Genomic DNA, 144179 nt, shown 5'->3' on the forward strand with positions numbered 1-144179 from the left:
GGCAAATACAAGTACCTCAGGATTTGACTAAATTAACAGTGGGATCATAGCCATACAATAAAAGCCATACAATAAAAGTGGAGTAGCTTCTTTAAAATGTAGAAGAGAGCAAGCAATAAAACCTGAGACTTGCCTCTTGAGAATGTGCATCGTACAGTGCTAAATTGTCTCAATCGTACTGTATGACATGAATTTGTGTACACGGACAACTATAAAAAAGAATTAGATAAAGACAAATCATAAAACAGGAAAAACATGGAATACTTGGATTATCTAATAAGAAACAAAAGAAACTGATGGTTATGGCTGACTATTCAAGACAACTTAAGTCACAGAAGAATTGCAGGAAAAAAAGAGCTTCCTGACTGAAAAAACACTAGGCATGGGGTTTTGGGTTTTTTTTTTCTTTCTTCACTACAGCTCCCAGCATTTATCAGGAATTCCCACAGTCAGTAGTCCCTCTTGCTCACTTGGCCCTGATTGGATGCCTCGGAAAACTACAAATCCCCCAATTCCTTGCAGCTAGCATGGAACTGGGATGGTCCCACCCGGGTGCTGTCTGATGATCAGAGTTGCAGAGAGGGAAGTGTTGGGCCACAGATGTGTATGCCAAAACCCTTCTAAAGATTTGGATTTTAAATTTTTATTTTATTTTATTTTGCTATCACTACCAGAATTCTGGCTGGGGGCATTCTGGGAGTCGTAGTGAAAGAAATCTGAAAAATCCAGTGCCTACAAAACACAACGTTGACGTTCAGAGCTGCTACCTCTCAAGTGGAGGCATGAGCGTCTAAAGAGAGACATCAAAACCTTGTTGATTTCTCTATAAACGGTAGCAGCACGAACCTGCCCTACACAAAGTAGGACAGGAGCTGAGCTGTACTGCACCCATCCCAAGAATTAAGGCTCTGGAGAGGAGCAGGGCTAGGACTCCCTGCCCTGAGTCCTGATCAGAGAAAGAGCATCTGGCTAGAGGTGGGAGAGCCCTCCTTAGGGGAGCTCTCATACAACCCCGGGCTTGCAGGGGACCCTGCATGCCTTCACCGACGCCTCTCCCTCCTCAGCCTCCGAGCCAGATGGGAGTATCGATGCTCAAGAGAAGGGGAATGCCATGCCAAGAGGCAGCTGGCCCCAGAATGAAACAGGCTCTTTCCTGCAGGGAAAACAGTCAGTGGGACGAGCAGGCAATGGAGACAGAGGAAGAGAGAGACTGGCACTCAGTCTGAGGAATCTTCCTACCAGGCCCAGCAGAGGAAGGAAAATTTTCAGAGCAGTGGGCTGGTGGCTTCATGGTGGTGGTGGTGGTGTTTTTGCTGCGCCAGTGCACCACGTCCCTGCAGTAAAAGAGGCCAGTAACCGCTATGTGTCCCCATCCACCCACCATACTTATGTCCCCAGTGCTGGAAAGAGACCACGTGCCCAAGTGTCCCCCCCCCAAGAGCCACCCGAGGGTCTGCCCCAGTCCCTCCCCTTTGCTCTCAAGGTCGTCCAGAAGGCCCTGCTTCAGCTGGGTGCCACCGCCCTTCTAAGTGAGCAGGCTGTCGATCCGTTAGGCTGAAAGTCAGGAAAAACATCCTAACTGTTGGAACAGTGTGACAATGGGGCCCATGGCCTTGGGAGGTGGCGAAGTGCTCCAACGCTGGAGCCATTCAAGAGAAAACTGGACAAAATGGTTTGGTCTGGATTCCTGCACAGAGCGGGGGGGGGGTTAGACCCAATGGCTTTAGAGGCCCCTTCCAGCACCATCATTTTGTGATTCTGTGGCTGCCTCCAGCAACCGGCTTTGCACAGGTTCCACCCAAGCCAGGAACTCTGTTGAGGCAATCTAGAAAAGAACAGCATCAAGGGCCCCCACTTGCCTTCCAATGGGTATGGACGGCACCTCCACCTACCTCACCCTGCTTTGTTGTCACACAGATAATTTTCTGCACAGGAAGGACAGGATCTTACCCCCCTCCTACATGAGAACACACAAAAGACCAGTCTTCTTCCCCTCCCCAGAGGCCCACAGCTGAGGGAGAGGCCAGGCCAGGCCGTTAAGACTGGCACAGGGGCAGAAGCCACAAGGAGAGGCTTCTCCAGATCCTCACGTGTAGGATAACACCCAACGGTGCCCCATCAGCTACAGGCCCAGAGCCTTTGCCCCTAAGCAGGCATGCCTCCCTCTCTCCCCACGTAATCCTCAGGAACAGTCAGAAACAATATGTTAAATGAGAAGGTGAAGTAAAATTAATTAAAAATACAAGAAAAACACACGAAACAAATCAGATTTTATTTGTTTTAGCAACCAACAGTTGCAGTGCACTCCCAAAGGTCATTTCTGGATCATTTCTGCAATAAAACTAAACAATATACAAATATAGAATATTTTTTAAATGAACATACTTCAGTTTATTTTACACATATGTACAGTACTACCTTTTGAATACACAGCTTAATGGCAGCTTGGCATGAAGAGGGGGTTTAAGTGTGACAGGGAAGGTGAGAGGAATACTGACCGGAGGCTAGACTGTTACGATGCCCTGTTCTCAATGGGGTCACTCAAGGCAGAATGTCAGAGTTGGGACACAGACTGAGACGCACCTATCATCATCAGTCACTTCAGCATAAATTCAAAGTTCCAGTTGAGATGGAAGCAGAAAACTTGTTAAGGGTGGCTACCGGGCAGCAGGATTATAGATCACACTTCTGAGATTGCAATCAATTGTCAGAGGCAGAGGGATTCTCTCTTCTCTGACCCCGCTGTTGGTACTTTAACAAAAATTGAAAAGCACTGCTGTTTGAACAATATGGTACAACATGTCCACCTTTAAGTTTGGAAAATATTTGGAACCAAAGTGAAGCAAGAGTAGCAACTGATCTAAAATAAAGCAAGGAAGCCAGATGTACAGTGGTGCCTTGACTTACGAACTTAATCTGTATTGGAATGGCGTTCGTAAATCAGAATGTTCATAGGTCAAAGCACCATTTCCCATAGAAATGCACTGAAAACCCATTAATTCTTTCCAGCAGAAGGAAAAAAAATACCCCCCCCAAATAAAAATAAAAATCTGCAAGCCCCTGGGGCTCCAAAAAACAAAAACACATACATAATCCCACCAGCCCAATTCCACCCTGCAAAAGCCACCCAAAACAGTAAAATCAGCACATTTACCTCCCCACAAAGCCTCCTCTCAAGCCTCCCGGCCATGGTCAGCCGCCCAGGCTGGGATCTGGCTGGGAGTCCAGCCAGGAGCCAGAGCCCGGCTGGGATGGGTCCTCACCTCCCGGATGGACCCCCGTCACCACTGCCACATACATCCCTTTCCCTAACTGTTGGGGCGAAAGAGCTACAAAGAAGCAGCCTCTTTGCCACCAACAGTTAGTTTTCTAAAATTTCCCACCCCTTTCCCCTGCCTTTTTTTGTTCGTAGGTCAAAGCTCTGGCCGCAAGTCAAAACAAAAATTTGCAACCGGAGCTGTTTGTAAGTCAATTTGTTCATAGGTCAGGGCGTTCATAAGTCAAGGCACCACTGTAACTGTTCTTCTTTGTGGTCTCTTTGAATCATACAATTGAGTAACTTACCAGCTCAGTTCTCAGTGGAGGGCTGTCATGTCAAGTCAGAAGTCATGCCAGTATGGGAGAGATCACAACTCAGTCAAATGAAGCATCTCTTTTAGCTTGAAGGGTGTGCCTGTAGTGCTTTATGAAAGTCATCAGCTGAAACCTTGGTGCCTCTGCAGATATCATGAAGCTGGATTCCTCCAATGAATCCTGCTGATGTACTAAATGTTCTAGCTGAATGACCTGTCACACATTCTGGCAATGAAAGACCCACAAGTTCACGTGCTAATTTTATTGTGGATATCACCCATTTAGGCAAATGTTGAGAAGAGACTTCTTGCTCCTTTTTAGGTCCTTCATAAGAAAAGTTTTGGTGATTTCCTGAAACTCACACTTTCTCAATGAGTAAAAGACAAGCGCTCTCTTAAGGTCCAGAGAACACTTTAATTTTTCCAATTGACAACTCTGGAGATGGAAGAAAACTGGAAGGATTAAAGGTTGCGATGAATGAGGAGAAAATCTTTGGTAAGAAGTCTACATCTGGGTACAAATGTGGGGTCATCAAGATCAGAAGTCCCCAACCCCCAATCCGCGGCCCGTGCCGGTCCATGGCCTGAGCCGGACCGGGCCATGAAGACAGACCTCCCGCCCCTTCTGCACACACTCACCCCCGCACAGCCTGTTTGCACCTGTGCGCATACTCCAGCATGCCCATGCGAGCGCCGTGCTGCCATTTGCTCATGCGCAAGAGTGTGTGTGCCCATATGAGCATGCTCCACCATTTGTGCATGTGCATGAGTGCTTGCTCGCTCATATGTGACAGAGAGAGCACTTGTTTGCACATGCACACAAGCGCAGGGGTGCTCCACCTTCCCCAGCTGTTTTGCGGGGTGAAAAAGGTTGGGGACCCCTTATCTAGATGAAACTAAATAAGGCAAATCGTATCACAATGCACAAATTTCTCCTGCTCCCCTTGATGATGTTACTGCAACCAAACAGACAGTTTGAAAAAATAAGCAGCCATATATCTGTTGTGGCTAATAGTTCAAAGGTTGATTTTGTCAATGGTTCTAGCATTATTTATTTATTTATTTATTTTATTTTATTTATATCCCGCCTATCTGGTCAGTTAAGACCATTAATTAACTCATTAATATTTAATGAGTTATTGGGAAAAGAAAATCTGGGTAAACATGTGTAAGATTGCTTTCTGTTGCACGCTTGCCTCACAATGTTTTGCTCCACCCCTTGAGGGGGAGAGAGAGCAAGATCACCCTAAGGCGTGTGGCGTTGCCCTCTTTGGGGATCAATATCGAGCTTCATGGAAATCTAGCATATCGTCCCAATAAGCTCATAATACAACAATCCGGGTGGGAAACCACAATTTGAAACCAGGATACCCTAATTGAGGGCAAAGTAGAAGGGAGGAGGAAAGGGATCATCCTTTCTATATCGATAATCTGTAGACGGTCATCTACTCTTTCTGCTTCTGACAGGTGACAGCAAAATACAAGATGATTTATTATGATGATATTGAACAGGTGATCTTGACATTGATCTTGAGCAATGAGGGGAGCACGATCTTGACTTTTCCTTTTGCCTTATTTGGGCTGGAGCAGACTGTGAAGAATAAAATGAAGTGTATTTTTGTGGCTAGAGCAGGGGGGGGAGGGCACTGTGCTTCTCAACTCCCCATCTGAGAAGGATCCCACACATAGGACCTATTCTAGGTCTGATATGTCGGGCAGTTTCAAAACAATTGCCTGTGTTGGAATACAAATGTGCAATTGAGGCTTGTCTATTCTTTTGTGTCTCTTAGGCTTCAATGATCCCACCAGCAGCTGATCTTTCCAGTGCTTTGGTGATGTTGAGGGAGACTGGGTTTCAACAGAGACTTGAGTGATGGATTAGCATCAGTAACAGTGCTTGATTGCAAAATGTCTTGGGCATCTGCATGCAAGTTTGCCTGATCACTTGTGACTACAGAGACCACAACCCCTTATTAGTGGCCTCAGATGTAACAGTTGGCACAGATTGTCCCTTAATGAAGCTCACAGCCTCTGAGGATTTCTCCAACAGATGGGATTTTAATTGGAACTGACAGTTCTTCAAGGTGAGTTTTGTGATGCCTTTATAAACTGCACCATTTTGGAATAAGTGGATTTCTCCCAAACAGTACTGGCACGTTGAATAATGGTTTGTATAGGGAATGTTTGCCCTTCGGTCAGAACGCTTCATAAAAAGCACTGAAGATGCCATAAATCTTTGGCAAAGGAGTGTGGAGTGGAGAAAAGCCTTAAAGTGATGCACTCTGGAAGTTTCCAAACAGGTTTCGGTGCAGGTACAAGAACCCAATTGTGCGACTCAGAGAGACCATGAAGAAGAAGAAGAAGAGCATTTGTCTGCTTCTGAACTTATCCCAAGTGAGGAAATTCCAAAAAGGAATTCAAAACAAATTGACTTTCTCCAAAGTGCTTTGGTCTTAAAGGATTGGGGAGGGGGTTAAAAAAAACTTGGTACCAGCCAGTTGCAGGGTCAGAGGACCAAGCAGTCGTAAGATCGAATCCACGTGACGGAGTGAGCGCCCGTCGCTTGTCCCAGCTCCCGCCAACCTAGCGGTTCGAAAGCATGCAAATGCGAGTAGATTAATAGGGACCACCTCGGTGGGAAGGTAACAGCGTTCCGTGTCTAAGTCGCACTGGCCATGTGACCACGGAAGATTGTTTTTGGACAAAACGCTGGCTCTATGACTTGGAAACAGGGATGAGCACCGCCCCCTAGAGTCGAACACGACTGGACAAAAATTGTCAAGGGGAACCTTTACCTTTACCTTTACTAGTCTAACTTGGAATATGAAAATAACAGAACAAAGGAGTCCAAAGCAAAAGGAGATTGACAGATGGACCACCAACAAGAAGGCCAAGATATCCTGGAAACGCCAGTCATAAAGCCCTGAGAGGGTTCCAACGGGTCAGATAAATTCTGTTGTCCCACAATTGGTGGCTATTTCTCATCTTGGCAGAGCATGAGGAAGACATAAGCTTGTTAGAGATTATTTGTCTTGCTTTTCTTTTCCATAGGCTGGAAAATTTGTCGTCTTTTGAGGAGCTGCAGATTACATTCTGCATTACAATTTGGTATGTGGGGTATGTAAATGTGCCAATAAGGTCTTGTGACCATCATGCATGATTTCAGTTGGGTTGGTCACATTAGCTTTAGGAATAGGATCTAAGCTATTCCTGCCTCCACTGTATACTCCACTTTTCTAATGCCTGCTCTCTTTTTTTTTTTGCAGCACTTATTTTTTGCTGCACACATCCAAGAGACAGGTCAATATACACAGGAGTTTCAGGGAGCTTTGGAGGATTGCACTGCTTAATTTACTGAGACAATAATCAGAAATACACATTTTGGTGATGATTTGACACAACAGAAGCCACAGAGCAAGTCAAGGAGTCTCCAAAACTACATTCAGGACCATCTCTAATAGCATGGTCATGGAGGACACTGGGTAGCCAGCTGTATGGTATCCTAGTAGTTTCAGGATGCAGCCTAGCCCTAAGACATGGATGTGGCCAAAATGACTGGAGATGTGGGTGGGGAAATACCAGCAAATTCACAATACAGCCATCCACTGAAACTGAACAGCAGATGTTTTCAGGGCAAAGGAAAGTAGGTATTTTTCCCCATAGTGCAACATTGTGAAGCTCACTGCCATTAGATACAGCAATGGCTTCTGCCAACTTGGATATCTTTAAAAGGAGACTGGATAAATCAATGGAAAATAAATCATGTGGCAGACATGACCCACCTTACTCTCACAAAACCCAGCTGTTCCGTTTGCTTCTCATCCATATTGGAACAATCTGTAGGTATTATTTGTTCTAATGCTGAATACTGAACGCAGGTGAACAGCTCTGCACCTGACAGTACAATTGCACACTCCAAAGAAATATACTTTGCAATTTTTATATACATATAGAAGATTTGCAAAAAAAAAAAAAAAAAAAGGGAGGGAGTGCCTTCCCAGGTAGCTCCAAGCAGTGCTGAGTTTCCTCTCTTAGTGATTCATTGATGCAAACAATCATTTTCATGCTAGGATTTTAAAATATTGACTCTCCAATGTATATTTTGTACCAGTGAGGAAATCTGGTCCTTCTGTGTTTTGAACTATTTAAACTTTTTTCAGCTGTAGCACCCCAACTGTGGAATGCCCTCCCCTTGGAGGCTTGACAACATTGGCATCACTTCAACACCAAGTCAAAACACATGCTTGTTTCTTAGAGCCTTTGGGGATTGCGGATCGTGGCCTCCACAGGTTTTAATGTGACGGTCTTAATGTTTTAATTTTGTGACTTAAATTGTTTGAGCAGTTTAAACAACAGCTTTGTAACCTGTCCTGAGATCCAACCATATAGGACAACCTATAAATCTTTAAATAAATACATAAGAAGTTAGAGCATATGGTGAAAATGGTTAAATAAGATAAATAAATAATTCTATGACAACCTGAAATGAAAGCTCTGTGTGTGGGGGGGGGGGGGGTTGTGTTTTTTTTCCCCCAGCCCCATGCCATTCCGCTGAGGCTGGATATGTATGGGGAAGGTTTGTTTTCTTCCCCAGCCCCATAGGATTCCACTGGGGCTGACTGTGTGGAGGAGGGTTGTGTTTTTTCTCCCCAGCCCCATGGAGTTCCACCGGGGCTGGCTGTGAGGGAAGGAATACGTATAGTCCTATAAATTTATTCCATAGTTTAAGCACAGAGGGGACCACATCAGCCCAACGTTTCATTCTCGTACTGGAGAATGAAAATCGTTTCTAAAACTCTAAAAAGAAAAGGTCAGTGGATCACAAGGACAGGAAACCCAACACTGCCTGAAGCTGACTTACCTGGGTTGGCTCCAAAGAATGGGGAAGAGGGTGCAGATCCTAGGAGGACCCTCCCCCACATTTTCAGCTGCTCTGCCACCTCTCCTATAGTTGCAGCCCAGCAGACAAGGAACAGCCATCCAATCGGCCCATCCACACCATCTGTTGGCTGGTGCTGTCATTCAGCTGATTGTCACTCTGCTGCTCCTCTGTGCCAATGGCACAGAACGGCAACCCCTTTATATATACAAAATAAACATACTGGCACAGTTCCAGGTCTTTAAAAAATCTGCCCAGCTGTCAAAGATGACAATTTGTGGCTGAGCTGCTACCTTTTGATGATCTTGAGAAGCTTAAAGCCGCTTCTAAGCTTTGCTGATGCGATGAGGCCATTCTTCCTCTGCAAGATGAAGTCATAATTAGCCCGGCTGTTCATGGCATAAAACACATTTGCGGAGGAAGGGATCACAAGTTCTGCAAGAAAAGGAATTGATGATAACAAATGGTGACATTTTCTACTCCTTCTTCATAGGATAACAAGGGGAAAAGAATGATGTTGGCTGGAGCAATTGCTGACGCTCCAGTTCTTATATCTTCACTAACTGGACACATACCCAGGGAAGAGTAATTTAACAAGGAATAGCCAGTGGTTCTGCTGTGGACCTGAGGGCTATCGCTCTTCATAATGGGGCCACCACGAAAACACCCAACATCATGATCAGAGAGGGTCATATAGGCAAGGACTGCCTTAGGGTCCTTTTCAATATGAGCATCTGTCTTTTTACTGCAGTGGTGTGTGTGTGTGTGTGTGTGTGTGTGTGTGTGTGAGAGAGAGAGAGAGAGAGAGAGAGAGAGAGAGAGAGAGAGAGAGAGAGATTGTCATTGAACAAACTACTTGGAAGAGAGTATGGAAAGGTCAAACCTCTTCTCTAGCACTGGGCCCTAATCCAAATTACCCCTGCTTGAAGGCCACTCCTGTTCTTTTTTTATAATATAGCAAGGTCCACCTTCCCTTAGTATGTACTGCAGAATATAGCCTATGGATGGGAGGAGAAAGCCTGGCTCCTTGGCAGGTAACTGCCCTGCTCCTCCTCCAGTGAATCCCTAGGGACAATTAGCCTTTCAAGGAGAGAAACTAAATAAATAAATAAATAAATAAATACTTTTTAAAAACAGTAAGAAACAACTAGCTGAGAAGCCAGTCACCTGCTTCCTCCTCTGTAATGCTTCACAAAATTACATAGATCTAACTTTACATTACACAAAGACAATAAGACTTTAGCCATTGACAAAATACAGCAGGGAGGAATGCTCAGAATAAAATGCTGGTAATACTATATTCTAGCCAATATGAGATGTTGCTATAATGTTAGGCAGAAAGATTATACCTGGTCTCAAAATAACCTTTTTCTTATGAAAAAAAAATCACATAAGGTGGGAGAAACCTTAAAGCACACAGTGTCCTGGCTCGTCTTGCACATGTAATAGCTGCTAGAAATGTTGCTTTAAATGTAAGTAAACCAACAGGAATTCTTGCCCATGGTTCAAATGGTGGTTTCATTCACTATGAATAGATCTACTGATAGGGGCCAAGCAGGCACCACCAGTGGAACTAGGGAATTAGGATCTGAGAAAAGGGATTGTCTGTCACAAGAGAATTGCTGATGAGCCACTATTGCTGGGAGGTAAAATCAAAGTTTAGCAAATTGTTTTCATTTTTTAGATGCAACAATGCTCTTGTTAATCTTCTCATCCTCTCTACCTCCTGCGTGCTGTTGTACGCTCGTGGGCATACTATACTAAAACAGCTCCACCTAGCTGGACTCCCTGGAAGCTGAACCCTCTGCCATCAAGTTTCCTCAACAGCACATAAAAGCCCTGCTTCTCTCACCTTTGCCCTCAGGGATGATTTGCACCAGTTCATAATCTTCCACACAATCAGCTTCTAGGTTGTGCTTCGCCATTGCCCGCTGGATGACACTTGGTGTCTTGTCCTGGTTGGTCAACTGGAAAGATAATTTGGCACTGAGGACTTGTTTTCTGAACTTAAATTCCAAATAGAATTTCATTGTTGGTCATCTAGTAGTGACATACAGAAAAATAAAATAAAATAACAGATGTCTCTTTGGGGAAGGACGTTATCTGTTGTGCTTAATCTTCGCACAAGGGAGCTGGGGCCGGGAGCTGACTGACGAAATATATAAACAATCACCATGTGGTGCAAATTTCTGATTGCTTCTCTGAGGGCATTAGTTAATCGGACAGCTCTAATTCTTTGGCTTGTTTCTGTATTATTCTTGGAAATTATGCATGTTGGGCAAGCACAGAGTTTTGCTCACCTCAAGTCCCCACAGATACCAAGAAGGCAAGCCTTATTTTGTGTTTGGTGTGGGAACGCTTTCTTTTTAAGCTCTCATTTCCACAACTTGCAAACTATGCCCTTCAGGGAAAATACTGTATCAAACATTTGGTCCAAACCACTTGAAGCAAAGGAGGTGGGGAAGGCAGTTATAGCAAAATAAAATAAAAATGCAGAAAGCAGTTCTGCAAAGCAGAAAGAGAATGAAAATGTACCAATCTTTTTGTTTACTTATTTACTTAGTTACCTACTTAGTCTATCATGGGCTACCCCAAGATCTTTTGCCAACAAAGGACAAGATGTGTTCCCCTCCATTCCATGTAACCAACCAGACTGGCAGCTGAATCTTACTTCAGCTTCAATGCTGGCAATGCAGCGGTACAGTGGTACCTCAAATTACGAATGTCTCCACTTGCGAATGATTCGCGTTACGAACAGCTCTGTTCGCAAAATGTTGCTTCGACTTGTGAATGAAGCCTCAACTTACGAACCAAAAAAAAAGCGGGGAGGCAGGGAAAGTGCGAAATTTGAACTTTCAGTTGACTGTTGGCCAGCGAAGAGGCTGCTTGTCTGCAACCTCGCTCGTCCCAGCGGTTAAGTGAGTGGACAGGGAGACAGTCTAGTAGTGGCTGGTACAGTATTGCCTGCTATTGCCTGGTACAGTACACTGCCTGTACTGTACTATACAGACTGTATTTTTTGGCTTTTTTAATGTCTGATTTTTTAAATTTTTGACCTTTTTAAAAAAAACAGAGACTGCCTCTGCTGGGTGAGTACACTGCATTTACTGTACTATACAGGGTTTTTTGCAGCTTGGTGGGGGGTAGTGCTAGGTGGGGAGGTTATGTTTCTGTGCCCTGATGGGTCTTGCAGTGTGGGTTTAAAATGTGAAAAGTACAGTAGAAGACTGTAATATTAAATTAAAATTAAATGTGAAAATTAGACTGTAATTTTAAAATGTAAAATGTATTTATTCATTTTTGCATTCTGTGGCTTCTAGGTTTGTATACTGTGACCTCTCTGTTTTAAAATACTGTATGTGGGTTTAAAGTGTGACTCCAAAGTTTAAAATGGAGTCTACTGTAGACTCAAGGCTCCCCCCACCACCCATTGTCTTATCTCTCTCTCTCCCTCTATGCTCTCTTTTTGTGATGAAGAGTTCTGTGCTGGAATGGTTGCTGATTGTTGGTACAAGCAGGCTGTAAAATGCAGTTTAGAATCCATTCTCTACCCCACCCCCTCTATGCTCTTTTTTTCTGATGAGGAGTTCTGTGCTGGAATAATGGTTGCTGGATTCTGTGCCTTTTAGGGTTTGTGTACTGTGGTGAGCTGAACCATTGTCTCCAAAGAAAGAACAGAACAAAGTAAAAAGAAATGATCTCCATTGGGGAAAAAAATCACCAAAAAGCATGAAGATGCGTATCACTGAACTGGCTGCAGAATACCGAATGGCGAAGTCAACCATCGCCACCATCTTAAAGAAGAAAGATATCCTGAAGAACACTGATGTGGCAAAAGGAGTCACAATCCTAACAAAAAACAGGCCACCCCTTATGGAAGAAGTGGAAAAACTTTTACTGGTCTGGATCAACGAGAAACATCTGGAAGGGGACAACATCAGTGAAGCCATGATCTGTGAAAAAGCGAGGAAGCTGCACTGTGATTTACTGGAAAGAAACCCCTCTGGAAGTGCAGCGCAAGAAGAATTCAGTGCCAGCAGGGGGTGGTTTCAGAAGATCCAAAACAGAAGTGGCATCCACTGTGTTACAAGACATGGGGAGGCTGCAAGTTCTGACCATGATGCTGCAGAAGCCTTCAAGTTGGACTTTCCTGAATTCATCAAGGAAGAAGACTACCTCCCCCAGCAAGTCTTCGCGACAAGACAGGGATGTTCTGGAAGAAGATGCCCAGGAGAACCTACATCGCCCAGGAGGAAGAGAAAATGTCAGGCCACAAACCCATGAAGGACAGATTGACCCTTTTGTTCTGTGCCAATGCCACCGGCGATCTGAAGATCAAGCCTCTGCTGGTGCACCACTCCCAGACTCCTCGCCCATTCCAGCAAGAGAAAGTTAACAAGGCCACACTGCCTGTCATGTGGAGGGCCAACTCAAGAGCTTGGATGACAAGGCAGCTGTTTATGGAATGGCTCTATGAAGTGTTTGCACCCACTGTCAAGAAATATCTTTCCGACAACCAGCTTCCTGAGAGATGCCCTCTTCTGATCGACAATGCCATGGCACACTCCCCATCTTTGGTGGATGATATCGACAAGGATTTCATCATGGTCAAGTTCCTCCCCCCCCCCAACACAACACCTCTTCTGCAGCCCATGGACCAGCAAGTGATCAGCAACTTCAAGAAGCTGAACACAAAGGCACTCTTCACCAGGTGCTTCAACGTAATCGAGGAGACGTCCCTGACCCTGAAAGAGTTCTGGAAGACACATTTCAATGTCCTCCACAGCATCAGACTCATCAACAAGGCCTGGCAGGATGTCACAACTAGGACCTTGAACTCAGCCTGGAAGAAACTCTGGCCAGAATGTGTCACAGACAGTGCCACTGAGGGGACTGATTCACAGGTGGTGAGGGACATCGTCGCCATGGGTGAAGGCATGGGACTGGATGTCGGCAAAGAGGATGTAGAGGAGCTGGTTGAAGAGCACAAAGGGGAGCTGACGATGGAAGAACTTGCAGAACTGCAAAGTGAGCAGCAGAAGGCTCTTGTGGAGGTGCATTCCACTGAGGAAGAGGAAGAGGCACCGCTGGTTAGCAGCGAGGAGATCACATCTGCCAGATGTGGACCAAGTGCCAGGACTTCTTTGAGAGGCACCACCCAAACAGTACTGTGACAGGAAGAATTTTGGACATGATGAATGACAACGTGGTTAGCCACTTCAGGAAGATTCTTCAGCGCAGGAGAAAACAGACAACATTGGACAGATTTTTCACCTGGATGGAGCCTGCAGTGAAGAGACAGCAACAGGGACCCCCTGGAGAAGATGACCCAGAGGAGGGGACCTCTACCTCCCAGTGATGTCCTCCAGAAGACACCGAAAGTTAAGGCACCTCTCTTTTGTTTTAAAAGGTTTTGATTAGTTGGTTGGTTTAAAAGTTGCTTGTTTCATGTTAAAATGTGTTTTGTTTAAAAATTGCTTGGTTTAAAAATGTTGTAAAAATGTGTTGGTTTAAAATGTGTTTTGGCGTCCAAGCTCTATCCCCCCACAACTTTCTTTTCTCTCTTTTTGTGCTTAAAAGCACAAACCTTTGTTTAAGGGGTCTGTGTGCCCCAGTGGTGAACTTCTTTCTTTCTTTCTTCCTTTCTTCCTTTCTTCCTTTCTTCCTTTCTTCCTTTCTTCCTTCCTTCCTTCCTTCCTTCCTTCCTTCCTTCCTTCCTTCCTCTTTTCCCCATTGTTCCCTCCCTCCTTTCCTGCTCCTTTTTCACCTAAAAGGTGTTTGGCTTGACTTGGTTTGGCTTAAAAGGTGCTTTTCAAGGTGGTGTGTTTAGAAAATGTTCCCTCCCTCCTTTCCTGCCCTTTTTTTACTTAGAAGGTGCTTGGCTTGCTTTGATTTTGTTTAAAAGCTGCTTGTTTTTAAAGGTTTTCTGTTTAGAAGGTGTTCCCTCCTCCCCCTCCCTCCTTTCCTTCCCTTTTTTTTTGACCTAAGTTCATCTTAGGTCAAAAGAAGAAGAAAAAAATAGAAAATTTCTCCACCTAGTGGTAGAATACGGATTAACCGGTTTTGCATTAGTTCCTATAGGAAGTAATGCCTCTATCTACAGTAAGAACGAAAATAATCCAGAATGGATTAACTGGTTTTCAATGCATTCCTATGGGAAATGGTGCTTCGGCTTACAAATGTTTCGACTTACGAACCCTGTCCCAATAGTTCGTAAGTCGAGGTACAACTGTATTCATAGCCAACGTGTAGAAGAGCAAGCTAGTTTAAAGGTTGATGATCAGACTATGAGCCACCCCTGTCCCCCATGGCAAGGCAATGGCTGAGAGCTCAACAAGAATGGCTTGGGGGCTGCCACTGGGATGTTCTACCGCCACCTCCAATCTCCATACTAGCCACAACCATTGGGAAGAAGGGAGAGATACTGCTGGGGTGATCCTACATCCCAAGGCAAATTACTTGTGTTTTAACCAAAACTCCAATCAAAATATTTAACAGCAGTTTCAAGACATCTGTTCCTTTACTGGGATTTTTTTAAACATCAAAGCCAAGTACACAAAAAGCAAAATGTCCTTATGCATCAGATGTTGTCCACGTTGCAGCTATGGAAATGAAAAGAGGGGCAAATATCCTATGGTAACTGCTTAGCCACAGGTGGTTCTCTTTCCTCCCCTACCTCTTCGTTCTCCTTATCCCTGTGATCCAGGTGGCTCCCACTGACCAGAAGAGCCTGCAGAGGCTCTCCATCATCTTGGTGTCACCCACCTTGCAAAGTGGTGTCATAAACAGATGAGAATTCACGAGGTTCAGGACAGAGAAAAGAACATTCTTTACTACAGGAGATCTTTAGCTTTTGGACATCTCTGCCGTGAAATGTGCTGCTGGCCACTAGCTTAGAAAACTTTAAATATGGGTTAAGCCAGTTGTTGGATGGCAAGACCCATCAATGGCAATGAGTTTCCCCACTGGTGCTTGTCCCTGAAGTGTGGCCTCTGAACATGGGGGTTGTACATATCGCTCCTGCCCTCATGCTTGGCTTTGAACTTCAAAGACAACTGACTGGTGGTTGTTCCACATGTAATCTTGGCTTTAAAAGGCCTTTTCTGGCATTTCTTACATAAAACGTTACCCTTTTCCTCTTTCAGGAATGGCAATGCTTTTCTTGGCCACTAAATGAAGAGCACAGGAACATGAAGTGTCCATGTTACCACGCTGCCCTTAAGATCCTGGCCGGTATCCTGTTCACATTTTACTGTGCATGGAAAAGCAATCACACAAGTGTTTTTTCCCCCTGCCTTTGTTTGGATGTCTGTCCTGTGCAACCACACACCACTTGTGCAACTGATTGTTCCCTAGGGTGTGCAAGAGACACCCTGGAAAAGTGGAGCAAATCATTTTCATGATTGCTGTTCTGTGCATGGTAAACAAAAAAGGATGGTGGCCGTTGCTTCTAATAGAGAAGGGGAACAAACGCACACAGGGCTGCTGTGTTCAAATTTAGCACAGAAATCAGGAGCACAGGCCTTACACTCAGTTAGACCACTGATCCATCGAGCTTAGGATGGTCAAGGCTAACTGGCAGCAGCTCTCCAGCCTTTCAGGCAGGGGCCTTTCCTTTGCTGCAAGCAAAGGAAAAGCCTTGCAACAGAACATCCTTTGCTGCCCCAACAATACAAACAGCAACCTGGAAATAAGTCCCCTCTGTTCTTATCACATACCATGATGCTCTTGTACATGTTGCCATTATCCTCCTTCACGCTGACGCGGATGATGCAGGCACCCCCCTTCTGCTCGTTATAAACAGGGCAGATCAGGGGACTGCTGACGGGCGATGGAGGACACAGGAGAGCCCCCTCAAAGGAGGAGGCAGAGGAGGTGGCAGAGCCGGCAACTGAGGAGGACTCTGATGGCTGAGAGAGAGAGACAGATGAGACCAGAAGATTAATTTTGCTGAAGCTGGTTGTTCAAAGACAGCTACTTGCTCCGTCCTGAGGACTGGCAGGAGATGAAGAACATGACTCGGGATCTTACCCTGGCTGAGGAATGACGACCTCTGGAAATTCCCCATGTGTGAAAAAGTAGCTCTCCCTCTGTGGTCACAGTGGATTCAGGTCATGAAAAGGGGAAGTGTGTGAGCCGGAAATGCTCATTTACTTGTAATTCTGCCCCTGTCACTCTTCTCTTCCCTACCTTGTTGCATGTGGTGCAGGGGTGAGGCACACCTGGACCCCCCAAACATTGTTGGACTGCAGCTCACATCGATCGTGGCCAGCATAGCTAACGATGAGGCATGATAGGCGTTCCAGTTTGTTAACATCTGGAAGACCAAATATTCTCATCCCTGACATACAAGTTCAGCAGAGAACCAGGCACAGAAAAGAGGGTATGCTTTCTGTTGGCTCCAGAAAATGGAACAAAGAAAATGGTGTGTGGGCATCTTGGTTTGTGGACCCAGTGCTATCTGTCCTGTAATATCTTACACAAGACTTTTTGTCTCCTTCATTTTAGGAAAACACTGAAAAAACACAAGTAGGACCACTGGGTTTCTTTTTTTTTAAATGATATCCCATAATGATTCCAGCTTTCTTATGCTTTTATTTCTGTCTTTCCTTTACGGACAGACTGATTACTTTTTAAAGAATATTCCTCCCTTCAAACAGAACTGTGGCAATGTTCCACCCTTTATAAAAAAAAACACTCCCTCTTCACTTATCTCACTTTGGAGATGTTATCACTTTTTCCTCTGCTACTTAGTGAAACAGGAGGTTACTGTTGCAGCCAAAGGCAGACTGGATTGCTGAACCTTTCTTCCTATGCATCTCCTGGTTACAATCAGTATTCAGTAGTCCTCCTGAAAAAGGACCACACGTAAGGCCCAAGAACCATCGTTCTCAGAGAGGAACCACGTGCCTTCCTTTCTGCCCTGAGAAGAAGGAACCAGCAGGTGGCAGCAGAGGCAAGGCTCTTTAGGACACCCAGCCTATTCATCATAGGCATCCTTCAGTCTGGAGAGACTATGGTAACATGCTCTGAATCGAGGAGTGTCCTCTCCAGAGCATGAAGCCTGGATAAAGTAATATGGAAGATAGGCTGTTACCCAAGCAGCAGATCCCCCCTCTCCACGTTGCTGAAATGGTCCAATGGAAAGACAAGAGCCAATACAACTGGTTCCAGCAATGTTGCAGGAGTTGGCAGAACGACACATGCTGCCTTCGGGACTCTGGCTCCGGATTTTGCATCTAGATTAACTAGGTTACTTATTCACCCATAATATCCGCACAGCCCCGTTCATTCCTCGAAGATCTCCATTCTTATAAACAGAAAAATATGTCTAATCACTCTTATAATTCACACATATTTGATATTTCAGTATACAAGCCCTCACAAACAAAACATCCAGTCAAGTTCTGTACATGTGTGTTGCTGGAGCCCTCCTGCGCCTAACATTTCTGAATCACTAGGGTCCCTCTCTTGGCAGATTTACAGATGTGTCCACTGGACAAACTGCCTCAAGTCGTTTGCCTGTCCTGAAGCAGAAGAGTAAACACTGCCTCTCACTCACCCACCTCAACTCAAGATCACTGGAGCCCCAGCTGGCCAAATCCGTTCAGCCCAAGAAGCAGAAAACCCCTCTGGTACCCCTACCCCACTTCTAACAGCATTTCACAAATGCAACAACAATAACAAAGTAGTCACTTGCCTAGTGGTAGAGCTGCTCTCAATTTTAAGGATTATCGTTGGCTATGGCTGAGCTGTTGCTGGTACTGTAACAGTCCTAATGCAGGCAGAATCACAATACTTCCCCTAATGCTCATTTACTTGTAATTCTGCCCCCGTCACTCTTCTCAGAAATTGAGAGCAGTTCCTTCTGGACACTTGAAAATGCCTACCTTCTTCTGGGGCTCCTCTGGAGTAGCTGTGGGGGTGACACAGGGGTCCTCTATCTCTGTGTGATGGAGCTCACAGGAGGGGATGCTGGCAGAATCCATGCTTCCTCCAGAGTCTTTCACAGGGGTGGAGCATGCTGCTGAATCAGCTGGATCCAGCCCCAGTAATAATCTGCCCCATGAAAAGCAAGCAACAAATGAAAACAGCAAAGAGTCTTTCCGGGACCTTAACAGACAACCATGTTTTTATGTGACTTAAGCTTTAAAGGGTGGGAAAGTGCTGGTAAGCACGGCATGCAAACCAAGAGCCAGAACGAACATACAGAGTCCCTCTTCATTGAGCTCCTGTCCCCTTTTTTCTGAGTCATGCTCTCTTTTTCAAATATACCATGACTAGAGTTTATTTGTTTATTTAAAATATATATACGATGCCTTTCTCCCAAAGGTTCCAGGGCAGCTTACAGCATTTAAAAGAAACAAAGTTAAAAGCCAAATAATAAATTATTACAATATTTTAAAAACACTAAACAATTATTGAAGACAGGAGGGCCTGGCGTGCTCTGGTCCATGGGGTCACGAAGAGTTGGACACGACTAAACGACTAAACAACAACAAACAAAACAATTATCACATTAAAACTCATAATAACAACAATTTCACTCTTTGGCTCCTTCAACAGCCTTTTTAATACAAATAAAACACATCAGATGTTCTTTCTCATTTGGTTCTCAACAGAGGGAATAAGCCGTTCCACCTCCAGAGAAAATATATGCTTTGCCCCATTCTTGGGATGTGCCTGGGGAAGTGGAGGGCTTTGGATCCAGTGGACCTGCAGCTTCCTCCAGAAGCCCCTTTGGTCCTCTCTGGCCCTGGATGTCTGATGTTGTAGAGGCACTGACTACAGACCTCATCACAACTGCACCTAAAATGGTGTTTCGAAGTGGATCCCTCTCACAATCCTCAGAGAGGGCGATCTGAGGAAATACTGTTGTACCTGTTGCTCTCCAGAGCAATGTTGCTCTGGAGAGCAACATATCCCTGCAAGGGGAAATAAGCATCAATCACTTTGTCTAAGGTTTTCATCAGATATTTCACCTCTACTACTGATTTTAAATGCTATCTGTGAAGCCCCATTTATAAAGGGAAACATGGGAATTTTGTATCTATGCATTAACTAGGGACGTGGTGGCACAGTGGGTTAAACCACAGAAGCCTCTGGGCTGCAAGGTCAAAAGACCAGCAGTTCGAATCCATGCGTCGGAGTGAGGTCCCGTCGCTTGTCCCGGCTCCTGCCAACCTAACAGTTTGAAAGCATGTAAAAATGCGAGTAGATCAATAGGGACCACCTCGGTGGGAAGGTAACGACATTCCGTGTCTAGTCGCACTGACCACGTGACCATGGAAGATTGTCTACGGACAAAACGCTGGCTCTATGGCCTGGAAACAGGGATGAGCACCGAGCCCTAGAGTCGGACATGACTGGATAATTTCCCAAGGGGAACCTTTACATATTCATTAGCTGTCTCTATTTGTTGTTAAATCTCTATATCTCTCTCTTTTCTCCTCTCTATTCTTATTGGAATTGGTCATTTATAATGCAGTTTATGCATTTTTCATGCCAGTCCCTCCCTAATCATCATTTGTCAGGTCATACTTACTGGCTTAGTCGCTTCACCATGCTCTTTTGAGGTGAAGTTATGGGTGGATCAATGGCTGCCTCAATGTCAGAGGATAGGGAGTAGCTGTAAAAGCAGTTAGGATTCCATAAAACATTGATACTATAGAATAATATCACAAAATTAAAACACACATCAGACTAAGAGCTTTGAAAAATGTCAGAAGCCAAGTTTATTTCCTCCCATCCACCTGCTTTTTAATGATAATCTATGACAGTGATTACCAACATTAGGGAACGTGGGTGTTCTTGAATTGCAATCCCCAGAAGTCTTCACCATCCACTGTGCTGACTCGGGTTTCTGGGAGATGCAGTCCAAGAACACCTGGGTTACCCAAGGTTAGGGACCACTGACCTATAAGAATAATCCTAGAACTGCAAAGCTAGAAGAGGAACCTTATGGATCATCAAATCCAGCCCATCAAAGTGACACAGTGGGGAATCGAACTTGTGTGATAAAGGTGACGATGATCTTAAAAGCTTGCACACATTTGTGCCCTTATGGCTGTATTATTGCACTAATACAGATTTGGACCTTATGCTTATGGCCAAAAGCAATGTTAGCTTTTTGAACAATTGCACAGAAAACTTTTCCTGAAACCAGTATGTATCTTTGACTTATTCTTTTATAAAACTCAGCTGAAATATGAGTCATGGTGGAGGGCTGCAACCAATGTGATACATAGCCATACATTCTACACCAACTCCACGGGCAGAAGATAACTCACGTCATCAGGGTGGAGGAAAACATTGCATTGCTCGAAGGTGTAACTTAATGTACTGTTTAAACAGTGGAGGCTCACGAATCCAATTTCACTCACAGAAAAATGTGAACCAGGCCTCACATTCCAGTATCTGCATGTATCGAGAAGAGACCAGCTCCATTCTAGGTATCACTAGCTTGGGTATTGTTACCAATATGTGGTACATGCATATTGGTAACAATACCCATCGTCATCACGTCTTAAACAAAAGCCCTATCATTTGCTAGAGGCTGAATTTAAAGCATACAAGTCCCAGCTTGTAGGCTCACACATAAAATAAAAGCAAGAAAGGAAAATTGGAGAAAAATGAAGTGCAAAGCCAAATGGAACACAGAAAAGAATAAGAGGAAATTAAGTCTATACAATAATGACCTCCACATGTTACATATGGAATACATACAGTTGGGTCTGGAAATAATTGGACACTGACACAAGTTTTGTTATTTTGGCTGTTTACTGAAATAAATTCAAGTTACTGTACAGTTAAAGTGTAGTTTCTCAGCTTTAATTTGAGGGTATTCACATCCCAATTGGAGGAAGGCTTTAGGCACCACAGCTCTTTAATACATAGCCTCCTCTTTTTCAAGAGACCAAAATTGGACAATTGACTCAAAAGCTGTTTCATAGATAGGTGTGAGCTATTCCTTTGTTATCTCATCATCAATTAAGCTGGTAAAGGGTCTGGAGTTGATCACAGGTGTGGCATTTGCATTTGAAAGCTGTTGCTGTGAACCCACAACATGCATTCAAAGGAGCTCTCAATGCAAGTGAAACAGGCCATCCTTAGGCTGCAAAAAAAGAAAAAGAAAGAAAAAGAAAGAAAGAAAAAAGAAAAGAAAAAATCCACCAGAGAAGTAGCAGGAGCATTAGGAATGGCCAAAAAAAAAAAAAAAAAAAAAAACAAAAAACAAAACCACAGTTGAGTACTGTACAGTGGACCCTTGACTTACAGACGGCTTGACTTACAGACTTTTTGAGTTACAGACTTCTCTGGCCACAAAATTTAGGTTTGACTTGCAAACTGAGATTTGACTTACAGACCAGAAAAAAACCAAAATGGAACAAAAACAGCCTGTTACGGGATTAATCGGTTTTCAATGCACTGTAGGTCAATGGAGACTTGACTTACAGACTTTTTGACTTGAGAACCACCTTCCAATACGGATTAAGTTCTCAAGTCAAGACCCCACTGTACTGGTTTGCTCAGCAGCATAAAAAGGCCTGGACATGCATAGATCCAACACTGGTGGATGATCATAGGATCCTTTCCATGGTAAAGAAAAACCTCTTCACAACATCCAGCCAAGTGAAGAGCACTCTCCAGAAGAAAGGTAACGCCCACCATGAAGTCTACCATAAAGGGAAAACTTCGTGAGAGCAAATACAGCGGGTCCACCATATGGTGCAAACCATTCATTAAGCATCAGGAATAGAAAGGTCAGATTAGACTTTGCCAAAAAATATCTAAGGAAGTCAGCCCAGTAATGGAACAGTGTCCTCTGGACAAATGAAATGAAGATCAGCCTGTACAAGAATGATGGGAAGAAAAAAGAATGGAGAAGGCTTGGAACCGCTCATGATCTGAAGCATACCACATGATCTGTAATACACCCGTGGTGGCAGGGGGATATATGGCTTCCAAGGGCACTGGGTCACTAGTGTTCACTGATGATGTGACAGAAGACAGAAGCAGCCAGGTGAATTCTGAAGTGCACAGGGATCATATTGTCTGCTGAGATTCAGCCAAATTCAGCAGAGCTGATTGGACAGCACTTCACTTTACAAATGGACAATGACCCAAAACATACCGCAAAAGCAAACCGGGAGTTTTTTAAGGCAAAGAAATTGAATATTGTGCAATGGTTGAGTCAATCACCTCACCTCATCCAGATCAAGTGTGCATTTCACTTGCTGAAGATAAAATGTATGGCAGAAAGACCCATGAACAAACTACAACTGAAAACAGCTGCAGTAAAAAAAAAAGCCTGACGAAGCATCACAAAGGAGGAAACCCCGCGTTTGGTGATGTCCATACATTCGAGACTTTAAGCAGTCATTGCCTCCAAATGATTCTTGAGAAAGTATTCTGAAGGTCCAGAAAAAGCCACCAATGACCCACAGCTGTCTGCAAAGCTTCCTGATTGGGAGCTATATTACCATTATGCATGACAAGTTTTGGAGGTCCCTCTTTTTAATGGTTGGGCATTTCTATTCGGTTTGGGTTTTTTCTCTCCCCCTCTGCACATTTGGCTCCCCTTGGGTCTTTCCACAAAGAACAGCTGGATTATGCGTTCTGTGATACAGGGTTTGGATCAACCGACTGGCATGGCAGGATGGACTCTGGAGAGGATACGCTACTGCTTGGTGACCATGTTGGGATGGGTGCCAGGTTCATGGTGAGCATGTTGAATGGGTGCCTGGTTTTCTTTATTCTAGTCTGCTTACTTTTTGTCTGTTTCTGACTGGTCATGTCTAAATAGTATGTGGAATGTCAAGGGGCTTGGTATTCCCAGCAAATGTAGACATGTGGCTTCCAAATTCACAAGACTCATAGTAGGTACTGCACTCATGCAGGAAATCCAACTTTTAGGGACAGATAGACTGTGTCAGGATGGGATAAGAGATAGTTAGTGCTCCCCCCACAAAACCCAATGCATTGGCAGTATTAATCCGCAAATGTCTTCCTGCCTTAGTTTTGCAATTATGAGGGCATGAGTTGAGTAATTTTGTGGAAGTGCTTGTAAAGGTTGCTTCTGCCACCGTAGCTCCAATGAGAATTTTCCCTCTGTGTTGCTTGACTGCTTCTGGCAATTACCTTCTGGTGATCAGAGGGGATGTTGATGACATCCTAGACATCATATTGGACAGAAATACCCCACAATGCAAATTGATGCCTGTTGCTCATGCAGCACTAGGGAGGTACATGTTGGACTACAGTCTTGTAGATTTTTTGGCACCTTTTGTATCCCACTAACTAGCACTATACATTTCTATTTCGTGTGCCTCAAAGCTGCTTTCAGCAGGTCCTTTTTTTAAAAAATAATCTCCTCAAATGAATATGTTAAGTCTGAAAATATCCTGATTCTTTTAATGTTACATGCAGGATACAGTGAGACACAGTGCTTATATAATAAAAAGCACTGTGTCTCAGTGCCTCAGTTCTCAATGATGCAAGCTATTTAAAAGAGAAGAAAGCTGAGCTGGTGAACTTTTTCCACTCCTAATGAAGGCTCAATGAAATTAAGGGCAATTGAGAGACAGGTAATTGAGAGGCAGGTAAGGCTAGCTTGAAGGGTCATAATATTGCATATGACTCTCAGGAAAAAAATATGGGCAAACATCCCAGAAGGCACAAATGACAGTGTGAAAACTCAGTTTGCAGCCATCCCCATTTCTGAGACTTACTGGAAGTTGTAGATAATTTCATCTGAACCGAACATGCTGCATGCCTCTAAGACAAAATTTGCTTTTGCTTGTCTTAGTGATATTGGGAGTATGGAGAGAAAGCTGACAGGGTACTGGAATATTGCCTCAGGCAGCTGGCAGCTAGGTGCTATATCTCTTACAAAGTGGATACAGATGATATGTGTCATACCTGCTCAGAGAACATTAATGAGGGATTTTCTGCATTTAAAAGCTTGATACTAATGAAGATCCTGCCAAAGAAGAAATTTCTAATGCATCCATATAACTTTAAATTTTTTAAAATCATAAAATATGACACTGTTAAGGTGCTGCACTCAATATGCCAGCAAGTTTGGAAAGCTCAGCAGTGGCCAGAGGACTCGAAAAGATCAGTCTACATCCCAAAGAAGGGCAGAGCCAAAGAATGCTCCAACTACTGTACAATTGCACTCGTTTCACATGTTAGCAAGGTTATGCTCAAAATCCTCCAAGGCAGGCTTCAGCAGTATGTGGACCAAGAACTTCCAGAAGTACAAGCTGGATTTCGAAGCAGCAGAAGAACTAGAGACCAAATTGCAAACACACTTGGATTATGGAGAAAGCCAGAAAGTTCCAGGAAAACATCTACCTCTGCTTCATTGACTATGCAAAAGCCTTTGACTGTGTGGACACCAGCACGCTGGATATAAAAAAAAAGATATAGGTTACTCACCATAATTATAGTTCTCCAAGTGGTGATCCAAGTCTTCACACAAATGGGTTTGTGCACCTGCACAAACCACCATCCTGGAAAGTTCCAGAGCATCCAAACATGAACGTTCCTTTGCCTCTACTGTGCAAGCTTCCCCCCCCCTCAGTTTCTATTGTCTGCCGCAAGACAAACAAAAAAGTGGGGGTATGGCAAAACAAGAGAGGAGGTGGGCAAGATGTGTGAATACATGGACCACTGCTCGGAGAACTATAATTACAGTGGATCACCTATATTTCTCTGTCATTGTATCCATGTATGCACATGAATGGATGACTAGCAAGCTTAAATATATGGAGGTGGAGTTAAGCCAAAAGAGAAGAAAATACTTTGCCAAATGAAGGATATCACTGTGCCCTAAGGTCAAGCCAATAGTGGGTGACAAATGTGAGTGGCGTGGACATGTCTATACCCTGCACAGAAGTGGCAGAGGAAAAAAATCCCCCTGGTGGAATGACCCCTTAGAGCCTCAGGCAGAGGTCTTTTTTGTCACTTCATAAGATAAGGAAATAGCTTGGGTGACCCATTTGGAAAAACACTGTGAAGAAATTGGGTGTCCCTTCTTGGGACCCTGGTAGCAAACAAAGAATTTGTTTGTTTGTATAAAGTATTTAGTCTGGTCGAGACAGAAGGTCAGAGCTCTTCTAATGTCCAAGGAATGGGAAGACCAAATCAGTTTGTGTGGAAGGGTAAAAGCTACGTAGTATGGGACAGGTGGAAATGTGAAACAACTTTGGACAGAAAGGTAATATATGTACGAAGAGTGACTGTCCAGCCCATTGGGCAGATGTGAGGGCTACCAGGACTGCAAGAGGTCCATTGTTGAACCTAAGGGCTTGAAGAGGTGTCTGGTGAGTTGGCTCAAAACCAGTGACAGAGACTAGGGTTGTGCAGAGGGTGTACATCAGGATAGGCATTCTGGAGGCCCTTCAGGAATCTTTTGACAGTCTGGTGTGTAAAGAGACAGGGGGATGGGTGGCCTTGAGGCTTATGAGCCACTATAGCTGCCAACTGGACGCTCATGGTATAAATTTAAAGGCTCTGCTGCTTGAGGTATAGAAGGCTGTTTAAGAGAGTGGAGAGAGAGACCAGGGATTCCTGCAGATGTCAGGAGGAAACGTACTGCACTTCCAATTATAGCTGTAGAGGCGATTAGTGGATGGCATCTGATATGTTACAGGGTCCCTGTAACCAGGCAGCCAACTTCAGTTGATGATGATCAGGATAGAGAACTAACCATTGGTAGCATGAAATTAGGTTTTCATGAAGGGGCAATAATGAGCACACTTTGAGTTGGCCATGGTGGCTAATACATCTATGGTTGATTTGCCCTGCTACTGCTTTTTCCATTTTTCCAGCCTCAATACCAGGGCTAGCAGTTCTTATCTTGTTACCTTGGTCCAATTTCAACATTGATTTCAACAGAGGCTTGGAAACAGAAGGGACCTCAGGTTCCAAAGCTGAGGGTTTTTCCAAAGTTTCCCATTGATCCATCTGCTGAGAAACATGAATTGTACTAAAAGAGGCATTGGCTGCCCTAAGGGATTGTTCCCGAAGGAAGGAATGTAAACAGGATTGATGGTTCTTAAGATTAAGAGGCATAAAACTTTTACAGATTTTATAGGATTCTATCAAATGGGTCTCTCCTAGACAGAATAGGCAAATAGCATGCCCATCAGATTGGGGGATGTTTTTGCCAAAAGTGCAAAGTTTTTCATCAAAGTGGAGGAAACCATAAGCCGCTAAAAAGGCAGCAGCAATAACTGAGAGTAGTGGGGAGGGAAAGGGAAAAACAAATAAAACAGTAAAGAAGGTCCCCTTCATTAAAAAAATTGCTAAGGAAGCGAGAAAAAATAAGGACAGGTCCTCATGGTCCTCAGAACAATACAAATGCAGGAATAGGTGATACCTTCATTGGACCATTAAGAAAATAAAACAAAAAATAGAGTGAGCTTTCATTTATAATTCACCTTCTTCATGGGTAGCTCCTAAATAATACGCTTATGTTAAGGTCCCAAAAGTTTCATAGCTGCTATTGGGGGATAGGTGCAGCTTCTTAGATGGAAATAAATGTAGTTTACAGTCTGCAAGAACCAATGGTTTGGAATTTACGACTCCTCTCTAAACAAAAGGTGGCCACCAATCTCATTTCCCCCCTTTCTCTCCCTCTTTCTGCCTTCATTTGAAACTCAAAGAGTTTCTGTCTGGCTAGAGAAAATCAGCTGGGTAACAAAAGCATGGCCAACCTCCATCAGAGTTGGGATAAAAAAAATTATTTAAACCACCAGGAACAGCGAATTTCAGCCAAATCAAAGCCAAATCAATAGTTTTATCTACTGGATGCTTTCCTCAGCATGCAGTACTCATTATCTGGTTTCAAAAGTCCATGATGTTCAGGAACCCGTGTTCGTCTTCAGGTGTCCTGATCAATCATTCTGTTGTATCTTACAAAGTTCAGAAAAAACCAGGACAAGGCCACATGGTTCTCAGAGCAATACAAATGCAGAAATAGGTGATTATTGGACGAGGAAACTTGTTTCTTTAGGAAAAAGGAGGCAAACGGGAAAAATAAAAAGGGAGGACATTGAAAAATGCAGGTAAGTAAGAGATGAGGCTCTGGAGCAATCCTTTGCACATCACTGCCGCAGCAGACAAGAAAGGACTGAGGAGAGCAGGGCTGCGCTTGCGCAGTAGAGGCAGAGGGGCTTTCACTTCTAAGAGGCTCTGGAGTATTCCAAGATGTGTTCATGCAGGTGCACAAAGCCATTTATATGCATGTATGAATACCATGACAGAGAATATTACAGTTAATTATATAGAAAAGCTTCATTTCACCTCTCCTCCTCTGTTAAACGTGGCTGCATCTTGAACCAATGGATGAATTTCCTGTCTGGAGTCATCCAGTGGTTATTGCAGGAGGACTGCAAGAGCTTGATTTGTGCTATTACTTCAAACTCCTGAAAAAGTAAGAAAGACAATGAGAATCTTAATGAAGGAACATTTCCAGGTATCAACTGTCAGACAGAGGAGACTGAGAAAGAATGAGAATAATTAGATTAAGTACCTGATTGGCAAATGCACTTACAATACTTTACAAAAATCATCACCGCGCCAACAAGTCTATTGTTGTTCCTGGAAGCTGCAATTCACTTTTTAAAGGGTTTCAGAGCCACCATGCATCATTTAACATTGAAAGACACTCAGCTTTCAAAACAGGGAATGCCAACTACTTCCAAATTCATTTTTTTGGCATTTAGGACATTCACTAGGTACCTGAAAGAAAGCTCTGTGGCTCCTTCCCAACACTGGAACTACAGAGGGGAGAGGATGATTCTCCAGACCTTCTCCCGTCTGGAAGATGGGCAAACACCTGTGATTTGTTTTAGTTGAAGGTTCAACGGAGCACCAGAACAAACCTTTGCTTTCTTTCACTGGTTCAAACTGAACATGAATGCTGAAGGTGTAATAGTCTTTCTTGACTCCTATGGGGTACCTGGAATTGCAGTCACTCAATGGAGGCGGACGAAGCCTGTATATCTTCATCACCCTTCCCTGCCTCTGAGGTGCAGATTCACTGTGGACATGCCATGGTGCAAAGCAGATGAAAATCCAGTGGCCTGGAAGGCACACATAGATCTCATGCTGTCATTCAGCCCCACCAGCTCTGAGCTGTAGGGGAAATTCTGCTTGCCCTTAACCTACTCCATATCATGGACACACACAGGAGGGCAGGAGCAAATCCTTCTCACCTGAGGAGGCAGATGTATCCTGTTAATCATAAATGTTTACTTGTTCACCTAGGTTACCCAAAATTTATAGATCCCTGAATATGGAAAACTTTTAAATACATTCATGAAATGAGGAAATTCTTTAAAAAAACTTATGAACTCTAACTTTATGCTGGCTAAGGAATACTGGAAGTTGTCAGAAAATGAGTTTTTCCAAGTTCTGCCCAATGCCATTTTTTTAAAAAAAGGTATTAGACATGTCCTTGATAACTTCCACAAAAGATGCCTTACAGTGTACTTTCCATTGTGAGTCATCCATTCATGGAAACATTGATGTGCATGGACAAGGAATGCATATAGGCAAATGCACTGACAGACAGACAGACAGAAACAAAGAAAATCAAGCTTACCCGTCTTCTCTTTTCAAAATTTATTAGCCCTCCCTGCAAGAAGCAAACAATACAAGGAGTGGTTTCAAAATCTGTGTTTTTTGTACAGTTGTGGTTCAGTCATTGCACCATACTAACAGGGACCATAAAATTGCTGTGTTCAAACCGATATTCAGATACCAACACTTCCAAACTGGATTCCTGTTGCAGTAAGGATGGGTCAGCATTCAGGATCCATTCCTCAAATGTGAAATGTTAACTGAAAGCAGGGCTAAACATGGTCATTATAACGTTATATTTTACTGATGAAAACACAAGTGAAAGTCTGAGCTGATTCCAGGTCTGTGGCACTAATGGAAGAAGAGGAGGAAACAGACAAGGAGAGAGGAAAGAGCAGAAGGAGAAAAGTAAAGGAGAGAGTGTGTGTTGTGTCTGAGGGGGAATAGGAAGCAGAAAAGGAAAGGGAAGAGAGAGAGAAAACAAGTCACTGTAGCAGACCCATATGCTCAGTCCCTGTGATGCCTTTATTTCGTGAGGAAGGGAGAGCTCCCTACTGAGCAACCACACCACCTGGTTGTGTGCACGGTTTCTGTCTGGGATAACGTGTGTGAAAGGGAACTGAGGGAATGGGAAGAAGCAGAGAGAAAAAAGAGGCGGAAAGAGGGGGGCAGTTTGTTCCAATGAAAGAATGATTGGCTGGCTGATTGATTATTGAGTCCCCTGGACTGCAAGAACAAAAAACTTATTCATTCTAAAGGAAATCAACCCTGAGTGTTCACTGGAAGGACAGATCCTGAAGCTGAGGGTCCAATACTTTGGCCCTCTCATGAGAAGAGAAGACTCCCTAGAAAAGACCCTGATGTTAGGAAAGTGTGAAGGCAAGAGGAGAAGGGACGGCAGAAGACGAGATGGTTGGACAGTGTCACTGAAGCTACCAACATGAATTTGAACCAACTCCGGGAGGCAGTGGAAGACAGGAGGGCCTGGTGTGCTCTGGTCCATGGGGTCACGAAGAGTCTGACACGATTTGATGACTAAACAACAACAAAATAGGATATTACCTAAGTGTGCTATTTCTGTATAGGGCTTGCAAATATAAAATTGTATATGCTAAAGTGAGACCTAGTTTCACAGAAACATCTTGAAACTAAACAGGCATCAGCAACTCTTTTACAAAGACAACAGCAAAGACAACACTCCAAATGTTGGTAACCTTATTTACTTCCCACTATAAACGCTACTTACTTCTCATTACATTCTTTTATGTGTGCGGAGGTGTGAATGTGACAAAGAAGCAATCAGAAAATATACAGCTAAATGATCATGTGGTATGTTATCGTTCATGTTGTGCTTAGAGCCCTCTGTTTGTTGCACAAACTTACCTCTGCGCTGTCCTGAAGAGCTGTGTGCAGCATGGTCAGGTCGGTTAAAAAAGTACCAAGGTAGGGAATGGTACCTTGCATTACCCCCTGCACAGGATGACAGTGCAAACAGGTTAAGCAGCCTAGTCCATAGTTCAAGGTTTGCCTGTTGGCTTCCAGGTCCAACTGAAAGCCCTACCCGATGGGCACCCATCCCAGCCTAGGATCCACTTTCTCCGCAATAATCATCTTCTTAGAATTTTGTTATACAATAGGGATGTAAATGTTCACATTATTTCATTCTCATTGGTGAGAACAAAAAACTTCTCACTGATGGGCACAATTACAAGAGGTTTTATGCATTTTTGACATTTTGAAACTGCTTTGCGAAAGATTCGAAGGAGTTGTTTTTGCACAAAATTCTGTGTTCTGCTAAAAACATAATCATTGTTTTGTGCAAGTTTCTGGCCATAGGTTTTGTGTGTGCAAAAACACCTTTTCTTTTTCTTTTCTAATGCTGCTACTGATGAAAAAAATCCTAGTTTTTTCATTTTCATGTAGGGGAGAAAAGTCTTATAACTATTGAAAACTGTTTTGATGGGTTGTTTCTATGTGTGAAGATACTATTTCTCATAGAAGGTGAGAAAATTTGACAGGATTTTTAGTGCCATTACTATAAAATGTGACTGTAGAGCTTGGAAAAGTGACCAGTAGCCCTTCTGGCTGTGGGATTCTGGAAATCGTTTGCTAAAAATGTAACTTTTTTGAAATTATAGACAGGACATGGAGTAAACCTCTTGCTGTGGTGGTACCTATCTGAGGCTTCCCCTCAGGTGTTTACAGAGACATCTCATTTTCTCTTGACAAGGCCTTTTCATTCAGGAGTACTAGCCTCTACTGATTTTTGATATGCTGTCTCTTCTCTTTTCGTACACTTCTCCCTTGAATTGTGCAGGTCCAAGCAGCAGAGTTTTGTCTATACGATGTTTTTTTTTAATTAAATAAGTAAATAAATAAATATTCCAATAAATAAATAGTCAATAGATACTGTGCCCTTGGCCATCCAGAACCTCATGATCTCAACACCACAGGCGTTGCAGTGGTCTACTTGCCCCTAAACACAACATCTCTAATTCAGCCTCTAGATCAGGGGGTCATAAGGACCTTTAAGACTCATTGCACACAGTACCATATGGAAGGGATTGTCAATGCTATGGAAGAGAACCCCAATAGAACTGTTCTGGATATATGCTTGTATTAATCAACTGTTTATGCTTTGTAGTTGTGTTCTGGGACAGCATAAGAGTTATACACAGATTGTGAAGTACAGGGATGTCTGGCACCCCAACTCTAGCACTGTCGAAGGGAGAAGTGTAATTGATACATAGTATGTTTCCAGCTTGGCTCATTCTGCTGTTCCTCTTAAACTGACTCGCTTATTTTTCTTTCCCTTTTTGAGCATTTTTACTTCAGAAAGGAGGCATACAAGTAAAAATAATAATAAATGATGCCATATAGTATATGCACAATAGATGACAGACAAACTTGAGTCCCTAGATGTTGCTGTGACAACTCCCAAAAGCTCAGGTCAAGAGCCCAGGACTTGTAATCCTACAATGTTTGGGGATCCAAAGGCAAGAAACACTGACATAAAGGATGGGCCTCACCACAGCAATGCCAGTTTGTGGGAATATAGCCTCTGCAGAGGAAGAAAAAGGGAGGTACAAAATTGGTAACAGATCAATGCAAGCGTAAAGGACTTTCTCCTTTTCCGATCCAAGCAAGCAGTATTTCAGATGCTGTATATGCAAGCAGAATGCAAGAACACAATTCTTTAACAGTGGGGTGGGCGGGAGAGGTAACTGGAATCCAACAATGAATTTAAAAACATGGTTGTTGTAGGTTTTTCAGGCTCTTTGGCCGTGTTCTTCAGGCTCTTCTTCCTAACGTTTCGCCAGTCTCTGTGGCCGGCATCTTCAGAGGACAGGAGTCAGAATTCCAAAATACCATTCAAATGGAAAACTGCTCCTCTGGAGGCTTCTGGAAGCCACAATCTTCCATTTTGGACTGGTCTTTGTTTGGTGATGTGAGGGCTTGAGGACCTCAGGGCACGAGGGGCTGCCTTTTGGGGCCGGGGCAGCTACATAAAGCCCACAGGCTGTACTTTGCCTACCCCTGGTTTAAAAAACATAGTTCTCTCTGTTCAAGTACTGCAGTAAAGAGTGATAAGTTTCAAAACAAAGCCCCCCCATCTCATTGCAGTTACAAGAGAAAAGGTGGGGTGAGCACATGAGTTTAAGACTTGAACGGGATTATTCATGAAATGGAAAACCATGGTTTCCATTTCATCTGAACTAAATGACTGGCTTCTACGAACTGCAACAATTTTTCTTAAGAGATGTAACATTTATGAGCTGATCTAAATTAACGCCTTAATGACTTTATGGGAATGGCCTTCTCACCATATCTTTCTGCATCTTTAGCCGCCTCTGAGTTCTCTTCTGGTTCTCTTTCACGCTGCTGTCCAAATTTGCAAATTTAGATGTTCCTTCCTGTGGTACAAATAAAAGAGTAGATTGTGGGAAAGGACATTAGACAGTAATTACAAACATTTCACATATTGATACACCCTTCTCTCAAGACCAGAAGGCAGGTGGTTCATTTGACTCAGTGGTTCCCAACCTTGGGTCCTTAGAGCTCATTCATGGGCTAAACCCCCCAGAAGCTTCCACCACAAGCTGTGCTTGGCAGGATTTCTGGGAGTTGCAGTCCACAGACATCTGGGGGTCAAAGGTTGGGAACCACTGAGAAAGAGGGAGAGGCAGAGGGATGGAGGAAAGGGGATGGGGGAAGGTTTTGAGTTTCTGTGTTTCCAAGAAGTATGAAGAATAACTATTTCCAAACCACAATCGCAACCAGAATCACTTATTTTGTTTGCAAAAAACGTCTGGGCCAGTTCCACAGTGCTGTCAATCTCCAGTCTTTACTGAGCAAAACACATCTGGATCTCAACTTTCTCACTTCTACAGAATGGTATTCCTCAATCTAAAACATTTTGTCCTTAACCCATTTCCCAAATGTGTTATTAATAAGTACTTTCCCCTTCATTACATAATACTCCTCCCTCCCTCCCTCCTTCCCTCTCTCTGTGTGCGTGTTTTCCTTATAAACCCATATTGGGATGGAATGATGTAATATATTTGGCTTGCTGATTAACAACGAGGCAACCAGGAAGTGAAAATGTTTACTTTCACATTCCAGCAGTCTCTGAAGATTACTTTTCCAACAACTTTATGAATGGGAGCCATATTTCACAACCCTTTCTGATCCCTGACACAGATTGATGAACTTAATGCCACTCTTCCCTAGGCAGCTTTCATCTCCAATTAGAGGGCTCAGCAGTTTGACATAGCCTCTCAGATGCCCTCGCTGAAAACAATGCTTTTGCCTATATAGGTCATACTCCAGCCTCTTTCATAATGGAGACTGATGCCGGAAGTGTGTGTAGCTGCACTGCAGTCTCCTAGTGCTCCTTTCACCTCCTTTTCACTACCTCCTTGACAGTGTTGCTGTTCTTGATGCATTTAAAGAAAAGTTAAAACAAAATAAAGCACTTCAGTAATTTGCCCTCCATGTTGCTCTTTGCTTATCAGATTTTTCTGTCATTTCCCCCTCCTTTGGGCAAACATTTTGAAGAAGTCTTCCTGCGTCAATGGCTTTTTTCATTCTCCTACTTAACCACACTGTTGTCCTCCATGATACAACGTTAAACTACAAATATATTTCTAAAGGGATCTAATGCTTCTGACACCATCATTTCAGTTAGGGTTGCCATATTACCCAGTTACCTGGATTACGCTGGATTTAACCCATACACACCCTGTAGACATTTGAGCCTGTCAGCTGAACCTGGTTCTAAGCATTCGTTTTCCTAAAATGTAAGTTTCTACCCAAGCAAAAATGGCCAGTTACTGTTTGGTCCAATGGTTTGTGAGATGACATAAGCCTTTCTGTGTAATTAATTAGTGAAGACATCCACAGTATAACAGGAGCTCAGATATATATAAACTAATAATGAGCAAATGTGACTACTGTGGAAATGCTTGGTCCTTGTACGGCTGTACTTTCTATGCAAATATTGCATAGAAAGTAGGTGACTCAGAGCAAGCATACTGACTGGGGGATCATGGGAACTGTAGTCCACAAATGGAAGTTATCTAAGTTTTGATATTTTGTATCTTTCTGCATTTCTTCCTTTGACAGAGGGATTAGACACAATGGCCAAAATCCTGCTGCTTAGTGTAGTAAATCACACTAGAGTTAGGCCCATTGAATCAATTAGTATATGGTGAGCCAACTCCTCTTTATTTATATTCTGTTGATTCAAGTACAGCAATGTACTTACCCCATAGTAAGCTGCGGTTAAGAGTTGGCCCATTTGAATCAATGGAACTTACAAAAGCAGTCGACTCACCAAGTCTCTATTGATTCAATGGGCCTACTTTAGTGCAACAGATTTATTATGCTAAGCAACAGGATTTTGGCCAATGACTCTTGAAGCTCTACAGTTCTGTGGTTCAATGAGTTTGTGACCCTCTGGCCTTTCAGAAACACAATTTTCATTTTGTCTTCCACAGGACCTTAGGAGTTGTGATGAAAGTTTAGATGGGTGCAGCCCTAAGGAAAAGAAGACTGGGCAAAAAGGGGAAAAAAAGAAGAGTATAGATTACTAGAAGCTTCTGCTTGCTGTTGAGGTTGAACATATGGTTGTTGTAAATATTACACTTCTTGGAAGAGGTTTCAAACAGCAGTATGGAAATTACAATACTCTTTTTCAAAAACTAATTCTACACTCATTATGTAATTAAGTCTGCTTAATAATAATTTGCATAATATGAAAATTAGGCTGCTTGGATTTGAAGAACTGTAATATGGCCATCCTATTTTTAGTAATTCCATTTAAATCCCTTTAGATTTTCTTGGATTTTCTAGGGAATTTTTCACTCACATACAACTTGAATTTCACCAGACTGTGATCATTCTTCTAGCTTTCACAAGCACTTCAATGACCCACACAGTTCTGTCCACTTCAATCAGGTCCAAATCACCACTCAGCTGTTCTAAAGCACAGTTATACTAACATGCAGAAACATAATCTGAATATACATTCTCCAGTCTGCATGAGGATAATGGAAATTATCTGTTTTGGTTATCTTCTTTATTTCTTTATCCAAAATTACAATCAGAGCTTTCATCAATATGGAGACAACAGTGTGTTCTGAAGATTATAAAACTTAGTGGAACTGATATTTCTAATATAGTAGGAATATTTATGCTTCCTTCTAATAACAAACCACTTCCTCTGATATGTCAAGTCTGAGCATATGGACACATTTTGCCCTGCATCTTTCTTCGATGTGTTTTTCCCCCAGTTGTTTCCTTGTTATACTTTTAAGCAGTTAACTGGTTCTTCATTATGTCTGTACACAGTTAAAATCTTCTATCCTTTCCCAGACAATAAGATATGCAGAAAACTTCCCTACGAATTATCTCAAACCAGATGTGCCTTAGACCCTGTTGTTGGCAAGATTTATGAATCTTGTCTCATTTTGATACAAGTAGAGTCCCTCTTTTTTTAAAAAAAAACATAAATATTATTCATCTAACCCTTTCCTTTTGACCTCACTATCTCATCTGGGTAGTGACAGCTGAAAACGTCTTCTGTCTGGTTCCTCTGGTTCTATATATGGAAGAACCAGTATTCTGAAAATGTTTTACAAGTCCTAAGCTTCGATTTCTTGCCTAGCAATCTCAATTGGGCTTCTAGGACTTCATTATTATTTTATTTCTCAATCTTGTTTATCCCAGAATCATGATCACAGTCCCTTGTATCACATCTATTTGGACAGGATGTGAGACTGTGTTCATACTAACAGAGAAGTTAACTGAGAGATCAAAGTGCCTGTTACAAACTGTTTAGACAGGTTGGTCACACCAAAAGAGATTAACACTTTCCTGTGCCCAAGACTTTCTATAATAACTGAGGAGCAGTCATGACAATAGTGGAACTCCTCACAACACCCCTGAAGGTTTTGTCTTGGTATGTATCTTCCTCTTGTCTCCTGAATCCGAGGAGCTCACTGAACCATTGGCCATTCATGACACCTGCACAGCAGCCAGGTATGACACACACATAGAATACTTAATGGCCCTATGCCCCGTCATCATCCTACTTTCTGATTCTTTCGTTGTTGTCTATCTTTTCACAGTTGATCTCTGGGCCAAACTTGTCCCTCTGAAATGTCATATGGTGTCTCACTTCTTCCAGACGGAGGCATCAGGTGTTATTGGTTGGCCACGTTGGGTGAATATTTGTCTTGTCCCACCAGACCCCCATTCTTGAATTTTAACAAGACCAACAAAAATAGTAGCTAACAAAGGCATTATTTCTTCCTAAGTATGGCATGAGAATCTCGTGAACAGGCAGTTCTCGTTTTTAATATTGCTGCTAACATATGAAACCGCGATCTATCTAATTTTTTTTAAATGAACTGCAAAATGAGTACAAAGTGAGCTACAATGTGAGCTCTTCCTTGCTATTTCATTTTTGCACCTCTGGATTCCTAGTATTTGTAAGATTGGGTAGCAGAAATGGCTGAATGGAAGAAATAATACTGATCATTAGCTACAGGGCTGTAGGGGAGGAGAAAGAGGGAAGCAAGGTTGAGAGCCTCACACGTAGAAGAAGTCTGCTTGCCCAAGAGTTTCATTACCGCAATGCAGTTCCAAGACCAGCCTTCATCGTATTTAGCAGACTCCTACCAGGGCCTACTCACAAGTGCCAGAGATGGGCATGAATAGTTCATTCTTCAGACACAGAGGTGTTCCATGGGAGGTGTTCCATGGCTTCCCTCCCCCATGTCCTCAGGTGGGTGTCCATTCAGAGCAGCGTCCTGAGCTTTCCTGACCCACCTCCTTCTCTGAGTGGGTGCTCACTGGAGGAGGCAGAGGAGAGAAGCCAGTGTGCCCAAAGAACAAACCATTATGAACCACTGAACCAGCAGTTTGCGCCCATTTCTGTGTCACACCAATCTGCTAGAAGTCATCCCAAGCAAAGGTTCGGTGCAATGCTCACAAGGATTGTGAAGTCATACATTCGTATGCCACTGACATTTGATGCTTACTCTCATGAGCAATTCGCGGCTTGCCAGATAATTATCATGGTCAGTGAAAAGTGCTGACAGCTCTTCATATACCATCATACTGTCCCTGCAAAATAGGAAAATGGAATGAACAGAAGATACTAAGACATACCAAAAAGTGAATTTGGCCAATGAGACCACAATGTTACTATTATTTTTCAGTGAAGACATGATACAGGAAGCTATGTTACTTAATACTAATTACTTCCAAACCCTGGCTTTGCTACCATTTCACCTGCATCCTCCCACTAGCAACTGTACAGGAACCGGGTCTGTGGTTTCTTATCCGAGGACGGCTCTTTTATTGCTCCCCCCCACCCATATGGACCACAGTTACTCATGGGAGCAACAAGGCCAGCAGATGTGGCTGAGGCTGCTTTCCAGGCAAACCAAGAGAGAAGAAAGCGAGAAAGGCTTACTTTGAGACACATGCCCAACACTTCTTCAATCGATAGATGGGATAAGACTGTAGTGCTGAAACAATAGCCTTCAAAGAGGAAAAGTTCTTTAAGATCCTGCATTCCTGCATGATGAAAAAACAGAAATGAGTTAAATATTACAGCTGCTACAAATTAATGCTTAGAAAGAGAAAACTCAAACACCCACCTGAACAAATACATGTACTGAGCACCAAAAGAAAATAACAGCCCTGTTTTGCTCCTCCTAACCCCTGAAAGCAGTTTGTACAGGTTGGGGCACTATATTTTTGTTTTCCACACTTTCATCTTTTTTCTTTTGTTGCAATGCTGTTGGCTCTATTTTGTACCTTCCAGTTTTCCAGGCAAAATGTCTGTGAAAGCAGCCCTCTGTAGGCAAGTTAAAGAGAATTAAGGAATATCTTTGCAAAATCATGTTGACGTTACATGTAATTAGTCTGAAAACTCTCAATTTACATAGAACACTTACTGATCACACGGAAGGTTCAAGAGTTGGAAATAAGAGTGGAACCATACCAGAAGCAGAAATAATTTCCAATTGCAAATAAAGTATATTTCTCCTGTTCCTCTCCATATTATTTTGGGAACCCAATGAAGTCCAACCTGTTTTCCTACACATTCTCTGTGCCGGATTTTTAAGATCCTTTGACAAATCCCTTGCACCCCAAATGCTAATTTCATTTTTAAACTGCTGTTTCTCTTTCCGTTAGTTTTTTTAAATGAGTTCTTATCGAAGTGGAGAAATGTGGGGTAGACTTTCTGAATCTGGGGTGGTCCTCCTCCAGTCCTCCAAATGCCAGCCTCCTCCCAACGCAGCTGCCACAGGCCATAACAGTCCCTTAAAAGGGACTAAGGGAGAATCACTGCTCCTGATGACTTCCAAGTATTGTTATTCTCCCTTTTCTGCTTTTTCCCCCCTACTTGGATGACACATGTGGCTCAGGAAGGTCTCCCATCTCTACTTGAAATAAATAGATGTATTTGGAGTAGTAACAGACACTGACAGCACAACAGTATCCTTAAACTACTGTCAGCTGTAGCAAATGATGCCCAGCTTTTTTTTTCTGCTGCTGAAAGTGAGTGCACAGCTTGAAGAAACAATTCAAATGGTCCATGTACAGCGGTGCCTCGCTAGACAGTTACCCCGCATGACAGTTTTTTCGCTAGACATTGACTTTTTGCGATCGCTATAGCAATTTGCAAAACAGTGATTCCTATGGGGGAATTTCACTAGATAATGTTTGGTCCCTGCTTCGCAAACCGATTTTCGCTAGACAACGATTCTGACAGCTCCCTCCGCGCTCGCAAAACGGGTGTTTTCGGGACCTAAGCTTCGCAAGACAGCGATTTAAACAGCTGATCAGCGGTTTCGCAAAGCGGCTTTCCTATGGCCGATATTCGCTAGACAACGACGATTCTTCCCCATTGGAACGCATCAAACAGGTTTCAATGCATTCCAGTAGGGAAATGCTTTTCGCTAGACAATGATTTTGCTAAACAGCAATTTCAGTGGAATGGATTATCATCGTCTAGCGAGGCACCACTGTAATCAGGCCCTAAGAGACTAAGCATCCATTGCCCAAAGTTACTTTTTTAAAAACCAGAAAGAATTAGAACAGTCACGGCACTTACGCACCTTGTTGTCTTTGAAAACATCAGGGAGGCAAACAGAATGAGTTTTTACCTGTGCAATATCAATCCATTTCTCTATGATCTTCGCTCGTTGCTGTATTTTCAGCTCTTTGTTGTGCAGGGTGGTGCTGACAACACAATTGGCCACAGCATTGAACTGGGCAATGGTGGCTCTGATGGTGGGGGCCAAGTGTTGGTTCTCCTTCTTCTCCCTCCGAGACCAGATGGAGCCCAAACAGTGATGTGGCACCACTTTTTTAAATAATTCCTAGAAAAATATGCCATATGCCAGAAATAAATGCAAGAAGAGCCTTCTTAATTCTGTTTAGCAGTGCTAAGTTGAAATGTCCTGATAAATAAAAAAGTAGGGAGACTCTGTGGGCCACTTTTCAGTTCTGTTAAGTGGAACAAAAGATCATCTCATGCCAAGCAAGCAGCAAAATAATCTAACGACCCATTTTACTATCCAGTTCACTTCAGTAAGAGCCAATCCTCCTTGTATTTTATTTACCAAGGAGAACACTCCGGACAGAAACAGGTGTCAGATAGGGCATATGATTAGAACTGAACATATGTGCTGGGAAGCTGCAGTTCATACAGAGTCTCCTGCTGATAAATCCAACCGGAAAGAAATCCAGCGCTTCAGTCCTGAAGACCAGTTACAAAACAAAGCAAGCTAATTTGGAGATTATCCATGATGAGTTCAGAGTGGCCAAAACTATCAGAAGAGATGATCAGGTGGGAAAATGTGGGGCTGGCCTCAGGGGGGGCGGTGAGCTAGGTTTTGCATCAGGCACCAAGCAGAAAGGGATACCACACAGAATTTGGTGATCTGGTCTTTCTTCTATTTTCTGGCTTGCAATGATTTGGGGCAAAAACAAGCAACCTTCCAGATTTTTCCTAAAAATGGATGATCATTAGTAAGCTTTAAGATGTTTCTTTTGCAGGGTTTACTTTTCTTTACTGGATTCTCCTTATTGATTTCCAGAAAAGTAAGGAGAATGCCATTGGCTCAACTTGATTCCTGATCTAATCCAAGTTCAAAGCACCCTAGAAGATGTTTAGTAAGATTCTGTGCCTCTGCTAGTAACAGCACATCTATCCACTGCTTTGATTTCCTTCTGTCAGCAGGCAAAGATGGTTTCCTTAGACAGACCTTGGGTCTCATAAGCCTGCTGCTACAGCCACTGTAAATGCTACAATACATTGAGGTAGGTGATTATTTTTATGATGTTTTTACCTATCTGTTTTCCTACCCTGTTTCCCCAAAAATAAGAGCTAACCTGAAAATAAGCTCTAGTATGATTTTTTGAGTCATAATATAAGCCCTACCCCAAAAATAAGCCCCAGTTAAGTGAAACCTTGCCCTCCACCATTGTGCAGCAACCAGAAGAAGATGACATGACTGTCTTTGAATAAATGTAGATTGTTGTGCATGAAAAAAACATCCCCTGAAAATAAGCCCTAATGCGTTTTTGGAGCAAAAATTAATATAAGATCCTGTCTTATTTTGGGGGAAACATGGTATTTTAACTATCAACTATCTTGAGCACCACTTGTTGAAAAGGTGGGATACTACTATAAGAAACAAACAAAACAAATATTTCATAATTAATCTGGAATGTATTATGCTTACAGCATCCATGTAGGTTAATTGTTCTGCCACAAGATCTTCTGGGAAAGAAGAGAGGTCTTCTGCTCCAGGAGTCTCCCCTTCTTCCTCAATGGCAACTGTGTCACGAACCTCATCTGTTGAAGTTATAACAAATATTATGAGAACAGAAGTGCCATCCATCAGGAACTTCTCCTGCACTGAAACATATGCAAATTATAATCCTGCACTGCTGATGTTTATTTCTATGGGGCATGTTAAGGAGAACTTTAAATGGATTACACCAGAGACAGCCTTGAAAATGACAGTTCCAGAAATTAGATGCTTCCAGGAGACCAAAAATGGCAATCCAAAAAATACTCAGTTTCTACACAAATTGTGTGTGCTATTTACAAAACCCCCAAGAACAGCTGATCCTGTCAAAATGTCTCTTGTCAGCTTCAGCCCCAGCTGGTGATTCTCTGCTTTCCCTCTTTTTCCACCCCATGTGTTTGCACACTTACTGCTTTTAGCTTTTAAATACATTGCCTTTATAATGATGTAAAGCTGCCTTGGGTCCTTCTGAAGGAGAAAGGTGGGATAAAGATATTTGAAATAAATAATAAGTAAAATGTTTGTGTCTTCGTGTGTGTCTGTCTGTCTTTCTGTCTCCATAAGCATGTGCTGGGCTACAGAGAAATCTTGCTCTCAAGCCACTTTGAGGGACAAAGAACTCCTCTCTGTCTGCCCCAGTGTCAGGACCTCAATGGCAAATTGTTTCCCAACCAGCAGTGGAGTGCTCCAGTTGTTCTGGCATCTCTTCTGCCTGAAACACTTCCCAAACCAGCACATCTGCTCATCAGTCTCCCCCTTCCCACTCACTCTCTTCCTTAAACCCCCAGCCTTCCATGCTTCCAAATGTGCCTTCTAGGGTATCTTCTGCTGCAGCACCCTCGTCTACAGGTGAGCTGTGGGTCAGGAATCATGAGGAGGTTTGAAGTCCAAACTCCCCAGCAGGGGAAGCAAGGCTGGTCTCACATGTGCTTTTCAGCTACATGGTTTATATTTCAGAGGAATTTACCTTTTAAAGGAACCAAACAAGTGACTATTTGTCACTCTTTTATTGCAGGAGTCTTACTGCGATGTACATGACAACATCCTATTTTATTATCAGAATGACCCTGTGAGACAAGTTTCTCTAAGGCAGCTGGTAAGCCTCATAGCTGAGCAGAAATTATCTGAATACCTCTCTTAGCCTTCTACACACACACACACACACACACACACACACACAGACACACACACAGACACACACACACACACACACAAAGGGGGGTTCTGGTAAGACAGTGTGCACTCCTGAGAGAGAGAGAGAGAGAGAGAGAGAGAGAGAGAGAGAGAGAGAGAGAGAGAGAGAGAGAGAGAGTACATCACTATAATAAACCAACACATTAAGGCTCTCTGTGCAGGTCCATTCTTTTTTTATTATTCATTTTTGATTGGGTAAGGAAAGATCACACGGAAGGGGGTTTGGAACAGAATACTGGGGTAAATATAAAAATACAAAATGTGATTGAGAACAATATACAGTGGTGCCTTGCTTAACGGGTGCGCCGTTTAACGACGAAATCACATAGCAATGAAGATTTTGCAATCGCAAAAGCGATCGCATTGCGATGTTTCCTATGCGTTTTTTTCGCTTTGCGATTATTGGTTCTCTGTTTCACTTACCGATCATCGCAAAGCGATTATTTTTTAACAGCTGATCGGTGGTTCCAAAATGGCTGCCGGGTAAAAAAATGGCCGCCTGCTGTTTTTTGGGACGGATTCATCACTTACCGGGCAGCGAAAATGGCCGCCCTATGGAGGATTTTCGTTTAAAGGTGAGTCTGAAGCCCACAGAAACGCATTGAAGGGGTTTCAATGCATTCCTATGGGCTTTTTAATATCGCATAGTGCCGAAATCGCTTTGCAGCGATTTTTGCTGCACCAATTATCGTCGCTATGCGAGGCACCACTGTATATCATTATTACTTTTGTTTTCTTACTAAGCTTACTTCACACTTATCTTGCCATTTTTTCTAAGTTTTTAAACTCTACAATTATATCTTATATCTGCTTTCTTAACCCATTCATGTTCTCATCTCTCATCCAATTATACAAAGATTCCCACTTTTTTAGCCTCAACAATTTCTTTGTCTATTTTTGATAATTTTCCAGGTGCCGTATACAATTTACAGAACATCTTACACATATTTTTTAATTAATTGCTTCTGTTAACAATATTGTCTTCCCATATTTGTGACCATGACTTCAAGTTGATATTGTGGCCCACATTTTGGGTCCATTTTATCATACATTCTTTCACTATTTCATCTCGCATTTTTAATTCTAGTAGATAATTATACAATATTTTGATCGGTTTTCCTTTACTTCAGAAGGACTTTATCTAATGTTGTCTTTTCCTTACAGAAGCCTATTGTTTTGTCTATTGTATATCTTGAATCTTTTTGTGTTTTTGTCCACCAATCAAGTATTGTTCTTCTAATTCTTTCCTTCATTTCATACTTAGGTCCTCTTTTAACAAATATCTATATCTCAGGGACTACTTCTGACAGTGGGGGAGGTCATTGCACCTCACTAGGTAGCTACCACCTGCCTTAAGCTGGGCAGTCCCCAGCCAGTAAGCTGCTACCTCGCCACGGTCTCTTAACCTCACAGGGTGCATGGGGTTTAGGGTGACCATTGACAAGCAAACCGATAACCCTGCACCATGCAACAATCATAAGAAAACTTCTGCCCTAAAGTTGGGCAACTGGAATGTTCAGACAATGATCCCTGGCTTTTCTGATGACCTGCAGGAAATAGACCATGTGTGCAAGACAGCTTTCATTGACATGGAACTGAGTAGGCTGCAGATGGACATTGTTGCCTCGCAAGAGACGAGATTGCTAGACATGGGATCTCTCAAAGAAAAAAATATCTCATTCTTCTGGCAGAGAAAACCACTGAATGAGACCAGGGAATATGGCATTGGCTTTGTGGTCAGAAATACTCTGCTGAGATCCATTGTTCCACCTATTGTGGGGAGTGAAAGAATCCTGTCTCTGCAGCTCTACTCATCAGTGGGACCAATCACCCTAAATAGTGCATATGCACCAACACTGTTGTCTACAACAGAAGTCAAGGACAAATTCTATGACGATCTGGCAGCTACTATCAAAAAAGTCCCCGAGAGAGAGCCACTGTTCATTCTTGGAGACTTTAATGCTAGAGTTGGTGCTGATCACCATTCTTGGCCCACGTGTCTAGGCCATTCTGGCATTGGGAAGATGAATGAATATGTCCAACACTTGCTGGAGTTTTGCTGTTATTATGGTCTTTGTGTCAGCAACACGTTCTTTAATATGAAGCTTCAACACAGAGTTTCCTGGAGACATCCAAGATCGAAGCATTGGCATCAGCTCAATTTGATCCTCACTAGACGTTCTAGCCTTCCTAGTACAGTGGTGCCTTGACTTATGAACTTAATTGGTATTGAAACTCCGGTTGTCACTTAAAATGGTCATACACACACAAACACACACACACACACACATACACACACACACACACACACACACACACACACACACACACACACACACACACACACACACACACACACAGCAAGACCCATCAGAAATGTGATAAATCCATTCCTGCCAAAGGGAAAAAGAAAAGAAAAGCAAACAAACCATGCAAGACCCTTCGGAAATGCAAAAAAAGCAAAGCAGAAAGCAAACAAACCGTGCAAGACCCTTCAGAAATGCAAAAAAAAAAAAAAGCAAAGCAGAAAGGAAACAAACCCTGAAAGACTCATCAGGAATGGGGGAAAAAAACCGAAACGCAAACAAACCATGCAAGACCCTTCAGAAAGGGGGGGGGGACCCAAAAGACAAACAAACCCTGCAAGACCCATCACAGCACAGAAACATAATCCCACCACCCAGCCCAAAACCACGCTGCAAAACCCACCGAGAACAGTTTTTAAAAAGAAGAAAGCAGCACCCTACCAGGCAGTCCGAAGCCTCCTGCGATCGCACACTCTCTAACTGCTGGGGCGAAGGAGCTACAAAGAAGCATCCTCTTCGCTACCAACGGTTAGCAATTCGAATTCCCTGCCCTATTCCCCTGCCTGTATTCTGAGCTGTATTCCAGAGAGAATGTAGTAACCAAAGAGGCACTGAATAACATTGAGTGCCTGCCTGTCTTGGAAGAGTAGGACAGTGAACCAACTTCAGCAGAAATAAAAGTGGCCTTAGATTCCCTCACCTCCGGCAAGGCACTTGGGAAGGATAACATCCTTGCTGAAGTGCTGTAAAGAGATCATCACCACCAAGCTGTATGAAATTTTTTGTCTTTACTGGACAGAAGGTGGAGTTCCACAGGACATGAAGGATGTAAACATTTTCACAATGTATAAGAATGAAGGAGACAGAGTGATTGCAATAACTACTGTGGCATCTCTCTTCTCAGCATTATATGGAAACTGCATGGCCGTGTAGTGCTGAAGAGACTCCAGGTGTTTGCATATCTGGAATCACAGTGTGGATTTCAAGCTAATAGATCCATCACTGACATGGCATTCAGACAGTTGCAGGAGAAATGTAGGGAACAACGACAGCCACTATTTGTTGGCTTCATAGATCTCACAAAGGCCTTTGATTTGGTTAGCAAGCATGGCCTTTTTAAAATACTTCCCAAGATTGGATGTCCACCTCGACTCCTTAACATCATCGGGTCCTTTCATGGGGGAATGAAGGGCACAGTAGTTTTTGATGGCTCAACATCAGATCACTTTGACATCTGAAGTAGAGTGAAACAGGGCTGTGCCCTTGCGCCTACCCTGTTTGGGATCTTTTTTGATGTCATGCTGAAGCATGTCTTTGGAACTGCAACAGAAGGCATCTCTCTCCGGACTAGATCAGATGGAAAGTTCTTTAATCTCTCTAGATTGAGAGCAAAGACCAAAGATGGATAACAGATGGGAAACTTTGACATCTGAGCGTTCAGCCTGGAGGCAGGCTGTGCATCATGGCCTCTCCCATGTTGAAGAGACACTTGTCCAGGAGGCTGAGGCAAAGAGGCAGTCCTGAAACCAACAAAATCAGGGAGCTGGACAGATTGTATTTGTCTCCAGTGTGGAAGAGATTGACACTCTTGAATTGGCCTTCTCAGCCACAATAGATGCTGTTCCAAGTCCTTCATTCAAAGCACGTTACCATAGTCTCTCAAGACTGATGGATGCCTAATCTAGTTTTAGTATTCTGTCATTTTCTAAAACTATCCATTCCTTTATCCAAACTAGAGCACAGACTTTATAATATAAAAACCAATCTGGAAGTCCAAAGCTTGCTCTTTGTTTTGCATCTTGCAGTGCTTTGATTTTTATTCTAGGGTTTTTCCCTTGCCAGACAAACTTCATTTTTTTGGTAAATTCTTTAAGTATTAATTGTGTTATAAGGACTGGTATTGTCTGAAAAAGAAATATCATTTTGGTAATACATTCATCTTTACAGCTGCAATCCCACCCCATAAATGATAATTGAAATTTTGACTATTTTTCCAGATCTTTTTTGATCATACCAATTAATTTGATGTAATTGTCTTTTATCAAAATACTTGTTTTTGTAATCTGAATTCCTAGGTATTTAACTTTTTCCCCTCTTTAAAACCTGTCATTTCTACTAAATTTTCGATCTCCTCTTTCTTCATGTTTTTGGTCAAAATTTGTGTTTTTTGTTTATTTACTTTTAGTAAAGATACTTCTGAAAAAAGTTTTATTGTTTCCATTAATGTCCTCAATTGAATTTATCAGATCCTGTAGAATAAAGACCATGTCACTGGCATATGCCTTTGTTTTATATTCTTTCCCCTCTTATTTGGAGCCCTTTTATACAGTATCTGTGTTTTATCTAATTTGTTGTAATAATGTTTCAATAAATAGTACACACAGTAAAGGAGACAATGGGCATCCTTGTCTTGTTCTTTTTTGTATCTTTATGTCCTGTGTAAATTATCCATTTATTCTGATGTTTACTTCCTGTTATCTATAGATAGTCCTTATTGCCTCAACAAAGTCTTTTTCTCTTTCCATGATTTCTAATTGTTTTAACATGAAATCCCAATTGACATTGTCAAAGGCCTTCTCTGCATCAAGAAAAATCATAGTCATCACTCTTCCTGGTTGTGTCTCATAACATTCTATCACATTTAATACTGTCCTAATATTGTTTCTCATCTGTCTCTTTGACAGAAAGCCTGACTGATCTTCACAAATTATAGGTACAAGAACTTTTTTCAGTCTATCTGTTAATATTGAAGCATATATCTTATAGTCCACATTCAATAATGACATTGGTCTGTAGTTTTTAATTTCTTCCAGTTCAGTTCTTTCTTTATGAATTATTGATATTATAGCTCCTTTCCATGTAGAATTTCTCTTTCCTGTTCAATAAACTCTTATTAGTTTTTTTATATGGGTTCACTAAAACATCTTCAAAAGTTTTATAATATTCTACTGGTGTTCCATCTGAGCCTGGTGATTCTCCATTCTTTTGTTGCTTTATGACTTCTACCACTTCTCTCATTCATATAGATGGATTCAATATCGTTCTCTGTTGTACAGAAATTTTCATCTTAATATGTTTTCCCAAATACTGTATTGTTTTGTTTTTCCTTTAATGTTTCTTTTCTGAATACAGATTTTGATAAAATTGTTCTGTTCTTGTCTTTAGTTCTTCCTGATTTATAGTTAACTCACCTTTTTCATTTTTCAAGGCTTGAATTTGTGTTTTACTTTTTTCTTTCCTTAATTTATATGCTAGTCACTTTCCAGGTTTATTTACATTTTCAAAAAAGTTTTCTTTTGCATATTTACTCTTGTTTGCCATTTCTTCAGTCAAAGAAGTGTTTAGTTGATATTGTATTAGCTTAATCACTTAATTTATTCTTTGGTGAATAATATGGTAAAGTTGAGTTTCTCCACAATTAGGGAGTCCAGGTTAATACCTATGGAGGTGATTTTAAAGTTGATAAGAGAGTACCAATTAGAAATAAAGGGATCAAGAGTCTTTCATCCTGATTTAGGCCAGTATCCTGTTCAGCATCACAGAGTGTAACGTTCACCTAGCATAATGCTCTGTGTGATCTTCGTCATGATGGTATGCACATTAAAGATTGCTTTCTTGAAATTAACAGGAATTAACACCTGCAGAAGGAGGTATTGGCTACTCTTTGAACAAGATCAAAAAGAAAAAGAATCCACTATAAACCTTGTTGTTGTTTAGTCATTAAGTCGTGTCCAACTCTTTGTGACCACATGGACAAGAGCATGCCAGGCCCTCCTGTCTTGCACTACCTCCCAGAGTTTGGTCAAATTCATGTTGGTAGCTTCGGTGACACTGTCCAACCATCTCATCCTCTCTTTTCTGATTGCTTCTTTGTCACATTCACACCTCCACATAAAAGAATGTAAGGACAATTAAGTAGTGTTTATAGTGGGAAGTAAATAGGGTTACCGACATTTGCAGTGTTTTCTGTGCTGTTGTCTTTGCAAAAGAGTTGCTGATGCCTGTTCAGTTTCAAGATGTTTCTGTGAAACTAGATCTCACTTTAGCATATACAATTTTATATCTGCAAGCCCTATGCAGAAATAGTACACTTAGGTAATATCCTATTTTGTTGTTGTTTCGTCGTTTAGTCGTGTCCGACCCTTCATGACCCCATGGACCAGAGCACCCCAGGCCCTCCTGTTTTCCACTGCCTCCTGGAGTTTGGTCCAATTCATGTTAGTAGCTTCGATGACACTGTCCAACCATCTTGTCCTCTGTCGTCTCCTTCTACTCTTGCCTTCACATTTTCCTAATAGGGTATTTTCCAGGGAGTCTTCTCTTCTCATGAGGTGGCCGAAGTACTGGAGCCTCAACTTCAGGATCTGTCCTTCCAGTGAGCACTCAGGGTTGATTTCCTTCAGAATGGATAGGTTTGTTCTCCTTGCAGTCCAAGGGACTCTCAAGAGCCTCCTCCAGCATCACAATTCAAAAGCATCAATTCTTCGGTGGTCAGCTTTCTTTATGGTCCAGCTCTCGCTTCCATACATCACTACAGGAAAAACAATAGCTTTGACTATGCGGACTTTTGTTGGCAAAGTGATGTCTCTGTTTTTTAAGATGCTGTCAAGGTTTGTCATCACTTTCCTCCCAAGAAGCAGGCGTCTTTTAATTTCGTGGCTGCTGTCTCCATCTGCAGTGATCATGGAGCCCAAGAAAGTAAATTCTGTCACTGCCTCTGTATTTTCCCCTTCTATTTGCCAGGAAGTGATGGGACCAGTGGCCATGATCTTGGTCTTTTTTGATATTGAGCTTCAGACCATTTTTTGTATTCTCCTCTTTCACCCTCATTAAGAGGTTCTTTAATTGCTCCTCACTTTCTGCCATCAGAGTGGTATCATCTGCATATCGGAGGCTGTTGATATTTCTTCCGGCAATCTTAATTCCGGCTTGGGATTCCTCCAGTCCTGCCTTTCGCATGATGTATTCTGCATATAAGTTAAATAAGACAGGGGACAATATACAGCCTTGTCGTACTCCTCTCCCAATTTTGAACCAAACAGTTGTTCCATATCCAGTTCTAACTGGTGCTTCGTATCCCACGTATAGATTTCTCAGGAGATATATAAGGTGGTCAGGGACTCCCATTTCTTAAAGGACTTGTCATAGTTTGCTGTGGTCCACACAGTCAAAGGCTTTTGCATAGTCAATGAAGCAGAAGTAGATTTTTTCTGGAACTCTCTGGCTTTCTCCACAATCCAGCGCATGTTAGCAATTTGATCTCTAGTTCCTCTGCCCTTTCGAAATCCAGCTTGTACTTCTGGGAGTTCATTGTCCACATACTGCTGAAGCCTGCCTTGGAAGATTTTGAGCATAACCTTGCTAGCCTGTGAAATGAGTGCAATTGTATGGTAGTTGGAGCATTCATTGGCACTGCCCTTCTTTGGGATTGGGATGTAGACTGATCTTTTCCAGTCCTCTGGCCACTGTTGAGTTTTCCAAACTTGCTGGCAAATTGAGTGTAGCACCTTAACAGCTTCATCTTTTAAGATTTTAAATAGTTCCACTGAAATGCCATCACCTCCACTGGCCTTGTTTTTAGCCATGCTTTCTAAGGACCACTTGAGTTCACTCTTCAGGATATCTGGCTCAAGGTCAGCAACCACACTATCTGGGTTGTTCAAGATATCCAAATCTTTCTGGTATAATTCCTCTGTGTATTTTTGCCACCTCTTCTTGATGTCTTGGCTGTGGAACACCCTCCCCACTGAAATTCGGCTGGCACCCTCGCTGGGCATTTTCAAAAGCCAGCTGAAAACTTGGCTATTCAAGCAGGCCTTCCCTTCAGTCAGTTAAGTCATTCTTATTTTTCTTCTTTTATTCTTGCCATCTTGGGACTCTTTGCTTTAAATTAACTGTTAAAATCGTAAATTTATATTACATTTTATATCATTTGGTTTTTTAATGTAAAACTGTATATTTTAAATTGTTTTTATATTCTAAGTTGTGAGCCACCCAGAATAGACTATGTCTAGATGGGCGGCATATAAATAAATAAATAAATAAATAAATAAATAAATAAATAAATAAATAAATAAATAAATAAATAAATAAATAAATAAATAAATAAATGTCTTCTGCTTCTGTTAGGTGCCTCTCATTTTTGTCCTTTATCATGTCCATCTTTCCACAAAATGTTCCTTTAATATCTCCAATTTTCTTAAACAGATCTCTGTTTTTCCCCTTTCTATTATTTTCCTCTATTTCTTTGTACTGTTCATTTAAGAACGCTCTCTTGTCTCTCTTTGCTATTCTTTGGAAGTCTATGTTCAGTTTTCTGTAACTTTACCTATCTCCCTTGCATTTTGTTTCCCTTCTCTTCTCTGTTATTTGTTAAGGTCTCGTTGGACAGCCACTTTGCTTTCTTGCATTTCCTTTTCTTTGGGATGGTTTTTATTGCTGCCTCCATCCACAGTTCTTCAGGCACTCTGGCCATCAAATCGAGTTCCTTAAATCTGTTCTTCACTTCCACTGTGTATTCATAAGGGATTTGTTTTAGATTATACCTGACTAGCCCAGTGGTTTTTCCTACTTTCTTCAGTTTAAGCTTGAATTTTGCTATGAGAAGCTGATGATCAGAGCCACAATCAGCTCCAGGTCTTGTTTTTGCTGACTGTATTGAGCTTCTCCATCTTTGCCTGCAGAGAATATAATCAATCTGATTCCGGTACAGTGGGGTCTCGATTTACAAACTTAATCTGTATTGGAAGGCAGTTCTCAGGTCGAAAAGTTCGTAAGTCGAATCTTCAATTCCCATAGGAATGCATTGAAAACCATTTAATCCGTATCTGCTCTTTTCGTCCATAGAAACTAATGGGAAGCTGCTATTCCGCCTTCTGCCACTAGAGGGGGATATTTTTTCCCTTTTTTTCCTTTTAACCTAAGATGACTTAGCTTTAAAAAAAAGGGAAAAAAAAGAGTTCGTAACTCAAATCTAAGTTCGCAAGTCGAGTCCATATATTCCTATGAGAGCGTTTCGTAAGTCGAAATGTTCGTATGTCGAGCAGTTCGTAAGTCGAGACCCTACTGTATTGCCCATCTGGTGATTTCCATGTGTAGAGTCGCCTCTTGTGTTGTTGGAAAAGAGTGTTTGTGATGACCAGCTTGTTCTCTTGACAAAACTCTATTAGCCTTTGCCCTGCTTCATTTTGAACTCCAAGGCCAAACATACCTGCTGTTCCTTTGATCTCTTGACTCTGTACTTTAGCATTCCAATCCCCTAGAATGAGAAGAACCTCTTTCTTTGGTGTCAGTTCTAGAAGGTGTTGTAAGTCTTCACAGAATTGGTCAGTTTCAGCCTCTTCAGCATTGATGGTTGGTGCATAAACATGGATTACTGTGATGTTGAAAGGTCTGCCTTGGATTCATATTGAAATCATTCTATCATTTTTGAGATTTTATCCCAATACAGCTTTATGAGGGCTACTCCATTTCCTCTATGGGATTCTTGCTCACAATAGTAGATATGATAATTGTCTGAATTGAATGTGCCCATTCCCATCCATTTTAGTTCACTGACGCCCAGGATGTCAATGTTTATTCTTGCCATCTCCTGTTTGACCACCTCCGGCTTCCCAAGGTTCATAGATCTTACATTCCAGGTTCCTATGCAGTATTTTGCTTTGCAGCATCAGACTGTCCTTTCACTTCCAGGCGTGTGTCCACAGCTGAGCGTCCTTTTGGCTTTCGCCCAACCACTTCATTAGCTCTGGAGCTATTTGTACTTGTCCTCCGCTCTTCCTCAGTAGCATGTTGGACGCCTTCCGACCTGAGGGGCCCATCTTCCTGTGTCATATCTTTTAGCTTTTTATTTCTTGGCAGAGATACTGGGATGGCTTGCCAATTCCTGCTCCAGGTGGATCGTGTTTAGTCATAACTCTCCACTATGACCTGTCCGTCTTGGGTGTCCCTGAACGGCATAGCCCATAGCTTCTCTGGATTTCTCAAGCCCCTTTGCCACGACAAGGCAGGAATCCGTGAAGGGGGTTATACATAATACGTTCCAACAAAAGCAGCTACAGTCATCTACCAAACTACCCACATTTTTATTTTATTTTTATGAAATTCCTTTAGGCATTCAAGACCTAGATTGGCTGTTCTCACTGAAATATCTGCAACTCAGCTAAGGACCCCTTCAGTCTTTTCACCAGGAAAGTACAGAGGCAAGAGTTCTGTAGTAGGCTATCAGTTGAACCTAGGTTATTCTGTGGGAACCATCTATCACCCTGTCAAGATCTAATTATAGATCTCAGCATTTAAGCTTTCTTTGTTTGATCTCATGGAACTAAATCCAAAAAAGAACATAATTAGACACAAATTGGCAACACTTGTTAACTCTGGAATGTTTGACGAGGAGAACTATTTAGATGTAATGTCAGCCTTTTGAAAAATAAGTAATTTTGTTTGGTGCCACATCTTATTAACAGCATAATTTAGTCATAATTTCTGGAACATTCAAGTTAGGTGAAGTTTAAGGGAAAAGGAAGCACTGAAGTTTATTCTCTGTTTATCATGTACCATCATTTCCTATTCATATCTTTCCACTTTTTTTGTGAACGCTGATGACAATATTGTTATGTTCATCCCATAACTTTCAGCAGATTTCTAGTTGTGCTAATTATGCCCACAGGAAACCTTTTGTCTCAGGAAAACTTGAGCAGGGGAGAGGCTATTTGTCAGGCTTGACACTGTGCATAGCATTCCAGTGTCACTAATGTTCACAATTGTTCCAGTGGCACTTTGACCTGGGAACGTAAATTTTCCCTTTGTTTTTGGAAGTCAGCAGTGCAGCACTTAGGAAAAAACAGCACAGACACTTCCTCCGTCATGACAGTAGCTAAGGAATGATATTTCATGACCCTACTGCTGTAGTCAAAAAGCTCCAGTCTGTCACAGGAAACTAACATTAGCCAGCTATTTTGGAAGTGAAAAATCTGATTAAGAACAGCTGCAAACTGACTTGAAAATATCCACATTGCAATGAAGACACTGGCCATGCCAACATCTTCAAAGCAACAGAGTTCTTAGGAAATGCTGTCATTTGTAATTTGCAGAGAGGAGCACTAGGCATTTTAAGAAGTGGTGCATGTTTGGATTCTCACTCTGCTATGGAGTAAGAATGGAAAACTCAATCATGAAGCACTTAATTCAATTATAGAACCTGTCAGTGTCTGACAGTGTGACAATAGGCCAATCAGTTTAAGGCATTATGAATTTCAAAGCATCCGAAGATAAATAGCATTCAGATTGTTAAAACTGGCTCTTTTACACCTTCTGAGACAATAGAAGCAGAGCCTGGAAACAGTAATTTTCAGGCTAAAGTTCCTTGACTCTCCATGCAGGATTCTGACAGCTGCAGCCCAGAAGGGTAAATTTTTAAAGCTCTGAATAAGAAGCAACATACTTACTGTGATTTTCTGCTTCTTGTGGCTGGAACTGACCCAACAAATTGCGAGCCCTTCTTTCTGGTTCGGACCCCGGCATTGTCCGTGTCAGATAATCCAGGATTTTCTTCAGACAGAAGTACTCGGGTGGTTCTTCGAAGTCTTCGGGGCACTGATCTAGCCAAGCACTCAAGATGGAAGCTATGGCACTGTAAAAAACACATTGTAAAAAAGTGAGATGCTTCATTAGAGTTCCTCGACTGTGTTCCAGGAAGTCTTGCAATGGGCTATAATGTAACTAGAGACCAAGGGACAAACCAATAAAGCTATAAACACAGACCCTTGAATCCTGCACCCTCACTACATCCCCATCTCCTAGAGCACTCCAAAACATGCCAAATCTCATTGGCTGCCAGGGCTCATGAATTTTAACCTATTTTAAAATAGGAATTAAAGACATTCATATGGAAATGAACCTACCTGAACACTATACAAAATGTCCATTGATATTATTTCATCAAAGTTTTCTTATAATTATAAGAGCTATTTATCATTTCTTGTCAAATAATTGGTGATGATCCACTTCCGTGCTATGTAGCATATTGAGAAGTTGTCAAATAATTACTTAACTCCTAATTAGAACAATATTGACTCTTGCTTTTTCAGTCCAAGAATTCTGTAAGTTTGAAGATGCCATTATAGAAAGTCCACACACAAACAATTTAGGGATGCTTCTAGGCTGCTGACAATGCTGTTTAGAAAACATTGCAACCTACAAGCATAGTTTATAGATACAATCTTCAGAATAAAAAGCACTTGATAAATATTTGAGAGAGAAAGAATCAGAACATTATTTGGGTTAGTTCCTTGCTGGACAACTTCACTGTTCACTAAAGCAGAACAACTATTTTTGACTACTCAGCAAATAGATGCATATTGGCTATCAACGAACACAGCAACAGCTACAAAAAGAGTGTGAACATTGCAGATAAAAATGTATCAACACATCCAACATTTTTCTGGAGCTTTTCAGGAATGGTAAGATTTCATATACCTGTGACTCATGCCAGCATATATTTCTTCTTTTAGCAAACATCCTCAGACATTAGTATGTAAACCCAGTGCTTGCCTACAGGACATACGAATTTCCTGCCACTGCTAGAACCATTCTACTTTAGGTAAAGTTCTAAAATATGATTATCTAGCATGGAAATAACAATTGTACTTTGGATACCAATCTCCATAGAAACATATTTCCCAGGGATAGCAAAAGCTAATCTAGAAACCGTAGGCTATGGATCTTTAACATATTTAACAAACTATAGATCTCAGGATTCCTTAAGAAAAACCATGTCAGGGTGTGGTAAAACACTGTAATACTCCTGCTTTTGAATCAGCTCTAGCATGCTTGAAATCGATTTAAAATTTTCTAACTATGACACACAGCAAAGCGCACTTTTTTGGTTAAAAAGAGAGTTATTTTAAACAGCCACAAGGGGTTTGTTTATTTTCACTCAATAGTGAATGTGATTTGTTTTCTTATTTTGAATCGTTTCAGCACACGTGAACACCTGTGTCAGAGTAAATGGTGTCTGAGGGAGTCTGCAGGGTTTGCAAAAAAAAAAAAAAAAAAAAAACAGCACTAAAATGCAACTGGATCTGCTCAGAGCAGTCACAGAGATTCTCTCCTTGAAGGCTTAAACAAGGCATATCTCAGACTGCCATACTCACCTGATGAAGTGAAAAAACAGATGAAGAGGGCTAGACTGGTAACTAGGAACAATCTATAGGACAAGTCCAAAATAGATAACAGCAGAAGACTGCTAGCTGCTACCTACAGTCCCCAACTAAAAACACTCAGAGGGATCATCAATTCACGACATTAATGTCTCCCTTGAGTCTTTTGGTGGGATGCCTATACTTGAATACAGGCAGTCACCCAACCTGAAAAGACTTCTCACAAGTAACAATAGACTGTAGAACAGAGATATTTACACAGCAATCAAACTGTGCAGTAAACCTAGCAGTAAACCACAGGCTGTTTGCTTCATAATAACATCTCATAATTTCTCGATTTTTGGCAAGAGTCCAAGTTTTGCATGTATGTTGTTCTAGTAGCTTTCTAGCAACCTGTCTGGGTCCCTCAACAGGTTGTGCTGTGCCCTGTAGCCCATTTGTCACCAGATGCCCAGGGGCTATAGCATCTGACGCGGTCCTTGCTGACTCAGGTGACAACCGATCCAGTATGGATTTCTGTTTATTTCCCCTCATCATAATGATGGTTGGTAGACACAGTTGGTTTGGCTTCTCAGCTGAGACCTGTTTGGCTCGGGGGACCCTTCAAGCATAGCTCTCAACCTTACTGAAGCACACAGTGAGTTTCAGAGCTATGCTCAACATGGAGGGGAGGATGATGATGATGGTGACTAAAGTGATATTGACAAATTGGCTAGTAGCAGTCACTGCCAAAATAAAAACAACATGAATACATTGCTTAGGAGACAGCTTCTCCCCACATGGCTGAAAGAGGGCTTCAGTGGAGAAAGGAGCATTTCCTGCTTTGAATTGTGAAGAAATTGGCATTGCATTAATGTCTTCTCTCTTTTTTTAACCCAGCTCTTATTTGTTTGTTTGTTTGTTTGTTTTGTTTTGTTTGTTTGTTTGTTTACCACCCATCTATTTTGCAAGTCTTTTGAAATCCACTTCCTCCTTCCAATGCTGCACAAAAGGGAAAAGAAAAATTTAAAAAAATCTTGTTGGCATAACTTTGGCTGTCATAACAAGAATTGGGTGCTGGAAACATTTAATTTAAACTCACATAATGTTTCCAATGCCCCTCTGGTTCTTAAGCGCCCTATGGCTTCCTTTTGTCCAGGAAAAGCCTTTAGGAGCCTTGGGATGGAGGGAGGAGGGAAGGCTTTAATAGTAAAAAAATAAAAATAAAAATCACAGCTTCTGGGACTGGAACTGCTGGCAGTGATCGAGTGGTAATTCCCCCCCCCCCCCAATTGCTGGGTGCTTCCCATGTTTCTCTGTCTGTCTTTCCCCACCCAAAATGGAGCCATGTATTTCAGTACAGGAGCAGGGAGTAGAGGGGGAGTGAATGCAGAATGACTGACAACCCTTTGGTGTAAAAAGATTGACAGTCACATTCTAATTCATACTATCATTAGTGAAATCTGAAACCTAACCTCCGAAAATATTTTGAATATTGATTTTAAAAGTTTAAAGATTTGCCTGAATTTTAAAGTCCTTGCATACTATATTGGTCACTTGTAAGCCACTTGTAACCTGTTGGACTGTACAGTATTATTGAACATAAGAGATGTTAGAGCAGGTGTGACTAACCCTAGTATAATTCAGAGTCATCACAATTAGAAAAATTTAACATGAACAGGTGCACTTTCAGTAAGCAAACACAAATGGACGCTAAATATGCGTTTTTCCCATTAGAACAAGAAACACAAAGAAAATAAGAGCCTAAAAAATCCAGTATTGTGAAACTGTTTAAGCTCTAAAGAAAACATTGTGAGGACTGAAGCATTTTAAAAGACAGCAGAAAAGTACTGGTTAAACAAGAAATACGTCAATAAAGCTAGCAAAATAACAGTAAACATTTAATACCTGTCCCCTTTTCTGAATGCTAGAACCAAAGTGAACCTCAGAAAATCAGGCTCTTGCACCAACACAGTCCTTTGTGGGTGCAAAAGGGAGCAGACAACTTCACACCTCTGTCAATGGACCCTATGCCCTTGAAAGATTTGATGCTAGCTGCCCCAAATGCTCATTGATGCTCCTCACTGGATGAAAATTATCTATTCATTAATTGTACTCTGGTGCTTCTGACAGGAACAAAGAAGCTTTGCCAGGACACTAATGTGCCCTTTGCTCAAAAGATACCACCTGTCTCCAACCTAAAAGGTTCTAAGTTTCAAGAACAACTTAGATAATCATCTGGGAAATATGCTTTGATTGTATTCCTGCATTGAGCAGGGAGTTGGACTTGATGGCCTTGTAGGCCCCTTCCAACTTCACTTTTCTATGATTCTATGTAATGTACAGTTGTGGAAAAAATATGTCTGTTTGATGCCCAAATAGATGTACATGCTATCAGACATCTCCACCTTTTTTATATATCTTGGAGGTTGAGGAAAAAAAAATATGGGACTTCACCTGCATAAGGAGCACAGCTATTGTATGTCCACAGAAGAGTTCAAAGGTTCACTCCAATATTAGTATAAGTACCCTGAGGTGGGACAAAGGGTCAAGAATCAACCCAGCCCCTCCCCCTGGGTGGGTAGGTTTTAGGGGTGATGTAAGAGGTTGGTGAGGTTACCGTGGACCTATAGGACAGGTTCATTTCCCCACAAGCCAGCTGCATCTACGACTGCCTGGAACATGCCCTCCTACGGGAAAGAATCTACACAACCCGCAAATAACTGTACTCTACAGACAAAGGACTACTAGGCCTACACATCACTATCAGCCAAAATATGAGAAGTCAAGATTGGGGCAAGATTGATACCCTCTCTTACAAAAAGATGGAAAAGGAAATGGTGGACCACACAGCCAGAAAAAACAGAAATTCAACAAATGCCAAACAAGCCAACAGAAATCTACACTAGACACCACGCGCATCATCATCAACCTATTGGGACACCTACTCTCCCCAGAAGAAACCTCAGTCTTAAGCAAAGGAGGAAATTTTGCAGTCACACCCAGTAAAATTCCTGTGGAAGACATCATTGCCAACGTGGAATCAGCATTATATCATCTTCTAGAAGAAAAAGCAGAGGAAATAAGAGGGGAAATGTCTAGGATCCTATGGAAAGCAAAAAACCCCAAAAGCAACATAACAAGAAAGGAGAAAAAAGCCATCAAGTCCCTGAATTCAGACCCGGACATCATGATCCTGCCAGCAGACAAAGGCAACACCACAGTAATCATGGAAACAGAAGAATACAGGACAAAATCAGAGAACTTCTAGACTCCACCACCTACAGAAAACTGAAACGAGACCCAACCAACAAAATCACAAAACAAACATACTGATCAGGAGTTCCTCCCTGCACCCCAACGTCCTTCAACGAATCTGCAAGACAGAAGCTCTCTCACCAAGACTATACGGACTCCCCAAAATCCACAAGGATTCAATCCCACTCAGGCCCATTGTAAGTGCCATCAGCTCCCCAACATATGAATTAGCCAAACACCTAGCAACCCTCCTATAGACCCACATTGGACAAACCTCATCCTACATCAAAGACACAGGACATTTCATAAGCAAGATCAGCACCCTAAAACTCAACCCTGGGGACAAACTGATCAGCTTTGATGTAGTATCCCTGTTCACACTGATAAAGAACACCCTAACATAATCAAAACACTGGTAGACCCTGTAAATCGGAACTGTGAAGCTCAGTTTCTTGGCACTGAACTCAACCATCTGAATTGGGCCCTACAGGCAAATGGCTATTCCAAGAATGAAATCACAAGAGCCAAGAAAACAACACTGAACTGAAGAAGAAAAACAGCCACCCACAAACAAAGTATTTCTGCCATACATCAAAGGGGTCACGGACCGCATGGGGAAACTTTTGAAAAAACACAACCTACAAACAGTATTCAAGCCCACCACAAAAATACAAAACATGTTACAGTCAGCAAAGAACAGAAGGGACCCCCTCATCACGGCAGGAGTATACCGGATACCTTGCAGTTGTGGCCAGGTATATACTGGAACCACAAAACGAAGCATCCACACCAGAATAAAAGAACATAAGAGACACTGCAGACTAAAACAACCAGAAAAATCTGCAGTAGCTGAACATGCCCTAAAACAAACTGGACATGAAATTCTATTTCAAAATACCGAAATACTGGACAACACCAGCAATCATTACGTCAGAATGCACAGGGAAGCCATTCAAATCTCTATACAGAATTGTGATCACTATCATGAAATATACTGCCATGCATAAAACTTAAGCCTCTTTACAGTTTCCGGTTTCCCCAAAATTCTAACCAATGTACTACTAGCCAAGCTTTCCATCAGAGTTATGTCCTCTAAGCATAAAGATGTATGTTGTGGTAAACCTCTTCCTTATATTTGCTTTTATGTGGACTGTACTCCAACTCCTTTTCTCATTTCTCAACTTTCTCCTTGTTTTTCATCCTGTAAACAATTCAGCTTGTTTTCATAATCTTTCTTATTTTCCCAATTTTCTTAATTGCCACCATTTGGCCCTCTGTCTCCTCAGGTCAACCACAAGTTTCTTTTGTTATTTTACCCTTTACTAGAAATAAAGGGCATCATTTTGTTTGGGCATCAGCCCAAACAAAACTCATCCCACTGTGGGTTTCCAAGGACACAAAAACTTCAGCCAATCTCCTTTTACTTCTTTTGCATTCGTTCAGTGGTTCCCCCAAATCCATTCCTCTGATGCATTTATTTATATAAAACTGAAAAATGACACTGTACTCTACAAGCCAAATAACAGAGCTAACAGGAGACCTGGGGGGGGGGGGGAGGGATCCTGATTTAAAAGAACTGAGAGAGAGAATGAACCCTCTTTCATAAATACACTCTAAATGTTCCAGTTCCACTATTCTTTGATAAAATTAATATTCAAATACCTTATCTCTTAGGTACCCTCAATCTGATTATTTATGACTAAACTATTGAAATAGCACACAGCACTATTGATGTGCATGGGCCTTACTGTGCAGGATCAAAAGTCAGGAGAGTCTTCTTAGGAGTTCACAATCTAAAACCTCACACAGGAAAGAAAGTAAAGAAGAAGTGAAGAGAAGCTGTTCATTTCATACGTGGTCAGCAAGGTTCCCTCAAAGGTACCTCCCTGCACGAGCACAACTTTGCCCCCCCTACACAGGGTTCCTTCACCTCCATGAACCCACAGCGATCGTTTCAGCCCCTTTGGTTCTGGTAGCAACAGAACCCTGCATTGGGGGCTGAAGTCATGCACACATGGGGGCAAAGTCGAGCATGCGATGGGCAGAGGCCTGCCCAGCAGGGCTAAAAATTAGAGGGATCGTTGATGGTCAGGGAAAGCCAGTTAAGATTTTTCTAAGTTCTCACTGCTACATCTCTTGTCTCCTTTCTGTAAAAAAGCAATTCTGTGTTGAGGGAGGAGCTGAGACAAGTTGGAACCCACCCCCTGCATAGTTTTCTTTTTGAACATCAACCCTGCCTGACCACATAATATGGCCCCATCCGGGAAAACACATAGGCTACCACTACTTGTACCCAAGAGAGCAGGACTGTGACAGAACCTTGACCGATCTGCATAGTATCAGGGGAAAGAAGGCGTTGGAGGGGGGGGCAGGTAGCCAGCCGATCCAGGAGAGTTCGAAGGAGGAGGGGCCTGGAGAGAGCTGCATTGAAACCTGACCTTAAAGTGTAAGGGGAGAAGTTAGAATGTAACTGAAGATATAAGTTGTATTTGGGGCAGTTGGGCTGTAACTAGAAAAAGTTGATGTTGAAATCTGTTTCCTTAAAAGTTGTTACTTTATAATAAAGAGAATATCATTTGTTTCATTCTTTAACCTCTTGGTCTAGACTCTAGTGTGTTTAATGGCTGGAGTACAGACCTTTAAAGCAGCGGTCCCCAACCTTTATGGGGCCGCGGACCTATTGGGGGGTACGGGCTCCGTGTGCAGGGGGTGGGGCACCTTCATGCTTGCGGGTGGGTGTGTCACGCTTGTGGGTGGGCTTGCCACGCTAACACACAACATGTCCACCATGCGTGTGTGTGGAGGGGTAGAGATCCATCTCTGCGTCCCAGTTCCAGGAAGCCCACGGATCGGCACTGGGCTGTGCACCGGGGGCTGGGGACCCCTGCTTTAAAGGAAGGTTATTTGAAAACATGATAAGCCTGGGCTGAAGCTAGTCACAAAGATTATGTTCTAAAATAGAGCCAGCTGTAACTTTAAAATTACACATCATGTTACATGCTGCACTTCATAACAAGCAGAAAGCAAAATATGCTTCATGTTTAAAATAACTAATTTCCCCAACAAATTTGTATACATACTGTATATCCACTGTGATCTCGAGAGGAGAAAAAGCCTTCTACAATAATTTGGCTGAACTGATAACATACAATGGTCAAGAGAGACTTGTCCAAAGACAGAAAGGGTCCAGGGGTAGGCGCCCAGGCCCTCAGCCTGTTTGTATACTTTCCACCTTATCGGTAAATCACTAGTAGCAGTCATCACCACAAACACTGCTCAGAAGAAGAGCCTTCCCTTCGCTTGTGGGTGAAAGAGGGCTTGAGCCAAAGAAGAGATATTTCCTGTTTTGAATCGTAAAGAAAGGTGTTTTATGACCATCCCTTCTCTTTTTTTAAAACGTTGCTCTTCACAACACTTTGCAAGTCTTTTAAAACTCAATTCCTCTTCCCAACACTGTACAAAAGGGAAAAGAAAAATGTAAGCCAAGAACTGAGAGGGAGAGATATTCAGGGAAATAAGAAAAGAGGACGAGTGAGTTAAAGGAGGGAAGGGAAAAAGAGAGGAGGAGAGAAGGTTCCTGCCCCTCTATCAATATATCAACTTTGGTGGTGGTGGGATTTTAAAGGACAAAGGGAGGGTTAGTACCCCCAAAAAATCAGTAAATGAATTGGTACAAAATTAAAGAGCCGTGTAGCCTGCTATGATAGTTAAAATAAAAGGAAATGAAGTTATACGAGTTCTAAACATTGTCCCACCAATATATATACCATGTGACCACTAAAAAATACAACAAATTAAAAGCTGAAAACAGACACAACACTAGGAAATTACTTTCCCTTCTCACCTCATTGTTTTAAATGGCATGTCGTATATGTCTGTCATATGTTGGTGAAAACTACTGGTGTGTATTATTCAGGCTTGCTGAGAAAGAATGCCTTTCCCTGTTTCGGAATAACTGTTTCTACCTGGACTATGACAGGCTGTATCTCTTTTAACGCAGTAAAACTCAGTTGTTCATTCAGCCATTATTCATAAGTGCCACAAACCCAGAAAAATGGAAGCTAGGCCACAACACATGCCTATCCTGGTCTTAAACCAGCAGGCCCTTTAGCACCAAACAAATATAATACATCTTTATTCCATTTGAGAATAAAGGTCAAAAGGGGGAACACAGCTGAGCCATATCCAAGCACTTTCAAAGTGCATTTAATTCAGTGGGATAGACTTAAGCATCTAGTTCACTAGCTCTGGACAAAGATCATACATGGCCATTGGTTTTTGCTGATGGTAGCTCTCCCCCCACCACCCCCGCCAATAACACATTATGATCTCTGTGTTTGGCTACCTTTTTCACCATTCAGTTTCTACCCTGTTTCCCTGAAAATAAGACCTAACCTGAAAATAAGACCTGGTATGATTTTTCAGAATGCTTGCAATATAAGCTCTACCACCAAAATAACCCCTAGTTAAGTGAAATCCCACCCTCCACAACTGTACAACAAGAAGATGCGACTGTATTTGAATAAACGTAGATAGTTGTACATAAAAAAAAATAAAGCATCCCCTGAAAATAAGCCCTACTGCTTTTTTGGGGAAAAACGGTATATTCATATTTCACAGATGTGATCCTCTGTACAGTTGCAACAAAGTTGCTGCCTTTCTTATGTAATAATATGCTGATTGTTGTATAGTTTTCTAAGGAGTAGAAAACAGCTTTCAATTCTGACTATGATTTCTGTTGTTTAGAGCAGTGGTCCCCAAACTTGGGCCTACAGATGTTCTTGGACTTCAACTCCCAGAAATCCTGGCCAGCATATGGTTTAGAGAAAAACAACACTTACCTCCTGAGTTCTGGTTTGGTGTGAGCAGAATTACTGGTCCCTGCCTCTTCACAGTTTGCATTTTCCAGGTTTCCATACCTAAATGAACAGGAAGACAGTGATTAAAAATAAAGATGGGAAACATCTACCTTGCAATTTTAAAATTTAATGAGAATTCACTTAAACAAGATGAGTCATTCAATTCAGAGACAACAAATGGGGAAAGATATCTGGCATAGCACTTTCCCTCACCGTCATAGGTTACATTTCTGCCTGCTCTGTTCTATGTTGATCACTGTAAGGTAAACACAGACTTCAGTTCCAATCTCATCGCCCAGGAGGAGTGTGACAGTTACCTCTATGGAACTGGTCCTTCTTTAGTTACCTAGTTATGTGCTAACAAGTTAAAAATGACATGTAGCAACCCTAATAGGGGTTTCACAGTAAGTGAAATATTTAAGGAGCAGTTTTAAGAGTTCCACACCCTCAGTGAGTTTCCATTGCCAGGCTAGGGTTTGAACACTGGTCTCCATTTCCAGAATCCAAGTCCATCATCCTATCCATTGCACCACATTGGGTACAGGTCTTTCTTCAGAAGTTCCTAATTTGGGATTGTTATTTTAATTCTCACCTCTCTTTTTATCCTTTTATTAGGATGAACCTCCTACAGACTTTAATGGACCTACTTTCAAGTGTTACCATTCAATCAGGTTTGAAGAACAGCCCTGCTTAGATCTGTCTATCCTTCTGTCCGTCCATCCATTTGTATATATGTGTGCATGCATGCATGCATGTATTGCACAGAAATGCTAGTTAAATCTATAAATCTGCTTGGAAGGAATAATGTTATGGATGCAACAGGACCAGAACAAGAAAAAATGAGTAGAAAATGGGAAAACAAGGTCCTGCTGTTCAGGTTTTCAACTAAGCCTCCAAGACATGGAAAATGACTGACATTATGATTCCAAGAAGCCTATCCAACACAGTGTGTTCCTCAGATGCAACCAATCCAATCAATTAAACAATAAGCACAAACACTTCCTTGATAAAGAGCTGGTTACAGCAGGAAACCCTACTGACAAATCACCTCCATCCTGACTTTATTGGCCCAGAAAGATTAGAAACAAAGCATCCTCTGATAATTGCCAGCCATAGTCTAGCCTAGTGGAATCTCTTGCCCATTCTATTGTTTTTCCTGAGGTTTTGTTGCTCCTTGGCAGAATCAGAAAGGAACAGTCCTGTGTGCAAGACTGTGATCAGCATGGGTGTCTGTGGGCAGGAGGAGGGCAAAGGAAGGCACTTGTCCCCTCCCTGGGACAAGTCCTAAGTTTGATGTTTCTTTAAATGCACACAGATAAAAACTATAGTCATGTCAACATCCCACATGCATAATTAATAGACTCCCTACCCCCAATTTTATCTGTAGATGCCCTTGATGATGAGGTCAGAATTGGATGAAAAAGAAGTGGACAAGTCTCACAAGTGGGCCTGGTCACTTTCAGAAACCAAGCCATGAAAGAGGACAAGCTGGCGGTTTCTTTTAAAAATTCCCATGTATGTGTCTATGTGCCTTCTCCATTTCTGCCTGAAGCACTGCCAACTTCTGACCTTACTTCACCTAAAGGCCCCAAATCTCCCAGGGATCAGAACTAGCTGAAACACTTGCTTAATCTCACAACCCAGGATTTAGCCAGTGAATCCAACTAACCTATCTTTCTCTGTTAAATTTCTGATTCTGGTCTAGGAACTTATTAGCCTGTCCTCTCCTGGAAAATCTGCCCAAGATTTCCATTTTCTCTGCATTGCTCCAACAGAAGTTACAATTCTTCCCAGTTCGAAGCAGTCTAGCAAGATGAAGCAGAGGTAATTTCTGCCACTCCTAAATCTATCTTCAGGAGTACTTCAGCTATACACTGGTGGTTTCCTCATTTAACTCTCCACCATTTGATATGTATGTGGGTAAGGAAATAAGTTTATTGCTCTCCAGTTTGGACCCTCCTTTAGTTAGTAGCAACATTCTCAACCTGTCGGTTTTGCTTTCTTTGAGTCAATTTTCCCCATAATATATCTGAAGCAAATGTATTTTAACTCTATTTTTACAGCTCTGCTGTAATTTTTCCTATTTTCCAATGCAGTATGTGTAATACATTTTATTTCTTACATTTCCAGTAAAATTCCTCTGTTGAATATCTCTGTGTGAATGTGATTTACTCAGCACTAAGAGGCACTGGTGCCATGATTCAAATATGATTTGCAGGTAGGACTGCCATATCCCAGTGCTCCAAATTTTGGTTGCCAAATCAGGTACATTAGTAATTGCATTTTTTTTCCTATCAGGATGTTTTCTATGTGGCACTATTACATACTTAGTTCTGATATGAGGGAGTCAATATAGTGCAAGTATTTGACTACAGAATTCTCTGCTCAGTCACAAAGTTAACTTGGTTCTCTTGGGCCAGTCAACTTCTCATAATTAAGATACCTTATAGGGTTGTTGTGAAGATAAATTGGAAAGAGAACCATGTAAAATGCCATATGTATTCCTGAGGAATACAAATAAATAAACAAGGATACTTTTTCATGCCTAGAGGCTTCTGATAATATTTTCGTTGGATCACTGTCATTCTTTGCCACCAGTATTTACACACAGTCACAGCCATCTGATTTGCAGAAATAATGTAGGAGAAAGAAAGGTCAAACTGTAGGACTCACAGGGGAAAATATAAGACATGATTTATCCAGAAATATAGATCAGATGTGTTATTTATTATTATTAGAAAATAAGCTAGTTTAACTTTGTCCGATTTTAATTTTCCATGACAATGCATGTGTTAATTAGCTCATGTACGCTAAGATCTCTGGGCTACCACCCAATTACTAATGATGAAGGACCGCATTTAAGGTAATGATCAATGTCTTGTGGCACAGTGGTTAAGCTGCAGTACTGCAGCCAAGACTCTGTTCATGATCTGGGCTTGATCCCGACAGTCAGGTAGGGGCCCTAGATTGACTCAGCTTTACATCCTTCAGAGATAGATAAACTGAGTACCCACTTCACAGGGGTAGGTTGCTATCTGTGGCCTGCATAATTAAATTGTAAGCACCTATAGAGTGCTTTAAGCACTATGGGGCGGTATATAAGTAGCACACCTTGCTTTTGCTTTGCCTTTGTTGTACTTCATGCGTTTCCATGTCGTGCCATTCCACTGCCCCCCCCCAGCCAAACATGTGTATAATAAATAGAGCAAGGCTCTGACAGAAGTCCAGGAAGGTTTATAACAAATAAAGTCATTAAGATGCCACAAGGCTCTTTGTTGTTTTTGCTGCAGCTTGAAAAATTTGAAAAGTGTTTCTTCGTGTAAGAAATATACTGTATATGTATATTTCAAAGTCAGTGTCAATTCAAAGTTACGCGAGTGTCCTACTTCCTTAAAGACAATGTCCTCACTCATTCCATTTTAATCCAATATAAATCCTTTCTATAACCACACACCTTACAGCTGCAGTTTTGTTTAACTGCTGAGGGCTACATTGTAGTAAGGAATGAGATGACCAAGAGTGATTGGAAAAGTTACTTTATGAAGGACTACGACTAAAATATCCAGAATCCATAAGACAGTATGTCCACAAAGATTTTGGAAGTTGTAGCCCATGAAACTAACTCTTCCAGTACTCAATTCTTAATCAATACAAGCATATTAATTTCCTATGGACATTTACTTGGTTGCAAGACCCATTTCTCCTGCCAACCTAGCAGTTCGAAAGCATGTAAATGTTAGTAGATAAATAGGTACCACCTTGGTGGGTAGAAAACGGCATTCCGTGTCTAGTCGCACTGGCCATGTGACCACGGAAACTGTCTACGGACAAATGCTGGCTCTACGGCTTGGAGACGGGGATGAGCACTGCACCCTAGAGTTGGGCACGACTTGACTAGATCTCAAGGGAAACCTTTATTTTTACCTTTAAGACCCATTTAATTTGGTATGTGGATAAACAGTTCAAAGGGCCATACCACACAGCCAGGAGAAATAGAATTAGTCCTTCCAAAAGAATGTGACAAATTTCTTGTCATTACCTGAAATCTCTTTCCAGAGGTTTAAGATTTACAGCAAAAATCGGTTCAAAGGATTTTTAAAAATCTTCTCTCTTCTCTTTCCTGCAGCCGGAATGGCACTTTAAATCCTACAGTACAGTGGTGCCTTGACTTATGAATGTCCCTACTTACAGCCATTTCGAGTTACGACCAGCCCTGCTTTGACTTGGGGCCAGAGTTTCCAGTTACGAACAGAAAAAGGCAGGGAAAAAAACACGGGAAATTCAAATTTTTAACTGTAGGTGGCGACGAGGCTGCTTCTTTGTAGCTCTTCTGCCCCAATGGTTAGAGTGAGTGTAATCAGAGGAGGCTGCCTGGTAAGATAAGGTGCTCTTTTCTGCTTTTAAAAAACTGTTCTGGGTGTTTTTGCAGCATGGTTTTGGGCTTGGGGGCGTTATGTTTCTGTGCTGTGATTGGTCTTGGGGGGTTTGTTTGCTTTTTGTTCCCCCCATTTCTGATGGGTCTTGCGGGGGTTAGTTGCTTTTAGGGTTTTTTCCCCTTTCTGATAGGTCTTGCATGCTTCATTTGCTTTTTCCTTTATTCTCTTTGCATTTCCGAACTGCTCCCTTTGTTCTCTTTGCATTTCCAACCTGGTCCCTTTGTTTTCTGTGCATTTCCAAACTGCTCCCTTTGTTTTCTGTGCATTTCTGATGGGTCTTGCACGCTTTATTGCTTTTCTCTCCTCCCCACCCCCTTTGGTCAGAAGAGATTAATCGCGTTTCCAGTGAGTCTTGCAGTGATTTTTTTTGGTGATTTTTTTCTTCAATCAGAACAGATTAATTGCATTTCAATGCATTTCAATGGGAAATAGTGCTTCAACTTAACGACGATTTCGACATGCCCATCTTCCAGAATCAATTAAGTTCGTAAGTCGAGGCACCACTGTATACTAAGACACTACAGATTTTGATTCTGCTTTCCACAGATATTTTTACTTTGTCACACAACCCTCCTCAATATCTAGAACTTAAATGCTTCCTGTGTTTGCAGGGAGCTCTTAAAAATGACTTTGTCTGCAAACAAAATAGGTTTTCCTCAAATTGCAACATTGCAATCTAGAAACTAGGAGGGGATCATTAGCTAAACTCACAGACATTCTTCTTTTGTAGAAAACAGCTGGGAAAAGTAGTGACTGGATATTTTGCCTTCCCTCTCTGGTTCTACAAGGGCTAGAGACTTGCTTTTTTAAAAAATGAAAGATGGGAATCCACCACAGTAATTCCTGGCATATTGGAAAATGGGGAGAAAGGTTTGTCTGTTTTGTTATTGCAGTGACAATGAGTATGTGCTTATGGAACACAGGTAAGTGTGTGCAAGAGTAACTGCAGCCTTAACTATGGAAACCTCTCCACAAGCAGCTTTGCATAGACCAGAGGCATCTGGTGGGGCCACTGTGAGATACAGGAAGCTGGACTAGATGGGCCCTAGGTCTGATCCAGCAGGGCTCTTCTTATGTTCTTATGTTCTTAACCTTACACTCTTTTTGCTGCCATGCAAAGAGATTTTTTCCCAGGTTGATGGGGCTTTTATGAATTCCATAGTTTTGGCCTTTAAAAGATTTAAATCATGCTTTTAAAAACATTTTATATTTGGACTTGTATTAATTTTTGTTTATGTTTGTTTTGTAAGGGCTTCTTTTTTGTATGTATGCCACACACACATGGCTATGAGACAGAAGAATTTTCATATACTCTCTATAATCAGTTATTGCAATGCACAAAAAGGTTTTCCTATTCTTAACTTCTTCGTTTCTCCTATTTTATATCCTGAACCCACTTTGCTTCTCACATTACTAATATTTTTCAATTCATATCTCTACAATCCATTGGCCTCCTTTTTCATTTCTTTATTTGTGTAAGTTACATGCCTTTGCAAGCAAAACATCATGCCATACCAAGGAATTAAAATATCACAAATACCAATATGCTAATATTACTGGCTTTCTTTTCCCAAGATTTCAATATAAATTTTATTCATATCTGCACATCTCCTTCAGACCTTTGTCAATGTAATCTTTTCCCTTTCTTTTTATATTCTCACTCAATCTTACAGATGCCTTTTATTTTTTGTCAGGTGGTAAATCTTATATGCTTTCTTATTTTTCCTCCTTATCTCTGGAATATCTTACTTAGAAGATCTACATCATCTCTTTTTTGTTTTAATTGTATCTGAAGAAACAACCCTTTCCCTGACTTTGGCTCAAAGATTGGCACTAATCTATTACAACCAACTAAGGGTGTAATCAAATGTGCATTTAGCCTGCTGTTTGAATTGCTGCTGGGAGGTCTTAGTTCCCTCCTTTTCTAATAGTTGGAGTAAACCAGATTGTCTCCAGAGCAGGCCTACCCATAACTTCCTGGCCCTTGTCAAGGGGTTCTACTTTTTTGGTGTGGGTAGGATTGCTCTGATTTAGTCCATTTCCAGCATCTGTGATCACTGGGAACAGAGAAAAGTGACTCTTCCTCTAATTTGCCAGTATTGTGAACTGGCCTAAGAAGAGAGCTATTTCAACAATACTGACATGTTAATCACTTCCTCAGTTCCATGGAGGGGCTGAAGGGGGGGGGGAAGAGTATGTATTGGGCAGCAAATTGTCTCTCTCTTTTTAAAGTGGTGCAGTGAATATTCGCCACACAATACACACTTTGAAACATTTTTTCATATCCTTGTCCCCTCCACATACTGAGGAGGTCTCTTGTGGATGTCTGCATAAGATTTCTGAGTATAGACATAAAGAGTGGGGTCAAGTCAGCTATGCAAAATTAGCAGAGAGGCTCTTTACAGTTGAGAAAAACCTTTCCCACAGTAAACATGTGAATGGAGATTGAATATTTTCCTTCCATGAAAGCATGGAGAAAGGGTTCCACTGTGATGCGCAGAATGCTCATTGTTATCATGCATAACATAACTTTCTTTAACTGTGTCAACAGAAATGTCATGTGAGCCACTTGTGTTTTGGGGGCCCATTACAACTGCTAGTCCAGGGCCAATCATAGCCTTGATCCAGCCCTGTCTGCAGAGAATTACCTATTTTCATATTTGTGGGTCATTTTCTCTGAGGCGGTTTAGGGTTGTGTTTTTGTTGTTTAGTCGTTTAGTCATGTCCGACTCTTCGTGACCCCATGGACCAGAGCACGCCAGGCCCTCTTGTTTTCCACTGCCTCCCGGAGTTGGGTCAAATTCATATTGGTAGCTTCAATGACACTGTCCAATGACGTCTCGTCCTCTGTCGTCCCTTTCTCTTGCCTTCACACTTCCCCAACATTAGGGTCTTTTCCAGGGAGTCTTCTCTTCTCATGAGATGGCCAAAGTATTGGAGCCTCAGCTTCAGGTTCTGTCCTTCCAGTGAGCACTCAGGGTTGATTTCCTTCAGAATGGAAAGGTTTGTTCTCCTTGCAGTCCAGGGGACTCTCAAGAGTGTCCTCCACCACCAGGATTCAAAGGCATCAATTCTTCAGCGGTCTGCTTTCTTTATAGTCCAGCTCTCACTTCCATACATCACTACAGGAAAAACCATAGCTTTGACTATTCAGACTTTTGTTGGCAAGGTGATGTCTCTGCTTTTTAAGATGCTGTCGAGGTTTGTCATCGCTTTCCTCCCAAGAAGCAGGTGTCTTTTAATTTCGCGGCTGCTGTCACCATCTGCAGTGATCATGGAGCCCAAGAAAGTAAAATCTGTCACTACCTCCAGTGGCCATGATCTTACTTTTCTTGATGTTGAGCTTCAGACCGTTTTTTGCACTCTCCTCTTTCACCCTCATTACAAGGTTCCTTAATTCTTCCTCACTTTCTGCTATCAGAGTGGTATCATCTGCATATCTGAGGTTGTTGATATTTCTTTCGGCAATCTAAGTCCGCCTTGGGATTCCTTGAGTCCGGCCTTTCGCATGATGTATTCTGCGTATAAGGTAAATAAGCAGGGGGACAATATACAGGCTTGTCGTACTCCTTTCCCAATTTTGAACCAATCAGTTGTTCCATATCCAGTTCTAACTTGTGCTTCGTATCCCATGTATAGATTTCTCAGGAAATAGATAAGGTGGTCAGGCACTCCCATTTCTTTAAGGACTTGCCATAGTTTACTGTAGTCCACATAGTCAAAGGCTTTTGCATAGTCAATGAAACAGATATTTTTCTGGAACTCTCTGGCTTTCTCCACAATCCAGTGCATGTTAGCAATTTGATCTCTAGTTCCTCTGCCCCTTCGAAATCCAGCTTGTACTTCTGGGAGTTCTCGGTCCACATACTGCTGAAGCCGACCTTGAGGATTTTCAGCATAATCTTGCTCGCGTGTGAAATGAGTGTAATTGTACGATAGTTGGAGCATTCTTTGGCACTGCCCTTCTTTGGGACTGGGATGTAGACTGATCTTTTCCAGTCCTCTGGCCACTGTTGAGTTTTCCAAACTTGCTGGCATATCGAATGTAGCACCTTAACAGCTTCATCTTTTAAGATTTTAAATAGTTCAACTGTTATGCCATCACCTCCACTGGCCTTGTTGTTTGCAAAGCTTTCTAAGGCCCACTTGACTTCACTCTCCAGGATGTCTGGCTCAAGGTCAGCAACCACACTATCTGGCTTGTCAGGATATCTAAATCTTTGTGGTATAATTCTTCTGCTTATTCTTGCCACCTTTTCTTGATGTCTTCTGCTTCGGTTAGGTCCCTCCCATTTTTGTCCTTTATCATGTCCATCTTTGCACAAAATGTTCCTTTAATATCTCCAATTTTCTTGAACAGATCTCTGGTTTTTCCCTTTCTATTATTTTCCTCTATTTCTTTGCATTGTTCATTTAAGAAAGCCCTCTTGTCTCTCCTTGCTATTCTTTGGAAGTCTGCATTCAATTTTCTGTAACTTTCCCTATCTTCCTTGCATTTTGTTTCCCTTCTCCTCTCTGCTATTTGTAAGGCTTCCTTGGACAGCCACTTTGCTTTCTTGCATTTCCTTTTCTTTGGGATGGTTTTTGTTGCTGCCTCCTGTACAATGTTACGAGCCTCTATTCAAAGTTCTTCAGGCACTCTGTCCACCAAATCAAGTTCCTTAAATCTGTTCTTCACTTCCACTGTGTATTCATGAGAGATTTGGTTTAGATTATATCTGACTAGCCCAGTGGTTTTTCCTACTCTCTTCACTTTAAGCTTGAATTTTGCTATGAGAAGCTGATGATTAGAGCCACAATAAGCTCCAGGTCTTGTTTTTGCTGACTGTATAGAGCTTCTCCATCTTTGCCTGCAGAGAACATAATCAGTCTGATTTCGGTATTGCCCATCTGGTGATTTCCATGTGTAGAGTCACCTCTTGTGTTGTTGGAAAAGAGTTTTTGTGATGACCAGCTTGTTCTCTTCACAAAACTCTATTAGCCTTTGCCCTGCTTCATTTTGAACTCCAAGGCCAAACTTACCTGTTGTTCCTTTTATCTCTTGACACCTTACTTTAGCATTCCAGTCCCCTATAATGAGAAGAATGTCTTTGGTGTCAGTTCTAGAAGGTGTTATAAGTCTTCATGGAATTGGTCAATTTCAGTCTCCTCAGCATTAGTGGTTGGTGCATAAACTTGGATTATTGTGATGTTGAAAGGTCTGCCTTGGATTCATTTGAAATAATTCAATCATTTTTGAGATTATATCCTATTACAGCTTTTCCCACTCTTTTGTTGACTACAGTATGAGGGCTACCCCAATCCTTCTACAGGCTTCTTTCCCATAATAGTAGATACGACAATCGTCTGAACTGAATTCACCCATTCCTGTCCATTTTAGTTCACTGACGCCCAGGATGTCAATGTTTATTCTTACCATTTCCTGTTTGATCACCTCCAGCTTCCCAAGGTTCATAGATCTTACATTCCAGGTTCCTATGCAGTATTTTTCTTTGCAGCATCAGACTTTCCTTTCACTTCCAGGCATGTCCACAGCTGAGCGTCCTTTCGGCTTTAGCCCAAGTACTTCATTAGGTCTGGAGCTACCTGTACTTGTCCTCCGCACTTCCTCAGTAACATGTTTGATGCCTTCCGACCTGAGGGGCCCATCTTCCAGCGTCATATTTTTTAGCCTTTTTTTCTGTTCATTGGGTATTCTTGGCACAGATACTGGAGTGGCTTGCCAATGCCTGCTCCAGGTGGATCACCTTTAGTCAGAACTCCCCACTATGACTTGTTCATCTTGGGGGTCCCTGCACAGCATAGCCCACAGCTTCTCTGAGTTACTCAAGCCTGTTCGCCACGACAAGGCAGCAATTCATAAAAAGCAGCAATCCATGAAGAAGCAGCAATCCATGAAGAAGCAGCAATCCATAAAGATTGTGTTGTGTAGTGCTCATTAAAACAATAGTCCTTAAGCCCCTGAGCAAAGGGAGTGAATATACTATATATTTAGCCGCATATTTTGTGAAAGTGCTGCATAGATAGCAAGCAACCCAATGTTTTCTGTTGAAACACAATGCAGGAATAACAATGAACAGCTGCAGTTCAAGCTTCTCTCTATCACCCCTATTTCTGTGCCTCAGCCAGCTATGACTAAAGCAGGCCTCTGCACAGGAAGCTCAACCTTGCTGAGGACACCATACAAATCACTTCTTCTCTTGCTTTGTAATGTAAAATGTCTTTGGAAAGGAAACTGAAGACTACAACTTGCAGTGACAATTGGTTCTGTTAGCATTGACTTCTTCTATAGTCTTTTAGTGTGGGCTGGATGTTTTGTTTTTAAAATCATCTCCACTTTCAAATCTGGATTTACAACTCAAGCCACAGGATATTACATGGCTTATGCGAAGCTACCAAAGCAGACTGCATTAAGAGGCAGATTTAGTGTGGCAATGGTAGTGAAGTATTTCTACTAAGAGACAGCTGTAGAAATCCTCTTGACATAAGTTATGCCCCATCAGAAAAAAATCTGCCTTCTCTTCTGAAAGAGGCTCACCATTTGGAAGCCACTGGGAGCTGCAGGATAGGAGAAGGGAGTCTTTCGTTCCTAAAACTCATTGCAATCTGGATGACTCTGTTAGGCTTAACATCTCTGGGCGAGGACTTTTTCTCAGTTCCACTGCTCTCACAAGCATGCTTGGTATAGACAAGAGAGAAAGCTGCAGAACTCCCCCAGTGTCTATTCTGTACCTGTTAATAATGAATATTTCTAAACGTTTTTATCATTGTGATTTATTTGTGATAGTTTTAAAATCATTTGCAAGCCATCTTGACTCCATCTACATGAAAAAAGGCTGGACAGAAAGTACATGCATCAGACATATCTGGCTTTTTACTCACGTATTTGCCATGTACTGAGAACAGTTTGACTTTCAGTCTATTGGTATGTTTATTTTTTTAATAATTACCGTATTTTTCGCTCCATAAGACGCACCTTTCCATAAGACGCACCAATTTTATAGGAGAAGAAAACAGGAAAATATAATCTGTTTTCTTCACTCCATAAGACGCACAGACTTTCCACCCCCCTGTTTTGTGGGGAAAAAGTGCGTCTTATGGTGCGAAAAATACGGTAAATATTTTAATGTGCTTTAAAATATTTGAATTCAAATTGTTTTAAGATGATTTTATTACACAGCCCTAGTTACAGAAGTTATATGCTAGGTAGCAGACATAAACATTTGAACTGAAGCATCTGAATCATTTTACTTTGCTGTTAGATGATGTAGATGACTGCATCTCATCCTTTTGATATAGGACAGGAAATAAATATGTACATAAATGGTCAAGGTCTGCCTCTCACAGAGGTATAGGCATCACTAAATTCCATCCCAGCAGTGACCCCATCCTACCATTTTACTTTACTACCATGAGGACTAGAAGTCTGTCCTTTTCTATTTTCTATTTCTAAAAGGTGAGCTTCTGAGGATACTAACTACCATGTAAATTTGAAATTGCACAATGAAACCATCCTGGTACGAAATCGTGTACTGTACAGTCTTGACTGTAGAAGTTAAATGGGAGATAATACACTCCTATTTTTGAATTACATTTTCATATCCAATGATCTTTGTAATAACTGATTTTTTAAAAATTCACCTTAAAATGAATCTATAATCACGATCTTAAGTGATTATAGTATAGCTTTAAGCCCTTAGGACAGTGTACATGATAAGTCTTCCTTTATCTAGCTAGTGACGCTTACCTGTCAAGAAGCAGTTCCAGAACTTCTTTTGTAGAAGCAAAGCTCCTGTATGTTGACAGAAATATGCTGATGTAGGTGGAATCATAATCCCCAAAAGCTGTCAGTAGGTTCTCCACAAGCTTCTCCAGAGTACCAGCTTTTATTGCCCTGATCTTAAATGTCTCATATTGGTTGACTGTGTGTTCTGGGGGCAATTGGTCCTCATCAACCTATACAGTGAACAGTAAAAAAGGGACATCAGCTTCTCCTGCCAAACAGATTATACTTATACTACAATCAAATGTACTTTTCTTAGGAAGGGCAAAAGAATGGTTTGAAGGCATATGGTACAGCTTTGACTCATTGGAAAAACTTTACTGTGACAGCCGCTTGCAACTAATAAGAGAAAGTGTAATAAGCAAATACAGTGGTGCCTCGCCTGACGATGTTAATTCGTTCCAGCGAAATCGCTGTAGAGCAAAAACGTCGTCAAACGAAATTTTAAAAAACCCATTGAAACACATTAAAAACCAGTTAATGCGTTCCAATGGGCGAAATACCTAATCGTCCAGCGAAGATCCTCCAAATGGTGGCCATTTTCGGATGCCTGTCTTGCGAAAAATGCCTCCTAAAAACAGTGGGGAGCCATTTTGAGCAGCTAGCAGCAATTGTGAAACCCCGACAATCAGCTGTTTTGATCATCGTAATGTGAAGAATCGGTTCCCGGAGCAGGCAACCGATCATCGCAAAGCAGAAAAACCCCATTAAAACATTGTTTTGTGACTGCAATTGCGATCGCAAAAACATCGTCATGAAGCGGGTTCGTCATTATACGGGGTAATCGTTAAGCGGGGCACGACTGTAAATAGCTGTTGTGGGTTTTTCAAGCTGTTTGGCCATGTTCTGGGTTTTTTTCTTCCTAATGTTTTGCCAGTCTCTGGCATCTTCAGAGGATAGGAGCTAGAATTCTGTTTGTGTTCTGGTATAGTGTGTGGGATTGTTGCGTGTTTGTAGCTGTGGGCTAAGTTTTTTTTGGTGATGTTTGTGTTATTTTCAGGAGATTGGAGGTTTCCTGTGATCAGGGTGTTTTTTGTTATGGGTGTTTTGTTGTGAGAAGGGGGGGAGATTATCTGTCACTGTGATTGATGGGTGTCATTGGCTGGTCTTTCGTGTGCAGTGATCACTGGTCCTTGTGGCTGGGTAGAGTTCATTGACCTTTTGCAAGCTGTATTTTTCAGTGCTGCAAGCCAGGCTTTGTTGATTTTTAGACTTTCTTCTTGTTTCTTTAAGTTGTGCTGGTGTTTGTGGATTTCAGTGGCTTCCCTGAATAGTCTAACATAATGGCTGCTGGTGTTGTCCAGTAGTTTTGTATCTTGAAATAGGATTTCATATCCAGTTTGTTTCAGGGCATGATCAGCTACTGCCAATTTTTCCCGTTGTTCTAGTCTGTAGTGCCTTTCATGTTCAGGATGCCCAAATGAGCCTACCAGCTGGAATGGATGCCAAGCTCCTTTTTTTAAAAAGTAAGCCCTTATAGAGCCAGAGATACAAGTTTAACCATGCAGTCACTGTTTTGGCAAGAAACAGTGGCATGTTAGATCAGTGGTTATTTTATAAACAATGTGAATGCTGAGACATAGTGCTAGAAAAAAAATGCAAAATTAAAATGCTTAATTTGCATAACATAAAAACTGCATTAATCTGCAAATTATGCATATTTGCATTTGCAAGTAAAACTGCCTAATTTGCACAATACAAAAACTGGATGCTCAGATTAGATAAAGTGGAATACGGCAAGCTACATATGGGCTATATGCACCACAGAAAACTTAGGTTGTGGCAAGAGTAACTGTAGTGGCTTTTATTAAATGGCCCCATTCCATTGGTATGATGCCGGCAAACCATATAGGGAGTTATTAATATAAAAAGCTAATTAGGTAGCTGGATTTCATTGCAACTCAGTTTTCTATTACCATGCTTCCACACAGATAACAAACAATCCAAGTCTATGCATGGGAACTGACAAGTAAAAACGTAAGGTTAACAGGTACTGAATTTAGAACATAAGTTTTTAAAAATAATTATGAAACTTGTTAGTAAGATCCCAAAGAGTACAGTAATTCTTAACTGTTACCCAACCCCCCCACACACAGTTACTTGTACATTTTTTGAAATTATTTCTTACTTTTTCAGTACTTTTGTGTTGCTAAGGCATAGGCTTTACCAAAAAATGGCACAAATCTTGAAAAACTCCACTTAAAACCCTTCAAAAGCCTAAGCTTACCCTTTAATAGCAACTTTTTCAAAAAGTAAATTGAAAATCTATTTATTGCTCTCTCTCAGACACACACAACACACATACATCTCTTGTGCCTGCTACTTATACTACTTGTGATAACTGTTGCATTCTTGTTGCAAATAAGTAACTTATCGCAGCTAACTACATCACTTGTACAGTGGGGTCTTGACTTAAGAACGGCTTGAGTTAAGAACATTTTGACTTAAGAACCACTCTCATAGGAAAATATTGACTTGACTTAAGTACTTAGATTTGAGTTAAGAACTGAAAAAAACCCACGTGGGAGGCAGGGAAAGTGCAAAAAGTGAACTTTCAGTTAACTGTTGGCCAGTGAAAAGGGTGCCTGTCTGCTTCCTCACTCCTCCCAGTGTTTAGAGAGTGGATTGGGAGACAGTCTTCAGACTGCCTGGTACTGTACTGCCTGGACTGTATTTTCCCTGCCTTCCCTTAAGCTTTCTTGACCTAAGAAAAAAAGAAACAAAATATCCCCCTCTAGTGGTCGAAGGCAGAATAGCAGCTTCCCATTAGTTTCTATGGATGGAAAAGAGCAGATACAGATTAAATGGTTTTCAATGGATTCCTATGGGAAATGCAGATTTGACTTGAGAACTTTTTGACTTGAGAACCGCCTTCCAATACGGATTAAGTTCTCAAGTCAAGACCCCACTGTAATGAGTTACTTCCAAGCTCAGCTCAAAGGAGTCGTGTATCAAACACATCACCTTTTGGTATAGCAGGTCCTACTGTGGTCCTTCTGCCATTTAATGAATTTGTACCGAACCTCAGCAGCTACAAATATAAAACTATCATACTCCCCATCTTCTGTCCCAGCTACCATACCTGATAACCACAGTTTTGCGGCCTTTTAAACATATACAGTATTTAGGTTTGCATCAAATCATTTGCCACAAAGTTGCAGTGGCTTGCTCTATAAAAGGTCAAACAGAAAACCTCAGTCCACGTTTTACTATAGTACATGTCAACGCAGCATGCACTGGATGTGGAAATTATGCAAGTACTTCTTCCGAGAGTTGGGAATAAAAATATAATAAATTAAAATACTAATAATTTGTTGCTTACTTTAAAAATGAAAATCTGTTTGACAGTGGGGCATCTGCTGAGAAGACTTGCATGGAGAATCTTGGGTGCTCCCCCTTATTCAGTCACAATTTTTCCTTCACATATTTTTTTGCCAGAAAAATTTGAACAGTTAATAGATCTTACGTTGTTTTTTGCTTTGCTACTAATTTTAAATCAAAGTTATGTTACAAAAACCTGCATCACAACTTGGGATCTACCAAGCTGAAAAAGCAACCATATATTGTACTTCTGCTGGATGCTTGGCAAATATGCTCATTTTTGCAAGAAGGCAAGAAAATAGGCTTAGCAAATCTTGGGTGTGTGTGTGTGTGTGTGTGTGTGTGTGTGTGTGTGTGTGTGTGTGTGTGTGTGTGTGTGTGTGTGTGTGTGTGTGTGTGTGTGTGTGTGTGTGTGTGTGTGTGTGTGTGTGTGTGTGTGTTATCTTCAGTATGGTGAGTCCCATATTGTACATACCTAATTTAGAAAACAATTCCTTCCTTCCTTTCTTTCTTTCCATAAATGAAGGCCAGAATTTGCTTCTAATTCCTCAAAGTTCAAAGTGCATTATATTCTATACTGTGTTTCACTAACTAATTCATCTTCTATCTTGTCATTTCTTAACAACTACCTATTAAGTAGCAATAATTAAAAAGGAAGTAATATAAAGAAACAACAAAATGCACAATTAAATTAGGATGGCTGCACATGTGCTTAATCTAGGCCGTTCAGTGGAAGGTCAAATGGGACAGTTGTGCAAAATTTCTAAAAAATATTCAGACTTGGACCTTACGGAAAGAAATTCCCCCCAACTAAAATGCCTCGTTATGTGTGTGTGCACGCACGCACACACTAACACACAAGAATGTTTGAAATCCATTTAAAGGAACATTTGAAGTTTAACTTTGGTTTGGATTATTTCAGCAGCTCTGTCTTCAAGTCTTTTTAAAGAGTTGAAGGGTTAGGGTTGGCAGGCAAATATTTGATAACACTAACTTATGGAACAAGACATGTCAGGCTGAGTTAGAACGCTAGCAGGAAAAGGCTCAATCTGGATTCAATCAGAGACTGTAGTCTCTTCTGTGACATGATCCAAATCCTGAAAAGTAAGAATTAGTTTGGATTTGCTTTCTGTTCAGCTATTTGCATACAAGAAACCTTACTGTATAGTTTCAACTCTATAGTTGATGAGTTAACTTCCATACATATTATACAGAGATTATGGCCAAATTGTACCTCTTCAGGCCAGGGGAGGTTACATAGCAAGGAACTCTTCAAGATTTGTTTTCAAGATATTATCTTGTTTATCAGTTGACCACTCACTGAGACAGCATACCATGAGATGTGTTTTTCATTCATGTGACCTAACCTGACCTTCAGAAGTATTCAGTTTGGCCCATGAAATGACCAGATCAATGTCCATAAAATCAATGTGACATAAAAATTCACCACACATAGTCCAAAAGTGATGTAATCTTTCCAACAGAAGAAAAAAACTTCAAAAAAAGAAGAAGTTATGGTTGATGCCTGTGGCGTTCACCCTTTGTGGCACCTACGTGTTGTGCCTTCACAAAGGCTCCAGTCCTATTTTCCTCTCACTGCCACCACTGGATTACCTCAATCCACAATATAAATGAAGTTTGTCAAAACACTTATCTTGTGAATGCAAACAGAACTTATTTATTGAAGTGAAGCCAATTTAATAACCACAGAAGTTCTTCAGATGAATATTGTACACAAGCAAATCATTAATAGGTCTCTCAATACATACAGTACTTTTGCCATATAATTACCACCTTCTCTATCTATTTATCTTAACCAGCTTTATCTCTATTAGTATCTGTTCCTTCTCTCTCTATCTGTATCTCTCTCTGACTGTCTTTCTATCTGACTCTCCCTCCTCCTGCAAAATCATCATATAGCAGCTGACTCCACCCCTCCCATCCTCTCATAACCTCATGCAAATTAGATCATGACTATGAGTGGCATGAGTGACATGGGGTAATCATCATAAGGCCATACTTCAAAAATAGGGATATTCAGACCACAGATCAACCTCCTCCACATTCCAGACACAGACAGATTAGTGAATCCTTGCTATACTTTTACTTCCGCCCCAATGAAATATAAGAAGTGAAATCCACCATTACAGTGGTGCCTTGAGTTGCAAACTTAATTCATTCCAGATGATGGTTGTAACTCAAGTTGGTTGTAACTCAAAGCACCATTTCCCATAGGAATACATTGAAAATAGACAGGTTATGGCTGCGCTGGTCCTCTCGGAACCTTCGAGAGCTTTAGGAGAAAAGTAACAAAGTTTAGGTTGCCCCTATAGCGCATGCTCTGCCCACCTCAGCCCTCAGTTCCATTTATCCACCACAAAAGGCTGAGCTTAGCCTAGACCTAGTCAGTGACGGACAGTGGGGAGGCTGTGTGAATTCACAGAGGTCCACTTGAAGAACCATGGTTTGAGGTAAGTAACCTGTCTTTCTTCATCATGGCCTCTGTGAATGCACACAAGTGGGTGACTAGCAAGCTCAGTTACTGGAAGGAGGGCCGTCACAGAAGAATGGATGTCAGCACTGCTCTCCCAAAGTTGGCCTCTTTCTTAGCCCGCAGGTCCAGTCTATAGTGTGTTATGAATGTAGACACATTAGACCAGGTGGCTGCTCTACAGATGTCTGGTATATCAACACCACGCAGCAGGGCCGTAGATGTAGCAACAGCTCTAGTGGAGTGAGCCCTGAGACCTTCACGAAGAGGTTTGTCCTGTATCTCGTAGGCAAGGGAGATAGTTGAGACCAGCTGTGACGTTCCTCTTTCACGTCACAATGGTCAGGACACTCTCTCATTCACACTTTATTTACGCTGCCACCAACCACTCCTTCATAAGACTCTTCAGACAAATGTATGATTTTAAAAATAAAAACTTAAGTTTATTGATAACAACAGAAGGAGTGGTAAATCACTTTATCAACTAAAATAAAAAGGCAATCAGTAATAATAAAGTATCCCCTCATACACACTATCACTCAGACCTTAACTCTTCATGACTCTTAACTCCAAAACTCTTAACTCCTAACTCCTAACTAACTGACTCACATCATTCACTCCCCCCCCTTATATACACAGCTCCACCTCCTGGAGTCCCACCTCCTGCTCTGCTATAAGCAGATGGGTTCCAGCATAACCATGATAGGCAGGTGACGTCATCGCAGGAGAGCCCTTGTGCTGTCCATAAAAACAGAGAAATACTCTATGTGCTGTACAGAATTCCTTGGTACATGTAATATAATATGACAAACCTCTTCTCACATCTAGGGAGTGGAGCAGGCGCTCAACTTTGGATGTGGGATTTGGAAACAATGTAGGTAAAATTAGAGGTTGATTAACATGAAAATCAGATACAACCTTCGGTAAAAAGTAGACATCAGGATACAACATAACCTTGTCCTTAAAAAACTGTAGATAGGGTGTATCAGAACGAAGTGCAGCAAGCTCACTTGCTCTGCGTAAGTGATGGCAACGAGGAATAAGGTCTTGAATGACAAAAGACGGATATCACAGGATGCCATGGGTTCAAATGGTTGATGGATAAGTGAATGTAGAACCACCTGTAGTGACCATTGTGAAACAGGATGCTTTACAGGTGGTCTCATGTTGGAGAGACCTTTAAGGAAGGCCTTAAGGGTTGTGTGAGAGAAGAGTCTTGACGAATCAGAGTCACCAGGCTGAAAAGAAACAATAGCTGAAATGTACACCTTCAAGGTAGAGAGGGACAAGCCAAAGTAAGTATCGCAGATACCAAAGAAGAGTAGTTAAGGACACAGGAGAAGATTGCAAATGGTGAGTCTCAGCAAATTTAAGGAAATTTCTCCATTTGCATTTGTAGAGAAGGGTAGTGGATGGTTTTCTAGCTTTCTCGATGACTTCCTGTATCGATGGGATATCCTCCAGGGTGTCAGGTGGAGTGATTCCAAATCTGAATGGAGGATGTTCCCAGCATCTTGAGTGAGCAGGTGTGGAAGAAGCGGGAGTTTGATTATGTCTATCGCCATTGTCATAAGGGTGGAAAACCATGGTTGACGAGGCCCCCATGGAGCAATGAAGATTGCCTCTGCCTTGATCTGGATTGCTCTGATCAGTGCCTTCTGAATGATTGGAATGGGTGGAAACAGATAAAGGAGACCTGTCCTCCAATGGATCATGAAAGCATCCACGAGTGAGCCTGTGCCTCATCCAGCACATTGAAAATTGATTAATCCGTTCCAGCCATTTTTGGTTGTATCTCAAGGCGCTGGTTGCATCTCAAAGCAGTTAATCAAAGTGGTTAATCCGTCCACTACTACTAGAGGGAGACTGGTTTTTTAACCTAACATGACCTCTAAGGTTAAAAAAAGGACAGGAAAGGAGGGAGGGAGGGAACAATGGGGAAAAGAGGCCTTTTTTCCATTTGTATCTCAAAGCGCCAATTGCAAGTCAAAGCAAAATGTTGTGACCGGAGCTGGTTGTAACTCAAATTGGTTGCAAGTCAAGATTGGATGTAAGTTGAGGCACCACTTACAAATTGGTTGTAAGTCGAGGCACCACTGTATTTAATTCTCTGAATAGGGAGAAAAGCTCTGCTTACATAGAACTAACTTTTTAAACACAAGATTTTCTTCCACTAAGAATACTAATCAACTAGAGTGGACCAGTATAGATGATATGACTCTTCACAGGACTTTCACAGGAAAACTGTTGTTTATTGGTGTTGACACAATGAAAGCCTGTATTTAATTTCAGTTTTTCTGCACCACTAATAATGTACTATATAAGGAGTGGATGGCTAGTGGGGTTATGCTGTCATGTTTACTTGGGGTGGAAGTTAAAGTACCAGAAGGGTAGGCATCCGTGTCATCGTATTTTGAGGGGGTTGATCTAAATATTGCTACTTTGGGGGTGCAGTAGAGGCATGACATTTTGTTTTAAACTAAGTATTTTCTTCTTAAATAAATAAATAAATAAATAAATAAATAAATAAATAAATAAATAAATTCTACTTCTTTTTAAAATATACAAATACATTGTGGTGTTGGGGAAACAAAGACTGTCTTTACTGACCAAAATATGGAAGACATTTTTTAAAAACTGTACAAATCAACAAAAGTAAATAATCAACAGCTACACAAAACACAGTCTAATAATGAACTTCTAAATCTAAGTTGGATTTCCAAGGAAACCACATTGCTTTATGAAAGAGAAGGACTGTTATTGGTGCATCCCTCTAAATGAGACAAATCATGCATACTACCATATTATTCACACTGCCACCACTACCATGAGTATTCAGTGTTCTCCACAAAGTCCTCCTGCCCCCTAGGAAAGAAACTGTAGGATCAGACATATTTGATCAAAAGTAGATCGAATTGATGGGATGGTGGCTAGGAAGCCACAGTTTTATTCCATGACTGCCCCACTAAATTGTCAATTCAGGTAAAAGGTAAAAGCTTCTGATGTATTCGCAAAGGCTTTCATGGCTGGGATCTAATGGTTGTTGTGGGTTTTTCGGGCTTTTTGGCCGTGTTCTGAAGGTTGTTCTTCCTGATGTTTCGCCAGTCTCTGTGGCCAGCATCTTCAGAGGACAGGAGTAGGAACTCTGTCCATGCCCTGTTGATGATTGTTGGATAGTATTTATAGCTGTGGGAATGGCTTTTTGTCTTTTTTCAGGAGATAGGATGATCAGCATGTTTTTGTTGTGATGAGGGAGGGGGGAGAGGGAGAGATTACAATGACCAATAATTTCTGTATACATCAAGGAATCCCTTATTATCCATTCCATTCATATAAACAATTTGTTCCTTTTTAATATGTACTTAGTGTTTCTAGCTTTGAATATTGCCTTTTAATGATGTATGGCACCTTAAGCTGCCTTGGGTCCTTTTCTAAGCAGAAAGGTGAGGTAAAAATATTTTAAATAAATAAATAACAATTACATCCCAATTAGATCGTTTCATAAACTTCTGGTCACACAATGCATGGTCATTATCAAATAATTTTTCCAGCCAGCGGTGTATCTGCAGTTTATTTCCCCCTCACTTGGAGGGTTGTGTTACTTTGTACCACTGATATTTTGATTCATTCTATATTCGTATTGCATGTGTGCACACGCCTATCAATTTATTTCCTTTGCAAAGGGCTCAGGTGTCTGAGCGCTGTGGGAAGGGGAAACCAGATTAGTTTAACAGTGACAATGTGTGTGAACCACAGTGTGATTGCTACAGATGTTCGGCACTGTCCCACCTCTCCGTGATTGCCCCTCCTCACTCATTTGCCGGATGGGATGGAGCATATGAGGCATGGAGATCAGCAGCCAGGGGAGGGTGGAATCTAATCTAGGCCCTTCCAGAGGGTGCAAATCAGAGAGGAACAAATCATGATCTGAAGCTCTTCCCACCCTACCCCCCGCCATCCATCCTCACCCAAGGTCTCTCCACACAACTTCCAGTCTCTTGTCTGCAATCTGTTCTCAATTGGCTTCTCCAGGGTATGTTTCTCTGTTGTTGTTTTTTAACCCTCTGCTCTTGCAAAGTATCATGCTTCTTTATAAATGGCTCGGGTTTCTGGGCGTTGTGGCCATTTGATGGCCACTGTGCTTGTACCCCCCCCTTTTTTAAAAAATTACAGCTATATTGACAAATCAGCAACTTCTGTCTCCTGAGCAATGTACCGTATTTTACTGTGTATACGGCCTCCCAATGTATAAAACGTCCCCCTAATTTTGACCCTTGATGGAGACAGAGGAGGAGTTAATGGGCAACTGCTCCTCCACCTCCATCTCCTGCCACTGCTGTCTCCGCCTCCCCCCAATTACCTCCTCCAGTGTGACTGCCAACTGCTGGGGCTCACCTCCAGCTCACATTGCTGCTTTGTCCCCTGCCCAAAGGAGATTGTGGAAGGAGGTGATCTGGTGGCGGCAGCAAGAAGAGGCGCCTGAGTGCGCGCGAATGCTTGTTTGCCTCTGCCTCCTCCTGTCTCCACCACTGGAGGGGACAAGGCAGCGACGTGAGCTGAGTCCATCTGTCCCACTGGAGGTGGTGATTGGGCAGGCGGGGAAGGCAGCAGCAAGATTCGCCCAAGTGCGTGTGACTGCTCCTTCGCCTCCACCTCCTGCCACTGCTGCCTCAGGGCCACCAGAGGGGACAAGCCATGAGTTCTGGAAGAGGCAATTGGGCAGTGGTGGCAGCAGGAAGAGGCACCCGAGCACGCGCAACTGCTTCCTTCCGTGTATAAAATGACACTCAATTTTCCTCTATTTTAGGAAAAAGTGTTGTTTTATACACGGAAAAATATAGTATACATGTTGCTTTTGTAGACAGCCTGAAGTGGACAGCCTTTCCCCCACTCACTTTGAATGAGGGCTTGAGCACAGCCATTTCCTGCTTTGAATTGTAAAGAAAGGAGGGATGCTTCTCCTCTCTGGAGGAGAGAAGATTTGGACCTCTCTATTGCATCACATATCTTTTAAAAAAATAAAAATAAAAGTAAGGGTAGCACTGCCTCAGGAAACATTAGAGAAAATAACTTGATTCCAAGGTGCAGCTGATCATAACATTTCAAATAGGAAGAACTGAATCGGTGACATTAAAACAAATGGATACATTTACACTGGTATATAAATAATGTGACTGTGATTTATTACAACAGGGGTTCATTATGATCAGGCCCTTGGAGTTTTTCCTACTGTTTCCCCAAAATAAGATGGGTCTTATATTAATTTTTGCTCCAAAAACACATTAGGGCTTATTTTCAGGGGATGTTTTATTTTTTTCATGTATAACAATCTATGTTTATTCAAATACAATCATGCCATCTTCTTCTGGTTCCTGCACAATGGTGGAAGGTGGGATTTCACTTAACTGGGGCTTATTTTGGGGGTAGGGGTTACATTATGAGCATCCTGAAAAATCATACTAGGATTTATTTTCAAGTTAAGCCTTATTTTCGGGGAAACAGGGTATTAATATGAGGTCTCATTTTCCTTGGTGCCCTTGAATCCAAAGCAACTGTAGAAAAACTTGTGTCCCTCACTACAGTGATAATATTTTCCTAGTATGGGGATTTTCTGGAGGTCCATGACCTTAATATGATGAGAAAGCACTAATGAAAGGGTCACTGCCTGAATGCAGCAACAGATGCATAACAGGATGTGAAACTCCCTCTGGACACATAAAGCAGCAAAGTAGCAGAAATACACAGGGAATCTTTAGATCTCAAACATAGATGCAACCCGAAAGAAACAGAAATAATGCTTCGAGACTGACAAAGTGGAATGGGCAGCTTTACCAGCCAAACCCCACAAGTATCTTAGAGCAACACGGAAAAACATCTGTTGTACCTTGGAACTCTCCTCAAAGAGGGGCCACATTTGAGGACAGTTACAGAGCACAGGCAAAGAACACAAATCAAACATTGGCTAGAATCCTGTTTGTTGAGGCTCCATGTAACATTATGCCAGCATAAAATGTCCCAAGTGTTTTCTGTCCCAACAATAAGACTGCGTAAGTTGATTGCACAATCAATTGCATGGTTCCCGTTTCAAACAACTGCACAACGTACCAGTGGAAGTGCTCTGTAAATAGCTTTGTCACAACTGCAGCTGCCATGGGAATAATGTTGAGTTATGCCCATGCAGATACTCAACAGGATTTCGGCCAATAACTCTGAGCATTCTCTGGAAAACAGTCAACAAAAGAAATGGTAGCTTGGGTTTGAAAAACAAAAAGCAGCCTTCCTAAGGTTCCTGGTCTCTTGACTAAATTTGGGTTGTTTATTTCAGCATTATAAAAGCCATGTTTCTGGGAGAAGAACAAACCAGTTGCAATTCCCGGAACAAAGGAGACCATGAGTGGTTATTTATTTATTTATTTATTTATTTATTTATTTATTTATTTATTTATTTATTTATTTATTTATTTATTTATTTATTTATTTATTTATTTATTCATTCATTCATTCATTCATTCATTCATTCATTCATTCATTCAATCAATTTTATTTTATTTATATCCCACCTATCTGGTTGGTTAAGACCACTCTAGGCGGCTACTGAACTCTCTTGAGCTGTGGGCACTTCTGGACTGGACCACAGTCCATCTTAAGTTATTTGCTTTAGCACAGAATTTTTTAGACTCTGCCTGCATTAAAATAATTTTTATAAGAGGTTTAAAATATTGCTTAACATCAGGGAACAATTATTCTAGAACAAAAGCACCAGGATATTTAGGTGTTACGTTACCCTCAACAACTAAAAACCACCACCACCATCATCATTATGTGCTGTCAAGTCAATTCAGACTTATGGCAACCCTTTTTAGGGGTTTCCAGGTAGAGAGTACTCAGAATTGGTTTACCATTCCCGTCTTCTAATCTAGAGGCACCCTGGGACTGTATAGCTTGCACAAGGCCATACAGGCTGGCTCTACTTGCAGGAGACACAATGGGGGATCAAACTCTCAATCTTTGACTCTGCAGACAGATCCCTAAACCACTGAGCTATCCAGCCAGCTAAAAGCCACAAGATGGCAATTCTTATCATTTATTGAGATCAGCTAAAAGCCATAATAGTTGATCTCAATAAATAATAAAAACTGGCATCTGTGGTCTTTATAAGGCAAAGTGCTTTGCCATTTGTTACCAAAAAACCTTATAAGAATCCAGTGGTATTACTTCATTACACCTGTCAAGAGCTTCTGAATGTAACAGCACCACTAACTGAAGTTGTCAAATCTTTAATCTCAGCCCCAGAAAAGTTGAAACAAAAGTGGCAATCTCCCCCACCTCAAAGAATGTGTTTTAGCTACTGTAACAGAGAAGACCATTTTTCATTGAAAATGCACATAAACAAGAAAACAACTCTGAAAGAATAAGTACCATTGTTGTACTTAAAGTGGACTTTAGAAGATACTTCCCATACTAGTCCTATTGCATAACAACAAAAGTGTGTGTTATATAAATCTGTGCAGGTTTCATCAATCATATTGGAGAAATATCCCTTGTTTTGAGATTATACAGCTTATTGAAACAGTGCTAAGCATTATAAAGCAGAGGCTGATTTTAGAAGGAAAGAACATTAACAAGATTTAATTAGCAAATCAGGAAATAGCTCCAAAATAAACAATCTGAAAGAAATTAAAGACTTCCTCTAAATGTAGGAGATGGGGGAGGGTGAGATAACCAAAATAGACATAGTTACAGAAATAAATGCAAAATGAAATAAATCTGCATTCAGCAAGGACATTATTCATTCTTACTGATATAAAACTTATCAATTAATTCAATTTATTTAGCTGGGAAAGTGCCCAGCAAAAGAATTTATGTCTATTAAAAACCCTCTTTTTTAAATTTAAGGAAAGCTATATAACAATTAATGAACATTAGCCACAAGAAAAAAATTAACATTTTGTGCTAAAGTATTCCAACAGGGTTGTGGAGAAGAGGGAAACTTTTACATTACATGCAGTTTTTCAAAAGCTTGCCCATACTAATTAATTGATTGTGTGCCGTCAAGTCAATACTGACTTATGATTATCCACTTCAGGATTTTCTAAGTAGCAAGTACTCAGAAGTTGTTTACCATTCTCTTCTCACGATCTGGGGTTCAATCCCAGGTAGCGGCTCAAGGCTGACTCAGCCTTCTATCCTTTCGAGGTCAGTAAAATGAGTACCCAGCTCGCTGGGGAGGGGGGACAATGTGTAGCCTGCATAATTAACTTGTAAACCGCCCAGAGAGTGCTTAAAGTGCTTTGCTTTGCTTCTTCTGGGGGTGTTCTGGGACTGTGCAGCTTTCCTATGGCTAGACAGACTGGCTCTTCCCCCAGAAAATACAGTGGACAATGGACACCCCAATCTCTAGTTCCACAGCCAAGAACCTAACTCACTGAACCATGTAGCCAGCCTGTGCCTATACTAGCCCAAAGAAATTAGCAATGCAATAATTATCCATTTAAGACTTTTCTTTAAAAAGAAGAAAGGTGGATTGGAATCTTAAAGAGCAACAAATTCAGTATGGCAAACACTTTCATCCACAAAGCTTTCTCCAGAGGATTACAGTACACACTAGAGATGGGGGCTTCATATCCATATATGAACACAAAGCCCCCCTGGCATGGGTAGCCAGCCTGATTATCTCCTACCCCCAAACCCTGCCAGACCACTTACTATGTGCTGCATGGTGCACGTGGCCGGCATTATCATCTGCACCAGCAGTAGCTCACCTGTTGCAGCCCTGCCTCTCTGCTCGCCCAGCCACTCCACGGCTGAGCAAGGAAACTCATTCTCCTGCCCCCTTGCCAGAGTGGCTGGGTGAGCAGGGAGGTGGGGCTGTGGCAACCCAGCTATTGCTATGATCTGCAGGAACTTTGGCTTACTGTTGCTGACAAGAAAGTCGGGGCACACCATTTGTTAACTCCTGTTTGTACCGTAAGTGGCTAAATAAACTAACAGGAGCAGCTAAACAAGGGATGAGCAACTACCAACAAATCCAGTGGCCACACAAGCCTTAAAACACCATAGCATCCCTCTGATCCCAAACAACAATTTTTGCACTTCCTCATGGTCAGATATGGCCCTTTCACTCAGTTTCTTGCCTCTTCGGAATGGTTTTAGGCCTGCCTGCAAAAAGAGAGACTTGAAATTTTGGGGGGAAACCCTGTGGGAACGAACGACTGAGAACATTAAAAAAAACATGGCAAAAATTGCCTCCCGCATCCTCTAGTCTAGAGAGCATGAGAGAGATTTTCTAGTTTAAAACAAAAGCTGAGAGAGGGGATGTCAGGGGCATCCCCAAAGGCCACAGTTTGCTTTCATTAGCTAAACCAAGTGTGTCGTGGAAGTGGCCAAACAAATCAGAGATCGTCCATGGTTTGTTTTCGTTTTGCAGCTCTGTCTTTGGTTTGTTGAAAGAGAAACAAATTGAACAACAGTTGGCCTGGATTCCCATGACACAACAAAGAAGTTTATGAAGGAAAGTCTATAGTTTATTTAGCATAAGGAGCGCACACTAGTGTATTGCCTGTAACTGAGAAACCATAATTGTCACATTTTTATGGCTTGCCATTGTGCAAAGTGGTGATAGGGAGAAGACAAAAACAGAACTATAGGGCCAAAAAAACTGTGAAATGCAAGAAGTATGGTCAGTTTCTAATATTTCCATGCAGTTCTCAAAGGAATTTAAGATGAAGGGGCTGATCATTCACAAGAGAAGTAACTAGCCATTTTGACCCTCCTTACATTTTTCTGCAACCAGAAATACACATATTTGTCAAATGAGAATAACATTACATTCATCTGATGAATTCGGGCTCTGGACATTAACATTCTTGCCTTTAAAAACACATCCAAAGGAATACATGAGAAAGTGAGGTCAAGATAAAACACTGAAGAGTGAGTGGGTGAACGCACAAAGGAGGCTGGGGAGGGAAGGGCACAGCACTTGCAGAACATCTGTGCTGGCACCACGCCAAACTGGGCCAAACTGGAGTGTGGTTCATGATGGCCATCTCTAGTTGTGGCAACAGAATTTCAGCCAGTGCTTTAGATGGAAAATATCGATTTCCTCACGTGTTTATACGCAATTGCAAAGGTAAATTTAAAAGTGAATAACTGTTTGTTGTCCTAATTTTCACCAGAGACAGCTACCTTGTGATAAAGTGAGTCCTGGTATTCAAGTAAACAAGGAATTTTCTTCACATCCATCACTTCTGCTATATTTCCTCCTCTGTAACGGGGCTGAATAGCAACTGGTTTCTAAGCTACCTCTATGTGGTCCACAGGCTTTTCACAGAAATGTAGAAATTCCAGTTTTCATTTTTAATCAAACATATGCATATATATGTATATATAATACATGCATTTTCCAGAGTTTAACACGGGGAATGATTGTGACTTGTCATGGTTACTTTAGAAATTAAAATCAAAAGTCAACCCTAACATTAAAACCCCAAACAAACCCAGAATTTAAATTATGATTTGTACACTCTACAACAACACAATGATTTACATCAAAGATATGAAGTAAATTTGGGCTATAAGCCGAAAGTCTCTGGAGAGTGGGACACATGATGTGTAGTTAGCCCATCATTCATACTCAATAAACACTAGCAGAAGGGGCTGGGGAGCCTGAAACTCCTTGCGCCTGCTGCAACATAGAAACTTAGTTCCATAAGTAGTGGAAAAATATTACCTCTTTCCACACATTTTGGATGGTAGAATTGCTCTCTGTGAATGACAGAAATGGGAGTCTAATAACATCTCCTTTGTTATGTGCCATCAAGTCACATCCAACTTATAGTGACCCTAATAGAGTTTCCAAGGTATGTGAGATATTTAAGGAGTGGCCCTCCTTCCACCCCCAGTGAGTTTCTCTGATCAAGCAGAGATTTGAATATAAGTTTTCTGAGTCCCAGCTCAGTTCGCTATTTCTCGTACGGACACCCTCAGGTTCCCCACTGTCTAAGTCACGGGTCTCCAAACGATGGCCTGTGGGCAACATCCGACCTGCCTTTTTATCTGGTGGGGGGCGCACACATAAGTGGGAGTGTGTGCATGCATGCGGGAGGGCATACATGCACACATGCGTTCCTTCAGCCCTCAAAAATGTGGAAAATATATGATGTGGCCCTCACGGTGAAAAGTTTGGAGACCCTTGGTCTAAGAGAATGCCTACACTGCTTTTGTGCAATAGGGTAAAAACACAATAAAATAAATGAATGACACAATTATAAACTTAGACATGTTTAAGCATATGTCTGACTTTATAATTATTATATCTTTTTATTATGTTATGGTTATACCACTTTTTTTACAAGCAGGAAGCTAGTATAGTAGTTATAGCAAGCCAGCTGTAATTTACAAAGTGCAAACCATACCTTATCATCTAAGAACTTACTGGATAGTCTTAGGTCTAGCTTCAGGGAGTTTTCTATATGGAGAACTATTCAATTGTGTGAATCTCTCTATATGTAGCCTGAATTGGTAAAGTCAGCTTCAGTGTTTAATATCATGCTTTCAAGCAGTAGTACGCCTTATTCAAAATAATATTCTGACTTAGCCCTCTCACATAGTCACTCACACACACACAAACACTTTTTCTACTTACTATGATATACAATAATTGATGTGAAGTGCTTTATGCATTTTTTAAAAGCTGTATGTGTATCTGCACGGAAACACTGTTCTTGTTATTAAATTAGGATTTGACATTACAAATATGCATCCTCAGCTATAGTTGCTTATTTCCAAATGCTTTTCAAAATAAAGAACAGTTTTTGCATGTGGAAGGACATAACATTTCACACATTGATTGAGTGAACAAGAATTATTTCCCACATTGTGAGGTACAAGAGCCAGCAGAAGGAAGACCAAATCAATCAGCAGACCAGATAAAAGTAGGATCTGAGAACACAGAGATCTGATGTTCATTTGAAACATTTCTCCATATAATTAGGTGCTGTGCAAACAAGACAGACTAAATACAGTGGTGCCTCGACTTACGAAATTAATCCGTATTGGAACGGTAGCTGCAACTTGAAAATTTCGTAAGTCGAAGCACCATTTCCCATAGAAATGCATTGAAAACCATTTGATTGATTCCGGCCACAGAAAAAAAAATCACCAAAAAATAAAAATAAAACACTGCAAGCCCCTGGGGCTGTAAAAAAACAAATAAACAAAAAAACCCAAAAATTTGCTGCGGAGGCTTCCCAGGCTTCCAAAGCACCGGCACCCAGTCGGGGCGGCTTCGGAAGCCTGGGAAGCCGTTCTTCCAAAGCCATCCCCGCTGCCCTCTGCCTCCTGTCCCCATTGCCTCCTGCAGCAGCAGAGGCAGCGAGGAAAAGAGGCAGAGCCCAGCGGGGGTGGCTTTGAATTTCCCGCCCTTTCCCCCTGCCTTTTTCCTTTCATAGGTCGAAGCTCCGGCCGCAAGTCGAACCAAAATTTTGCGGCTGGACTCCGGAACTTTCCGTAACTCAAAATTTTCGTAAGTAGGGATGTTTGTAAGTTGAGGCCTCACTGTACTTCATGATATGATAGATATGAATAGAAGGACTCTGTGCTAAGTACTGTACTGAGGATTTCCCCCTTCAGGTCCTAAACACTATCCATTTACTAACTTAGTCATGTTGCTATCATGCTTTTTCTTCAAGGGGCACATCAGCATATAGGGTGTTGTCATAATTTATCTTCACACCAACCTGGATAGAGAACCCAGAGTTCTCTATATGACTGAACCATCTTTACTTAAGTGACTTCAGAGCCACTATACACCAATAAACTTTACTTCTTCCATTCCTGAAATCTAGGTTTAATAACCCACAGCCACAACATCAGATGTACTTCTACCTGCTTTATCTCATATTTCATGTCTCCCCCTCTCCTTCATACTATTTTCCCTTTTTCATGATCATAACTGATGATACAGTCAGCATATCAGTAGTTCTCTTAAGAAACAACTGGTGTCTGTTTATACTAGCATGAACTTGCCTTGCTCCGCATTTTGTACATTAGATTATTTTTGTTTTAAGACTGATCATCAGGAGATAAAAATGAGGTTCATTTGCAAGTTTGATTGCTCAGATATTGATCTTGGAAAGAGCTACATGCCCAGAGAGAAAAATTCATAATAAGTGGAAATAAATATTTTCTTAACATATTATATGACATTCCCCCCCCCCATGTTTTGTTTTCTCCTTCTTTCTCTCTAAATGCTGGCCACAATTCCATGGGTACAACTTCCTTAGATAAGATCACAGTTTGTGGTGAGTCTTGAAGAGCTAATCAAGCTAAACAGATCATAATGGATGTTTCTAGAATTTATTGGTGTGCCATCCAATTATGACAGATTATTTATTGTTACATATATAAATCTGGAGGAGATCTGGAGGAGATTCGAGCAATTGACAGTGTACATTTATCACATCTACAAATTCCTAGAAGTTATATTATGTTATGTGCAGGAAATACCTCTGCTGATGGGTGTTCTGGCAATCTTATTTATTTATTAAAAATATTTTCACTCTGCCTTTTCCCTTAAAAAGCACCCAAGATGGCTTACAGCATTAAAAAGACAATATTTAAAAGCTTTAAAAAAGTAAATATAGAAATGTATTTGCGAAGGCTTTCACGGCTGGGATCTAATTGCTGTTGTGGGTTTTTCGGGCTCTTTGACCATGTTCTGAAGGTTGTTCTTCCTAACATTTCACCAGTCTCTGTGGCCGGCATCTTCAGAGGACAACACTCTGTGCTCTGGTGTAGTTTGCTTGCCATTCCCAAGCAAACTATACCAGAGCACAGAGTGCTGTCCTCTGAAGATGCCAGCCACAGAGACTAGCGAAACGTTAGGAAGAACAACCTTCAGAACACGGCCAAAGAGCCCGAAAAACCCACAACAACCAAATATGGAAATATTAGAAAGAATTAAATATTTTATTAAATATATTAAAATAGATAAATTAAATTAATATTAAACAGACTGTGACGATTGCCCCACGTCACTCCTGTCACTCATAGTCAAGATCTCATTTGCATGAACCTATGAGAGGATTGGAGGGGCAGAGTCAGTGGATATATAAGAGATAGGATTAGAGAAAGATAGGAGAGAGAATTTGCAGATAGGTAGTCAGATAGTTAAAGAGATAGTGAGAGGAGAGAGAGAAGGAACAGATACTAATAGAAATATGCTGGTCAAGATAAATAGATAGAGCAGGGGGTGATTGGTTATGTGGCAAAATATATGGTATTTTAATGATTTGCTTGTGTACAATGAATATCTGAAGAACATCTGTGACTATGATTAAATTTGATACACTTCAATAAATAAGTTCTGTTGGCGGTTACCAGACAGGTGTTTGACTAAAGTCCTTTATATTGTGGATAAAGGAAATCCACTGGTGGCAGTGAGGGAAAGAGAAGACTGAACCCTTTGTGAAGACCCAACACCGAGGTGCATTAAAGGAGCGAACGTCACAATTGGTGTCAGCTGGTGGGATGAAATAGCGTGAGCTCTTTGTTTGGTGAAACAAGCAGGGACCACATGGTAAACATCACACAGACATTTAAAAGCAACAAGGCACCTGTCTCGACACATGTCAAACCATCAGTGTACACCAGCTTAAATTAGGTTGGCAATCAATAAACAAACTAAGGGCCTGTGTAAATGGGTATATAGATTACTGTTTCGATCCCTGCCAGTACAGTTTGGATCAAACCAAATTATAATGACACACTTGTCTCTGCTTCGATTGACCCATTCTTCCCCCTTAAGAGATGCCGTGCTCCTTTCTGGCACAGCTCTAGGGACTTCTGATTTTTTGGTACAATTCAGCACACTCCTAATTATCCTGTTGCGTAGCCTGTGAGGATTGCCTTTTCACACCCTAATGGACCTGGGGATGGTGTTCTCTGAGGTGATAGCCATGTGACATACTAGGTGAATTGTGACATTAAAAGAGAGGACATCTCTTTTCATATTTTAAAAATAACTATTTCCCTAACTGCAGCACAATTCTAATACTATACTAGATGGACACATTGCTTTTTCTATATGCCACTTATTTTATTCAACAAAACAAACAAAAAAGAAAAGTCAGTGCAGGCTTCTAAATGGTAGCTGTGAGAAAAAGGAGGGAAGGGGGTTATGATAACTCCTGGGCTTTGGCCTCACAAGGCAGTGCAACCCCAGCAGAGCCCCAGCTGAGGGGAAAGGCGGGAAGGAGGTGGAAATGCCTGCCTACCTTCTCTCTCCCAAATCTTCATCCCAGTATTTTCCTTTTGTGCCGCTGCTGTCCTCAACCACTGCCTGCTTATTCCAGAGTAAACAAAGTAAACTTACATAAAAGCAAAACAAGTAAACCTTGCTTGGGAATAAACCAGCAATCCAAAGACCTGTGTGTACCCTTCTCGTGGGAGAATAAATATCTCCTGTGTGAATGGGAGGCCTGCTCAAGTGAGGAAACTGAACGGATCACACTGAAAATAAGAACTTTTTAAACTCAGATCAAACCCCCTTGTTTGGACAGGCCCTAAGGCAAGGCAAAGCAAACCTCATCTTAAAGCCATGGAGTTCTGTTCTTGGTAGATCTGGCAGAATAAACTATATGGGATTTCCAGGATCCAAGCAAGAGGCAGTTGGGAATCATTATGATCCTTGACGAGTGAAAAACGGGGTATGGCGGTGTGTGTGTGTGTGGGAGATTAGCTTTGGAAAGGTCCTGGAAAGAAATGGACAGTATTTACATGCTAAGTATTACTGTCTTAGATACCTGAACAAACAAAATCCTAAAGGAAAGGCTATTGGGTCTATTGTAGGCTGTTGGCAGAGGAAGAAAGAATAGAATCACAAGAGAAACCTCACGTAAAAGAAACAGAAACCTGAGTATACAAAACAGAAATGAACAAGGGTGGGTGGGAAACAGCTGCATTAAACATATGAGAAAACAAGGAGAACCACAGCTCTTATGAGTAAGACCATTCAAGGGAAATAGAAGAATAACCAAGAGTAATAATATTATGAAAAGGAAGTGCTTGAAGTACTCACACTTAATTAACATAACTGCCGTTCAGTAGGTAGCAATTTTGGCATTGGACTACAAAGCTATGGGTTCAAATTCTCTGCCAGCACCTTGATCTCGTCCCAGCTGCTGACTCTGCAGCTCCTGTTTCTCAGTAAATACATTTTTGCATAAAATCCAGGGGGAAAGAGGCAGCAGCTGGATTTTTAAAAACTGAATTCAATATTCAAAACACCTTTATCTTTGCTTTTTCAAGTATGTGGATGAAGTATAACAGAGGTCTATTAAACAGTACAGTGCAACAAACAGATCTTGAGGTCCTTGAAGATATTTAAAGATAAGCCACTTTGTGTTCATAGGGAGGCACTTTTATTCTGCTGGTATCCCAGTGAACCTAAGGTAACATACATGGAAGTTATTTCAGCTTATCAAAACAACAACAACCTGAGGTAGGTTAAGACAGAAAAAGTGTAGCTTGCCCCAGGTTATTCAGTGAGCACTGGCCCAGCAAGAATGTGAACCCATGGGCCACCATTCAAAGTTTAATGTATAGTATTATATGCTAAACCATACTGGCTTCTTAAATATGATATGTTGCAATGCAGCTGTCAAGAAGTACATGATATAAAACACGTAAAAAGGAGATGATCTAAAACAGACAGAAATGGTTCCCCTTGACCTACATACTTGTGAGACAGGGATGGTGTGCCTTTGGAGTTGTAGATGTTTTGGTCTAGTGTCCATCCAGCATGGGCAAAGGTAAGGCTTTGTTGGAGTTTTTGTCTAAAATATTTGAAGGACAAAAGATTCTTCAGTTCTACTACAAGAGATTCTGCCATAATGGCCCTTTTTGTTCACAAAGCACAACTTAATATATGGATTGTATGTGGCATATAATGAAGCAATTATGTGAGGATTCCAAACTGGGCTCAGGGTCAATCACAAATTAAGGGAAATGCACATGTGTTGCTATTATAATGTTTTCCCATTAGGCATAACATTCCTTCAAACCTCAATCCAACTTGCAAGTAAAGCTGGTGTTTGGCTTCCAGTGAGCAATTATAAAACAAAAGCAAACTGATTTACAACAGGAGAGTTAGGCAAGCTCATGCTGGATGTCTACACTTCTTCTCTGCTTCTAATGGACGTCTAACTATATCTCCTAGTCTGAGCCTGTGACAGTGGACCACAATGCAACTCATATATTGCAACATCATAAACAGCGTGAAGACTATTAGTGCAAAACTGTTACTGCCAAGGTTCCCTCTAAGGTGCGTGGCTGTGCAAGCACATGTAACTCCATCCCCCTCCACGCAGCTTTCCTCCTGCTTCATACACCAACAGCAAACATTTCCAGCCCGTTTGGTTCCAGTTGCAATAGATCCCCAAGGGCAGGTGAAGCTGCATGCAGGTGGCACTCAGAAATTAGAGGGAACCTTCATTATTAAAAAAAAACATGGGAAAAGATTAAAAATCAGGACAAAAAAGTTTTAAAATGAAGGAACAAAAAATGCATACACTTTGGAAGTATCCTATGGATCATAAAGTTTCCACCAGCTCTAGTTCTTATTCTTCATGGGGAAAGGGCCAGATTACCAAATATCTTTGGTTTGGCCCATGCTTGGGAAAGTTTATAAGAAAAGCAATTAATTACAAAGAGAAATTGGATATGAAGAACCATACAAAGGTAAAAGGTGACAGCCATTCCTGCTCCAACCAGAGGTCATTTCCCTCTGCCCCTAATAAACCTAGGAGAAAAGATCTGAATGAAGAGTAGATGACAGGCTGCTACTGGCCTCTCTTCTACCTTCTGGTTTGACTGCAGAATAGAAAGCGGTATTACTACTAAACAGATGTAATTGGTTTCACAAATAGATAGCAACTGGATGAAGGGGATTTGTTAAGTCAGCATTACGAATAAATCCCATTTATTTAACACACAAGCCAGACATCTCAACAAAATAGGATGGTTCATATAGTGCTGTGTTTTAAACTGATCTGTTTATGTTTCAGTTTAGACCACCGCAGACAGTCTTTCTTCTCCCTCCACTCCAGTATTCAATCAACCTTTTATTCACTTCCACTCACACATTACTAGAATGAAGCTCACTACTGAGAACGTTGAAGATATTCATTCCACAGTTACAATAATCTAATCACTACAGTAAAACAAACAATATTTTCAGCCTACCTTATTTACTAGATACATTTGCACTCATAGCATATTATCATCCAAGATAATTTTTCGAAATATTGATTACAACACACATTGATGTGTGATAAAATAAGAGTTGACAGAAGTCCAGTGGACAACAAATTAATTACTTAGTTGGTAGCAGAAGAGAAAAGATCCAAATAAACAGCAGTTTATTTTGCATGCTTTACAGAAGAATCCATGGAACACCTATGATTAACTGCTACTGAACACTCATTATCAGTGACTCTCAGTAGAGTTTTGCTGGAACCAATTTTGAGATACAAACAATCCAGGTTTTTAAGTTTTCATATCAGTCATTATCAGTGCAAATACATGCATTTCAAGCTGCTACTGTTTCAGAGATCGTTGGGAGCAGACAGACAGAAAGAAAAAGTGACTAAAATCAATTCGTACTAAGAACTACTCAATTTGTAGCCAGAAAGAAAAGATCTACCATATTTTTCCGTTTATAAGACGACCCCTCTTTTCTAACCCCAAATTAGAAAAAGCAGGGATCAAAGGGCTCCCTTTTTGCTAAGCCCCCTGCCTTGACAAAAGGCAAGGAAGGCACCTATCAAAGTGACTGCTGCTTTTCCTTTCCTTTTGAGAAGGCTCAGAGCTTAGCAAAAAGAGGGAGAGAAATGCCTCCCCTTCCTTTTTGCTAAGCCCCGTGCCTTCGCAAAAGGCAGTGGTAAAGAGCTGCCTTCTGTGTATAAAACGACCCTAATTTTTTTCTCAAATTGTTTAAGGAAAAAGTGGCATTTTATACACAGAAAAATATGGTAATCGATGAAGTATACAGTGGTGCCCCGTATAGCGACGTTAATCCGTTCCAGGATTAACATCGCTATACGGAAACATCGTAAAGCGAAATTAAAAAGCCCATTGAAACGCATTAAAACCTGGCTAATGCGTTCCAATGGACTAAAAACTGCCAGGGACAGGGTGGGGGGGGGGGATCCCGCAGGCTTCCAGGCAAAAGCCTGGAAGCCTTCGGGACCCCTCCTCCCTGTCCCCGCCGCCCCGCGCTGCCTTCCCTAGCCGAGATCGGGCTCCCAGGAGCCCGATCCAGGCTGGGGAAAGCAGCGAGGGGTGGCTGCCAGCGAAGGGGACAGGGTGGGGGAGGGATCCCGAAGGCTTCCAGGCAAAAGCTTGGAAACCTTCGGGACCCCTCCACCCTGTCCCTGCCGCCCCGCGCTGCCGAGCCCAGGATGCCTGACAGGCATCGGGTCTCCCCACCTTCCCCCCGCGGCTTGGATCCGGCTTGGATCCGACCCGCGGGGGCTACCCCGGGCATGGCTGGACTCTTGGGAGTCCAGCCATGGCAGAGCTAGCCCCCGCGGGTCCGATCCAAGCCGCGGGGTGAGTGTGGGAGAGCGGGGGGATCCGGATGCCTTTCAGGCATCCCGGGCTCGGATCCCACCCACCGCCAAGGCTGGGTAACCGGTGGCGGGTGGGATCCGAGCCCAGGATGCCTGACAGGCATCCGATCTCCTCACCTTCCCCCCGCGGCTTGGATCGGACCCGCGGGGGGCTAGCCCTGCCATGGCTGGACTCTTGGGAGTCCAGCCATGGCAGGGCTAGCCCCCGTGGGTCCGATCCAAGCCGCGGGGGGGAGAGTGGGAGAGCGGGGGGATCTGGATGCCTTTCAGGCATCCCGGGCTTGTATCCCACCCGCCGCCAGTTACCCAAGGCTGGGTAACCGGCGGCGGGTGGGATCCGAGCCCAGGATGCCTGACAGGCATCGGATCCCCCCACCCTCCCCCCCGCGGTGGCCTCAAAAGGACCCTTCGGAAGGGTCCTTCGAAGGCCACCGCAGGCATTTTCCCCCAGCTGAGTGGCGGGAGCGCTCCTTTGGAGGCTCCCGCCGCTCAGCTGGGGGAAAATGGTGCCTATGGGGAAAACATCGCAAAGCGATTTTTCCCCATAGGCACCTTCGTTATACGATCGCAAAAGCGATGGCATTTTTGCCATCGCTATGCGAATTCGTCGTTAAACGGGGCACTCATTATACGAGGCACCACTGTATCTGACATGTTTTACAGAAGAACCCAGGAAATGTCTATGATCTGGTATCCTTAAAACCTAAATATCATTGTATCAAATTGGGTCTACTATCTACAAAGTAAAAACAGGGCAAAAAACTTGGTTTCTGTGAGAAATTCTATTCTTCTCTACACAGGAGAATACTTCAGATGTAACCCTGATTGTGATTAATCCCAGGAAATTGGGTATAGAATTGCAGCTTGCAAATCTATACTAATTTACCTGGGAGTAAATTCTATAGCAAGATTCCCACTGTGATGTAGTGCATGGAGTAATAGACTATGACTCTGGAGAACGGGGTTCAAATCCCCGCCCAGCCATGGAAACTCCCTGGGGGAGTGGGACTGATAAAATCACTCCTTAAATATTCCACTTACCTTGAAAACCCTATTAGGGTTACTATAAATGAATTCCAACTTGATGGGACAGAACACACACACAAGTTCTATAGCATTCAATGGCACTTAGATCTGAGTAGACTCAGATCCATCACTGGAACAAATCAGAGTAAAGCAAAACAAAATTATGCCACCATCCACCAGTGATTAAAAATTAAAAAGCACAGAAATAAAATGTTTTGTCCTGCTTTGACTCTTTTGATATTAGTTTAAGCTTTGTGTTGTGCAGACACTGGAATGCAGTACCACTGTCACGGGCGCAAGGGACTTTTTACTGCTAGGTAAACAGTTAAAACAGATTACTGGAATGAGAGGTCAGACCACCATTGGAATTTTACAATAGGATTACATTTCCAGTAATATTATTTCCCAGGTCATTGAACTAACATTCTTCTAGATCTCTTGAATACGTCTTTTATGAAATTTTAACAGACCCATGCTGCAAGTCTTTATCCCCTCACTCAGAATTGAGCTCAACTGGTGTCAAAGAGAGTTATTTCTAATAGACACACATAAGACTGCACAGCTATGCTCCATTCTTGACACACCTCAAGACACCACAAAAAGCAGATAATATGATCTATGAATTAAACTACCCTTTCTTACCTCCTTCTCTGAGATGTTTGTCATGTTGCTTTTAAACTCAAAGTGGTTGTGTGTAAGCATTGAATATGCAAAACCATAACTTGAAATCAAATTTTAGCACATATTTTGTTACACTTTTCCAACAGAATTACCCAATACAAGCTTGCTGCCAATTTACACAACTGTAGTTGTACTGAATAATCAAATATGTCGTCATATTGAGTACAGTGGTGCCTTGCATTACGAGTGCTCTGTTTGACGATGAAATCGCACCACGACGATTTTGCGATTGCAAAATGATGTTCCCTATGAGGGAATTTCGCTTTGCAATGATCGGTCGCCTGTTTCGCTAACCTATTATCATAAAGCGATGATTTTTGGCCAGCTGATTGGCGGTTTCAAAATGGCCGTTGGGTGAAAAACATGGCCGCCCGCTGTTTTCTGGCACGGATTCCTCGCTGCACGGGCAGCAAAAATGGCCGCGCTATGGAGAATCTTCGCTGGACGGTGAGTTTTAAGCCCCTAGGAATGCATTAATTGGGTTTTAATGCATTTCTATGGGCTTTTTAAATCGCATGATGACGTTTTCGTTCGAAAGCGATTTTTTCGGAACGAATTAATGTCGTCATGCGAGGCACTAGTGTATTTAATATTTGAGGCAATTATATATAATTCAGAATGGGGAAAAATACAAGATGTTCAAAATCTCCCAACTAAATATGGCATTGGCTGTATACAATACTGCAGAACTTTTTGGGACACAGAACTCCACAAATATGTAAGCAGAAATTACCTTATTTTTACTTTTTCAGACAAATTTTTGCTTTCATTTATGTACTTATAGGTGACAAATTTAAGGTTAAGAGCTGGAACCTGACATTCAAGGGATTTAAGAGAAGATTGGGAAAGGTGTAAAAGGGAATGCCTTGAGTCACAGAGGCATTCACCGCTCTGGCAACACTATGTACTATGCTTTGTTGATTTACTGTATTTTTCCGTGAATAAAACACTTTTTCCTTAATTTGAGAAAAAATTGAGGGTCATTTTATACATGGAAGGCAGCTCTTTACCGCTGCCTTTTGCGAAGCCACAGGGCTTAGCAAAAAGGAAGGGGAGGTGTTGCTCCGTTCCTTTTTTGCTAAGCTCCGTGCCTTCACAAAAGGAAAGGAAAAGCAGCAGTCACTTTGATAGATGCCTTCCTTGTCTTTTGTCAAGGCACACAGCTTAGCAAAAAGGGAGCCCTTTGATCCCTGCTTTTTCTAATTTGGGGTTAGAAAAGGGGGGGTTGTCTTATACATTGGGTCATCTTATAAACAGAAGAATACGGTAATTGGTTTAATTTATATCCCATATTTTCCCAATAGTGGAACCCAAGGGGTCACCTGGTCAGTCTTTTGCTCTATGCACCTTGTACTTAAGGTACAACAGATATCTTTAATTATCTATCTGCATATATTAATAAATTAGCTTATGCAATTTGAAAGCAAAAATGTCCTCCTTTTTAGTGGCAAATCTCCTCTTTTTACATGATTTATATCCTCCATGCCCTTCATTCTGGTGATGCCTGTTCTCTTTTTTGGCAATGTAGGAATGGCCATCCTATTCTGGACTGTTCAGAGAAGAACTAGGTTGTGCCCTGCAAAGCCCACAGTACAACAGGACTTGACTATATGGACAACAAGAAAAGCACAATAAAGAGAGGCTTTGAACAGATGTGGGGGGAGGGGTAGCAAAACCATCAGGTCAGACATTAGCTGAGCATTAAAATAAAGGAGGTTAAATTCTTTTCCAAATTACAGTGGTGCCTCGCAAGACGAACGCCTCACAGGACAAAAAACCCGCAAGACGAATGGTTTTTGCGATCCCTGTGGCGCCTCACAAGATGGCTTCTATGGCCATGCTTCACAAGACGAATATTTTTCACAAGACCAATGCCTCGCAAGATGAATGAATTATTTTCGTCTTGTGAGGTTCCCATAGGAATGCATTGCAATGCTTTTCGCAAGACGAAAATTTTGCAAGACAGCGCTACTCGCAGAACAAATTACATTCATCTTGCGAGGCACCACTGTATGTTTGTTCAAACATTGCACAATAAATTGGATTGAGATGAATGCTCATTTACAACATATCTTAGTGGACATATTTAGAAGGCTAGTCCTCTTTTATGACCAAAAAAAAAAAATTAAGACACTGTTTAAAAACTAGAGCTACTATAATAATGATAACCTTTCAACTGCAGAACTGGAAGGGACCCTCTCAAGGAGGCACAGTGGGGAATTGAACCCCCAACCAGAGACCTAAGCCACTGAGCTATCCTATAAATGAGTTCTCATTTGCCATCAAAGAATAGGGGGAAATATAACCTGGATTTTTCTCTTTAATATTTACTCATCATTTATATGATGGGAGAAAGGGAATTTTAACCATTCTATACTTCTAGAAGAACAACCAGAAGCCTTCACAAGATTAAATTTAAAAACATTACAAAATTATCACATGGGAAAGAAGCATTGGGGAAGAAATGAAAAAGAGTTATAACATGAACAATGTCTGTGGCTAAAACAACCACTCAGGAACCTGGCATTTATGTATCAGCTCATGTATTGGGGGAGAAGGCGGCGGCTTGCAAGCATTTTCTGATCTTGGCAGACCTTATAGTTACATGACCTCAGCTAAGGAGTCTTCTTATAACCACTAATGCGGGGGAGGAAGTGGCTTCAGTTCCAGGGATGCAAAAATGCTTAACACAGTTCCTTATGAACTTTTCACAGACCATTTTGCTGTAACAAGACCATTGGGACAGATCTCTTTGGACGCTTTCTGAACACAGGGAGCCATGCGGAACAACAAAAACATCTATTATCCAAGAGAAAAAGTCAAAAACAGCCAAATTCATACATGATCATGTCACTGCAGATACTATATGCTCTTTGACCCCAGTGACAAAACATCTCACCATTACAAGCTTTTCAATACTCATGCTACATTGATTCCAATGGATCTTGACTCTGTTTTAAGACACAGTTGTAAACAGGCGGTCACATTCTAATGTGACTAAGAAACAGAGTCCAGGATGGAACTTTGCAAATGACAAGAGGCTTGAATCTTAATAACTAAGGACTCTAGGTGGCTCCTGACTAGGATACTGGAGGGATTCACACATACACTAATTTATCAGGTGAAGTGCCTGCCTTACGTCATCCATAAATCACCCTTACTGAGAATAAAGGTAAGCCACAGATCTAGGTCCTGCTGCAGTTTTGTCTCCAGAAACATTTCTGGGCTGCCATACTGTGGAAAGAAGAAAAACACTGCATTCATGGAGCAGGAGAAGAGATAGGGGGATATTGGCAATGGTGAATAACCAAGTCCAGTGGGATGGTGGGCTGAGATAAGAAACTGAGCATTAAAGGAGCATGGAAGAATGCTTCTTTGATGCTCCATTAATGCTTCAACCTTCAAAGAGAAAGAGTACTAGTTTCTAGGTATTTATTTATCCCTTAACTAGTTGAGGTAAAGCAGTGTTCTGTTTATATACACACAGACCCATAGCTCCTAAAGCACTGTCTGAGTGGTTTACCATTTAATTATGCAGGCTACCTGTTGGCTGCCCCCAGCAAGCTTGGTACTCAGTTTACCAACCTTGGAAGGATAGAAGGCTGAGTCAACCTCAAGCCTGGGATCAAACTCAGGTTGTAAGCCGAGTCTTCACTGCAGTACTGCAGTTAAACCACTGTACCACAAAGTCCTCTTATACATAACACCTTTCATAGGGTACCCAACTCAATACAGTCTGGAGTAAATAAAATGGTGTTTAAGTGTATGGTACAAATGCAGGAGCAGGTGATACCTTAATTGGACCACTTTTTAAAAAAACAAAAATTAGCTAGTTTTCAATGATAATTCATCTTCTTCAGGCTGTGCACCAAGTATTGATTGATTGATTGATTGATTGATTGATTGATTGATTGATTGATTGATTGATTGTATTTATACCCCGCCTATCTAGTCATATAGCATTTATCATTGTGTAATCTGATTTGCGTGGTTAATTATATTTTATTATACCATTTGAGAATATTTTGTTTATATAATGCTTCACTGTAGACAAAGTTGAATGTTCACCTATACGGGGCCAAGATGAGATACATTTTGCCCCTCGTTACCTACCCTGGAGCTACCAACATAGAGTTGGCAATGATGGGGAAAAGGGGGGGGGGGTGTTGCAGCTTAAAGACAACAACATGAAATGTTTGACTCTGTGCCATACTGGGCATGGATAAAACCTAAGCAATGGGGAAATAGTATTTATTAAAATTGCCATGGCTAGTCAGAGAGGATTTTAGAATACATGGAATGAATACATCCTGACTAGTTGTAAGGCCAGGCATGATGGTGGCCTTGATAGGATGTGATATCAGCTTCTTAAAACTCATTTCCAATTCATTGCAGAATGCTGGTATGCCTGATAGCTGTACCAATTTTGAGCTTCAGATTGTATGAAAATATACCAGGTAGGTATGAAAAGCTGAGAAATTCTGTTGAGTAGTTGACTGCCTCTTTAGTGTCTTTTACAGTACAAACTAGAGCAAGGTTAAATCAAGGAAAGGCTGGGTTAGAAAGGGATAGAATAATAAGGGCAGACCTCTCCTTCAAACCAAGGCTCTCCTACCCAGCCATGGAATCACACAGGCCTTTAATCAATTCTCCCCTATGCAAAAGCTCTGAAAGAAAGAAAGAAAGAAAGAAAGAAAGAAAGAAAGAAAGAAAGAAAGAAAGAAAGAAAGAAAGAAAGAAAGAAAGAAAGAAAGAAAGAAAGAAAGAAAGAAAGAAAGAAAGAAAGACTCTTGTACTCTTGTACCTTTCATATAGTAGAATGGCAACACCATAAACAACCAATGAAGCAAACACAGATTTTCTTTCTTTTGTTTCATCCCCCAGCTGCTTTGGAAAATAAAATAAAGCAAAATGAAACAAAATAAATTAATAAATATAAATGTGACTTAACATATTTAACATTCACTCAAAGAAATCAGCCTTCCTAGCTGTAATGAGAAAGCATTGCTGTTGTTTTTAGTTTAATTGATGACATGTTTATTTAATTTTGAGTTGCTGTTATATTATGTAACTATGATTTAACATTTGTTCCTATTGATGTTATCCATCCAAAGTGGCCCAGGTAGCTAGATGGGCAGTAAACAAACAAATAAACAAACAAAACATGAAGGTTGTCTTCTTTCAGGGCATCAGCTGAAGTCTCTAAGCAGGAAATAAATTGCAAGGCAAGAGGTATTGCAGGATAAGGAAGTCTGATATCTTGTATTAGTGATTTGAAAACTTGAACATCCATCTCCACCTTTTCCCAGCTGGTGCTAGGTCTCACTCTGAACATGTTTGTAAGTGCAACCCCCTTGTGCAACATCAGGTTGCAAAACAGCCAGAGGGGAAGAGAGCAGAGATCCAGTGGGTACCTGCTTATCCTATAGCCCATCACACACTCTCAAGCAAGGTTCCTGAGATGCCCAAGAGATGCAACTCACAAGCCTCTTTGTCGCACAAGCCCTGACCAACAGAGGCGCGAGCACTAGGAAAAAAATAACTGGGCTGTGACTCAGCCTTCCACAAGTCCCAACAGCTGTAGAGGGTCTGGAAAAACTCCTCACATATCATGGGTCCCACAGGAAAGGCAAGCCCTGGGGGGGAGTGGCATGGATACAAGTCCTAGTGGGAATGGTGCAGGATATATACCATGTCTCCCCAGAAATAAGACAGGGTCTTATATTAATTTTTGCTCCAAAAACACATTATGGCTTATCTTCGGGGGATGTTTTATAGTCATGTCATCATGTTGCTGCACAATGCTGCACAATGGTGGAGGGCAGGGTTTCACTTAACTAGGGCTTAATTTTGGGGTAGGGCTTATATTACGGGCACCCTGAAAAATCATAACAGGGCTTATTTTCAGGTTAGGTCTTATTTTCAGGGAAACAGGGTAGCAGCAATGACAGCAATTGCTTCAGCTACAGGACCCCTTCATCATCTGACTAGGCACCGAAAAAGATCCCTTCCTTCCTTGCTTTGGATTGGCATATTACCTAGTTTGATAGGGTTTTTTTCACAAATTCTGGGCTCACTTCCCAACAGGCCCCCTTTTGTCCGTGTTTCCATAGTTTGGCCTAAAGACTGTTTTTCACACACACCGCAAACTTTGCCTTTGTCCTACCTCTACAACTTCATAAGTTCCTGCCCCTGTGACATCACAAGGAGATGCCCCTGGACCCAGATTTTATCCCTGAAGTCAGAGTGAATGGGACACTGCTAATTCAGCAATCACTATACAGAAGCTGTCAAATGGCAAAAAACTGAAATCCTCTGTGTCAGCACAAAACAAGGCTGAGTCAACAGTGAAGAGTTTTAACTGATATTTCCAGGAAGTCTTGGAAAAGAAATATGTGCTTGCGAAGTTACTAAGGGGAAAATATGGTTCCTATTCTCATTGGCCAGGGACCAAAGAGTCCTCTGTGTGTGTTGGGCAGAGACCATGAGGGTTTGTGGCAGGAAGCAACCCCTTCACTTATTTCCAATATGAAAAATAAGATGTGCTGATATATTTATAAACAGTCCTGCCCTAACTGCAAAGGTCACTGCCCCAATGCTGAACAGCAGGTTTTTAACTCCTTTCCTTTACCTGCATTCAGGCAAATTACTTTTTTTTAAAAGGAATTTAACTCCCAGAAAAACCTAACCAGTGAGTATGGCCAATCTTTTCATGATCTGTCAAGGGCCCACGCATAAAATAACTATGTTATTTGACAGAGGCAGCTAGTTCACTAAGCTTCCACCACCCCTCACCCTCTGTCATAGTAATCACCTTTGTACTTCCCCATGGTCTCTAATGAGATCTCAATATCTGTAATTTATATTGCCAAAATGTGTTTTTGCAATGAAAACTGCAGGCATAGGGGAGCAGTCAGGATTGCAAGTGGAGTAAGTGTTAAAACTGCCCTCCCCACAACTTCTGTGCTACTGTGTCCTGGTTCAGACCAGGTTCCCTGTTTACCTTGGTGGAGGGGTTGGCAACCTTTGGCCTTTCACTCCAATAATCCCAGCCAAGACAGGAAATGGTAAGGGACTGTGGGAGTTGTACTCCAAAGAATCAGCTAAGCCAAAAGTCTCCATCCTGTTTCAACTGGTCAAGATATATACAAAAGGACCCAGGCTTTCATGTTATGACTTTTCATGAGAGTGCAAGAAAAGTAGCTAATATTTAATTATAACAATGATTACTTGCTGTCAAGTCGATCCCTGCCTTGCCAGGGTTTCCTAGCAATAAAATACTTAGAAAGGGTTTACCAGTCCCTTTGAGTGACACTGCAGGGACCGGTAAAGCTTTGCCCAAGGCTACACCAACTGTCTGTCCCCCTGGGAGGCACAGTGGGGACTTAACTTCCCAATCCTTGGCCTTGTAGCCAGACACCCCAAATCACTTAGCTATCCAGCCAGTTTTTATTACAGAAACGTCTCCATCAGGCAAAAGAAAAAAGGGTGTGAAGTCTTTGTTGTTCAGAAGATCAAAATAACTGGTAAATCTATAATGTTGGTAAATGCACAGCAGTTGCTAATCTAGCAAAAAATAAATAAATAAAATAACTTTAGCATAATCTTTATTTCTACTTTTTAAATGTTATTACAGTACCAGATGCTTTGAATTTAGCAGCATGATAGCACTTACCATTTATTAGCTGTTCTGAACAACTCAGACTTCACAAGAGTATTTCCTTCTGCCTGATTGAGCGTTTTGCATAACAAGAATTTGGACATACCCATTATGAACAGAGAACAGAACACCACAATACATGTCTACAAGTACTGTACTGTATGCTCGTGTAGAAAACAGGTCCAACAATCCTAACATTACGGAACAAGTTGGCACGGTGATTATTTATCCGTTCCAGTAGCTCCTGGACAGCTAGAAACGTGAAGCATTTCAGAGAACTGATGTCAAAATCCAGAAAAATGCTGTCTGCTGACCCATGTGGAAAGTTATAGTTCCCATTTTGAAGAACTGCTGACAATGTATAAGAGTTCAATTTGTTGTACAGACCAGCAAGAATTCCTTAATATGTAACATTCACATGATTATCTTCTTTTTAGCACTTTTTCCACTTGGGTTCATTAACTAGCCCCTCATTTGTACTGCTGAAGAGGTTCTAAATTAACAAAAAATTAAAAAGTCCCCGAACTATCATTTTGACCACTGTATGTTTAGGCGTTGCAGATCTTTTGAGAAAATGAAATGTTTCTTTTTCACAAAGCAAATGTTCAGAAAATACAAGTCTGTAAGGGCTTCCATTTCTCTCATAGTTTCAGTTCCACCATGTTCACCACAGCTATGAAACAGAGTCCTCTTTAGACATGCCTCTGCGTTTAGAATGAGACTGAAGAAGCAGAACTGGCACAACCACCTGCCATTAATTTTTGGGACTCTCATTTATAATTTTCCTGCACTATCCACAAAATATTGGCACATGACCTGAGGAAGTGGACTTCCTTGTGCCTCTGTCAGGCTGTTTGGATAGACTTTGTTTGTATATATCAGTCTCCCAATGCCTTCCACAATCTCCCTCACCTTACTAGCATGATCAATGGTTATGGTGGTAGAGGATGATGGGGACTTTTATTTCAATATATTAGAAGGGCAGTGCCTTGAAGGCGGCTGCAATAAATCAGTAAAGAGCAGCAAAATAGTAAAATACATGGAGTCAAATCATACAATGTGTCACTGGTATCTCAAATCACTTAGTGTTTCCACAAATACGGTACATCCATAAATTCAAACTGTAAAGAAATCCTGGGCTTTCCTCCTAGTAATCAATCACAGTACAAAGTGAGTTCACTAGAAAACTATGGAATGTTTGAAAAGCTTTTGCTGAGAGAGTCAGATGTTCTTTACATTTATGGAATTCCTACTTGGACCTAATTATAAAATATATTGCCATGTCTTCATTTATTTGGTGTCTCAAGGTGACCAGTGGAACTATTGTCATTTAATACAAGCTCCTGATCTAGTCGTATGTAGCTGAGATGAAGGAACTTTGGGGGTCCAACTTTGGCCATTTCAGACTACAACTCCAAACATCCTTCACTATTGGCTACTATGGCCAGGGATTCTTGGAGATGAAATCTAAAATAACTAGAGATCTAGAGGTTTTCCACTCCTGTGTTAATAAAATGTCAATAGGGATCTTAGCACAATGTGATACTGTTGTTCCTATATGTTTAATCTGTAACTGCAGTGCAGACTTTTGTGGGATAAAGCACATGAATTGCATCATAGTAGGCACAAAGTTAAAGAAGACCAGCTGTGCAGGATAGAAACAGAGGGAGATAAACTTGTGTTAATTCTTCTTTGAGAAAGACTCAGCTCCTTTTATGCGAAGCTCCTTATCCAGGCACTGGTCATGCCAAGATCTCCTTGTCTTTACTGACACACCTTCAGATCACTATGCAGAAGAGCATAGAATCCAGTCCAAATCAAATGGGACTCCCATCTACTTTCTGTACACCACATAGAACTTCAACGGATGGCAGCTCCCAACAGTCTCAGACATAAGTACTTCTCAGCTTTGCTATCAAAGCTCCTTTAAATGGACATGCCAGGATTTGATACTATCTGCAAAGCTTGTGTTGCACTACTGAGTGATGTGTCCCTCCCCCACTTCTTTCAATGACATGAAAAAGCACCCTAAATTTAAATCCCTATCTATATTAAAACTTACGTGGTTAAAATAAAATAAAATAAACTGCATTGACACAAACAACAGCTGGCCAAAATCCTTAGATTTCATGTCTTGCAGAAGTACAAAGGAGATCTGCAAACCCTTTAATGTTAAAACCAGCCTTTGGCACAGCTCACAGTAGAACTGCTTGCTTGGAATTCAGCTCTTTCCACCAGCACTCCAAAGTCCACCAAGCTATTGTACAAGATGCCAAAGTTGCTCTTTTTTTTTACTCACTTCTAGCCATCTTGCTCCCTTGTTAGCAGCCTGTACAATCTCCACTTTTTTCAGAGTGACATGGTAGACTGCTCCTTCCTCTTCCTCATCTCCCAAGTCCTGAACTGAGACCTGCCACAAACAGAAAATAAATCCTTGGGTCATTTAAAATAATGGGGGGGGGGGGGGGGAGAGCGAGAGGATGCGAGTACAGAAGGTTGCTTTCCTTATATGAAAAAATCTAGGTCAACTGCTGTAGAACTTTGTTACAGAGAGATTACTTCTCAGGACGACTGGTACTGGAAATATATATTATAATTACAGAGCAAGAGATACTTTTCCACAATGGCAAAGAGGGAATACACTTGGCAGACTCCCCTTACCCTGATTATTTGAACACTTTCTGAGGTTCCCGTTTCTAGCTTCTCCCCACCCCCACCCGGACTTGAACCCTGACTTGAACATATTTGAAATAGTTTTACAATGTCTTTTCATAAGGAAATGCTCCCTACTTGCCTCCTTAAAGTTATTTTCTCTACTCTTTCAGTTGCAAGGACCACTGACAGAAAACAGGCACCGAAATTATTGTAGGTCCTCACTTTTTCTTCTCTTCTTATTGCGATAACGATCTGAAATTATTCCAAAGCCTTTTGTTTTTCATTTGTAAACTTCTTCTCAGAACATTGGGTGGGGGGGGGCGGAACATTAGCGATCTTACAGACATCTTCCAATAAAGTTTTTAAAAAGTTACACGTCAGAAAGCGGAAAGGAAAAGCCATCATAGCATTTCATTTGCAGGCAAATTCATTGGAAACCTCTCCTACAACATGACCCCGCTTGGCATGTCTTAAAGCAGATTAATACATATGTAAACACATATTAATACATATGTAAACACATGTGAAGAAAGCATCCGCAGTCGATCCTAAGGATTTCGCAGCTAGTTTCCTTTTCCGAGCTGATCCCGATTGCTCCCTCCACCCTTCTTCCCCTGAACAAGTCAGTCCCCTAGCAAGGATCAGCATCATTTCAAAACTACTCATTTCCACGAGTCATGGCAGAAAAGTGCGAGCAGCAAACATTTTTAAAGATACTGTATTTATTCCCTGGAGAAGCAGGGGGGGAGGGGAGGGAGGAAATGTACCCTCGTCCTTCCCCCCCCCCAAAAAAAACACAAGCTTGTCCCTGGGAAGAGGGGTTTTTCTGTCTCAAGGAAACCGCTTTAGGAGAGCCTATGAGGTCTTGGTTACCATTTTAGCTCTCCAAAGCCACTTCATCCTGAGTTTTTTCTTCGGTGCCCCGAATGGGCATGGCAAGTCCCGCCAGAAGAAGCCTGTAAGAATCCACTCGCAGGGACGTCTTCCCCACACAGTCAGGCACCATTCCCGCGCTGCTGCTGCTGCTGCTGCTCCTCCTCAAGCCTCGGCAGTCAATTCATGACCACAAAGAGCCTCGACTGAGGCGCAGAGAGAGACACAGATATGAAAGAGAGACTCCTCCCCCTCCCTACACACACACACACACACACACACACACGCTCCCCCTCCCTACACACACAGACACACACACGGTTTTCCTGTTTACATTAGAGAACCGGGCTTTGAGCAAAGGAAGAGTTACTATCAAGTCCTCCTCTTGGCACGTCAGAGATCCTCCAGTCTGTGCCGTTTCTCTGAAGTTTTATCATCTTAACGTTTCCAGACAGGCACCAGGTGCCAAAACAAAAACGTGACTCTTCCCCCCCACCACACACCCCCATTATGTTTCCTTCACCAGCGGAGGAGGGGAGGAAATCTAAGAATGGTGAAAGGAGAGCGTTTGCTAAACTTCTGTTCTTCTCTGCACTCGGAGACTTCTTCGTAGCGTTGGCACTGAATGGCCCCCAGAGTAGTACATTGCCAGTAGAAAGCAGTCCCCACCACCCGATTCGCACAGTACCTCAAGAGTTTTAAAATGCCATTCACAACTGGAAATGCCGCTGGCCCAGAAGATCCTGGTGGCTGCAAGCTATGTCAGGATAAACTTAATAACATTAGCTTTATTGTATCATTTAAATTGTATGGTCTATAATTATTTTTATTCTTATTAACCACCCAGAGTGACTATTGACCAGATGGGTGGTCTAGAAGGTAAGTAAGTAAGTAAAATAAATAAGTTAAGTTCTAAGGAGCCACAGGACTCTTCTCTTTTTAAAGCTTGAAATCATTCTTCAACCCCTTAAGTTAGAAAAAGGATCGCCATCACAGACGAGAAGGCATTGGGGCAAAAAGAATGGGTGGTTTTACAAGTGACACAAAAAAGTGTTGTGAAACTTTTCCCACCTGGGCCCCTAGATCAGCCAGCCTCACTTATTCTTTTTTTTAATTAAAATTCAAACATACAGAAAACAGCAATAGACACAGAAGAAAAGGAAAGTTAAAAAAAGACAGCAGACCAAGTATAAAAGGAAAAAAAGCTAACGAAACCCTCTATTAAACTAAACCCTCCCCCCTTTGGAGTCAGAGACTCCAGCCTCATTAACCCCTCTACTCTCCCCAGTTTGGTTTCCATTGTATACTAAGTAGATATACATATATATTATAAACTTTGCCCTACACTCCTGTCTTCTGGGCCCAAGAGTATATTAGTTCCCAGCTTTGTTTTACATAGTCTCTTGGTTGTTCCCGTAGTGCTTCTGTTAGAGTGTACAGTTCTGCTATGTCCCATAGCTTCATTTGACAACTCTTCTATCGTCGGAACCTCTTCGGTTTTCCATTTTTGGGCCCAGAATAGTCTGGCGGCTGTGAGTATATACATTAGCCAATGCTTCAATTTATTATCATTAATTCCTGATATGACATTCAATAATACCATTTCAGATTTTATATCTAATTTCTGAAAGAGACAATGGTAAAATGGGCAAAATTTTTGGATACAATATAGATCTTGATGATTGGACTATGATGTGGAAAGAAAGCTGTAAGATGATTAAACCAGTAAATCTTAGAGAAAATATCCTCAAAATGTTCTACGGTTGGCATTACACACCTGTAAGACTAGCAAAAATGTCAGAGGGTAACAGCAATATATGTTGGAAGTATAAAAAATGCAGGAACTTATTATCATATGTGGTGGACATGCGAAAAGGTCACAAATTACTGGACACAGATATGGGAATTAGCAAAAGAAATTACCCAGCCTCACTTATTCTTGATTTCTTTGGTGGTTTAACCTATCCATTGGCTCCCAACAACTTTGGGACGTCTTTGGGACACTTTTGCGCATCTGTGAAAGCAATCCATTTCTCTAGTCTAATGGCTAGCCTTGGACAAGTCCAGTGAAGCCCTTCTTGTCTGTTATGGCAATTAAGTGGAACCCTCATGCTCCAAGACAATTTACCTTTGGATTCTGCTGCTAGGTGCAGACAAGACAGGAAGCCATCACTTTCATGATCTGCTGCTTAGGCCCTGGTCACACAAGGGAAATGTTAGATAGTTATCCACCAGTTACGTCAGTAACTGGTCACACAACACAGAGTCAAGACCAAGACATTTTCCCAGCAAGCAGTGTAACTGCAGAACATTTCACCATCACCAGGAGGGTTGTGTTACTTTGTACCTTTGTTGCACTGGCGCATTCCTTACCAGGATTGCCTGTGTTCATGACTTGCTTTCCTTCTTTTCAGAATCGAAGCCAGGAAGGTGGCCACCATTACTGCAGCATGCACATTTTTTTTAAAAATGTCCTGCCCGATACGTCAATACATTGGTAAAAGTATGTCACCAGGGTGCAAATTTTTTTTCCTTTCCTGTGGGAAGATACATTGAAACATTAGTAGGGTAATATCACTGGGGGGGGGGTGATTGCCAGTACTGCTGCATGGATATCCCAAGTCCACTATGTGCAATGCATTTTTGTAGGAACAGCCAGTACAACAGAGGAACACTTTCCTAAACAGAAACCCCTTCCCGGTATAATTTCAAACCTCGTGTGCGAGTCTGCTCCCCCCCACATGTGGAGTTCTGTTGTGGCAGGAATGAAAAGGGCTGGAAACCACAGCTGTGGGTGCACGAAGGAGGAGGGAAACTGTATGGAGGGGGGGTGGAGGCAAGCACGCTTGTGCATTCAAGCACTTTAGAGGGAGGCTTGTTTGTGATAAATATTACGTAATTCAAATATTACGACATGCCTCTCTGCCAGGTTGAAGAGTGGCTCGTCAATCGCGAGCTCCAGAGTGATAGGATGGCATTGCACAACCCACGGCAGTGGCTGTTCGGTGAATGGACTGTCCAGCACCATGGGCCGGACCCTCGTTATCTCCACCTGTTTGGGGGTATTCATATTTGTATATGAATACCTCCATCTCTATTTGGGACACACTTTTTGGGGGGAAAACAAGGAAAGAATAAGTAGCACATTTCAGGTGGAAAATTATTCACTTATTTTTTAATTATGTTAGATTTCGTTAGGGCTTCAATGATATAGAACAGTGATGGCGAACCTATGGCATGTGTGCCACAGCTGGCACGTGGAGCCCTTTCTTCTGGCATACAAGCCATAGGTCACTACTCCCCCCCCCCCCCGCACAGCCAAACCTCATGAGGTGGCTGCAGCTGGGATTCCCCCTTCCACCGCCACTTCTGGGTCCTCCGGGTCTGTCACCATGATTCCCCCTTAAGCCGCCATTTCCAGTTCTGGTCTTCTGGATCCGGGTCCATTGGCATGCCACCCACTGTCGTTCCCCCCCCCCCCATTTTGGGCACGCAAGCCCAAAAAGGTTCACCACCACTGGTATAGAAGGATTAAGATACAGTTCTTTATTCTGGTTTCACTTCAGAGCAATGAAATTGGAAATGTATATGAAGTATTGCACTCATCTACAAAAGTCTGTATATGTGTTGCTGATTTTTCCAGCACCCAAAACTAATGAAATGTATCAGACAGTATGTGGGACTGGGGAGGAGCCACCTCCGAGGCTGTCCCAACTGTGACTGGGCCTTCCACCTCATTGCCTGGGTCAGTGGATTTCCAAACATTGAGTTTATCTATGGACTGGGGAGTTGGGACAGCAGCAAAGGAACCAACAGGGAACGCCAGATAGGAGGAGGAAAGTGTGGCAGCAAAGATGGTGGAATATAAAGGAGAGTTGGGAACAGAGAAGGAGGCAGACGTCTGGGCAGAATGGGAGACTTGTGAGGCAGAGTCACAGGGGCTGGAGGCGGAGCATAGCTGCAAAGGTTAGGAGGTTGTGTGACACAATGATCCCTGGACTGGCAAATGGATAGACCTGACCATTCTGCCAGAGGAGGCAGAGGGAGTGTGTCGTGTCCAACAATGGCAGCATTTACACCCATTAGGGTGAATGAGCCCGCTGACACCATTGATGCCAGAGGCATGGGAAGGATCTATATCTACATGGGAAGATCTGCTGTAACCAAAGAACTGACACAGGGAGTGGAGGCCGCCATCTGGCAGACCCAGCCCTCAGCAGTTGACAGATCGACTGCAACCCCCCCAAAAGCAGTGACCTTGCCGCCAGTCACATCAATCTCTGGTTGGAGAGGGCCACTGCTGCCGCCACATTTGCCACCCAGTCATCTCACAGCTCCTCAGGAGTCACCTGGTATGAGGCAGCTGAGATCCAAGGGACTAGAGTAAGGGGCCACTTGACCACCACAATCCACCACCCGTGTTGTGGCATGCCTTGCCTAGCACCTATGGGATACCCTTGACCCCTGGGAGGAGAAGGGTTTTGTCCCACCATTGCCCACTGCCACTTAAAGACCCTGACCCTTGGCCCAGACTGAGGAAGGGGAAACTCTTTTTGTTCTGTTTAGCGACATAGCTTGGTAGAGCCCTGTTGGCTTCTTTTGTTGACGTTAAAGTTTGAATATACCTGCTCATTTTTCTGCAGCTTGACTCTGTGTCACAGAAGAAGCTGATGGGGCCGCTTGCACAGTACAAGCCTGAACAAGTGCTAAGGTTAATGAAAAATCAGTCCCTTTGCTTACCTCTTGTTTCACTAGTACATGGCACACAGTGAAATAAGGTCTTCCATAGGTACCACAGGACTCTATGCTTTCCTTTGGTTTCAGAGGCTTCATGATCAGGATAGCTTTGGAGAACTGAGTCATAAGAATCATAATCCTTCAGTAAAGGAACAGACATAATGTTAATATTAGCAATGGCATTTTTACCCTGAATATAAGGGTGTAATAAAATATACATTTATTGTTTTAGCAATATACCCAAGCTTTGAAAATTATCCCCCAATAGGTTAGTAATGCATAATACTAGTCCACATCTTCATGCCATCCCTAGATGACTCAAAAATATTTTCTTACAGGTAACGCAGAAATGGAAATTATTGGCTTCTCCTTCTCCATTCTCTCACATACAGGTACATGGATAAGTGGAGGTATGTTCTACTCATGTCACACCTATGCCTTGCCTGCGACTGACTATGGATCAGATCTGTATATCAGAAATTTATCCCTTGCATTTTAATACAAATTATTATCACTTGCACAACAACCACAACAAAGTTATGGCCAATTGCCCCCCCCCCCCCCAAAATTATCATGCAGTAAAGTCGACTTACCTGACTTAGACCAAAATGTTTTGTTTCCTGATTGCACTGCCAGTTGAATCATGTTTCAGTGCTGGAGATGGGAATGCATCCTCTAGCAGACCTAAAGCGAGCAAGCCAGACCCGAAGGCAGAGCAGGCCATTTGGGACACATGGCTGTGTCTTCTACTACAAAGGAACAACTGGGAGGAGGAAGAAGGAACAATAAGGAGATCATTACTGTAGCTGCTGCTGCTCCCCAAGTATATACCATCGGAGGCAGTTTCCTTCCTCTTCTTAATGGTAGGGCCCACTCTGTCCACCAACCTGACTGGAACTGAGGACCAGCTGTCATCAAATCACATTAGTCTCTGCCTCGTGACGTCTTTTATCTCTTTATCCAGAAGATGAGCTCTCCATTCCTGTCCTTCTTTCCAACTCACCTGTTTGAACAGAACAAACTGATCGTTAAATGCTGAATAAAGTTGTAGCCCATTCTCATTTATCTCTTATTTTTTATTCAAATTTTTTTTATTCTGCCTTTTGCCTTCAAAAGAACCCAAAACAGCTTATATGATTAAAAAGACAATATTTAAAAGCTTAAAACAGTAGGTATACAAATATTTTAAAAGAACATTTAAAAAGAGTATTATATTAAAAACAGCAATAAAATCAATACTAAGACACATTTAAAAGAGCGGAACACAACAATCAATTTAAAAAACCCATCTTCGACCAGTTTTACATATTTTAAAGCAAAAGGCGGTTCCAAGGTTGCATGCAGCTTCCAAAGGGTGTTGTTGTGGCCCCTGGCAACACCTGAGTCTCCCCTCAAATAGTTTTCCCAGGTTCAAAAGGTGGATTTCTATTCCTAAAGACCCCCAAGAGCAGCAATTAATCTTTTAAGGAGATTGCATACTGTTCTTACTGTTTAAAAGAAAACACACACTATGTTTTCACACTTTTAGCAGTCCATATGCCTTCCAGAGGATTCTGGAGGTGGAAAATTGTCTCCTGGACACACCAAAGTGGTCCACCCCAGTTTATAATTTGGTTTTGTGAACTGGTACCACCAGTTCATGAAGGGATGCGGTGGCGGGTTAAACTGCAGAAGCCTCTGTGCTGTAAGGTCTGTAGATCTTCAGCTGTAAGATCGAATTCATGTTACGGAGTGAGCACTCTCCGTTTGTCCCAGCTCCCGCCAACCTAGCGGTTCAAAGCACGCAAATGCGAGTAGATAAATAGGGACCACTCGGTGGGAAGGTAACAGCGTTCCTTGTCTAAGTCGCACTGGCCATGTGACCACAGAAGATTGTCTTCAGACAAACACTGGCCCTATGGCTTGGAAATGGGGATGAGCACCTCCCCTAGAGTCTAACACAACTGGACAAAAATTGTCAAAGGGAACCTTTACCTCTACCTACCACCAGTGTGCTGATGACACCCAACTCTCTTTGATTTTTAAGATCTTCCAGGTGGCTCTTATCTCAGTCTCTCAGGCTCCAATGTGTGGTCACCAAGCCCTCAATCCACCCCGAGCCAATTTCCCCCCTAGTATCTACAGTCCTCTCTTAGACAGCTGAAATTCTACTTGTAAAAATAACCTGACATTCATTATGTGTTTTCTCTTTCATCAATTTAAAAATTCACTGTGAAAAACAACAGTATTCTTGCAAGAACACCAAATCAATTGATTCAAGTATTTTGACTCCAGCTCCAAGAATCACCACCACTCATAGCTAGTGGTAGAGAATTACAGGAATTATGGAGAGCCAAGAGCCTCCCACTCCTGAACTAACTAATAAAGATAACATTGATCTTTGTGCCAATGACATGGCCATGAAAGATCTTATAACTTCTTGACACACAATGCTTCTAAGGAAGTTTCAAGTCACATGATCACTGGGGAAAATCTTTAATGCTTAAGCTGAAGAAAGATTAATGCTATCTGCTTATTTGAGAAACACAAAATTTCTGATTCTTTGAATCAGGCAACCTCTCGGGGGCTGGGAACCCTTTCCCCAACCCATGTTAAATAAGCTGCACCACAGCCTTTCAGTTTTTCACTTCTCCCAGAAACCTTGGGAGAACCATTTGCCATTTAAATGTAACACATGCATCCTGGCTAATCAGAAACAAGACGTGATAGGCTGGACACTTCCAGTTTCTTAAGAAGGCTAACTCTGGATTAAATGAGGTCTGAAGGCAAAATTACATTTAAATAGCACGGCGAAATTGGGATGGGGGGAAGGTGGCCACACACTGAGGCCTGAGAGACTGAGAGTAGGGCCTCCTGGAAGACCTTAAAAAGCAGATGAAGTTGGGTGTCATCAGCGCATTACTGGTACCAGACCACAACATTTTGGACAGCCTCTTTCAGGTTTTTCATGCATACAGTATGTGAAACATTATGAGGAATCATGGAACCCTGAGACACTTCATAGGCTCATGGTCAGAGTGTTGAACAGGAGACCCCCAGCACCACTACTATTCACAAAGTGACACCACACAAGGGAAAATCCCAGAAGCTGACTCCTTTTTTTAAACCAGTTAACCACTTCTCAATTGTCAGGCCTGTTATTCAACAAGTGTGAATGACCATGAGCAGAGGAAGATATCCCGTAGACCATCTTGACTACTGCAATTGGTGTTGTCCACATTCAGGCTGCCCTCTGCTATGTAAAGCTTGACATCCTTTTTCCTGCTGGCAATGTGGGCATGATATTTTGCAGCAATATGAGGCTATTTCCTGACTTTTTGAGTTGTGGGTACAGAAGCACAATATCCCATATTCATAAAGCAGAGGTTTTTTGAAGAATTAAATTTCCTGGCTTAAACAGGAGTTTCAATATGCAAATGCTACATACAAGTTCAATTACTTGAATTTGTGTGTAGTTACTGGTTACTGAGAGAAAACAGAAGAAAGAACAGCTTGGATATAGCTGTATTCTCTCTTTGCTAAAATATTTTCAAGGACTGTTTTGGACTTACTATAATGGTGAGGCAAAGGTGCGAGTAGGTACAACACATACAATAGTTAAACTAATGTTGCCATGCCCACTCTGTCAAATGCAGACTGGAAAACTATGTTCCAATTTCATATTCCTTTCTTTGAGTTAGGCAAGCTGAGGAAGAAAAGCTATGTTGAAGCAAATCATCTATGGATATGTTGTGTGCATGTTTTCCAAAAGATGTCCGTTTGCTTTTTGAAATTTGAAAAAAGGAAGAAGTTGGGGTTAGCAAAAAATCTTACTGGAAACCAAGGTCAAAATCATGCTTACTATGTGTATGTGAGAAGAACAGTGAAGAAAGACAGGGACAAAAATCAAATCATTTGAAATGTGGTGTTGGTACAGATACTAAAGATGGCCAGAAAACCAGAAAAGTGGGTGCTCAATCCAGTCATTCGAGGAAAAATGATTAACCTGAGTCTACCCTATCATGTAAGGGACGTGGTGGCGCTGTGGGCTAAACTGCAGAAGCCTATGCTGCAGGGTCAGAAGACCAGCAGTCGTAAGATCGAATCCATGCGATGGAGTGAGCTCCCGTTGCTTGTCCCAGCTCCCGCCAACCTAGCGGTTTGAAAGCATGCAAATGCAAGTAGATCAATAGGGACCACCTCGGTGGGAAGGTAACAGCGTTCCGTGTCTAAGTCGCACTGGCCATGTGACCACGGAAGATTGTCTTTGGACAAAACGCTGGCTCTATGGCTTGGAAACGGGGATGAGCACCGCCCCCTAGAGTCGAACACGACTGGACAAAAATTGTCAAGGGGAACCTTTACCTTTACCTTACCCTATCATGTATACATAATGGAAATGTGAATATTCTAAACAACTAAACTATTTACATTGCATAGCATTCTGACCAATCAGAATGTGTCTGGAGCAACATACCCTTATATTTTCAGCCCCGTTGGGTGGGGCTCTGCCTCTCTCTCACACGTGACTTCTCCCTTGCCTGCACATGCTACTCCACCCCCCCCCCAGGGGATTTCATCACAACTAGAATCAAAAGGGCTGCGTGGAGGAGGAGGAAAGCTGAGTGGAGGGGAGCCTTGGTCTAGAGTCATGATTTCTGTGTTGTAATCTGTGAACACAAATGGGGTCTATGACTGGACAGTGGTTTTGGGATCATTCTAGTTAAAAATCATATGGATCAGGAAAACTCACACATCAGTTTCATGTTTTTGCACCACTGTATGTAAATCCTATGTAAAAATCATGTAGATCCAAGAACGTCCAGATAGCTCAATGGTTTAGGTCTCTAGCTGCAAAGCCGGAGGTTGAGAGTTTGATTTCCCACTATGCCTCCTTTACAGGGATTGGACTTGATGATCCATAGCATCCCTTCCAGCTCTGCAATTCTAAGGTTGTTGTTACTGTTATTCAAAAATACCAGGTACAGTCAATCAAAATTGTAAAAACATTGACTGGTATTACATAATAGATACAAGTTTTAACCAAAAACCTGAGTATTTGTTAAATATCAACATATTTGCTTGTTCTTCTATGGAAAACATTAAGCCTTTGGTTTCTTTCTTAATGATACCCAGTTTTCGCCACGGCCAGGTTAAATTTCTGTCATGCCTGCCATCGATATTTCCCAGATGTTGTCCTTATAGTAGTTAATTTTTCCAACTGTTTTATTTATTTTCAAATTGTTGCTTCTTATACTGAGCCTATGTTTCTGTTGTTTTCAAATATCCTCAGTTTTCACCACCTTTTTACTACTTATACTTATATAATCATTTAGGCTTCTTTTCTTCTTTCTGCTATCTGCTGTATTTGAAGTAATCCATGGCTTCCAATTTTTTATGGTAAATATAATCTGTCCACGTTACTTTGGGGATGTAGTGCATGATGCATGTTCATTAGTTTCTGTGTTTTTCAATCCAGTTCTTCTAATTCATTTTGGGTCCAATCTATTACTCCAGCTGGGTACTGTATCTAATTACTGGAACTGCCCATATGTTTATGGCTTTGATTGTATTTCCACCATTCAATTTGAATTTACAATTTTCTGCAGTCCGCAACTCAGTAGAGAGGCAGAAATTGGAGTACCTCAGGTGCGATGGTCAGCCAAGGCAGATTATGTTACAACTGCATTCATGCATTCGGAAAACTGTCTCAGAGTGCGGGAGTCCCTTTTGAGAACAAGTTCCCCTGAAAAGGCTCTTAAACTATATCAAGAAATAGTCACAACACTACAAGGATGTTTGATTCATAAAAAATCCATAAGACAGGATGTCCCTTTTGTAGAACCTATAGATCCAAACGATGGTTTGATCAGGAATGTCTGGAAATGAAGTATCTACTATTAGAAACTTATAAGAGATATAGGGAATCAAACCTGCCATTCCTACCACCTGACTGGTTTCAGTTAAAGAAAAAATATAAAAAGTTAATTAAGGACAAAAAGAATTTGCATTGAGGATGAGTTGGCAGAAATTAATTGTAGCATCAAGGTCACGTGACTCTGTTACTTTCTGGGAAATAGCCTTGAGAGGGTTAGATGGTAAAGCAGGTGCAGCAAATTCATACATACCTGTTAAGATCTGGGAACTATATTTTACTGGTCTATAAGATGCAAAAGAATCCGGACATTTGACTCCACAAACCGCTTCCTGTGATCTCCCTGACTGGCCCCCAGTTTCAATCTCTGAAATTACCAGACTTATTGCTAAGCTTAAAGTAGGCAAAGCACCTGGGGGTGATAACATCCCTCCTGATATTTTTAAAGCCAATATTAATTGGTGGGCCCCAGTATTAGCAACACTATTTACATGCATTGACCAGCTTGCATGTATACCAGAGGACTGGGGACTTGCTATTATCATTCCAATTTATAAAAAAGAGAAAAGAGCTGACCCTGCAAATTATAGACCAATCAGTTTGCTAAGTGTTATCAGTAAACTGTATGCCCACCATCTTCTTGAGAAATTACATAGTTGGATGGAAGAGGAAAATCTTCTAGATGATGAGCAAGCAGGATTCAGATCAGGACACTCTACAGGAGATCATGTTATAGTTTGACAACATGTGGTGGATAAATATTCATTGAAGACCAAAGGAGCACTATATACAGCCTTTATTGATTTCAAGTCCACATTTGATATGATCCCACAAGACAGGCTTTGGCAGAAATTGGAGACAACCAACATTGATAGGCGGCGGCTGCTCTTGATTCGCTGTCTCTATGCAAAAACCAGGTTGAAGGTGAGATGTAATAGGGCAGGTCACCTCACCAAGGCCATCCCCACATACGCTGGCGTCAAACAAGGCTGTGTATTGGCTCCCAATTTGTTCAACATCTATATTAACTCTTTGGTTAAGAATTTATCTGGAACCAACTTTCATCCCCCCAGTCTAGCAGATAGACCCCTATCTACTTTAATATGCAGATGATGTTGTACTTCTCTCTTTAATGAGAGAAGTTAATTGTAGCATCAAGATCACATGACTCTGTTACTTTCTGGGAAATAGTCTTGAGAGGGTTAGATGGTAAAGCAGGTGCAGCAAACTGGGCAACTATTGTAAAACTGAGGAGTTAGTAATTAATTATGATAAATCAAAAGTCTTAGTGTTTACCAGGAAATGGATCACACATAAATGGGAAATAAATGACCATCCAATTGAGAAGTCAAATCTTATAAATATTTGGGTGTGATCTTCTAGTCCTCAGGACCTTAGAAGGCTCAATTATCCAACGCTATTGCAAATGCTCAGAGAAGTACTGTATTAAGTCACTCATATGTTTTTCCTTTGCAAAAGGAGGTCAGCATATACCATCAGACATACAGGTCTTCAATACCAAGGTGTTAGCACAGATGCTATATGGTGCACAATGGTGTAGATACAGAAATTTTACTGCAAAGGAGTCCACTCAAATGAAATTTCTAAGAACTATTCTTGGACTCCCGAGTTGTGTGCCAAATGTACTTTTACGACTAGAAACAGGCCAGATGTTGATAGAGTCTCGGGCATGGATATTTCAGCTGAATTTTTGGTTAGAAATTTTCTTCACCCCTGTGGGGTTAGCTCCCTTAGTGCTAACTGATAAGTTTCAGTCCAGATGCGAAAGATCTATGGATGGGAAATTAAATAATTTGGGCCTCTCGAGAAGTGCTATTTTGTTAATGGGCTATACAAAAGCAAAACAAGAACTACACCAGCACAGCACAGACAATGAGATGCAACACCATGTCAGCATAGCTATGACCCATCCTGGATTTAGAGATTATGGTCAGGCATTTTTACCTACAAGCTATTTGAATATTCTGACCCTTCTAAAATATAAAAAAGCTTTTACATTAGCAAAGTTTAATGTACTTCCTTCAGTCCTGCTGGAAGGCAGATATAAGGACATTCCTTATGAAGAGCGCTTATGTCCTTGTGAGGCTGGTGTGGTGGAGACGGTTGGCCATGTTCTGTTGTATTGCTCCTTCTACACTGGTTTCCATGACACTTTTATTTATCCAATTTTGCAAAGCATCCCTGAAAGAGATGATGAGTACTATGCGTGTTATCTGCTGGCAGACCAGTGTCCATTCGTAACGATTAAAGTGGCCAATTTCTGTGCAGCAACACTAGTCTGCAGGTGAGATATGGTGCCTTAATCCTAGATATATACATGTATGTATATATACATGTATATCATTCCTTATGAAGAGCGCTTATGTCCTTGTGAGGCTGGTGTGGTGGAGACGGTTGGCCATGTTCTGTTGTATTGCTCCTTCTACACTGGTTTCCATGACACTTTTATTTATCCAATTTTGCAAAGCATCCCTGAAAGAGATGATGAGTACTATGCGTGTTATCTGCTGGCAGACCAGTGTCCATTCGTAACGATTAAAGTGGCCAATTTCTGTGCAGCAGAATATGTATGAATTGGAGGTAGAATTATTCTCCTAACAATTATTTATGGAATTTGTTTCCCTAAGAGTCTGCCACACATAATGTATATTATAGTTGTATTGATTCTGTTTATTCTTATGCAGTTGTTCTGTGTTATTCACATTTGATCTGTTGATTGTACCAATAAAAATTGGTAATTCCTGTATAACAGATGATTGATTTTTCCTGCTTGTTCTGAAATATGGTAACCCAATCCAGTTTTATTTAAAATTATTGACATGGGGATTAGTGAGATGTTAAACAGTAGTGTTGACAAAGAATCACTTTGGAATATTCCTCTTATGTTGCTAACTTCCCCAATTTCTTCACCATAAGATAGTTTTCCATTTTTACATGCTTTTCTTGAGGAACGTCTGAATATTTTTACTAATCCCCAAATTTTTAGGCAGGTGTTACTCCAGCTGTATGGCAATGAGTCAAATGCCTTTTTATAGTCTATCCAGGCCATGTTAAGATTTGTTTTTCATCCTTTTGCGTTCTTCGGTATCATCAATAAGCAGCTGATCTTTTGTGACTTTTAAAGCTCCCTTTCTGTTCAGTTGGTATACAGAGTTAAGTAATTATATACTGATCTTGCAAATCCTCCTGTGAGAAGCTTAAACATTGTTGGAAGGCATGTAATTGGTCAATAATTACTAGGTTCATTGCCCTTTTGATGATCTTTTATTATCAGAAATGTGCGGCCTATTTTCATTCAATCCTCAGTTGTATAATTTTGAAATAAGTGATAAGCTATGCATTCATGGAGACTTGTTAAATGCTTTAACCAAAATCCATGCAGCTCATTTGGTCCAGATGCACTCCAGTTTTTCATAGCCTTTCCTTGCCTCTTGATCGTTTCAATTGTTATTACAATATCATCCATATGTTTTCCTTGAGTTCTTTACAAATGTCTTTAATCCCTGAGGTGTTTTTGTTATATTGGCTTGGGCTTTGTCACATTTCTTTCCAAAATTTTAGAGCACCATCTTTATATGTTCCTTTTTTTTTTGCTCTGCATTTTCTCCTAGTGATGTATAGAATAATTGTTGGTTATTTCAAAATTGCAAGTTTTCCCTATATTGTTTCAAGCATCTATCATATCTCCCAATTTTCTTTGCTGTAGCTATTAATTCTTCAGTAATTTCAACAACTGTTTTCTTTTCTAGGTTGTATCTTTTGCATAGTCTGGCTTTTATTTTTTTATTTTTAAGTTTTAAATCTTTCAAGTGTTTTAAGTTGCTGATGCCTGCATGCAAATTTTTTTGTCCAAAGCCTAATTTTCCATTTTGAAGTGCCAGGAGTTTTCTGGGGAGTTTGCAACTTGTACCAAGTTCCATGGTAATTATGGTAGCTGTGCTATGAGTATACATGAAATGGTTTATTTCCTTTATTGTACTGGTTGGGATTGTTTTGATTACTATATTTACACTTCCTAGTAGATCTTTTTTACTGGTTTACTGTGTAATTGGTGCAGAATGGGCTGCCTTTGTCTGTCTTTTGGTTAAAATGGTTTACTATTTTCCCCCTCAATGATGTCTCCTTTTCTGTTAACTCATAATTTCTGGATTGTTCCTCTCCTGGTACGTTCTCTTCCGCTGTTGCATCTATCTCTACCCTACATTTGTCTTCCATACTATCGGATCCATTAATCGTTGTTCAGTCATGTAACTATTCTGGTGTTTCCTTTTCCAAATTTCCACCATTCTTTCTGGAAAACCACGGGCTCTTCTGTTTGCCTCATAATAGCGCTTCATAATTTCCTGATTTTCAGTGGGAGTTTTACATTTACATTTTCCCAGTAGCTTTGCAGCAGCCTGTCCTGGCTCCTCAACAGGGTCTGCTGAGCCTTGTAACCCAGTGGGTCCCAACCTTTTTGACACCAGGGACCGGTTTAGTTGAAGAACAGTCTCCCAAGGACTAGGGGGAGGGGGAGCACCTGTGGCGAGCAGGAGAAGGAGGTGAGCTGCAATTTAAGCTCCACCTCCTTTTATATAAATCAGCAGCAGTTTACAACCTAATAGGCTCCTATTAGATTTTAATGCCACAGGCAGCAGCAGATGAGGAGCAGGAAGCAAAGCTCCATCTCCTTCAGATCAGTAGCAGCATTAGAACATAAGAGGCGCGCGCTGACAGGAGGTGGAGCTTTACTTGTTGCTCACCTCCTCCTCGATGTTCATCTGTCCCGGCAGCCCGGTCCTTTCAAGGCCATAGACTGGTATTGGTCTGCGGCCCGGGGTTTGGGGAGCCCTGCTGCGACCCACTTGTCACAAGATGTCCAGGAGCTATAGCATCTGATGTGGTCCTTGTTGAGCAGGGCACCGACTGATCCAGTATGGACTTCCGTTTATTCCTTCCCATTATAACTGATGGTTGGTGGACATAGTTAGTCTGGCTTCTCAGCTGAGACTTGTCTAACTTGGGAGATCCTTCAAGTAGCAATACTACCAGCAGCATAGCTCTTGCATACTAATGAAGCATGCATGCCCCTCTGCCTCAATAAGGTCTGTGTCCACGAAGGGATGATGATGATGATCTGTGCCTTGGATTGGTGTTTTTGCACTACTGCAAAGCCATGCACCCAGGAACCTATGATTTCTGCATTGTAATCAATGTACCCTCTAATTTTCAGTCCCACTGGACAGGGATCCACCTCTTGCACATGGGACTCCACCCCCCACACATGGGGTTCCATTACAACTAGAACCAAAGGAACTGAGTGGGGGAGAAGGAAAGCTGTACGGAGGGAGGTGGTGTCATATGTGCACAGGCACACATCTCAAAAGGGCCCTATGATTATTACATGGTTTGGGGATGATCCTGCACAAAAACCATGTGGATTCATAAGGATCTGTGCTTCATATCTATGTTTTTGCACCACTGCAGAATAATGCGCTGAAGGACCCATGATTCCTGTCATGTCTTCCAGGAACAAATTCACCTTATCACTGGAGAGTGGTTTGGAGCTGATTCTACATAAATGTGAAACCATGAATATCTCTGCCTCGGATTGGTATGTAGTGCCACTGCAAAGCCATGTGCTGAGGTACTCATGTTTTCTGTTTTGCAGTCTGTGGGCAGAGATGAGTCTTACAATTGGACAGTGGTTTGGGGATTATCCTACCTAAGAAGCAAATTGATCTATGAGGATCCATGCCTTTCAATCAATATTGTTGTCCCATTCCGAAGCCATGCACTGGGGCACCCATGATTTCCTTGTTGTAATCTATGGACACAAATGGGGCCTAATAATGGACAGTTGCTTGGGGATAATCTTACATAAAAATCATGTGGAGTCATGAGGATCTGTGTATCAGATCCATTTTTTTCACATCTTTCTCTCTAGCAAATGATTTTGCGAAAGACTACTTACCTTACAAAATTTCAGGCAACATCTGGCCAACATCTATGTTTCTTTGGAGAGCTGTTGAAATAGGCACATACAAGATATGGCCATTGTGATCATCACAAGTGAGTTAACAGGAAAGAAAAGAAGGAAGACCAAGCATGCTGCTACCTCCTTCCAAAAGTAAAAAAGAGGCAGCAGCCTGGCAAATCAATGCCAACAAAGCAGGTGGATTCTGTCCAGATACTCAAGCATGGAGGCAGGAGGCTGAAACCAGCCAGGTGCAGATTGCAACTTGGATTGCTTTTCCAATACCTGCCAATTGCTGGCAAGCCTGGCTGAAAAGAGTTGCAGCTGTGGTGATGCAGTGCCAAGCAGTCAGAAGAAAAAGGAATCAGGAGAAAGTTTCTGGCAGACATTTCGGAGACAGTGCATTTGCATCAGACTTCCAGTATGTCCCCCTGGCTCCTGAATGGATCTTTTAAAATATTTTCACAGGCCAGACATAAAAAGGTTTGGCCAGGAAAGAATTAAATGCCTTCTTTCATATTGAATGCTGTGGCAAGGTTAAAAGTTATACACCTCTGACATCTGCCCTGTATAGATGCCTGGCTGACTCCAGACACATTCTGATTAATCAGAAGCTATGCTATGCAAATAGGTAAGTCCCTTTAAATGTTCAAAGTTATTTAAAAAGTCAGCAGATTTTAAAGGTTTTCAGGCTGTAAAAGCACTACTTAAAAAGTCTGAATTAGAGCCATGAATGGCTCAATCATTGTGAAAGGGGGGAAGAGGACCTAAAATTGAGTGTGTGTTTTTTCCAGGTATGCAAATTTTGTCTTATCAACATATTTTATCTGTTTTAAACGGCTGCAATTTCTGGTCACTTGCTTCCAAAAAGGTAAAACAGTGTTACTTTTTAAAAATCACAATTCAAAAACACTCTGCCCAAATCTCCCCAAATTTGGCACACAGTAAAAGCAGACTTCTGCTATATCTGTGCCAGATTTAGTGTTGATCCAATATCCGGTTTCATAGTTATAATTTTTTTGTTTGGGGCACCACCAATTTTTTAAGTTGGCTTGAGGATCCCTGGTATCAGCACAATACTGGTGCCTTCTTGGGACCAATAATGTAACTGTAATGTTTTATTTAATACATTAATTGGTTAATTTAAAAAAAATTTAAGCAGCTTTTAACATGCTGTTGTGCACAATTGTCTTCAACAGTGGGGGCAAGGGTACCAGGACCCAGCCAACAGCATAGCATGCCAAGCCCAAACTCACACATAGCAGAAACCAGAACTGGAACCAGGCTGCAGGAGTGGGAGCATTGAGCCAGAGCAGGAATGCAGGGTCAAGAATACAAGACTTCAGCACCAGTGCTCAGAAGCATAGGAACACCACAGCAAGGCCAAAGACCTATATTGCTGAGGCAGCTTCTGTGAGGGGGAGCCATTCTTTTAGTAGGCCTTCCCTCAGGACTCCCAGGTGGACCTCATGAGAGCTCTAGCAACTGCTGCCCTGGCAGGATTTGATCCTGCAAACACTGGCTCTTCCTGGGACCAAGCTGGCCCTGATTCTGCAGCTGCCAGGGCGGTGGTGCAGAGGAAGCCATGCCGCCCCCCAGATCCTGACAGTACCCCATGCCAAAAAAAGCAAGGGGAGTCTCTTCCCCTTTCAGGGCTGGGGCTTGTCGGGGTGACATTGGTGAAAGGCGCAGAGCTTGGTGTGATTATGGACATTCTCTGCAGGTTCCCAGGAGCAATCCTCTGGGGCATAGCCTTCCCAATCCACCAGGTAGTGCACCCGGCCACGAAGCTGCTTGGAGTCCAAGATCCTGACCGCCACAAACTCCTTGTGACCCTGCACCTGGACTGGTGGCAGCGGTGGAGCCTAGCACCCAGGAAAAGGGTTTGCCACGGCCGGTTTCAACTGAGACATGTGAAATACCAGGTGTATCCAGAAGTGAGGAGGGAGGTCTAGCCAGGATTGACTTGCTGGGAGATACGAAACGGCCCCTGGAACCTAAGATCCAGTTTAGTTGCAGGGCAGCGCAATTGGCAGTGAGCCACCTTGTCGCCAACGCGGAGCTGGGGTCTGACACAGTGTCTGTGGCCAGCCTGTGCCTTGTAGATCACCTTGGCACAGTCCAGGTGGCGGTGGAATGCAACCCAAACCTCCCGAAGGGCCCGAAGGCAATCAGTGGCCACTGGTACCAGGGAGCCAGCGGGCAAACAGGGATGGTCCCATGGGTTCACGTAAAAGGGGCTATGCCCCATTGTGGAGTGCAGAGCATTGTTATATGCGAACTCAGCCAATGAGAGCAAATCCATCCAGTCATGCTGGTGGAAACTCAGGAAATTAAAAAAATTAAAACGAAATTAAAATGATAAAGTGTTGTGTCAGCAGCCTGTGTATAAGAGTCTTCATGGGTAAAAATCTCAAGTTCAGAAAACAAGTAAGGGAAAAGAGACTAAGATAGCTGGGAAGAGGTTGGAGGAGATACCAGTTATTCCTGCTTCTGGTTTTTAGAGATTTTTCAAAAATATTATCACATTTCTCACATAGCACAAAACTGAAAACTAAAAATAATTTTGAATATTAAATTTAGAAATTTGAGACAAAACCCTGAAGATCTAAGAATGGGGAAGGGAAGGAAGATGGGGAAGGGGCAGAGAAGGAAAGGTATCTGATGGTCCTCCCCTCTGCTTTTTATTTTTATTTATTTATTTCATATTACCACGTTTGCACTATACCACACACAGGCAAAAACAAAAATGAAAGAAAGAAAAGGAAGCATTGCGAGGGGGAAGGTTTGAGAACAGCAGATGGGGAAAACAAGGAGAGGGAGGAGCAGAGAATAAGCAAGAAAAGAGATGGCAGAGAAGACAGCAGCTGTTCCCACTTTCTGTCTTTTTAGTTTTTAAAAAATGTCATCATTTTTGCATTATAGTACAAAAGGGAAAACCAAAAATTTAAAAAAATCAAAACAAAAAATAGAGAATGCCGGGCATGTAAATCAATAAGGGAAGCAAATGGAGGCAGGAAGAGAGTGGAGAATATTGGCAAACAGGGGATGGCAATCTGCTGGAAGTGAGACTTCAGGGAGCAATTTCAGAGGTGTGTGGACAGGCAGTATTGCATCCCTTAAGAAATACCTTCCTTGTGTGTGGATGCCAGTACTGGGATAATCTATTCAAACGTGCAATTATAATACACCAGCATGAACCGAAACAATCCCTAAACAACAAGGGCCAAGACCCCAGTGTGGACAAGCTCATATAGCTTATGTTGCAGGCAGGGACTTTAGAAATCCAACTAAAACAAAGTATACGTTGGCCTGGTGTCTAAAACTAACGGTATGTTTGGCAATGGTTTTAGGGAAGGAATCTTGCTTATTGCATTATTCCACCAGCTGCTCCAAAACTGTTTGCAAAACTGTGTGATCATTCTTCAGCTCAGGTCTCCACTTAGAAGTAAAATTCAGAGAAATATTTGTTTTTCACATGCCCACAGACTCATGCACACGTATGCAAGCCTCTTCTGGTTTTGCAATTAAATACTGTAAAGCAAGAGTTCGAGAAAGATGGAATATTCCGTACATGGCTTTTTATGACAGATTGTTCTTTTCCAAGAAGACATGAGGCTTCATGTTATTTCCCCACTCTAGATAATACCATTTGTTACTGGGACTAGAAACCAGACTTCATTCACATTGTTGTAGTGATTCTTGCTAGAAAAATTATGTTTACTCCTGGGGAACTCTTATTTAGAACAGAGTTCTAGTAGGAAAAAAAACAGCTGCATTGACTCGCCATTTCAGTCAAGCTGAACTACCATGTATTCTTCCAGAAAACAGCAGTTTTAGTTTCAATAGTTGTGTATTCCAGGGTAACAAAAGCAAAGGGCAAATATGGTGTGGGTGGGCAGGTGGGTAGGTAAACTGGGGAGACCGGATTTTAAACAATTTTTCATCAGCCCTTCTGCTCCAATGACAGGGGGAGCCTTCTGCAGCCAGTTTTTGGAAAGAGTAAATCATCAACATTCTATCACAGATCTCCCCCTTTCCTCTATTTTGACCCTTACAATCCAGTAGCCAACTATTAAAAGCCCAGCTATGTGTGGTTTTAATCATTTAATGCAGCTTCTAAATGTAGGGGCCTAACCCAGATCAGGGCCCTCAGATAAGGAACAGGGTCTTTTTAACCCCCTCCCTCTCACTCTAGTCTCCACACACCTGCAATTTCCATTGTCAAAGAATGCTTCTTTCATTGATTCCAATCTTTGGCACTTGTAAACATGAGAAGCTAGATCCAGAATGGGGCCCCAGTGGGAGACAAAGGATGAATGCCACTTACACCCCTGATGGTAACTCTCTTGACTCAGATCCAGAGTGCCACATTGCCCATTGGAGAAAAAACAAGGTACAGTACTAGAAGCCTGTGTCCAAATGGGTGGTGGTGGTTATCTTTCCAATTCCAACTCAAAGGCAGAGCATCTTGATCAAAACGGGATGCAGTTTGGTCCTTAGCATAGAGCTTACAAAGGACCTTTTTCTGAACTACAACTACTGTACTGTGTTTCCCTGAAAATAAGACAGGGTCTTATATTATTTTTTGCCCCCCCAAAAAACGCATTAGGACTTATTTTCAGGGGATTTTTTTTAAAAAAATTCATGTACACCAATCTACATTTATTCAAAGACAGTCATGTCTTCTTCTGGTTGCTGCACAATGTTGGAAGGCGGGGTTTCACTCCACTGGGGCTTATTTTTGGGATAGCGCTTATATTACGAGCATCCTGAAAAACCATACTAGGGCTTATTTTCCGGTTAGGTCTTATATTCGGAAAACTGTACAGCTACAGAATCTCTCAAACAGCAGAACTCCCATTGTAGTCCAAGCTCTGCCTTACAGGAACACTTTTATATTCGGATAGTGTGGGCGGCATATAAGTTAAATAAAATAAATAAATAAATAAATAAAATAATCCCATTACTGTATATTGGATTGCCTAAGCTAGGCACGTAGTCATACTCTGTATAGCTGTAAACATATGTATTGCAAAATAACAATAAGCCTTTCCAAGGGAACCAAACCTGCGCATATGCTACATCCCTCCAAACCTTCCACCTCTCAGCAAACTCAGCTCTTGGTGCTTCTCCTACAGTCTCTTATTCTTTTCACACACTTACATCTTGATTGGGAAAGAGGGGAGATCTAGATCAGTGGTTCTTAACGTGGGCGATAATGCCCCCCAGGGGGCGATTTCATTTTTCAGGGGGGCAGTAGAATGAAAAAGGGCAGCGTGGGGGCGCTGGAGCAGAAGGGGGGTGGTAGGGGGGCGCTGGAGCAAGCCAAACCTGTGAAGATGGCTGCAGCCTTTTTACAGTGTGCATGAATATATATTTTCTTCCAATTTTAATTTAATTTCAGACTTTTTGTCTTGAAATTTTTAGTTCCTGCATTTGTTTTTATGCCCTTTTTATATTTCTTTTTGAATCTTAAAATTCACTTGCAACTAAATCATTAAATGTTACTTTTTGGGGGGCATTTTATTTTCTTGGAATTTAATTTTGTTTTCAGGGGTCATTGGATTTAAGTGTCTTAAATAAATAAATAAATAAATAAACAAATAAATAAATAAATAAATAAATAAATAAATAAATAAATAAATAAATAAAAAGATATCATCACCGCGGGGAGGGGGGCGATGATAACTTCCTCAATGGCTCAAGGGGGTGTTTCTTTCAAAAAGGTTAAGAACCACTGATCTAGATGAAGGTTCTCTTTTGACCATCACCTAGACTCTTTATTTCCCAAAGTAACATATCCTCAAATGTCAAAGGCAGGGTGTGACAACTTTAGGACAACCCGTCCTTTTGCCACCTCCACGTATTATCAATAAAAAAACTCACACTGCTCTGATTGGAAACTCATGATACCATGAATATTTAAATGTTAAATGGACATTAACAAAGTAATCATATGGAAAATATTATAGTCCCTTGGGTATTCATTAAACATGAGGAGAGCTGTTAATACATGCAGACAAACATAAGGTGATTGCAGTATTACCTAACACAAAAGCCATTATTTCAGGCACTCATTGCATGCATATATCACCGGCAACATCTCTTCATAGTTATAAACAAACTTCGCTTTTCAATATGCACTGTAACATTATATACATACGCACATATGAATATACTAGTAACAATAGTCACTGACTACAGCATCAAAAGAGAGATCATATTTTTCTATGTTGAAACCCTATTCTTATTACTTTGCTATAAAAAGTCAATGAATCTGTTGCTAAATCTAACACTGAAAGGTCAGTTGCATTTATTAAATCAACAGGCAAAATAGTAGTCTCTATATTCTCACTGTCAATGTTATTATTATTATTATTATTATTATTATTATTATTATTATTATTATTATTATTATTATTATTATTATCATCATCATCATCATCATCATCATCATCATCATCATCATCATCATCATCATCATCATCATCATCATTTTTCCTTGAAGGCTTTCACGGCTGGGATCTGATGGTTGTTGTAGGTTTTTCAAGCTCTCTGGCCATGTTCCTGAGGTTTTTCTTCCTAACGTTTTGCCGGTCTCTGTGGCTGGCATATTCAGAGGACAGGAGTCAGAACCCAGAGCACAGACAGAGCTATCTGGGCCCAGGCTATCTGGAGGAAAGCGTGGTCCTCCCCAGCTCTGAAATCTGCAGGAGACACCTTTCTCTCAATTATCCACCCTCACAGCTGTATTCATAGTAATATTTTACTTAAATTACAATTTGTATCCCCCTGAATAATTTCTCCCCATTCACATTTTTTCACCTCTCTTAACAGATTTTGCATACGTTTAGCTTGATCTATATTAGGGACATAATAAGAACTTATGGTTAATAATCTATTTTCCAATTTTCCTTTCACTATCACTTTTTTTGTTATTTTGTCATTTTGTCATTTTTTTTAAAAGGATGGAGGCGTGATTGTCCCAAGAAACAGTAGAGAAAACTAATTGATTCGAATTTATGGAGCATTGCAGCCAACTATAACAGTTCAAATAGAAAGAAACAAATAAATAAAGTCAAAAATAGTGTGAATGTTCCCGCCAATATATATACCATGTTCTCATTGAAAAAAATGTGAAGAATCAATATAACTGGGGTTCTTTTGTCATGTGTGATTGAGCCCTGAGGTCACCAAATAATTCAGTGGGAACATGAATATAAATGAGTTATATTTTTTCTTGCAAAAATGGTTAGAAGTAAAAGGATGAAGTCTCCCAATCCACTACATAATTGGTTGTCTTGGGGGGGGGGCACTTCTCGTTGCCAGCTTCCCCCCTTTGAATTATACAGCTCCCTGCTCTGGGAATAGCTTACCATATATGGCAAGTGAAAAAGTGGACTCTTCCATTTATATTGCTCATTCATTTGAATTCCAATCCCCTGCAGGTATCATTCTTGAGAGCAATGGAGGCGGTGGGAGATCTAAAAGGATAAAGCAGAGGTCCTTGGCTGTTTTAACTCCTGCTGGCTCCCAAGGATGAAGCTGGCAGGAAAGTGGAAGGCTGACATGGCAGTCCAATACAAAACTCAGGTCACATGAAGTAATGTCCACTGAAATGTAATATCCCAGAGAAGGTCCTATTGAGCTCCCCATTGGCAGTTGAAGTATTATAGCATCTCTAACTGGAGTCATTGGAAGACCAATCATTCTGTTCTCACAAAAATAAGAGAAATGACCTACAGTTTTTCAAAAGACATCAAACAAAAATAGCTCTGAAAATTAAGAAAATTAATTAATTAATTTCTATACTGCCAACTTCAGTGTCCAACACTACTCTAGCGGTTTACACATACAAACAATAACCCAAACATCACCATAAAGAAAAAAAATTTAAGAACACAAATACAATAACTAAATTAGACCCCAAGAGATGACAGACTATAGGAGCGTTAATAGAAATAAATTACAAGAGGATTCCCTTAAAATATTCCCCAAACATTAGAGTCTTAACCATTCTCTTAAATGATGGGAGGGAGGGGACCTGATAGACAAACTTCCACCAGGGGCTCATTCAATAAGGTGGGAGCCACAGCCAAAACGGGTTGATTCCTGGTGACTGTCTTCTTAGCCTTAGCATAGCAACCCAGAGTAGCAAAGGCTGTGAAGAGTGGGTAGCATGGGCTCATGTTCTGAGGGAGAAACGCTTTGAGAAATACTGAGGCCCCAAACCATTAAGGGTTTTCTATACTAATACTAGCATCTTGAATCTAGTTCAGATAAGCGTGACTAAATACAGATCTCAGCGTCAATGTACATAAAACAGTTTTTAATTATTATTATGCTGCCATCTTGTGGTAATTTTAGCTGACATTCTACTGAGTCTATTTAAGAGTCCGCATAGTCAAAGCTATGGTTTTTCCTGTAGTGATGTATGGAAGTGAGAGCTGGACCATAAAGAAAGCAGACCGCCGAAGAATTGATGCCTTTGAATTGTGGTGCTGGAGGAGGCTCTTGAGGGTCCCCTGGACTGCAAGGAGAACAAACCTATCCATTCTAAAGGAAATCAACCCCGAGTGCTCACTGGAAGGACAGATCCTGAAGCTGAGGCTCCAGTACTTTGGCCATCTCATGAGAAGAGAAGACTCCTTGGAAAAGACCTTGATGTTAGGAAAGTGTGATGGCAAGAGGAGAAGGGGACGACAGAGAATGAGATGGTTGGACAATGTCATTGAAGCAACCAATATGAATTTGACACAACTCCGGGAGGCAGTGGAAGATAGGAGGGCCTGGCGTGCTCTGGTCCATGGGGTCACGAAGAGTCAGACATGACTGAACGACTAAACGAACGATTTCTCAGGAAAATATATTTTTCTACAGCCTCTATTCAGAAATGTTTTTCAAAAATTAAACTTTAAGAAATGCTTACAATACTATTCTCTCTAACAGTTGGCTTGTCCCTTTCCCTTCATTACTATATTTTAAAAACAGATTTTTGCAGAATCATGTTTCTACATAGAATGGTTAATTTCTCCTTTGGAAGAGATAAATTCTAATCTTGCAAACTCCAAGCTATTCTGAAGGCATCATGAGTCTGAATCAGCCCTTCCTCAGTCTGAATTGCACCTTGTCCTAACTCATTAACAAACCATAACCCTAATCAGTGCCTTTAGGTAATCCACTCTCTCTGTCAGCCTCAGCTCCCCAATTTGTGATCTACGGAGGAACTTAGGGGAATTAACTTGCAACCCAGTTAATTCTCCTTGATTTATCAAATACTCTTCAGTGTCTTTTATTCCATCAACCGTGGTATTGAGTTGAATGCTATAGTCATTGTATTAGATACTTGATTTGATTGCAGACTTCCTTGAAATCCTCTTTCAGTTTCCACATTCTAAATAAATAAATAAATAAATAAATAAATAAATAAATAAATAAATAAATAAATAAATAAATAAATAAATAAATAAAGGCAGCCTTCTCCCATGTGGTGTTGTCCAGACGTTTTAATTTACAACACCCCTCATCCCCAGGCCACAAGATAAAAGGTCAGAGATGATGGCTGTTGTAGTCTAAAGATTTGGAGGGCAACAGATTGGGGAAAGTTTGGCTTGCAGACGTGTTATAAGGGGACAATAGATGATGTATGTGAATACCATTTTTTACTTTTATTCTCAAAAGCAACTCTCAGAGAAATAAGATGGGATTGTAGCCTAACTATTACATTAATCTCCATTTCTTATTGTATTTCTATATTGATTTTAAAAGAAAAATGCTAGAACAAAGGGGGAGGACTTAATAGAATTTATGCAGATTATGTGGAAATGTTTATCCATCCATTTACCTACATTCATCCCTGCTTCCTATACCTTTGTCTCTTGCAACTTTGGCTTTCTCTTTCCTCTAATCTGTTGTTTCATAAATGCAGCATTTAGAACATGACCACTCTTTACAATAGAATCTCTACATGTGTTTGCGTGCATGTGTGTGCACACGTGTGTACATGCACACACTTATTGTACTCTGAAAAATTATAATATGTATAGATCCTACTGTACACATAAATTACAATGCTAATCAATCTCTTAATAGGCACAAGAGCATATCTAAGCAGCCTTTCAAAACAAAACAAAGGCAAGTCGTCTGTTTATATCTAGGTATCCTAGCACTTGGAGTTGCCAATACAACCAAATTCTTCAGCTGCAGTTTTTGCTGCAGAAGTATGTAAGTGATCACACTAGAAGAACATTTACTAGAAAGAAGTTAAGGAGAGAGAAGACTAACCATTCTTCCTTTAAAATGAAAAAAATGCTGGAAGTTTTTTCTAAAAATTACAAGAGAAAATAGTAAACAGCTCAACAATATCTGTGGCCTACATCAGCTGTTTGTGCCTGGCATTCTGGTCAGGTGACTCACTGATGGTAAGTAGAGCTCTATTCAGTCTTAAGGATATACTGTAATTGTGCCTATTTTTTCTGCAACACAAAGCTTACTTAACCTCATTTCTAGGAAGCCAGCCATATTTCTGTTGGAGAGTTTTTTGTTATTTAATGGCTAGGATTGCAAGAGGAGAGAATTTTAGGGCCAAATTATATGTTCCAAGGAGTTACATGAGTACATTTTTTAAAATCAAGAAAAATAAAGGAAGTATCTATGGCTTCATGCTGAACAACATTCACATATAGGCAAAGGCGTTATTTCTGGGCCCTTTTCCCTAGGAAGCTGGGCTGAGACTGAAGGCCAGGTATGCTGGCATTGACATTTTGCTGCGGAGTTGTTGTTGTTTTTTGCTGGGCTTTCTTTTGGTCTCCCCACCGCATGGCCTGGGGGTGGGGCCTAGGGGGTGGGGCTTTCTACTTTAAATGAGGTGGGGCTCGTCAGCCATGGAAGGCAGCCCATCTAGGAGAAGGAAAACTCTGATTTCATACCTCCACTGCCCTGTGGCTATATCCACTCATGGAAACGGCTTCAGGAGTTAACCTAGAGCAAAATCCGGAGCTGGAGTCCCGAAGGCAGTTTGTGTCATTCTGCCAACTCCTGTGACGTTGCTGGAACCAGTTGTATTGGCTCTTGCCTTTCCATTGGACCATTTCAGCAACGTGGAGAGGGGGGATCTGCTGCTTGCGTAACAGCCTATCCTCCATATTACTTTACCCAGGCTTCATGCTCTGGAGAGGACACTCCTCGATACAGAGCACGTTACCATGGTCTCTCGAGACTGAAGGATGCCTATGCTATAGCTGTTAGACCACTCAGAATCACTAGTACAGGTTGCTTTTATTTCCCCAAGGTTTGGGGAAACAATATTAAACATTCCCATTCTCTTTTCCTTACAAGTTACATGGCGCTCAGCAAATGCAACCTGCCTAGTGTCAGTAGAGAAGATTTGATTGATCACATTGCTAGAAGTAACCTTTGTTTCTGTAAAAAATCAAGATCAAGGCTACTACATTAGGGTCAAACTATATGTTATAGGTATACATATAATTCCAGATGAAATCTTGTTAGTGGTCAATAGATGTGATACCAGCAAACGTTCGCATCTAAGACAACCAGATCTGCAAATAAATGCCAAGATTGTATGCAGAAGTCCAATCTCAAAAGAAGATTTTCTTTTTCTGTTTCAGGACTATGAAAGTAATGAGGCAAGAATCCCACACACTGTGGAAGGAAGAACAGCAACATTTTGCCAAGAATACCTGGCACACAAAGGTACAATAGTGAAGCCATATTACTGGCTAACAATGAACCAAGGCTGCACCAAGTGTCCCTATCACATAAGAACTGGTGAAGAAGCAAGAGTCCCTTATATAGAATTCCATCAGGCTTTTGGGTTCCCCTATGGGCCCACGTCTCCCCAAAACAAGCATCTGCTCTTTTATGAACTAAGGAATTTCTTAGGGAAGCTCATGCAGAAGGGTTGTGCTACAAACTGCACAGAATACAACATTCATCCAGAATCAATGTTATTTGAAATGGGATGTTACTTGGACTCCATGCTGTGCAATTGGGAGAACGCTGCACACATTGTTCTTTATTCAAATTATTCCCCTTGTAATGAGGCAGAGCATGGCTGCATAAGTAAAATGTACAGTTTCTTGATGAAATACCTAGACATCACAATCTGCATTTATTTCTCACAACTGTATCATACAGAGGAGGATTTCCCAGGATCCACATGGAACTGTGAAGCTTTACGCAGCCTTGCCAGCCTGTGGCCTCGAGTCACATTGAGTCCCCTGTGTGGAAACCTTTGGCGCTCCCTCCTCCAGAATTTTGTGAGGCCACCAGCAAGTCTTTATGACCCAGTTTTACCAGTAAGAGCACTAGCTGACAGACAAAATGCACAGCAATTTAACAGCATAACAGGGATTACATTTCCCTCCATGAAGATCTTGCCTCAGCCAGCTTATGGAAATCTGCAAAAGTACTATTTGTCACCTTCATACTTCAACCATCCAGCATATATGATCAACAGATTTCCCCCACTGCAGAGACCATCCTTCCATTTGTCACCACTCATTAATGTTTTTCCCCCTCTGGGGAAGCAACCCGTACACCTCAAACCTAGAAATATTGTCAGGCATTTAAAACTGCCCAATGAATCGTTAAACAAAGGAAATACATCCAAATGACTCCAAAGGGAAGCCCTGTTCACATGGAAAGAATGATTGAACAGGTCTGGGAGAGAAGGCTGTAGAGCATGAAATCCAGAGAAAGAAAAAGATTTATTTTATTTTATTTTATTAGACTTCTACCCCCACCCATCTAGACCAAAGGTCTACTCTGGGCGGCATCTAAAAATCAAGCACAAGGCTGAACAATTTGCTTGGAATGAATGACTACACAGGAAATACAGAGTGAGGGAGAGAATCAGAGCTTATTTGCATGGGATCAGCAAAATACACATCG

At 41.6% G+C, this 144179-nt stretch overlaps 2 protein-coding genes across 3 annotated transcripts in view; one reads left to right on the forward strand and one right to left on the reverse strand.

The window, feature by feature from the left end:
* Positions 1-6841: 6841 nt before the first annotated feature.
* RGL1 (ral guanine nucleotide dissociation stimulator like 1) lies at positions 6842-115103 on the reverse strand. 2 transcript variants are annotated; one of them, XM_020795083.3, is made up of 18 exons: positions 114697-115103; positions 113468-113578; positions 76323-76531; positions 64122-64199; positions 54331-54515; positions 41316-41428; positions 39732-39947; positions 38030-38133; positions 37593-37677; positions 32871-32960; positions 30430-30516; positions 29069-29101; positions 27766-27887; positions 19997-20080; positions 18342-18510; positions 16170-16361; positions 10304-10418; positions 6842-8886 (listed from the first exon to the last, which is right to left on the reverse strand). In XM_020795083.3, the coding sequence occupies exons 1-18, from the start codon at positions 114721-114723 to the stop codon at positions 8741-8743; spliced, it is 2166 nt and encodes a 721-aa protein (XP_020650742.3). In that variant the 5' UTR covers positions 114724-115103; the 3' UTR covers positions 6842-8740. The 2 variants fall into 2 exon arrangements, with proteins under 2 accessions (XP_020650742.3, XP_020650743.3); XM_020795084.3 differs by lacking the exon at positions 6842-8886 and having other exon boundaries at positions 10373-10491.
* A 27795-nt stretch (positions 115104-142898) lies between these two features.
* The window catches only part of APOBEC4 (apolipoprotein B mRNA editing enzyme catalytic polypeptide like 4), a 2088-nt gene continuing 807 nt past the window's right edge, over positions 142899-144179 (forward strand). The window contains 2 exon segments of the mRNA XM_078392347.1: positions 142899-142929; positions 142932-144179. The exon segment at positions 142932-144179 is cut by the window's right edge and continues 807 nt beyond it. Of these exon segments, the coding sequence (XP_078248473.1) occupies positions 142899-142929; positions 142932-143902 (1002 nt within the window). The 3' untranslated portion in view covers positions 143903-144179.

Source organism: Pogona vitticeps, chromosome 4 (genome assembly GCF_051106095.1).
Source record: "Pogona vitticeps strain Pit_001003342236 chromosome 4, PviZW2.1, whole genome shotgun sequence".
NCBI lineage: Eukaryota > Metazoa > Chordata > Lepidosauria > Squamata > Agamidae > Pogona > Pogona vitticeps.

Bases quoted from the DNA above. Each gene is read 5' to 3' on its own strand.
- RGL1 (XM_020795083.3), bottom strand. From the start codon at position 114,723: ATGAAGTGGCTTTGGAGAGCTAAAATG. The intron at 113,579-114,696 runs GTAACCAAGACC...TGTTTGTGGCAG, and splicing joins GGCTTTGGAGAGCTAAAATG to GTCTCAGTTCAGGACTTGGG. The intron at 29,102-30,429 runs GTAAGTTTGTGC...TGCTTCTTGCAG, and splicing joins CTCTTCAGGACAGCGCAGAG to GGAGGGCTAATAAATTTTGA.